Raw genomic sequence first — 111385 nt, forward strand, 5'->3', positions numbered from 1 at the left:
ACGTTATTTCCCAGTTAGCAGATCTGACAATTTCACTTCTGGTTATATATCCAAAGGAAATGAAATCACTCTCTTGAAGAGATATCTGTACTCCCAAATTTATTACAGCATTATTTACAAGAGCCAACAATGGAAAAAACAACCGAAGTGTCCATCAACAGGTGAATGGATAAGGAACATGTGAAATCTATCTATCTATGTTGCACATTTATGTATGGCAGTAGGGCATTATGCTAAGTGAAATAAACCAGACAGAGAAAGACAAATTCTGCATGTAATCACTTACATGTAGAGTTTTTAAAAAGTAAAATTCGTAGAAATGGAGAGTAGAATGGTGGTTTCAGGAGCTGAGGGGTGGGGAAATGAGGAGAGGCTGATAAAAGGGTACAAACTTTCAGTTATAAGATGAATAAGTTTTGAGGATCTAACCTATAGCATGGTGACTATAGTTAATTATACTGTATTGAATACAGTATAATTTGCTAAGAGAGTAGCAAATTCTCACCAAAAAAAAAAGAAGAAAGAAGGAAAGGTGACTGTGTGAGGTGGTGGTGGATGTGTTAATTAATTTGATTGTAGAAATCATTTCACAATGTATACATATACGTATACATACATTTTCACATATATCAAAGCATAAGATTGTACAACTTCAAATATATTACAATTTTATTTGTCAATTTTACCTCAATAAAACTGGAGAAAAAAAGTAACCACGTGACACTTAAGATGCAAATTCAACAATCTCTGGGAGATGAAACAAGAGTCTTAATTAGGATGATGACAGCAAGATTGTTTTTTTCATTCAGAACAAACTAGGTTGTACTGTAGTCAAACAGCCACCAAATTATAGCAGCTTAAAACAAGTGTTTATTTCTTGCTCATAGGAAGTCTACTACAGGACTCTCTAGGCAGCTGTCTTCCATGTGTTGGCTCAGCATTCCATGCTGTTTTTTTTTTTTTTTTTTTTTGCAGTACGCGGGGCTCCAGACGCGCAGGCCCAGCAGCCATGGCTCAAGGGCCCAGCTGCTCCACGGCATGTGGGATCCTCCCGGACCGGGGCACGAACCCGTGTCCCCTGCATCGGCAGGTGGACTCTCAACCACTGTGCCACCAGGGAAGCCCCATGCTGTTTTTATATTGTAGTACTTCAGAGTTAAAGTAGGCTTCCACAGTTACCATTGCAAGGGATGATAGAACATGGAGAATTGTGGACCAGCTCTTAAATGCTTTCACCAAGAAGTGATATAACCACTACACTCACATTTCACTGAACAAAGCAGGTCCCATGACTTCAAGAAGGTGGGAATGACTATCACATGTGCTATCACGTGTGAATGTGGGAATAACTATCACATGTGAAAAAGAGAACTGGAAATAGTAAGCAGCACATATGTCGACCAAACCACTTAATATATTGAAAAACTAATAGTCAGCTAGTTAACTAACTGACCAACTATACGTTGGTACCAGAAATGTTTGGTAATGTATCACTAACAGAATTAAGGAAGACATGAAGTAGAACAGGGGTTGAGTATAGTTCCAGAAATGCTCAAGGATAGTAAGTGTAGTAGGGCTCTTCAGACACAGAAATAGTTATTAGATCCTCCAAGAGAACATGTTTTTTAAAAGGGAAAGCAGAGGGATAAGGTCAAATCTTAGAGAATACATATAGGAAGATGAAAGAGGAATAACCAGTGAGATCAGAAGATAACCATAAGAGTATATAATTGTGAAAAGCCAAGGGAGGAAAGAATTTTAGAAGAGTTAACTATATTAAATGTAGTTACAGAGGTATTATAGTGTCTGGACAGGACAGTCTGGGCAGAGACAGTCTAGCACTGATGAGGAAGGGCCGGTTTAGTTAGGAAAACCAGTTGAGGTCATACAGCCTTGAGCAACTGGAAAGAAAATTGAAGTTATCAAGGCAGGACAATAAGAATAGTGAACAAGATCCCTAGCAGTTTGGAGACAGAGGTAGGGGGATATATACCATAAATATTTATGGGACAGGTGACACCAACTTCAAAAATCTGCTATCTATTATTTGTTAGAAATTGCACCTGAGCTTTATTTCTCTCATTTCATCACCTTAGCCACCCTGCAAAGTAGGTACTTTCGCTGTCATTTTACAGATAGGGTACTTGAGTTCAGAGCCAGTAAGCTGTAAGAGATGTATATGTGTTTGAATTAGGGTTACATGAATTAGTAAAAGACAGAAAATAATTTTTTTTTTTTTTTGCGGTATGTGGGCCTCTCACTGTTGTGGCCTCTCCCGTTTGCGGAGCACAGGTTCCGGACGCGCAGGCTCAGTGGCCATGGCTCACGGGCCCAGCCGCTCTGCGGCATGTGGGATCTTCCCGGACTGGGGCACGAACCCGTGTCCCCTGTATCGGCAGGTGGACTCTCAACCACTGCGCCACCAGGTAAGCCCAGAAAATAATTTTAAAACTAGATCTACCTTAATCCCAAACCATTATTTTCTCGTGGATACACTGGGCTTCCCAGCGCCCTCTCTCCTTTTACCAGGATTTGAAAATATATATTTAAGTGGAGACTAAATGGACACACGGGTCCCTACATATAATGCATTCTTTTTTTTCTATAGGAATGTACTTGTCATTTACTTATTTCCAAACAATATAAAGGAAAAGCAGATATTACATATCTCTTTAAATAAAATAAAGCATGTTACAAAACAGCCAGTAGATCGTGCTCTCCATCTTGCAGAAACCAAATAGCTAGCAATCTATGTATTTAAAAATCCTGGAAAGAATATACATCAAAATATTAACACTGGTTATCTTTGGGTGGTGAGTGTGAGATCTTATTTTCTTCATCTTGTTCCTTTTTCACACTTTCTACAATGAGCATATTATTTCTTCTATAAACAACCCCACACACAACAAATATCATAAATTTCCATTTCACAGTTTATGTAACAAACAGCAATAAACGTTATACAGATTAAAACTTCACTCTCATCTGAACTATTGGATAGTTAGCAAATGAGTTTTCCCCTCGTTCTTAACTTAATTGCCCCAGTGTATTGTTTCTGTAGTTGTGCAGCCAGAGTTGGCTGGAATTCTACAGGATCCTCATCCTTGCTTCATGAAACAAAACAAAACAAAACATGCACAAGAGCTAAGATCTCTGGATCTCAGTTGGGGTTGGAGACAGACGAGGAGCAGCACTCTCACACAGTTTGGATGGGTATGCAGATCGGTCTTAGCCTAAGATCTGTCGGAAATGCCTCAACTCGTCTCTAGACGCTTCCGTTGCCTAGTTACGAGAACCACCTTCAGCTCCCCCTCCCCCTCAGTCTTCAAGACCACTCCCCCTTCTCCCTCCCGCCTCTCCGGCGGGGGCGGGGAGCCGGGCCGCTTTAGCCACTCAGAGCCCTTTGCGGCGGGCCGTCGAGTGATGATTGGAGAAGTGCATGGGCGGTGCTTGGGGAGGGCTTTCCCAACGTCAGCACGTTGACGCGGGGGTTTTCTCTGGTCGGCCCAACAAACCCTTCCCGGGTCTGTGAAACTGCGCCTTTGGCCTCGCTGTGCCTGCGCGAGGAGCGCAATATTCCGCTCGCTGGTCGGCGCGGTTATTGGCCTTGGTTCTCGGACTGACCGCCCTTACCTCCCTCCCGGCCTCTCCTCCGGGCCCATCCTCGTCAGGGGCGTGTCGCAGCGACGGCGGCCCCCCAGACTCGGCCCAGGACAACTAGCGGCCCATCTTCGCTCCGGGCTCGGATGGGAGGTGGCGGGAGGAGCGGCCTGGGATGTTCAGTCTGATGGCCAACTGTTGCAGCTGGTTCAAGCGGTGGCGGGAGCCCGTCAGGTAGGCTGGAAACGGTTGGCCGGGTGTCTTCCTAGGGGAGGGGGACAGCTGCGCCCCAAGGGTAGGACGGGGCGTCGCCTGTCCTCTCTGCGCCTGGACGAGTCTCCCAGGCCGCAGGGGATGCTTTCCCTCCCAGTTTGATATATCCCCTCAGGGAGCGATAGGAGAACGTAGACTTAATGTTTAGTTGCAATTAAGTTCTCATCCGTAATGCTTATTATTGTTATAATTTAAATGGGTCCTAATTTCTTAAAAAGTTGTGGATTTTGTGTGTGTGTGTGTGTGTGTGGAAAAATTGTGTATATTTTTCCTCTGAAACTTTTGTAATGGGAATTTTTTTTTTTAATAGGGAAGAATGGAATATAGTTTTCATAACATCCACAAACCCCTTCCCAACACACACATTTTGTTTGAGAACTTGGACCTGAAATCTGGCTCCACTACTTAATAATTATATGACTTAACCACTTTTGGCCCCATCCTCCTCATATTGAATGAGAATGATAGTATTTATGCTTTAGGAGTTTTGTATTAAATGAGAATAACTGATGGAAAGTGTTCTTAACTGTAGTGTAGCTTCAATTTTTATATGAGATTAAGCACTTTAGTTGAAAGAGTCCACTTCTTGATGTTCCATTTTGAATGCTAGATGTATTAATATTTAGAGCCTGTTACTTGTTATTCATTCATTTGCTGAGAAAATACCATGTGCCAGGCACTATGCTAGGAAGAAGTCAGTGAAAATGGTGCTTTTAAAATTGAGCTGCTGAACCAATAAAGAAGCCTTAAGTTCGTTGGTCTTTATAAATAATGTAGATTTTTTATAATTCTACTTTAGAATTAGGCCAAGGGTAAATTATAGCAAAAGTTTTGGGTTTTTCAATCATTAGCATTTCAAATAAGTATTTGCCATAAGGGTGAACTATCCTTTAAAGAATGGCTCTGAAAAGTTACACTTATAAGGAAAACTATATGCCTATATTTGGAAATTTGCTTTAAATGAAACTTTTGAATTCTTCTCCCATCATTAACTCTTAAATGGATGTGAATCTTTTAGATATAAGTGATGTGATCAACTTTTAAGAGTCAAAGATGTGTTTGGGTGTGTAGACTCTGATTTAATTTGTTTTAATCATGTTCTGGTCTGATTGCCCAGTCTCTACTAAGATGGGAGGGTTATTCATAATAGATGGCCCTTTATGTTTTTCTCTATGTCTGGTTTTTAAAAAATATATTTTTTATATTTTAAAAAATATATTTTTATTTTTGTAAGAGAGCACAGTAGTAGCATGTGTCCTTTTAACTAAAAACACTCAAAAACTTTGCGCTCCAAAGGGATTTTCAATTTAATTTATCATTCTTTGTGTTTGCTTCTCCCAGTAGCTATAGTATAATAGTCTCTGGGGTGATTAAAGAAAAGACAGAGTTCAGAGAACAGAGGATGTATTGATTTCCAAGTAGAACAGATAACTGGATTTGATTAATACAGCAGAATTGAAATTTAACCCTATAACTCAGTTTATTTTCTTCTTTAATAAGTAGTAGCATCAAGATCTGAGCTGTCCAATAGGGTAGTGACTAGTTGCATGTGGCTGTTGAGCATTTGAAATGTGGCTAGTCAGAATTGAGATGCTGTAAGTGTATAATACAAAGTGGATTTTGAAGATTTAATATGCAGAAGGGAAAAAGGTAAATTATCAGTCTTTTCTTCAGTTTGATTACATGTTGAAATGATAACTTTTGCATATACTGGATTAAATAAAATATAATATGTACTTTATTTTCACCTTTTATTTTCATTTTTTAACAGGCAGTTACTAGAAAATTTAAACTGGAAAATTTTAACTTATATGTGTGGCTTGCAGTGTATTTTTATTGGACCTCACTGATCTAGATCATGGCATAATATGAAGGACATGGGTAAAATCTCTCAATGTTGGATAGAGCTAACTGTCAAAAGACTTAAAAACAAATTGGGTTACACCTATCTTTTAAGTACCTTTGTTCAATGCCTGGTTCATAATAGTGGCTGAATAATATTTGCATAATATTTTATGTAGTTTGATTACTCTTTAGCAAATCCTTAAGTAAATATTAAGGAAGTAGTCCATTTACTGGAATAAATAAGAGGTGAGGAAGCTGATTTAAAAAAATATATCAAATTTTGTGCGCTTAGGTATTTCTGTATTTTTTAAGTTTTAGGCTGTGCTGTTCCTTATTGAGATTCCTCTTCATGTTTTTATACATATATATGCATATATATTTTTTGGCTGTATTGGGTTTTTGTTGTGCGCGGGCTTTCTCTAGTTGCGGCGAGCAGGGGCTACTCTTCTTTGCAGTGTGTGGGCTTCTCATTGCTGTGGCTTCTCTTGTTGCGGAGCACATGCTCTAGGCACGCGGGCTGCAGTAGTTGCAGCACGTGGGCCCGGTAGTTGCAGCACGCGGGCCCTAGGGCGCGTGGGCTTCATTAGTTGTGACTCACGGGCTCTAGAGCACAGGCTCAGTAGTTGTGGTGCATGGGCTTACTTGCTCCGTGACATGTGGGATCTTCCCTGACCAGGGATTGAACCCATGTCCCCTGCACTGGCAGGTGGATTCTTAACCACTGCGCCACCAGGGAAGTCCCCCACGTTTATATTTTATGAAGATATGTTTGTAAGTGTGAGAAGTGAGTGTGTGTAAGAGAGAAGATGATCATTATTAATACACTATGTTCTGAGATTACTTTGCTGACTTAACTACTGTATACTGCACCCTTTGGATTTACCCACCTGTTCTCACTTAGATCCTCTCCCAACGAGCATATTATTCTAGAGACTGGGATCAGGGATTAGATGGCATGTTCAGAACGTGTGATAGGGACAAGGCAGGAGTCAGAGGTCAAGAGTTAAAAGTACCAGTCTAGGTCAGGAGTCAGACCAGGATGCTAGGGAATTCAGGAACACTGTATCTGCTATTGTTAACCACCAGACAGAACCTAACGTAGGCTCTGCAGCTATGTAAAATTAACCTTGAATAGACTAAAAGCTATACTCACAGATAAGTGGCTTGCTCCTGTAGAAGCAGTGCACTGTAGTGTTTTTTTTTTTAACTTTTTATTTTGAGATCATAATACAGTGATCAAAGCTAAGGGATTAACTTTGGTACTGTACTATTAACTAAATTATAGATTTTATTCTGAGTTCACTCGTTTTAACATCTAATGCTTTTTTTCTCCCTGTCCAGGATCTAATCAAGGATTCCACATTGCTTTGTTGTGTCTCTGTTCTCTCTCAATCTATAATAGTTCTGTAGTTTTTCCTTGTCTTTCATAACCTTGAGACTTTGAAGAGTACCTGTCAATTGTTTTGTAGAATACCCCTTACAAAGATGTTGCTGCATAAATGGGTAAAGGAAATACCATGGAGGTGAAATGTCCTTTTCAGTACATCATATCAAGGGGTACATGATTTTTTTTTTTTTTTTTTTTTTTTTTTTTTTTTTTTGTGGTATGCGGGCCTCTCACTGTTGTGGCCTCTCCCGTTGCGGAGCACAGGCTCCGGACGCGCAGGCTCACCGGCCATGGCTCTCGGGCCCAGCCGCTCTGCGGCATGTGGGATCCTCCCAGACCGGGACACGAACCCATGTCCCCTGCATCGGCAGGCGGAACCTCAACCACCTGCGCCACCAGGGAAGCCCCGGGTACATGATTTTGATATCTCTTATTACTGCTGCTGTTAACCTTGGTCACTTGGTTATTGTGATGTCTGCCAGATTTCTCAATATAGTGTTTTGAGTCAAACAGATTTGCATCTGAATCTTAGGAGTTTTGGCACTTTCCCCCCAGTCAAGTGTGGATAATTTTTGTTTTACAACATTTTGAGAAAGAAAATGTATGCCAGTACTTGATGCTTTGCACACAGTAGTTACTCAGTAAATAATACCCCTGATCTTAGGAGATAAGTGCTGATTAGTAGGTTACCTTCTTCAATTCATTTTATACTTATCAGTATAGATAACCTTCCTTTGCTCTCTTTCTGTTAGTGGAAGAAGGGTTCCTTTTTCTTTCCAAGTCTAATTCTTACACCTGTGCACTTAATTCCATTTCTTCCCATTTCCTGGGAACTTTAGGGGTTCAGTATTCAGTCAGAGATCACAGAAAGAACTTCTGGGATACAAGAATAAACCTACACTTTTATCCAAAAATTTATTGTCCAATTTTATCATCAAAAATACAAAATCTCTCTCTCTTCTGTCTTCAGAGCTTCGCTTCTGTTCTTCCTTTAGTACGTAAACATGCTCAAGCCTCTCTTACCTAAAAAATCAACCAAATTAAATGTTTCTTAATGCTGCTGTAACAAATTGCTATCAACTTAGTGACTTAAACAAGTTTATTATCCTACAGTTCTGAGATCAGAAGTCTAAAATGGGTCAGCAGGATTGCTTGCATACTTTCTGGAGGGTCTAGGGGAGAATCTGTTTTTCTTGCCTTTTCCAGCAAAGAAAGAGACTGCCTGCATTCTTCGCTTGTGACCCCCTTCCTCCATCTTCAAAGCCAACATCATAACGTCTTATCATAATGTCTTCTCTCGTCTGTGCTCTCCTGCTTCCTTTTTATAAGGAAGGACTCTTGTAATTACATCGGGCCTACCTGGATATTCCAAGATAAGCTCCCCATCCAAGATCCTTTAGCTTTATCACATCTACAAAGTTCCTTTTGCCACGTAAGAAAACATAGTCACGGGCTTGGGAATTAGGATGTGGACATCTTTGGGAGGTTGTTATTCTGTGTCTACCATCCTAAACAACCCTGTCCCTGCAGCCATTACCCTTCCTCCTTCCCTTTACTCCACACTTAACAATTGGCAATGTATGAGTGGTACCTTCTCAGCTTCCTCCCCTCTCAAGCATTCCTTAACTTCCTGCAGTAGAAGGCTTTCACCCAGACCCTTCAGTTTTTCTTGCTACACCAGATGCTGCCTGGTTATTAAATCCAATGGATGCTTTTCAATCTTTTGGCATCAGTTGACACTTAAGGTCACTCTCTTCTTGGAATTCTCTTATTTCTTTTTCCTGAACTAAAAATTTTTTCACCTTTCCGCCTCTTTCCTTTTCTATCTCTTTTTGCCACTTAGCCTTTCTTCATCTGACTCCCAAGTTTGCTTCAGGTTCTGTCTTCAACTCTCTTTTCTTCTTCTACATATTCTCCCATTATGGTCAGTCGCACCATATAGAGAGACTTCAGCTACCACCTCAACATTGACTCTCAAGTCCATATTTCCAACACAAAGACTCATCCACCACTTAAGACTTACATATCCAGTTACCACAGAATCTTCAATCCGAACACATCCAAAACTGAATTTACATCTTCTCTCATGCCGAATTGCTTCTGCCTTCCTTTTACCCACATCAGAAGCCAAGAGGAATCCTGCACGCCTCTTTGTGCTTTGTTATCTCAAATCATCAAATCCTTTGGTTTATACCTACTTAATACGATTTGTGTGTCTTGCACTCTTTCAGCCTTTGCATACCCACTGCTCCATTTTAGATAAGGTTTCCATTATTTCTCTCCCAGATCTCTTTGACAGACTTTCCACTGTTCCCCTCTGATTGATGCTCCATACTGTCAATGATCTTTTTAGTATGCAGCTGATTTTAAACCTTAAGTCTTTCCTAATTGCCTTCAGGATAACATGCAAACATTACTTACAGAATACTTGCAATTTGACCTGAGCCTGGCTATATGGACTCATCATAAGCCATTCTTTTTCTTCCTGTCATTCCAGATTTGGGGTATTTAAGTTCTCTAGTCCCTCCATTCCTCCCTGAATGCCCTTCTCTCTTTTGACTGTTCCTAATCATACTTAAATCTCACTTGGGAGATTCTCTCCTTCAGGAAACTCTTTGAATTCCAGCCTAGATTCTTTACCTTGCATTGTGTTTGCTTATTAGCCTCTTGTATTGGTCTCTACTTACCATGTATTGTAATGGTTATTCAGTTTGCCTAGTCATACAGGATGTCTTGTGGACAGGAGCTGCTGTTATTTAAAAACATTTAATAAAATAGATAACTAATAAGAGCATGCTGTATAAAAAAATAAAATTCAAAAAAATTAAAACATTTAAAAGTAATGTATATTTATTGTTATTTAAAGGTAATGCATGTTTATTGTAGAACATTGAAAGCACAGTTAAGCAGAAAGGGGCAAATTTAAGTTAACTCACAATCTCATCCACCAGAGATTACCATTTTTTGTATTTTGGTGTAGAATCTCTTACATACATGTAAATTTTTTTAAACAATAATGAGAAAATCAAGTGCTATTTCATAGCTTTTTATTTATTTATTTTGCCTTAATGTATAATTAACATCATTTTACATCATTACATATTTTCGTTCAACATATTTTTAATAGCAGCAGAGTAATGTGTTGAATAGATTCACCAAAGTGTTCTTAATTATTCCCGTTATTAAATATTTAGGATGTTTAAATTTTTTTTTACTGTTATCAACAATGCCTTGGTGAGCATCCTTATATAAGTGTCTTTGGAAATGGAATTCTAGATCAAATGATATGAAAAAGTTTAAGGTGTGTGATATATATTGCCAAATTGCTCTTCAGAAAGGCTTCTTGTTTTTTTAAACCAATTTCCACTCCTACCAGCAGTGTTAAGAGAGTGCTTTTTTCCTCAAAAAATAGGAGCCATCACTTTTTCATTTTTTCCAGGTTATGGGGGAAATGTTATCTGCTTTTATTTTCTATTTTCTTGATTACTGGTAAGGTTAAAAGTTTTTTCCCGGGCTTCTCTGGTGGCGCAGTGGTTGAGAGTCTGCCTGCTAATGCAGGGGACACGGGTTCGAGCTCTAGTCTGGGAGGATCCCACATGCCGCGGAGCAACTAGGCCCGTGAGCCACAACTACCGAGCCTGCGTGTCTGGAGCCTGTGCTCCGCAACGGGAGGCTGCGATAGTGAGAGGCCCGCGCACCGCGATGAAGAGTGGCCCTCGCTCACCGCAACTGGGGAAAGCCCTCGCACAGAAACGAAGACCCAACACAGCAAAAATAAATAAAAATAAATTAATAAACTCCTACCCCCAACATCAAAAAAAAATTTTTTTTTTCCCTTAGACATTTGTATTTCTTCTTTTGAGAATTTCCCAGTGATTCCCTTTGCTGTTTTTCTATTGGCACAGGTCCATTTTCTTATTGATTTTTCTAAAAGAGTTGTTAAGTGTTTATACTAGTAACGCTTTCACTCTAGTATGTGTTGCAGATATTTTTCTTTCTTTTGTTACGTTTTTAAATTTTTTGATGGTTTTTGAAGCATAAACATTAAATTTTTTTAATTCAAATATATCATTCTTTCAGTGTAATATTTAGGAAGTTCATCACCACTCCAAGATTATATTCACCTATACTTTTTTTTCTAGTACTTTTATGTTTTAATTTTTAACATTTGAATCTCCGTTGAAATTTATTTTGTGTATAGGGAGCAGCCTTCATCCAGGGCACGGAACACAAGGTCTGTCAAGTCATGGTTCTCAGTAAATATCTGGACCTGTCAGCAGGTCCTCACCCTTACATATTATCATTTACATACTCAGAATTCTGATTATTTATACCAAGTAGCATCTAGTTGATGAAATGGTAATATAACATAGGATAGAATATATGAGTTTAAAGATGATTTCCAAGATTCTAGCAAGGGTTGGAAGGAGAATTTTGGAAAGGGTGTAATTTTACCTGGGTCTTGAAGAAATTTGTGCTTCCTGTGCTTTCCAGGAGCATGATTTCAGGAATAGCCCACCTAGAGAGGCAGAAAATTAACATCAATTTAAAGGAACTAATTTTGGCAGCAAGAATTATGTAGTATAATTTAAAATAGTAAAAACATATTTTTACCAGTATTTAAAGAACAAGAAAAATATAGTAAGTACTCATGTGCTCACTACCTAGGTTTTACAAATATTAACCTTTGGTCATCACATTTCAGTTTTTTTCTGAAGAAATGGATAGATCCTTGAAGCTCCCTGCACCCTATTTGTCTCACACCATCCCTTCCCTGAGGTAACGACTAGCTAAAACTAGTTTCTTACCCATCTGTGTTTTTCCTTGTCACAATTCAGCCTACCAACGCTTTAATTCAAGTTTATTAGTAGATTGTTATTCACTGTGGCCAAGTCTAAAAGAAGAGGCTCACATGTCACAGTAAGCAATGTGGATTGGTGCTTTCTGTGTATCAGTATGGTATCTGGTAAAACATGCCATGATGTGGTATGTTATCTCTGCTAGGAATTTTTTCAGTGGGGGAACAGCACCCTATTAGCCATCTTTCTTGGTCTAAGTAAATATAACTGTAAATCCTAGACTATTTATAGAAATTGCTGGTTCTTAATTTCTTAATTAAGCTGTACATACAGATTAGCAAGGATTATCTGATGTGCCATGGGCAGAACTGGAATATCTTACACTTCTTTTTATCCCCTTACAGCTTGTTGTTTATTCATAGTAAGAATCTCAGAATTTTAGGAAAGGGCTCTAGAGATATTTTGATTCTACCCCTTTATATTTTATTTTAGTTTTCAATTAAAAAATAGTCTTTATTTTTAGATCAGTTTTAGGTTTACAGAAAAACTCAGCAGAAAGTGCAGAGAGCTCCCATATACCTCCCTCCACCTAGTTTCCACTATTATTAACATCTTTCATTAGTGGGGTACATTTGTTACAATTGATGAACATAGTGATATATCATTAGCTAAAGTTCATAGTTTACATTATCCCTTTATATTTTAGAAATGAACAAACATACTAAGAATTTCACTTGATCAGGACTTCAAAGCTAGCATATAACCCCAAGGTTTGCCCTCTTTTTAGTGCTTCATAAATTTATTTACTTATTTGGTTGCACCAGGTCTTAGTGGTGGCAGGCGGGCTCCTTAGTTGTGGCACGTGAACTCTTAGTTGCGGCATGCATGTGGGATCTAGTTCCCTGACCAGAGATCAAACCTGGGCCCCCTGCATTGGGAGCACAGAGTCTTATCCACTGCGCCACCAGGGCAGTCCCGGTGCTTCATAAATTTAGAGAGTTATTTTGATGCAGTATTATCCTGGACTCTACAATCTGAATTAAAATGTCAGAAAATAGTGCATTTGTATAATAAAATCACACCATAAATGTTTTCGGTAAAACTTTTTCATTGTATTAATTTTTTTTGTGGTAAGTTTTTTGTTTTCTCACACATATATCATAAAACAGTATTCCCAAGTCCCTTTTCATATGTATTTGTTATTTGTTAAATTGTTCCATGTAGTTTTAAATATTTTAAGTAATAAATATTAATTTTGATGTGTTAAATTTTGCTTCATAGTGTTTCAGTGAAGTGTTTTATTTTAACTTGCATAACATTTTTGAAGTTAGAAATAGCTTTAATTTAATTATCTCATTTGAAGTATTGTCTTCCTTAGTTGACAGATGAGGAAGTTTAGAGTTGTAAATGTTCAAAAGATTGTAATAATGTCTTTCAGAAAAGATTCAGAATACAAATGTTTTCTGAGTCTAAGTTCAAAATGCTAATATTATGTGGCTTATATTTTAGACATATTAATTTCTGTATCTGTTATATAAAAAGGGACCCTGAGATAAAATATGTAAAACAGTCTTTGGCTCTCTTAATCAATCCCTACTTTTTTTTTTAACTCAGAATTATTTTAGTTTTAAAAATATTTCTCACTGTTAATTATTACCTTGAAACCATAAGCATGTAAATTTATTCAGAAAACTTCAGTCAGTTTGATGTAAGAAAATAGGTAATTTTAATAACATTCTCTAATATTGAACTGTTACTTTGATGTGAAGATTTATATAAATTAAATCCATTATAGTATGTTCTCAGCTTAAAGTTATATATTTTAATTTTACTTAGTGTTTACTTAGTAAATGGGGGATCAGAAAGTATGTTTCTATTGTTTCATTCAGTAAAGATGCATGATGTATGCTCAGCACATTTGATCCTGGGGCTGCAGAGTTAAGACAAGTTCTAGTTGAGAAGACTGTATGAAAAGTTGCATGAAAAAGTTAAGGTTTATTTGCTGTGTTAACATGCATGGTCAAGAAGGACTGGGGGAAACCCCAGCCTTAAAGGCTTGCTGGGGAGTGGCAGAAGAAGAGGCTGCAGAGTTTGGATTTGATTCTGTTTAAGGATTTTAAACAGAAAAATGCCATTGTTAGATTTTCATTAACATCATGGTTAGGTTTTATTAACAACATGCAATTCATAACCTTAGTAATCTACCTATTACTAGATAATCTACCTTCTCTTAGCTCAAGGAAGTAGGTTATGATTGTGATAGACTGAAATGTGGGGAAAAAATTCCAAAATATTTTGATGAAAATGAGCCAGACTACCTGGCTATCTGGTTTGTATCTGTGTGTGTGTGTGTGTGTGTGTGTGTGTGTGTGTGTGTGTATAAATGTGAGTAAATTTTACAATAAACGAGATGGTTCAAGTTGCCATTTAAAATAATAATTATTATTTTTACAAACCATTGTTTTTAAACTTCCCATGGAAACTGCTGTTAACTAATTTTTATTAGCACTGTAACCTTGGGTAACTTGTATCTGCTCTACTTGCAGGGACAGCATGAAGATAAATGATAGGGTAAAATAGCTTTGAACTATCAAGACAGGCCATATAAATTCAAAGCGTTGGTATTGCAGGGTTTGGGAAAAGCTGAGAGCATTTATTTCTGAGGTACTTAATTTGTGGCAATTACCAAAAAGATACTTTTATTTTACAAAACTTTGTAGTATTTGATATTGTTCATCTCTTAACCCTTCTGGAAACTTTTCCCATCGCTGCCATTTCTTTGGTGTCATTTCTTTCTGGCTACAATTTTAAGGGTTTCTTCAAAGGTTCTTGGGGTTCTGTGTCCCCTGTCCCCTGGCTCTTCTTCCTTCTGTGCTCTTTCATCTGTTCTTATAGTTTTAACTACCACGTATATGTCTCATAATCCCAGTCCAGGTCTCTCCTCCAGCTTCAGACTTCAGTGTGAGACAAGCACTACTGTCAACATGTGCAAAACTGAACCCATTAATCCTCCTCTATAATCTGGTCCCTGCCCATCTCGCTGGTCTCATTTGTAGACTCCCTGTCTTGAATTTTATTCTGTAATAAGAACAGCTATAGGTTGAGCACTTACTGTGTGCCACAAGCATTGTGCACCTTACTTGCATGTCTTATGTAATTTCACCACATCCCTATGGGATGGATATTTTTATTATCCCATTTTACTGATGAAATTCTGAGAAGTTAAATAATGTGTCCCAGGTCATATAGCTTGGAAATGGCAATTTTGGGATTTGAACACAGCCTGCTCTAACACCAAGTTTGTGGCTATCTATCAGAGTACCCATAATCCCTATATGTTACTTGTTACTAGTGGAAACATACTGTACATCTTACAACAGAGTCCTTCCATGTCAGCCTTTCTAGTTTGGTATATAATTCAAGACTCAGGGATAACTGTAATAAGAGCTAAGTGATCACTTTCAACTTCTGGAAAGGTCACATTATTACCTATATTATGATACTGGTTCCTTAAGTAGAAGTATATCGGGTTCCTTTTAGACTCAATACACAGCTGTATTGAGTTGTGATTGTGTATGAATGTAACAAGCATGTTCTCCTTTTGCTTAAGGCTGCTTTCCTGAGATGTGCTCTTAATGCCTGGGTTCAGCAACTCAGCACCCTGCCAGTTCTTACCTCCTTGGTGTGGTGTCTTCTCAGGCAGTGTTCTTAGTCTGGAACGTCTTCATCCTTCCTCCTATTTTCACCTTCCCCTTGCTCGGCAAACTTCTACATTTTAAGAACTTAGCTGAGGCATCATCACCTTGTGTAAGAAGCTTCCCAGACCTTCTCCTGTATCTCTAGGCTGAATAAAGTCTTCTTGCTCTGTATTCCTTTAGCGTCTTGTATATATCGATAAGCATTTTAAACTGTCATAGTGTCATAATGTACAAATATTTGTTTACATTTTAGTCATTCTCATTAGATGATGAGCACTCTGGGATAGAAATGATGTCTCAGGCATTTTTGTGTCCATAGTACTCAAATGCCTTATGTACTTTTATTGAATTACTGCCTGACCAAATGACTAAATGATTGCTTTTATTGCTAGTGTCAACTTTCTAGACACTATAAACCTAATAACACTGTTTATTATTTTTTCAATTGAAGGACTAGTGTATTTGATCAATAATCATAAGACTAAAAAACATAGTTTTTTATTTCTCTGTTGTTACATAGCATCACAGCCAAACTGTTCCCAATCAGTGATAATTTATCTTATTTTAAAAAGTTATAATGACATGTACATTTTAAAATGTGTTAGATTGCATATATTCAGTGGTTAAAGAGTTCCACAGAATTTTGAGTGTTAGGTGATCGTTAGCCTTTTAAACCCATTCTATTCTGAAAGTATAAATTTAATGCTTTGTTATCAGGCATTGCAGTAATTCATGCTGTGATTTCATTTGTACTGCTAATGTTATGTTTTTTCATTAAGGCTTTAATTACCTCAAATATTTAATTAAAGCTGTGTTTTCAAGCTTTGGCATAATGATCTTAAAGATTAACTGTGTACTTGCAAGTGTAGTCAAAATAAAAATAGAAATCCAGAGAGACTTATTTCTTGCCAGTCTCAGCATGATTATAATTTTCCAAAGTGATTTTCATGTTTGAAGAACTTTTTTTTGTTTGAACCTAATATTCTGTTTTAAAAAAAGAAAGCTTTTAAGGTAAAATCTAACATTTTTCCTTGATAGCTGCTTTAAGAGTAATGTTTCAAAGTGTGTAAAAGTAATTATTTGGACAGTGATTTTTTTTTTTTTTTAAACTGAAATCTTGACAAGAATGGAGCTGGGGAAACATAAAATGCTACCTTTGTAGTAGAGAATGAAGGGCCATTTTCCTTAAAAAGGTATATTTGAGATTTTTTTACTCCGGCTCATAAGGGATGGGAAAAGGATCCATGATGTTCCTAGGAACTGCTGACCCAGTTGATATATGTTTGTAGTATGGTCTCCTGTGACTTCTAGAATAGGCATGGTCAGCTGCTATCTCTTCCTGTGCCTGCCTGTGCTTTCCCTTTACAACAGTCATCACACATAAATCTCTAATGCCTCTTTTCTTTCCAGGCTCTAAAGTTTATGATGGCTAGGGATTGTGGATGTTTGTTTGGTACTGTGTAATCGGTGCCTAATCAATAGTTACAGAATAAGTGATGCAAACACGCAGAAAATGGGGATTTGTTCCCCAAAAGTAATTGTTTTGGTCATGGTGATGTTTGAAGCACTGTAGATCTTGAAATAAATTGTTAAAGAGCAATTGAATTAGCTTTACTATTATGGTCTAATTCATTATATATCTAGTAACTTCAGTTATCCAAAATATTGTTTAAATGCTATACAATCCATCTTTTTTGGATAGTCATTTATTATATTTTATTTAAGAAATTATTTTGTACTTAAATTTTGTTCTTTGATGTTTGGAAGTTATGAATTCTTCAAACAAAATAGTAGAGTTATACTCCACATATCTCAAAGCTTCCATGAGAAGTAAACATATTTTTCAAAGTTGATAATACAGGTAAAACTTTCCCGTGGATAGAAGTACCCAGACCTCACATTCTACCTCAGATCCGTAATTCATAATCTGCTGTGTGCCTCTTTGGCATTTCCACTGACCCCACCACTGACTGACTGGGAATGGGGTGTGGGGATGCTACTGATTGTGACTTACCACTGACTCGGGCAGAGACGTACTTTCGTTTATTCTTCATGGTGGATGTAGGGATGGTTGAAGCATTTACAAAAGACTAAGGCTCCTGGATAACAAAGGAAATTAACATGAAGAGTAAATTAATTTCACTTACAAAAACCAAAGTCCTCACCATGGCCTACAAGGCCCTACATTATCTGGCCTCTGATGCGTTTCTGACTTCCTGTCCTTCTTCCCTGCTCCTGTCTCACTGGGTTTTACCACACTGGCTTCCTTGCCTTTGCCCCAGCTGTACTCTCTTGCCCCAGATATTTGCATAAGTAACTCCCTCCTTCAAGGCCTTACTCAGACTTTACCTTCTTTCTCAGTGAGGCCTGCCCTGATCACCTTATGTAACTACAATCCATATCCTGCTCTACTTTATTCTTTTTTCTGTAGTACCTAATCACCTCTAACGTATGATATAACCTATAATTTACTTATTTCTTATATGTATTATATTGTTTGTCTCCTGTAACTAAAATGTAAGTTTAATAAGAGAAGGGTTTCTCTATCAGTTTCTGTTTTTCATTGTTGTTGTTGTTATTTAAATAAACAAGTGTATCTCAGGTACCTAGAACACTGGTGTATGGTATACAGAAGATGGTCAGTAACTGTTTGTTTAATAAAGAAGTCCAGATCCAAGAAAGCCAGGCCTAGACAGATGAAAAAACACCCTTTCTTGCCATCTAAGTTCTGTTTTTTAACCCTTCTTGGAATGATTGCCAGTGAAGAATGACTGTACTTGGTAGAAACCCTGACTCTACCCCATGGGAATGTGGCCCAGTTATGCTGTGGCTTTCTCTCTATATTCCCAAAGTGGTGTTAATAGATGGTCTCATCATTTATACTAAGCAGTAGTTAAGCCTGGAACAGAAATGAGCTTTAGTGGTGGAGTGAATCGCTGAGATAATAGGACCAGTATAGTAGGTTTGTTCCTTTACAACCTGCCCCAGGTTTGAGAAGTTCGTAGGAGTTAAGTGAATTAGGTTTTGGTTCTGACTGTAACCAATTCATTGTCTTATCTTATGACTCTGGACTTATGTTTCTTCAATAGTAAAATTGAACTAGATTGTATTTTTTTTCTAACTCTGTGAAGTTTAGCTATATCATCAGAAACATTTTAAGCTTTATAATTTAGGAACCCTCTTTCAAAATATGTTAGCGCTTAGGTTAATAATCATGTTACTATACTATGTTTAAGATTTATACTTGGTAAGGTGCTGCATATATAAAAACAGTTGCGCATACTAGTAGTGTCAAGAACCTAACAATCATTCTTTTCTTATGTAATTTCACAAGAAAAAACAAATTTGTGCTAATCCTTAGACTTCAGTTAACTAGAAAATTGAGTCTTTAGACATGATAGATAACTCATGCTAGGATCTATCTCCCTCCTTGCTTTCTCTCTTCTTTCCCTTATTTCTTCTCTATCCTTCAGGTTATCTACTGTACAGTTTCCCCTTTTTTTTTTTTTTTTTTTTTTGCTTAGAGAACAAAAGGATGACACTTTACAGGTATTTTTCAAGAATTTTGCTTTTTCAATATATATTTTATTCATCATTGTACCCCCTAGCATCCAGCAGATTGTCTTGTACATATAGAGGCTCCTTAAGTGTTGCTTGGATGAATGAATTTGCTTTTATTTTTACCTCAATACTTAATTGACTCAAAGTGATTTTTTAATTTTTATTGTTTTAAGAAAGGTGACTCTTGTGATGGTGGGACTTGATAATGCTGGTAAAACGGCAACAGCAAAGGGAATCCAAGGAGGTAAGCTGAAAAAATTTATTATTAAATTACTCTGATTTATTTATTTAAATTGCTTTATTACATATTCATTGGGTACATATACTGTGTACTCTATTACTTTATATTCTTAGTATACTTGAGGCTAATGTGGTGAATAGACTCTGGCTTAATAGTACCAGCCTGTTATGTTTCAGATTTGAATGAATGCAGAGGCTCCTCGAGGTTTTTGATCAGCTAAGAGGGATCGCAGCTGTCTTCTAGCCAGTAGGAAGGAAAAAGTAAAAAAAGGACATGCCCCTGCCTTTAAGGATCCCTATCTTCTACTTACATTTTCTTGGCCAGAATTTAGTCACAGGGCTACAACTAAATGAAAGCGAAGTAGAAATACAGTTAGCCAGCACAGTTCTCTTTGCATTTTTTGATTTTTTTTCAACATGATGTGTAATTTTTACAGTTACATTAAAGATACATTAAAGGGTTTTATGTCATTTATATTACATCTCATTGGATGTATTTATTTAGTCTTAATTTAATGCTTTGTAACTACAATATAGAGGTACTATACTAGTGAGTTTGTTGTGTACCCAGAAGATGTAGCACGAGCCAGGCATCTTGAGGGTATGAATTGGGAGAAAACCTAACATATATTTGTTCCTGAAAATGGATTTTGCAACTAGATATCATGCATGACGGATAGGGAGCTTTTATTTATGGAAATTCATGAAAAAAAATTGACACCTTGAAAAATTTGCTGTTGGAGAAAAACATTTTGTCACCCCCAATTAGTTGCAAACTATATATTATTGTTTGAGGAGGCTTCTAAAGCCTTTTTGTACCCCTCATGCTGTCACCTAGGTTATATCCTTGCAAAGCACTCACTGTCACCATCTAAACCAAGGGTTTGCAAACCTCTTCTGTAAAGATCCATATAGTAAATATTTTAGACTTTGAGAGTCATATGGTCCCTTTCCCAGCTACATAGCTCTGACATAGTAGTGCAGAAGTAGCCATAGAAAATATGTAAACAAATGAGCATGGCCATGTTCCAATGAAACTTTATTTATAGACCCTAAAATTTGATGTGTTATGAAACATTATCCTTGGGTTTTTTTTGGAAATTATTTTAAAATGTAAAACACATGCTTAGCTTGAGGGCCATGTGAAAACAGGTGGCCAGCCAGATTTGGCCTGCAGGCCATGAAACCTTATCTAAACGTTTTCTCTTTCATCCCTTCAAAGCCTTATGTTCAAGGGAGCAGGATCCAGGAATGTGCTAATCAGACTGTCTAATTATTTGTGTGTACTTAGAACAAACTCTTTCGATCAGGCCTTCTTCTGAATTCCACCTCCATTAGTTTCTTTTTCTGAGTTTAGAAAATGTTCAAAGTGTCACATCATGAACAAAAAGTCAAAGCTGCCTTCAACTTTGAGCTCCCCTCTGGCTCTGTTTTTGTTTTTCATTTCGTATTTACTCTTCAGCCTACTCCAGTGACTGATTTCTTACCATTTTTCTTTTTTAAAGATTCCAGTTATATAGAACGACTTGAAGTTTTTCAAATTGAGCCTTTTGATACCTTTGTGATTTTGTTTATGCTGTTCCCACTTGCCTTATTAAAGGGAATATCAACTTATCCTTAAAGACATTATCTACTTATCTCTAAATATGCTTGTTTGTCGTATAGTCTCCTTCTTTATGAAGTTTCTTATGATCTCCTGCTGCCCTCACCCCTTACCACCACCGTCAGTACAATTGACCACATCCTCTGTTTATGTCTACTCTTATCTGTATCTACTTGTATAGCTACTTAATTGCCCCTCTTTTTATGTATTACTCTACCTCTCCAGACTATAAATTCCCCAAGGGCAGTTTTACTTATTTTGGTGTCCCAGTTCAGGCCATGCCTTAGTAGGCAGTCTTCCTAAAACATTTCTCCCATGGCTTCTCTTAGCTTATTTCTGTTTTGTTTTTTATTAAAATTAAAAAAAAAAATTTATTGTATATTTCCTCCTTTCATTTGAGATAATCTTCCTCTCCTACTGTGTTGCCGTTGTCTGTGTTCAATATAATATAATTTTATTATAGCTTCCTAATCTAAGAGTACTTTCCCTATCTTGAGGTTCACTTCCTTCAATCAGCTTCTCTTCTTCATGGCTGTCAAAGTGATTGCATTAATAGGATATAGGTTCAGTTGTGCTAACAAATAAGCCTAAAATAACAGTGGTTTAATAAAATAGTTTATTTCTCTCTCATATTACAGCACAGGGAAAAGTAGTCTAGGGCTGGCATAGCAGCTCTCTGGTATTAGAGACTCAAGTTCCTTTTCCTATTTGCTTTGCCATTCCTAGTGTTCTCCCTTGCCTACCTGGTCCAAGGTGTCTCACTACTACATGTGCATTTCAGCTGGAAGGAAGAAGTAAAGGACAAAGGGAGGCTATCCTTCTCTTTTTTTAAAGTATGTGAACCAGAAGCCACCACATCATTGCAGTTCATAGGCCATTAGCTAGAACCCGTGGTGTTCCAGAGCTGGTTGCTACTTGCTATTATTGGCTCATATTAGGCAACGAGAGCCAGTTAGGCACCTCTCCTCCAAACTCTATGTTCAGGTGCCTCATATTGGTAATTTGAAATAGTCCACAGCGGGATTATTTACACCATGACAATTGGAAAACACTATCAGAGTTCCACAGCCTCCAAAGCCAGTTAAACATTTAACAGTATACCACCAGCACATTATCTAGAACCTGTTCTCATGGCCACCCCTAGCTGCCATAGAGACTGGGGATTGCATTCTTTATCCTGAACAGCCATGTGCTCAGCTAAAAAATCCAGGATTCTCTGACTTTCCAGTATTATTTCCTAATAGTTCTAAGGAACTGTTGTTATTTTGGGTGGGAAAATTCTTTGTGTAAATTGGTCCCTAGCATTGTTGACATTAACACATCTTTATTATATCGTAGTTATTTGTTTATGTATATATTTCTTCTTTTTCCATCTATATAAGTGCTCTATAAGATCAGAAAATATTAATAAATTTTATTAATCTTTGTATATCTAGGACCTTGCATAGTACTTAGCATATAACGTAAGCTCAATAAATAGTTATTGATTATATATTTTCATTTTATCTTGAACTTTCTAGGCATTGTCTTAACATATATGCTTTACTGAAATCCTCAGGATTAGGGACCATATGTGTTTGAACGCCTGGTTCTTGTATGATGCCTGATTTATAACAGGCCCTCAATAAATGATTACAAGCATGGTTGGATGGGTAAATATATGGAAGAATGGACATAACGATAGCAGCTTCAGCTGTCCTAGCAGTCTGGTGTTGTAGTATTGAGCAGTTATATGCTTTGTACTGAGTGCTAAGGATACAAAGATAGTTACCAGCTATTGGGAAGGTATAGGCTATTGTGGAGACCAGCAAGAACACAGAATATTACAATAGATGGTGTAGGTGATACTGAAAGTAGGAAGGAATCATCAGAGAACGATTTACAGAAAAGGTCGTAACCTGAACATTTAGTCTTGAGCCTTGAAACACAGAATCATGAGTAGAAGCCAGAGGAAAGAATAGAGAAATTGGGGAGGGTGTTCCATGTATCAAAAGAAACAGGCTTTTAAAGTCCTGAATACCTGAATTTGAGTCCTGGCTCTGTCTACCATGTAACCTTGAAAAAATTACTTAATATGAATTGGTTTCCTGGGAATAGTGCCATCATTTTATCTGTACTTACATTGTTCCCCTGCTTGGAATTTTATTCTCCCTTCTTTGTTATAATTTTTTTGTCTTTTAAGACTTTACTCCTATTTCATTTCCTCTCTGAAGGCTTTCTAGGCCATGACTCACTTCTAGCTCCTCTTTACCCTTTTTCTCTTGAATGCCCTCCATCTTAGTTTGGGCTGCTATAATAGAATACCATAGACTTAGTGGTTTAAACAACAGGTATTTCTCACAGTTCTGGAGGCTAGGAGCTGCAGTCAGGGTGCCAGTATGGTCGGGTACTTAGTGAGGGCCCTCTTCTTGGTTTACAGACAGCCATCTTCTCGCTTGTATCCTTATGTGGTGGAAAGAGAGAGAGGAAACAAGCTCTCTTATGTCTCTTCTTATAAGGGCACTAATTCCATCATGGGGGCTCCATCCTTGTGACCTCATCTAAACCTAATTACCTCCCAAAGGCCCTACCTCCAAATACCATCACATTGGGGATTAGGGTTTCAACAGATGAGTTTTGCCAGGGACATAAAAGTGCAGTTCATAATACCTTCACACTGTGCTCTCCAGTCTTGTTTGTAGAACATATAGGTTCTTGTGTTATTCCCATTAATGGGAATAACACAGTTCTCTCTGAATTGTACTGGATATTCTTTGAGGACAGCAACCCTTTTTTATTCATCTTTGCATTCTAATGCCTAACAAAGTCCTGGTACTGAGTAGGTATTCTGTATGTGTTATTTCCCTTATCCCTTCCTCAGGATAGTTGATTTATTTTCACTGATAATTTCCTGGGGGTACCTTTCAAATCATACTCAAAGACAGCTGCCTATTTTAACTGTGAAGCCAGTTCTGGCCTAGACTAGATCCACATTTTTAAATGTCTAGTTTAATTCTGTTTTTGGAATATATGGCTGCTTATATTGCTTCTAAACTTGCCTTTTTCTCCTTCTAGATAAGGCAGGTCTTTTAAAAATTTGACTTGTGATGTCTATTAACTTTCTAGAGAGCTGTGTAAACTGCATTAAGATGCTTGCTGAAAGGGAATGGTACATTGCAAGTCTGTTTCTCTGTCACACCTAAGCCTAACAGCAAATGCCTCTCAAATTTATCTTTTTTTTTTTTTTTTTTTGCGGTACGTGGGCCTCTCACTGTTGTGGCCTCTCCCGTTGTGGAGCACAGGCTCCGGACGCGCAGGCTCAATGGCCATGGCTCATGGGCCCAGCCACTCCGCGGCATGTGGGATCTTCCCGGACTGGGGCACAAACCCGTGTCCCCTGCATCAGCAGGCGGACTCTCAACCACTGCGCCACCAGGGAAGCCCTCAAATTTATCTTTGTAACAGCAAATGTTTTGCTGAATGTGGGAATGATAAGACCCTCTAAACCAGTGTTGTTCAGTAGAGCTATTGCAATGACGGACATGTTCTATATTGGCTCTGTCCAGTAGGGTGGGCCACCAGCCACATGTGACTTTTGAGCACTTGAAATACAGCTTGAACAACTGAGGAGCTGAATTATTTTATTTAAGTTTAATTGATTTAAGTTTTAAAAGCCTCATGTAGTTTGGTGGCCACTGTATTGACCGTGCAGCTGTAAACAAAGTACAGTGGAGTAATATTTGTTGTGAATTCTAGCGATGAAGAGAGAATGGAAGAGACAGACATGAAGTTTGAACTCTTCTCTGTAACCACTGAGTCACTTGGTTCTGTTAATCTTTCATGAGTTCTCTCTTGCCATTCTTCTATTTTTATTTTCATACCTCTCCAAAAAGTGGCTATCACTCTCATTTTCAGTCCGTTTAGAGACTTTTGCAAAGATGAATCTGAAGAAAGACTACTTAAGTCACCTTAATTATGTTATTGGTCTGCTAAAATACCTTCCGTGGCTCCCAATTCTCTATCTTAAGAACCCTCTTCATTGTACATTCAGACTTAAGGGTTTGCTCCAACTACAGTGTTCAACTTGTGCGTGCATCTTGCTTTTACCATTTCTATTACTTAGGTCACTCATCTGACTGTCTAAATCCTACTGAGCTTTAAGGCTTAGGTCCCAGCTCCTAGTTCAAGTCTTGAACCTTAGTGATCTTTTTAATCTCTTACTGTCATTACCTCTCTGGCAGTTATAATTGTATACATCCTGTACCTTCTTCTTTGTGCTGTCATATGCAGAAGTCCAAAGAAATTCAATTATAAATTTATGAGAATATTCTGTATTCTATTCTTGTAGAAGAAAATAAAATCTACTCTTTGTATTTGTAAGCTGTCCTTAAAAGTCTCTTTATTGCAATTATAGATTTAATTCAGTTAATTAAAAAAGAAAGGTCCTATACTCTTCATAGCTTCTCCCATTATTTGGTTGTTCTAGACTATTCTCTAAATGTTTAGTTTTTCTTTATAACTCCACAGAGGTTGTAATGGTCCTTGGGCATGGCTGTGGTGTTGAAGGTTGAAATTTTTATTGTTTGTAACTTGGGGAGTCAGTGGCCTTAAAGGCAAGAGTTCATTTGTTTATTTATTCTACAGATCCTTATTAAGTACCCGTTATATGGTGGGCATTAGTTTAGGAACTGGGGTTATATCAATAAAAACAAACAAGCAAACAAAAAAAAACAGACAGAAATTCCTATCTGCAAGGAGTGTAGATTCTAGTTGGATATTTTATAGTATCTACCTTTCCCCCAAACCAATGTGCTTAGATGTAACGCTTATTGTGTAAGCAAATAATAAACATTCTATTTAGTACTAGAGTATGATGAATAACACATTTATGTCATTTAAGTTGTGAAGTTAAATTAGTGTTATTAATTTAAGGTCTAAAGATTCTTTCTTTTATATCATTTGAAACAGAGTATCCTGAAGATGTAGCACCTACCGTTGGATTTTCCAAAATTGACCTTAGACAAGGAAAGTTTGAAGTCACCATCTTTGACTTGGGAGGTGGAAAAAGAATTCGGGGAATCTGGAAGAATTACTATGCTGAATCTTATGGAGTAATATTTGTTGTGGATTCGAGTGATGAAGAGAGAATGGAAGAGACAAAAGAGACAATGTCAGAAGTGATAAGACATCCTAGGATATCGGGAAAGCCTATATTGGTGTAAGTAATGTTGGTGTCATTGTAAACGTAGAGACAGCAGCATTAAGTCATTAAATTTACCTAAGTTACAAAATACTGAATAAGCTAAATTGTCACACCCTCGTATGATAAAATGTATGTAATTTACTGGGAGTTGTTAATATACCAAGGCCTTATTATAATGCTATCTGTAGAGGTTAAGCACAGAGGCTATGTAATGAAGAAATCTTATAATTAGATCTCCTGGGTTTTCAAATGTAAACTCTTTGTTTTATTTGATCATTTACTTTTGTCAGATTTTGAAAATGGTCTATTAACAAGGTTCTAAAATGTTTTTCAATTTATTTTCCTTTTTTAATAACTTACTTATGTTTTGCCTCTGTCCTTTTTTTCTTGAAGAGTATTCTTGTTTGAAAGTTTAGATGGTTTATTCTTTTAATGCCATGTTGATTTCTCAGTTTTTACTACTATATTTCAGAACTGAACATGTGGTCTGTGCCATTATCAACTTAGTTGTATGCTTAGCATCATTTTGTCCATCTGCCTAAACATTTAAAAAAAATTAAGTGACAAAGGACTTTTGCACTACCCGCCCTCATAGCATTTCTGCATAGTAAACACCAGATGGTGCTATAACTTTGAGACATAGTAAAGTGAAAGTAGTTTAAATTGCTCTTAAAATTGGAGTAAGTGGAATGTGTGTTTTGCCTTCTTGTCCCTTTTCCCTCGTTCTTGTGTTTCAGTACTAACGATTAAAAAAAACCCCAAGCAACCTATCACATGGTTAACTGAGAAATTGTAAGACAGAGTTCCTCAGTGGTCCTCAGTAATAAATGAACATTTTTAAATGAGGCAGTTTGGAAGCTCTGATTACAAAAAGTAAAACTTTATTGTATCATTTATTGTTAAGCTTATACTGTTTAATTTTTATACATTTAACTAATTAAAGAAGTTATTTGATATATATATAATTAATTCTCACCTTTATTGAATATGAAATAGATTTTAATAGATATGTATACAAAGAGTAAACTTTGTTGAACCCATAGACTAAATTAGTCTCTATCAATGTTTAAGCATAGAACCAGTGACTTCTAAAGCAAAAAGTATTAATGACTGATGTTCATTTGTAAAATAATTGAGTGTGCTTTTTTTAACCCAATAGTTATTTATTTAATTTATTCTTTTATTCATGTATTCTCTCATGCATTTATTCATTCATACATGTACTAATTCGACAAATATTTATTGAACATCCACTGTGTGCTAGACATTGTTCTGGTGATAGGGATACCTTTGGGAACAAAAACAATAAAACTCCATGTATGATCTCAGGAACTTACATTCTAGGGGGTGACACACAATAAATGTAATAAATAAATTGTACATTAGGTGATAAGTATATTGAAAACAAAGCAGGGAAAAGAAGATCAGGAATCCTATGGTGGTGGTGGTGACAGGGGCATGTTACTCTTAAAATTAGGATAATCATACTAGGTCATATTGAGAACATGACACTGGAGGTAAGAGAGTCAGTCATGCAGATAGATGTATGTGGCAAAGCGCTGAGGCAGAGGCATGCAGTTTGTGTCTGCAGTGTTTACTGAATAATCCAATGTCAGCAAGATATCTGCTTTCAGTTCTGTCACATCTCTCAGCTAGTGTATTTCCAGAATTGGAAAAAAAAAAAACAACTCACAACTATGATGATTGCTCACCATTATAATTTCATAGTCAGTGCGATCTCACAAAGACATGGGAATTAATTAGGGATCAATAATATGTTTATGAAATATGGAATGGTTTGCCATTTGATGAGTTTTTCTCAAAGGAGTTTTACAACCATAGAATTTTTATTAATAAAGGTAAACTTTTTGAGATGTGTGTGCTTCAGAAATATACAAAATTTACTAAAAAGTAAATATTCTCTTTTTTTTTTTTTGGCCACACTGCACGGCATGTAGGATCCTAGTTCCCCAACCAGAGATCGAACTCACGCCCCCTGCGTTGGGAGCGCAGGGTCCCAAGCACTGGACTGTCAGGGAAGTCCCAAAAAGTAATATTCTTAATAAATTTAGAAGATGTAGGAAAGAATGAGGTTAAAAAAAAAATGATTGACCTATCATGCAGAGCCAACCACTGCTATCATTTTGATGAGTTTCCTGTGCATATTTTTGTAAAACATGTAACGTATGCAGTGTTCATATAATACATAAAATTTTCTATCCCACTCTTTTTTCTGTTTATAAATCCGTCTTGAATATCCACCCTAGTCCCATATTTGGAAGTTCTCCTGTTTACCTTTTTCTCTCTGACCTACAATTAATTTGTCTTTTTGATGTTACTATCTTAATATCGTTTGAGTCTCTTCACTCCTCTCTATTCCCTTTAATGTTACCTCCTTTCAGCCTTTCTTCACTTCTCCCTTGTGTTACTGATTAGTCTCCTAACCAGTCTCCCTGGTAGCAGTCTTGCCTATTCTCTAAGCTCTCCTCTACATTGCTAGCAGGAGCCCTTTTCTTTATTTGATATTTTTCAAATTACAAAATTGGTACATGCTTTAATAAGTGAAACAATGCAAGAATAGATAAAGTACTTGAGAGCTCTGTTTTAAATCCAAATTTGATCATTTTACTTTTCCTCTGCTCAGAGTCCTTCAGGTTGCCTCCATAGCTCCACACAGATAGGAAAGTCTGTGTTTTAACTGACCCTAGCACATAATAGGTATGGCATTGAAAAGTCCATTGGATAGTAAGTGGGAGGGGCGTCCAGTAGAGCCCTAGTAAGCTGAGTGCTAGGGTGTGGAGATGTAGGGGAGGCTACCTGAATTAGGAGGCTGGCTACAGTGCTCCTTGTTGCACATAGCTGCTTCCTTCCTGCCCACGGACATTTGGACCTCTCATCTGCGAAATTCTATAATGGCATCTAATTTCTTCCGATCACCACTTGTCTGTCTGAGCCTAAACTAGTTGATTTAGGACCTACAAAGCCTCTCAGAACTCACTTCAACCCCTTGATAATTTTCTCTTCCCACCCTCTAATAATGAGCAAACAGAGGACAACAACAGACCTCAGAAGATTCAGTCATTCAACAGAAGGAAAGAAACCTGAAGAATTATTATCTTGTCTGTAATCATGAAATTACAAATTGGTAGAGCAGGATTCATTCATGCTATGGGAAGCAGAGTAGATGACCACGATAGCAGGTCCTGGACACTCTAGCTCTGCCTGACCTGATTCTGCACAGCAGTCTGACAGCATGTGTCATTGCAAATGAAGCCTCAGTCACATTTCACTTTATGTCACAGATGTGAGGGTTCTCTTGAAAGGTCAGAGTCGTAGATCACTAGGCTTCGGTGTTTTATTAGCTCGGAATTTCTGTTTGGCAGTTCTCTAGTATTTACTGCTTAATCAGCATAATATTCCAGTCAAAATCTCTGAAATAAATGGTGAAAAGGTGAAAAAACATGGGTTTAGAGAGAAGACAGAGAATCTGAAACCTGGATTCTAAAAGTTGTGTATTTGTTTATGACCCTGACAAGTCACTTTACTTCTTTGGACTCAGTGGTTAAATGACTCTTCTTTAATAAAAGTAACTGTAAAATATAGTAATTCTGGGATTGTATTCAGCTGTGTATTATAATGTGGACCTTAGTATAGTCTATGCCAAGAATCCATTTTGGTAAAGAGGTAAAAGTGATTTGTATTCCTTCTAAAGAAAGTAAAAATGGATGCCATGCAAATATTTGGTCTGTTATCATGCTGAGTTGTTTATTTACCTAGAATAGAAAGTCTTTTTTCTCTCATATCTACTGTAGGTTAACTTGAACCTCTACTCTGATTAATTAAGGTATGAATTATATTACCTACCCTCACATTCCCCCCACCACATACATACTCTTGCTTTAACCATTTATAATTTAATTATTTATTAAAATCTCTAATACTAGATAGTCTTGACAGATAAAGAAGACCTTTCCAAGAGAAAAAGTAAACAACTTTTGCAGTGGTATAAGTAGCACTGAAATCAGTAGTAATTTCAAAATTTAAGCTCAACATCCACCGTAGAAATTTTCCATTAATAGTACAAGGTACTATTTGTTGATTCCTTGTGGAAAGGGCTGAGCTAGGAGGTATTTTAAACATCTTAAGCTATTGAAATTTTCAGCAGCCCAAGGTTACACCAATGTTATATAAGAAGGCACATGTTCTTTCTGCATCTCTTCTTTCTAGTACAGTCTTGAAAGTTGCCCTCAGAGCGATTGTAAATTACCCTTCATTTTTGGTGGTTGAATCTCCTAATACTTATAACTGAAATAACTCTGGAGATCCATAGGCTAAAATTTCCTCCCAGGATAATAACAATTCTACTTGTGTTAGCATACTTGAACTCTTGGAGTGATGCCACTTTCTCATTATATACTGTCTGCTTTTCTGTGGAGTTATATGACCTAACTTAACTTGTGGTCAGACCTCACAAATTAGATGCTTCACAACAAAAATGTATAGGAGTTTCACTCAGGGAAGAAAACATAATATCTCATATATGATCTGGCTAGATGTTATGAACATTTCAGTAAAAAAAAGTTTGACCTGGAGGTCTTTGCACCGTGGGTGGCTTCCCAAGACCCTCTGAAATCACATACACAATTCTGAGTGCATGTGTATTTTTCTTGGGAGCAGATTCTAGCTCTCATCAAATTCCTAAAGGATTTCATGGCCAAAGAGGTTAAAAAAAAACATGGCAGTGAGTTTTTATATTAGGAGAAATAATAAGCAGGGTTTTATTATTAATAATGTTTTTTATTGATATCGGACTTTTGTCTCCACCCTCTATATGCCTATTTGACTCACCTTTCTTCTAGACAATATTACAGGAAACTGTTAGTTTGCAAGTTTCTTTGAGTCATATTCTTTCTTATAAGTGCCCAAGAGAAGTTAATTAGGTTATGGGTTATCCTAATACTGTTCTTAGAATTTGAGTCAAATGGACTTTCATGAGTCAGACCTTTCAATAAGAAATAGGAGAACCTGGGTCGTTTTTAGAATTCTGGAAACCCATAAGTATGAAAGTATGGACTACCTATGTCACTTAATCACTTGATCCTTAGTTGTAGTGGTGGGTCCCTTAATTTACTATTTTTACCATCTGAAACCCCTACTCACTTTATTTATAGGGTCCATTGGCTTAAGATTTCTTTTCTTTCAGCGCAAACTTACCAAGCTGTCATCTTCATCAACTTTATTTAGTTATACTGTTGACTCACCTCTACATTTCCTTACTGAGGGCTTCCTTTTGTCTGTAATGGCATCCAGCTTCACTAACAGCAGCTGTAGTTTACAGTAAAGCTTCTCAGCTGGTTGACTTCCTAGGTAATTTATGCACAAAGAGCCTGTAGAGGTTCCCATCCTTTCCCTCCCCTGTCCCAGCACACTCTATTGTAAAACAAAATAACGAAGAAAAACCTGTCGACAGTGTCGTCAGGCGGCAAGATGTTATCCAGGGATCACCTGTATCAGCATCAGACCAGACCTGTTGTATTTTTTAGGGTGGGGCCAAGGATGCCTCTGGCTTTTTCACAGGTTCTCCAGATCTCTCTGCTGCACAGCAGAAATTGAGATCTACTGGTGCAGGGGAAAGCATGGGCTTTGAAGTCAGCCAGGCCTTGAGTAGGTTACTTAATCTTCCCCAGCTTCTATGTCTCCACTTGTAAATAAGGATTTTAATACTTCTCTTGTCCTGTGAATTCTAAAATAATGTATTTAAAGCATCTCATTCAGTGCTTTCTTTACTAGTTTTCTGTGCATGCGATGGTGGATATGAATAGTTACTATTGATGATATGCTGTGTCTAGGTAGAGATGAATTAGGAGAGCTAGTTTTAAAGTGGCATATGTGAATTCAAGCTACATGAAGCTTTTGATTACAGAAAATGACATGGCTTAGTGGGTAAGAATAGGAACCCAAGTGCTCAAAATAATTATTGCATACTTTCTGAACCAGTAGATTCCTAATAGAGTGCCTCCGATGCGTAAGAATTTTTTCTTTTAAGGTAGTAATTTTAAGGAAAAAATGGCTACTTTTAGTGCCTATTGTGTGTGAATAAACAAAATGTTCAGCAGCTAATTAAATATGTTTATGTTGCTTAGGTTAGGGTGCTTTTGAAATATAACAATGAAAATTGTATGTGATATATTACTCTGCTATGAATCTTTCTATGATTAAGTCTTGCTTTAAAAGCAGTATGTTTAGATATAACTGCTACTAGAAAATTACTATTTTCTGAACCCATCTGGATATAATTATGCTAATGAATATTAAGTAGTACTCGATATTTTCCGTTTTCATGATAAACAAGTTAGGAACAATTATAAACAAGTATCAGTAAGGTACTACATTAAAGGATATAGCACAAGTTTAAAAGGGACAGAAGCAATATCTCTCAACCACCTGATTTAGCTGGGGAGTTTATCACTAGTTTTAAATTTATCTTTTTTTATAATGTTCCTTAAACATTTGAAGCTGACCTGTGGGAAACATCTTTTTCTCCGGTAATGCTTGTAACTGACACAGTAGAAAACTCTTCAATTTCTTTATATTTTATAAGTTAAAAATTATTTAATAGTGTTAGGAGACATATATATATATATATATACACACACATATATAGTCATATTCCTGTTCACATAAGAATTCTCTCATTTTCCCATCACCAAATTTGCTCAGTTATCTGCTTTTATTCCTTTGTCTTCCCTCCTGTAATATGGAAGAAGTGTTTCTGCTCCTGTCCAAGATCCCACCCCTTTCTACTATTGTATTGGGTTGGCCAAAAGGTTCTTTCGGTTTTTTACGTAAGATGGCTCTAGTAGCGCTTAGTTGTCTTTAACTTCATTCGAAGCAATTTTGTTAGATTGTGTGTGACAGCTGTCATATCAGGGTGCATTAAAAAAAAACATAAAAATTGGTGAATTTTTGTGTAGCCATTTTAATATTGAAGACGGAAGGAAAAAAGCAACATTTTCAGCGTATTATGCTTTGTTATTTCAAGAAAGGTAAAAATGCAACCGAAACGCAAAAAAAGATTTGTACAGTGTATGGAGAAGGTGCTGTGACTGATCAAATGTGTCAAAAGTGGTTTGCGAAGTTTGGTGCTGGAGATTTCTTGCTGGACGATGCTCCGCTGTTGGGTAGACCAGTTGAAGTTGATAGTGATCAAATCGAGACATTAATTGAGAACAACCAACATTATACCACTCGGGAGACAGCCGACATACTCAAAATATCCAAATAAAGCGTTGAAATCATTTGTACCAGCTTGGTTATTTTAATCGCTTTGATATTTGGGTTCCACGTAAGTTAAGCGAAAAAAACTTTCTTGACCGTATTTCCGCGTGTGATTCTCTACTTAAACGTAACGGAAACGTTCCGTTTTTAAAACAAATTGTGACAGGTGATGAAAAGTGGATACTGTACAATAATGTGGAATGGAAGAGATCGTGGGGCAAGCGAAATGAACCACCACCAACCAAACCAAAGGCTGGTCTTCATCCAAAGAAGGTGATGGTTGTGTATATGGTGGAATTGGAAGGGAGTCTTCTATTATGAGCTCCTTCTGGAAAATCAGATGATTAATTCCAACAAGTGCTGCTCCCAATTAGACCAACTGAAAGCAGCACTCGACCAAAAATGTCCAGAATTAGTCAACCAAAAACGTATAATCTTCCATCTGGATAATGCAAGACCACATATTTCTTTGATGACCAGGCAAAAACTGTTAGAGCTTGGCTGGGAAGTTCTGATTCATCCGCCATATTCACCAGACATTGCACTTCGGATTTCCATTTATTTAGGTCTTCACAAAATTCTTTCAATGGAAAAAATTTCAATTCCCTGGAAGACCGTAAAAGGTACCTGGAACAATTCTTTGCCCAAAATGATAAAAAGTTTTGGGAAGATGGAATTATGAAGTTGCCTGAAACATGGCAGAAGGTAGTGGAACAAAACGGCGAATATGTTGTTCAATAAATTTCTTGGTAAAAATGGAAAATGTGTCTTCGACTTTTACTTTAAAATGGAAGGAACTTTTTTGGCCAACCCAATATATTATTCCTCCCCTTTCTTATATCGAGTTTCTCTCTCTGGATCATTCCCATCGGCAGAATGTGCTCTTGTGTTTCTTTAAGTATTGTGGAATCCTTTGGCTCTACATCTCTCTTCACATGTTGACTCCTTTTTGTAGTATTCTATTCAAAATTCTGGAAAGAATTGCCTGTAGTGGATTCTGTACTTATTTATATCACACTCTTTCCTCAACATGCTCCATTTGTGCTTTCATTCCTACAATTCCTTGAAACTGCTCTTATTGGAGTCAACAAATTATCTCCATGTTGCCAAATCCATTGTCACTTTGCTGTTCTTATTTTACCTAAAATTGAGTATTTCCTCAACTTTGTTTTCCTTTTAGCACTTTTGCATTACAGCATACTTTTCTTGATTTTCCTCCTACTTCATCGATGGTTCCTTCTTAGTCTTTTTTGTTAACTCCTCTTCTGCTTTAAATCTAAATTTTAGAATATCCCAGGCTCTTTTCTGGGCTTGCAGTTTTTTGCATCTAGATACTTTTGAGGCCTTAAATACTGTTTATTTACTCAGAGGACCCAAATCTATAGCTTTGACATCGCCCAAGAGTTCCTACTGATATAGCTAATACCTTAGAAACCTCCACTTTGACATTTTATGGTCATCTCAGGTTCTATTGGCCAAAACAGAATTTCTTGATTTCCTTCTCACCCTTAGTGTTGAAACCTTCATCTCCTGTCTTTTCCCATCTCAGTAAAAGCTATCATAATCTAATCAGTATCCTGTAGATTCTACCTCTTAAATCTATCACATTTTAGTCTAATTTTTTTTTTTCCATCACTACAACTTGGTATACAGTAGTTAAGAACTGGTTCTGCAATCAGATTGCCTAGGTTCAAATCCCAGTTCTCTGTGTACAGTTTCTGTGACCTGAGTCAGGTTACTTAACCTAGCTGTACTTCAGTGTTCTTGTTGGTAAAATTGTAAAATTATTAGAACAATGCTGGGACATAGCAAGGATTTTTTTTTTTATTAGTCTTGAGTGTTAGTACTGCTGCTACCACCATCACCACCTCCACTCCCATCCTAGCTCAGGCCTCCATCATCTCTTAACTGGGACTATTGCATTAGCCTTCTAATTGTTTTCTATACCTATATGCTTGTCCTCTACTCACCTGCCCCAAATCCATTCTGACCCGTTCTCCGTACAGTAGACAGGATGATTTTTTCCCAAATATAAATTACATAACATTACTCCCAGGCCCCAAAACAGCTTTGCCTTTATTACACTTGCTGTAAACTTCAGACTTACAGGGCTTTACATCTAGCCCCTGCTGACCTTTCTTAACCTCATCTCTTACCTCACTGCTCTTTTCCCACTGTGATACAACTGTACTGCTCATTCTTCTTTGAACAGAGTAAGTTATACTCTCCTCAGGGTCTTTGTACTATTTGTTTCATATGCCTGGAATATGTGCTTCCCTTGTCCTCATCACTCAGATCTTCACTTACATTACCTTTTAGAGAGGCCTATATTTTCCACGTAGCCAAAAGAAGCCACTCTGACAATATCTTATCATCCTTATTTTAAACTTCTGCCAAGAACTTAACATTGTCTAATATTTGTATTTGTTATATGCTTTCTCCACTAGAATGTTAGTTCCCAAACTCTATCCCCATGTGAGTTCAGACTGTGCCCCTAGCCCCTAGTCTAGTGCCTGGCTTCACAATAAAGTGATGGAGAAAATTCCAAGCATACCATTGCCTTTTATTTTTTACTATATTTGCCAACCCTCTTAATCTGTAATACAGTGTCCTGAATGGACCCAAGTTCAGGAAAACAGTGCCTTAACTTAGCTTTTTAGGCCTTAAGCTAAAAGCAGCTCCTAGTTACCAACTAGACTCTTCATTAAGTACATAGTTGGGTTTTCCTAGGATTTGTTGACCACAGAGTTAACTGACCTATCTGAACATAAAAGATTTGATGCAGGGCTTCCCTGGTGGCGCAGTGGTTGAGAGTCCGCCTGCCGATGCAGGGGACACAGGTTCGTGCTCCGGTCTGGGAATATCCCACATGCTGCGGAGCGGCTAGGCCTGTGAGCCATGACCGCTGAGGCTGTGTGTCCGGAGCCTGTGCTTGGCAACGGGAGAGGCCACAAAAGTGAGAGGCCTGCGTACCGCAAAAAAAAAAAAAAAAAAAAAAAAAAAATTTGATGCAGCTTCTAGTTTGATTTGGCTTTAATAGAGCACCACTTGAATTCTTGTTTTATACAATTCTTAACTACCAAAATGTTCTTAAATGAACCTAAAGCATTGTTTAAGTAGTTGTCACTTACTGACATTCATCTTGTTAAGGCATTGGAAGTTACAAAAATATGTAATAGAGCTTGATACCTGTCTAGAAACTTAAGATCATTTACCTCATTTTCAATTGTTAACCCATGAGTTTAAAGCTAATATGCTATTTTTAGTTTAATAAATGAAGACTTGTTTTATGTCACTTGCTTTAGAAATTTCTGTAACTCTAGTGGGTAAGGGCAAAAGGGGAAAATTATAACTTAATAGTGATGAAAGTATGTGAATGGCTCTATGAAATGAAGAAAAATGACACAAGACACTAAATTATGGGACATCCTTCATTCTAAAGTGGGAGAAATTTCTAAAATAGCTTCTTTATTTTGAGCCACAACATGGACAACACCAGCAACACAATACCCTGCAAGGATTTCTTTTTTTGTATTTTACAGCTAGTCCAAATTTTTCTTTAGTAGTGTTAACATACTCTTTTATGCCATTCACTATCATTTCAATATTGTTGATGCTTTCTCCCTGTTCCTCTACTAAAAGAGATATCTGAATGAAAAGGTCCCTTAAATCCTTTATTTGGTTCTCCAAATTAACAAATTCTTTGTGTCTCTGTTCCATCTCTGAGAGTTGTGCTTTAGTGATACTGATTTCTCGAAGTAAGCTTTCATTAAAAACTTCCCATTTTCCTTGATGAAGCATATCATTTACCTCTTCTTCCAGCACTTCTTTTCCAGCAACTTCAAGCTGACGGAAAATAAATGTCCTGCACTTCTCTTGCTTTGCTGCTATTGTGTCATTGTATAGAAACATAGTTTGCTGAAAATGGCGGAACATCGCAGCATGCTGAGATTTAAGTATCCTTGTGACCACTGATGATGGACCGTTTTCATCCTCTGACTTCTTAACTTCTTTTACTAAATCATCCAAACGTCTATTAATGTGTTCTGCTTGGACTTTTATCTCTTTTGTAATGCTAGACTCTCTCTTAAGTAGACTAAACCTTCTCATAGAAGCCACCAGACTTTTCTGTTGCTGCCCAAATTTTTGAACATCATCTGTCAAGTTGTTAATACTCTCCTGTAGTTTTTGTATCTCATGTAGGTGTCTCTCAGCTACAGGCTCTCTTTCATAAATAACAGCTTGCTGCAGAAACACCCCTTGTTCCTCTGCTTCTGTAGTCGACACATCCTTGTCTCTAGAGAGCTCAATTTCCTTTGTTCTTTGCTTTAGTTCTTGAAGTCGGTCTTTCATCTTCCCTGTCCTCCTAAAAGCAAAAATGATTGTGTTGAACAAAGAAAAATTTGGTATTTCCTCCCAGTAGCAGTTGGCTTTACATAGCTATGTCTATCTCTCAGGAAAAATCCTCCTAGTTTTCTGAAAAGATGACTAAAAATTAGAAAAATCAATAAGAATTTCCTCATAAAGATCACTGAAATAGAAAAAGTAATGTAAACTATTTTGTAAATCACTTCGCATAATGCAGTGCTTCTATGAGTCCCATACAGTTGAGTAAAGTAGCTGAGTAAGCAGTGATAGAGAAATAATTGCCCCCAAATAAGTTCTCAGTGTCACGATACTGCCACAGAATAGATTTTTCTTGATTTAGGAAGCTATATCTTAGAATGGAAGATTTGACCATATCTTTTTAGGATTAAAAGGTCACATTAAAAGGAAGATTTGACCATATCTTTTTAGGATTAAAAGGTCACTCTGAATGTGTCCTTATTACTGGAGATACGGTTCCCAGTTAATTTGGTCTATGTAATGTCAAAAAAACATACTCATTTTGCTAAATGTGTGTAGTTCAGCTAAAACCAGTATAGTGACAGGGCAGATTCCATATGAGAGCTTTAAGCAATATAGGTAATGTTGAATTTATCACAAAATTTCTCAGGCTTCTGGATTGACTAACACATTATTTGACATAGCTTTGTTTTCTTATCCATTGCATATATATAGAATCATATTCTTGGTTTAATCATGCTGATGTCTCATTATTAGCATTCCTTTGCAAAGATATCCAGACTGTGTTAGAAAAAAATTTTTGTTAATTCATAATAAGTGATATTTTTACAAACATGAGAATATATAAAATCTTATTTGGGGGACACTGATAATATTGACACTTACTGTATGCTGTGTTGGTAGTTATTCATGGAATCAATTTGATGTACATAATTATATAGTGATATACATGAAGTGAATAAAAAGAAATCCTTGTTAATAAAATACTTTCTTTTCACAGCACATCTTGACTTTAGAAAGGCATCTAAAATGCTTTTCATGATATTTTTGTGGATAAGAGGAAGCTGTTAGGGAGTTACAAGTAGCTCATTGAACCACACATAGTATCAACTAGAGAAAAAGGTCTCTAATATGACGCTGTTATGCTATGGGATTCAGTTCTTGATATGTTTATGCAAATATTTTTATCAGTTATTTGGGTGTCGTAGAAGGCATGCTTATCAAACATGTTGATGGCACAACATTTGGAGAATTCTTTAGTATGTTGAAATACAGAATTGGGATTTGAAAATTAAAATAGAACAGAACACTATACTAAAATAACAAAAACATGTTTAACTGGATAGATCTAAAGTATTGCACCTAGTTGTTTAGAAAACACCTTTACATCTATAAACTGGAAGACCCTTGAGTTCATAGCAGTGCTTATAAAAATCACTGGAGATTTTAGTTAATTTTGAGCTTTTAATCAGAACTATCAGAATAGTTATTATGCTTTCATGAATAATAATGTGATGTCTAGATAGACTAAGAAAGATATTTGTTCCACTGACTCTATGCTAGTGAAAGCAAATGGGAGAGGGACTGTGTTAAGTATGAGATGAAAATCCACAAATTGGGAATTTCCAAGCTGTCATGGAAAGGATGAGATTGGAAGACCATAGTATATGGAGAGTTGTTGAAAGAAATGGAAATATTTGTTCTGAAAAAGAGAAGGTCGAGGGAATATCTACAACTGTTTTCTAAAATGTGTAGATCTGTATATATGAGGGATTAGACTTACCTGGTGTAACTCCAAAGGGCAGCGTGGGTGGAAATTACATGGAGTGAGGTTCGGTTCAGTATAAAGAAGACTTTTCACACAAGTAGAGCTGTCTGAAGATGGAATGAACTGTTTCATGAGATAAAAACCTTGCCATCACTAGAGATGTTCCAGATGTTCTTGAATGATGACCCAGTCGAGGATACTGTAGAAATGATGCCTGTATTACATAAAAAGTTAAACGAATATCCTGATAATATTCCTTTGGTTTTAAAGAACTGACATTCTGTCAAATAATTTTTGAAGCTTACTATATGCAAAGTTTTAAATGCTATAGTGTGTATTCAGTAATACCTGTCCTTGAGTAATTAATATCTGAGGGGAGATGGACAATACACAATTAAACAGATAAATGAGATAATTTTCGATCTTGATAGATCAATTAGGCAAGGCCTCTCTAAGGAGCTATTTGAGTGTAGACCTAAATGTTGAGAAGATGGAGAGCCAAGAAAGTGCATCTTGAGTATTGGAGATGGGGTGCCAGGGCAGTGAATAGGACTGGTATGTTTTAAGAACAAAATTAATGCTTATATAGATAGAAATTAATATGGGCAGTAACATTGGAGGAGTGAAGTCAGGACGGTAGGTGGGGATCAGATCACCAAGGGCCTTGTGGGTCAAAGTAAGGAATTTAGATTTTATTCTAGATGCAGTGGCGGACAGTGAAAGGATAAATAGGGTATTGACGTAAGATTTATGTTTTTAAAAGATCACTGTATAGAGAATAGTTTCCTGATAACCTCCAGGAGACATCTGGATGGAAACTAGATGGAATAAATGGGAACCATCTGGGATATATTTTGCAGGTAGAAGCAATAGGACTTATTGGTGATTTTAACCCTTCAGTAGCACTTAACCACTACTTCTTGAAATTATTTTACGTATGTCTCCTGGCTTTCCTCTTGCCTCTTTGGCTCCTCCTCCATCATTTTCTCCTCCCTGGTTTCTTCTCGTCTTTCCTACCGCTGAATACTGGAATACTTCCACACACAGTCCTCTTTTTATCCACCGTTGTTTTCCAGTCTCACAGTGTTAAATGCCGTCCGTTAGCTGATGACTCAAAGTTATATCTCAAGTCTAGACTGTTCTCATAACACTTGTCTACTCAACAGCTTCATTTGAATGTCTGTGTCTAAAATAATTTCCTGATCTTCCAACTCCCAAACTGCTGCTCCATCTCAGTAAGTGGCACCTCTTCCAGTCTCTTCTTCCAGTCTTCTTCCAAGTCACCCTACCAAAAACTTGGGAGTCATTCTGGACTACGTGACTACTCTGTTTTGTGTCCCCCTCCCCCCTCCCCCCCCACACCCTTATATTCAAACTAACAGGGAATCTTGTCAATCCCTTTTTCAGGGTACATCAGGAACCACCTCCCTGGTTCAAGTCACCATCCTTTCTCACCTGGATTATTGCAGTAGTCTCCTACATGGTCTCCTTGCTTCTTCCTTTGTATCCCCGTCTCCTCTGGTCTTAACACAGAAACAAGAGTTAAAATGTAAGTCAGATCATGTCATTCCTGTGCCTAAAGCCCTCCTTTAGAGTGATCTCTCAGAGGAAAAGCCAGAGCCTACAAGGTCCAATATGACTTCTCCACCTCTCCTTTTGCCCTTCTGACCATGCCTCCTAGAACTCCCCCTCCCTCTGCCCCAATCACACTGTGCTCCTGGTTATCCCTCACACAAACCTGGCAGGATCCTGCCTTAGGGCTTTGGCACTTGCTGTCTTCTCTGTTTGGAATGCTCTTCCCCATGTAGTGCTGTCTTATTCCTCCAACTTCTTTAAATCTTACTGAGATGACACCCTCTCAGTAAGGCTGTCCTTGGTCACCCTATCTAGAGCTGCAACCACCCTTCCCAGCTTTAGTTTTTTTCCTAGCACTTTTCACTATATTTTACTTATTTATCTTACTTTATTGTCTGCTCTCTTCTCCAAACACAAGCTCCATGAGGGCAAGGATCTTTATTCATTCTGGTATTCCCAGCACCTTCACCAGTCTTATTTATTCAAGTTCTGATATTGAGCTCTTTATAGTTCATATTTTCCTGAGTTCTTAATATGTGACAGGCACTGTTCTAAGTGTGTTGTATGTTCTTTTAAGAACTCTGAATTAAGTATTACCATGGTCTCCATTTTACAGATGATGACATTAAGACCTGATCTTAAGTAACTTAACCAAGATATCAGCTCGTGGTAGAGTTCTGATTCAAATTCAGGCAGTCTAGTTTGAAGGACTCACTCTTTAATGTGCTATAAAGCCTTCTTCAATGGTATCAGATGCTCTATAGAGACCAGTTCAGATAAGTTCTGAGAAGAGGCAATTAGGTTAGTGAAGTGGCTGGGAAAGAAGCCAGATCACAAGGGATACTAAGACCTTGAAATCTGTTTTTGATGGAAAAAGTCTTTTATAGATATTAACAGTTTACTCAGAGGCATTTGCTATGTACCTGTGTTGCTGAGCATTTTAAGTACTGGTTGGAAACATTTAACAGCAAGTTTTTGTTGCCTGTAATGCACTTACAGTTTTCTGCTGTTTATTTTAAATTATCTAAATATGTAATTCAAATAGCTTGCAGTCTTTTATTTTACCACTGATTTGCTATATTAAAAGTAAAAGGCTTCAGTCTGTACAATTTATGCAAATAAGAGACTTCTAAGTAGTGGAAGGATTTCATTCCCTCTGTCTCCCCACCTTTCCATTGTCTGTATTCTACCTTACTTGCAAAGAATAATTTCTTTACCTTAGGAACAAAACTAACCAGATCCAGTGGTTTACTAAGATCTGTGGGAAAAAATAATAAGCTATAATATTAAACCTGGAAAATTTGTGAAAAGAAGATTAGTCAAGGAGGACTATGAGAAGGTGGCAGTATAGATTGCAAACTTTGGGTGTTAGGAAATTAGATCAATATAAAACACTAATATATTGATCCATGTGTTGGGCATACCTTCTAGGAAAGTATTGATATTTACTGGCCTTTGTCCTTACAAGTAGGAAATAAGCAAACTAGAGAAAATATAATACCATGTGAGCATACTATTTTTTTTAATAAAATTATTTATTAATTTTTATTTTTGGCTGTGTTGGGTCTTCGTTGCTGCACGCGCGTTTTCTCTAGTTGCGGCAAGCGGGGGCTACTCTTCGTTGCGGTGCACGGGCTTCTCTTTGCGGTGGCTTCTCTTGTTGCGGAGCGCAGGCTCTAGGGCACAGGCTCAGTAGTTGTGGCACGCGGGCTTAGTTGCTCTGTGGCATGTGGGATCTTCCTGGACCAGGGCTCGAACCTGTGTCCCCTGCATTGGCAGGCGGATTCTTAACCACTGTGCCACCAGGGAAGTCCTAGCGTACTATTTGTTTAAGTCCTTTATTAAAGTGAAAACAAAGTGATTTTAATTGAGAAAGATTTCAGTACTAGAGCAACCAATTAAACGTGCAGAAAGTTTGATATCATTTTTTATATTTTTCCCACCTTTTAAATTATAATAAACAGATGAATTTATATGTATATATAATTTCATATAATTTATTTATAATTAATTAGTTAATTGTAATTAACCTAATATAATCCTTAATATAAAAATTCAGATTTTAAGAGATAAATTGTAAAGATTTTTAGCTTTATAAACTAATTTAGGTTGGGATTTCTTGTGAGTATTAAATATTCAGTTTATGAAAAATTCCACTTGGTCCCATTTTTATCAGTCAAGATATGCTTGGTTATGTCACAGTAATGTCCAGTCACCAAATCTTGATGGATTACAACCACAGAGATGTATTTTTCATTCACATTTCATGTCCATGTTGGGTTAGCAGGGGCTACTGGTTCCCATCTTGGTTTCTCAGAGACCTAAGCTCCACCTTTCTGAATGTGGTAGGCTGGTAGGGCAGTTGGAAGTACTGGAGAGTCTCTCATAGACGTTAAAATGCTGTAGCCTGAAATGATGCGTGTCACTTTCCTTTGCAGCTCCTCGACCAACTGAAAGAGGATGGTAGTGATATGTAGTCCTCACCTGTTCTCCAAAGGAGAGGTGAACCTGGTTTCTTCCACATCTATTGAATATTATAATTTGATTCCAAAAATAATCCTTAGAGGTTAACTAATCAATTTCTCATTTTTCTTAAGGGGAAATTGAAAATCAGAAAAGTTAAGTGTTTTACCCAGAGCTTGCTAGTAGTAGTACTGGTATAATAATGCAAACTTCCTGGCTGCTAGACCAGTGCTTTTTTCATTATAAGATGTATAATATAAATTTCCTAGAATGTATATGTTATGTAAAGCTGGGATCATCTATATGCTCTTTTGTATTCAGTATTTTATAAATATTTGATGATTATGCTAGAACAGATTTTTAAAAACACCTACAAACATTGGGAAGTGATTGTAGAAACTTTTTTTTCATGTGATAACTTTGAGAAAGCAGAATTACCACCCATGATTTATTATATGCCTCTGATAAAGACTAATCTTTCTAGTATAGAGGGAGGTAATTACTAAAGTCAGTTAGCCTAATAATTTATCTTGAATAGCTCCATACTGTTCTTTGTTTGGTTTAGTGTTTATCACTTCCTTATCTGTATGCTCCCTCTGGTATTACCATATTGATGCTGAAAATAAATTCCTCCAAAAGTGTTTAAAACGGATGTCATGTTGCTTTTGATATAGCCATAAGCTTTTTCTTTTCTTTCCTTCCTTCCTTCCTTCCTTCCTTCCTTCCTTCCCTCCTTCCCTCCTTCCCTCCTTCCCTCCTTCCCTCCTTCCCTCCTCCCCCCTACATGATTTGAACAAAGCCTTTTCTTCTAAAAATGTTTTTAATGTGATTATTTTCATCATTAATACAGATACACAGTTTAAGAAGTCAGACCACTTCAAGGCTTATGAAGATATACAGCTGACCCCTGCCTGCCCCACCACATTCTATTTCCAGTTCCTCATTCCCAAAGGCAGTCATTTTCAACTCCTTAGCTATATGTTGCTTTTAAGCTCCCTATTTCTTGATAATTTGCTTATGTAGATGTTTACACTTTTTTCAGTTTTAAATAATCTTTGCTATGAAAGATATGAATTTAACTATTTTTTTTTTTTGGCTGCACCACACAGCTTGCAGGACAGTTCCCTGACCAGGGGTTGAACCTGCACCTTGGCAGTGAAAGTGCGGAGTCCTAACCACAGGACCACCAGGGAATTCTTGGATTTAACTTTCTCTTACACCCCCATCCTTCCCTCAAATTTTTCCTCTCAATGTAATTATATCACAGTTTTTGTTATAGTCAGTATTATATGTTTACGTTATTAGGACTACCCAAATACTATATTTACCAGAATCACATATTATATATACCAGAATCACACCAGAATCATATTATATATACCAGAATCACTAGGGTTATATTTCCTTTCTCAGAATAATTTTTTTCACTGTACCTAGGCTTTTTCAGTGGATAGAGCTAGGAGATGTACATTTTTATTTTAAGAAAGCTTTTCACTGAAGTATTTACGCATATACAGAAAGTGCCCAAAACATAAATGTATACTTTGATGATTTTTCACAAAGCGAACGGACCCATGTAACCACTACACAGATCAAGAACCTTGTAACTTTTAAATTTTTCTTGAAATTATTAATTACCTAAGTTTTTCAGTTGCTTCATTTTGTATATATGCATCACTAATTCATTCTAAAGCTCATTTGCACTGAAAATATTCTCTTAATGTATATATAGCAGGTATTCTTTTCTGTTTCATTTTATTGTTTTATCTTTTGCAGCTTCTTTCTTGGAACCCTGATTACCACACAGCTGTTGTGTTGGAATTTTTCTCTCCTTCTGTGTATTTTCTCCTCGTTCCTTGTTCCTCATCTCTATTTTTGGTTTATCCCCTTGATTTGAGGGCATACCATAGCTTCCTTTTAAAACATAGGTGTGGTGATAACTTGCATTTCTGAAAATGTTTTTATTCTGTCCTTACACCTGAATGATATATTTGCTGCAGATGTAATTCTTACTTGGAAATTGTGTTCCCTTAGAATTTTGAAACTTTTGCTGTGTTTTCTTTTAAGTTTCTTTGTTACCGTTGAGAAATCTGCCATCTGATTCCTGATATTTTGTATAAGATGTGGGGTTTTTTGTTTGTTTGTTTTTAATTTCCTTCCATGAAATTCTTTGCCTTTTCTCTTTATTCCTCATGTTTTGAAATTTTGCAATAACATGACCTAGGAACGTCTTTTTGCATGTATTTGCTAGATGTTTAGTGGCTCTTTCCAATTTGGAAACTCATGTACTTATGGTTTCTTTTGGAGGGGATCCTAACTTTTAAAAGAACTTCATCTTCTCCACTTTCTTTGTATTGTTTTCTTTGAAATTGCCCTTATTTGGATGTTGACTTTATTAACTATTCCTCTAATTTTCTTAGTATCTGAAAAGTAGAGTGACTTGCCTGAGGTCACACAACTAAAAAGTAGCAGAGCCTACATTCAGATGTACATCTACTTGCCTGCAGATCTGTTATTTTTCTTTATTTCATAGTGAATAGATATAGATTATCCTAGTGAAACATGCTACAAATGAAGTTGATCTGTATCAAATATTGTATTATGTTGTTAATATAAATGCTATGTTTAAAAGAAAAAAGTTCTTCCAGCAGGTAATATAGCATATTAGATCTAAAATAATTATGTTAGCAGCTGTATTAGGATTTTTCATACAATCAGACCAAATTAAGCACGTTACAATTTAGAAAAAGAAAAAGTATTAGTTCAGGGACTTCCCTGGCGCTTCCATTGCAGGAGGCATGGGTTCAATCCCTGGTCAGGGAACTAAGATCCCGCTGGCCGTGTGGTGCCCCCCCCCAAAAAAAGAAAAATGATTGGTTCTGATCCCACACACCTGTGTCACGGAAAATCTAAAAAAATTTGAGTCCTATCCTTGGCACCATGTAGAGATAGGGATTCTTGTATTTTCTTCTGCTGTACCGCATAGTCACAGAATGAGATAAGACAAGAAGTGAGGTACACTGCATTCCTATTTATGTACACAGGTTTCTGTTTCCTATTCATATACTAACCTGTTACTATGAATTCTTACAACTATAATGTATATAGCAGATATGATGTTTGTTGTACTATTTTTTTTTAATTGACTTGTGTTCCTCATAATATGGGAAAAGAAAAGAGTGATAGTATTGGAGGCCTAGCTGAGAAATGAGGGAGGTATCAAAACCAAACAGATTTTGATTTTTTTACTCATGAGATTTAAGTCTTATCTCATGCTAAGTAGCCTGACAATTTTTAAATTTCACAGTTCTCAAGAACTACAGTGTCTCTTACTTTCTCTTTGGTTGCATGGCTTGGAAGAAATCCCAAAACAACCCTCTCTAATATACTTATGGCTAGTTAGGTCTTTCTTTTTTTCATTTTAATTACACATAAATGAACAATGTCATTAAAAGCCTTTTTCTGAAGCATCATAGTTTAACATTTTTTTAAGAAATAGAATATTTCAAAATTGATATTGTAGCACAGTATACTTTTGCAAAGTGCTTTTGAGAAGGTAAATTTTACTGTCGCTGATTTTGGAAATGAAGATATTTGACTCTCCCTTATAAAGGTGGTCTTATCCTGGATTTCTGTTTTGGGATAACAGTTTCCTGAAGGAATACCACACTTTCATATTTGAATAAAAGATACTTTAAAGAACTCTTTAAAATATATTGATATGTATTTTATATTCATTAATCTTAATAAATTTAGTAGCAAAAAGAAAGTAAATATTCTGAATCTTTTTTTTCTATAGATCTCTATATGTTAACTGATATTAAAGGAAAAAGTCAGATTTCCTTTCAGTGCTGTATATCATAGCATGCATATTATAGTTAATGATGTTTATATAAAATCAGCTGTAAAGTTTATACTGTGTTCATCTTGGTGTATGTGTTCATTTATTTCTTTTGAACATTTAAAATATATTTATGTTCAAGATCCTTTTACATTATTAGGTTATTTCTGGTTCCTTTTGTTTATTGTGGCCACCAATTGTTTTTCTTGGTGATGGGCAAGTATATTTAGTAAACTTTGTCAGCAGATTACCTTCAGTGGGGAATTATATTATACAAGAATGTCCTGAGTGCCCTGCATTATGGATACATTCTTAACCGCATTTTTGTGGTTGTCACTACTAGGGCCTCATGGAGTTTGCCCATCATAGCCCAGGTAGTATAAATACAGTTTCCCTCTATATCTGTGGGGAACTGGTTCCAGGACCCCCACAGAGACCAAAATCCACGGATGCTTAGATCTCATATAAAATGGTGCAGTATTTGCATATAACTTATGTACATCCTTCTGTATATTTTTACGTACTTTAAAAGTATACTTTAAATCATCTCTAGGTTACATATAATACCTAATACAATGTACATGGTATATAAATGGTTGTAAATAAAATGTAAATGCTATCTAAATAGTGGCTGGTACGTAGAAATTTCAAGTTTTGCTTTTTGGAACTTTTTGGGTTTTTTCCTGAGTATTTTCCATCTAAGGTTGGTTGAATCAGTGCATGTGGAACCTGCAGGTACAGAGGGCTGACTGTATGGGCCTGATCTTTCTCTAGTGATTTCTATAGCCCAGGTAGTATAAATAAGGGCCTGATTTTTCTGTAGTGATTTTGTAGCCTGAGTGAATCCCTCACTCCCTGCTGTACTCCTGGACAAGCCAACAGAGATTTTCCTGTGGCTGTATACAGGCTGTTCTTTTTCTGGTCCACTATTTCATATAGGAAACTCAGTTTTAGTTCCCTATTATGAACAAACTGTAAACCCGAGCCTCTAAGATAAAAGTGTTTTCTTCTTGTAGCCCGTGGAGTTAGCTTTAATTCCTACTCTCCACCTTGGCTATGAATGTGTTCCCTCTTCATTTCTGGCACCTGGAAATTTCCCTTTCTTACTTCACATGTAATGATGTAGTTTAGAAATTTGTCTTTTTTTCCCCCTTAAGATTATATCAAACACTTCTCTACGTTTCTAGCAAGAGGAGGAGTTTCTGTATCTGTGCATCTTCACTGAAAGTCATAGGTGATTATCTTTACAGAGTTAACATAATTCAGAATGTTCCCTAAATCCTTATATTCATCTCTGCAGAAACTGACCTAATGTAGGTATTCAGGTGCATGCTATACATAAATTGCATTTTCCAGTAGTTACATGCGCACAGCTACATGTATAACTATTTCCCATTTAACTGTTTAATCTTATATCTTCATAAATTATAAACAAAGTGACATATCTAAGCATATTAAAATTTAAAAGTTGGAAGAGACAGAGTTCAAGAAGGCATAAAATATTAAGTGCATAGTTGTGAAATCATTTAATTGCTTAGGCAAGTGAAATTGATGATACTACCATTTTATGCAATCTTTTCTCTACCTTAAATTTATTTTCTTAATATCCGAAGAGTTCTATCCAAATGTGAGCCATCTTTCAGCATGTTTAACTTACTGCTTTGCTGTACAGTTTTGAATTCTACTGTTAATAACTGTATCTTTGAGCTTAAATGTGATATTTGCAAAAAGAAAGTTAGAACACTAATTTATAAATATAGTAATCAAGTTTGACAATTTGTTTTTGGAAATACGAAAGTAAACTTGTATGACTCAAATAAAAGTTTCTCCACTCTATTATAGACAGGGAACATTTCCAGGAACAGAAATATGAATAAAAATTATCTAGTGCTTTAAGAACTATGTCCTGGGATAGATACTTTATAAATTTATAGATTTTTTAAACTAAGACATTTCTTTTTATAGTTACTATAATGATTAAATATTTTAAGAAATGTAACCAGTTTTTATTTAATGTAAACTAGAATATTCTTTTGCTTTGTGTGTGAAGACATGTTGCAACATTTCCCTAGTTCAAGGTGAAAGCAGCTGTTACTGGAATATTCACCTCTTTGGCTACTTAAATGAAGAAAACAAACTTAAAAAAAAATTATTACAAATTGTGTAAATTCTATCTAAGTTTAAATTATCAGACAGTTTTTTGTAATGCAGCCTTTCACTGCTTTTTAAATTCTATTTTTTGTTTAGTGTAAATAAGTTAATTGTTAAATTAACTCATTTAATGTAACAAGACCATTTTTGTTTAAATATTAAGACTCATGTAATTTTGAACTCTCACTTATCTGATTAAAGTAAGCTGTACTTATGTAAAATTATTTTTATATTAAATTTAAAACTACATAGCCACAAATATAATGTGTTCTAGGTATTACATAGCCAACTTTCAAGTTTACCCTTAAAACATTTATTAATAATAATTATTATTTTGATTTGAAATGGGTTATATATTAAAATCTAACATAACAATTATAAAATAACTTTGAAGAAACATCAAAAAATAAAACATGTTTTGGTTAAGCCTCTATACACTGTTTAATTTTGAAAGTATCAGACCTACCTATGTATGTTGCATTTAAATGATGTTGACTTAAATTTTTTAAATTATCAAATCAAATATAATATTGATATTAAATTTTATAATTTAAGTACTTTCAGTACACTAGCTGAAACATTTCAAAATTGAGTACTTTAAAAAAAATTGACTACTTTGGTATTTTACAGTAGTCCTTTTACAGCAAGATTATTTTTTAATTTCCTCAAGTTAATTTTAAAGATTCTGGGAAACTACAATGAAGAAATTAAGGCCTTGTAGAAAATTATCTTAAATTTTTAAACATTATACATACGTGTCATATTGGGCATTAACTTCTTTTCGAATTAAATGGAAAAGTGTTCTCTAAAGCAAGCATTTTATGAGTAATTTATATAGTCTGTTTATAGAAGAATTTTAAGTTTGTTTTTATAGGGTCTGACTTTCTAGTGTTTCCAAAATGAAAAGATATTTTTTTAAAAGACATAAAATAAAAAGTTGATTTTGTTTATGGTGGTCTATTTCTAGGAATTCTAAACCCAAATCTCATTCAGCATATCAGTAGCATATATGAGCACATCAGCTGCCTGTAGCCTGGTCCAAATCTGAGCAAAACAGGTAACTTTAATTATCTGTTGGGCTCTTTTTAAATGTCACAGATTTCAGTCTCTGGATGTCTCACATTAAAAAGTACAAAAAAGAGTGGTATGTTTACCTTTGTCTTGTTCCTTTTGTTGCTTTTCCACCTGCGCAGTTGGAGTCCTGCCTGTGAGAGAAAAACTGAGTACCATCTGTAATGTTTTATTCAAATTTTATTTGTCTCTGTCTTATAGTTCACAGGATAATTTCTGTACGGTTTTCATTTAGTTAACTTAATTGAAAGCCACATAATGAAGTCAAATAAGTTAAAGTTATCGTTTTGTTGTTAATATCAAATGAGAAGAACAAATTTCTTACCTCACCCCTGGAGAATCCAGTTCTGCCTGTTAGCTGCGTTTTCTTTAGATTAAAGTAAGATTGTTTTCAGTGGAGCTAGTTGGTAACAGGAAGTCCTTGTTAAACTGCCTAGATGTACTTGGCACAGGCTCTGTAGTTCCAGTCCTATATTACATATAAAGTACATTACTCACAAAAGAGGGGGTTCGTAATTAAGCAAAGATTACTTTGTTTTCCTTAGGTATGAAAACTTGCTAAGTGTATGGAATTGGGAATAAATAGGAATGGAAAGAACCTTGGGTAAGGCTTTTTGTTCAGTTTATTTAAAATGATTTAATTCCATCTTATTTTAGGGAATTCCAAGAACTTAACTCAGAAAATTACCAAATTTCAGAACTACAACAGCCAGAAAAGAGTTCATGTCTTTAAACCTGCCACCTTACCTTTCTTTTTAGTATGCCTGCTATTTTTAAGTTTCTTTCATAGTTTTCCATATCAAAAACTAAAATTGTACAGCACTATATGTTATGCTATTTATTATATCAATATAACAATTCAAAATTAATTTTTACCAGAGTGAAATATTTGTAGGAAAAATCAGAAATAAAATTTCTCTCACACAACTAAATTTTCTTACATTCCCTTTTTCTCTGCCTGAGTTGTTATGATTTGAGGGTGAGAGGAGGGACATTGCTATAATATCTATCAAAATAACATCTGTATTTATTCTTTGGTTTAGTAGTCCTACTTCCTGGAGTCTGTTCCCAAAATAAGAAATAACATCTTCACACACTTTATTCCTCACAGCCCTCTTTGTAAAATCAAGACATTGGGAACAACCCATGATGAAACATCTATATAATGAACATTTTGTTCATTAATAAAGAGTATAGTAATAAATAAGATTTCTTTATACTACTTCAGAGTAATTTTAGGATTTACTGTTTTTAAAAAAAGCATGGTGATGCACAAAAGTGCATCTAACTTTCGAGGAAGAACAGGAGGGTAGAGATACACGCACATAAACACCCCGTAGCCAGCCAATAGCAGTGCATATCCATAGTGCCCAAATTGTGGTCTTTAAAATACCATTTCCCCCATGTACATGTTTATATTATTAAAAAAAAACAAAATCAGTGGGAGGATGAATTAAAAACTAATGAAACCGCTTATACTGTTGGTGGATGTGAATTGGTACAGCCACTATGGAGAACAGTATGGAGGTTCCTCAAAAAACTAAAAATAGAGTTACCATATGGTCCAGCAATCCCACTTCTGGGCGTATATCCAGAAAAGACCAAAAACTCTAATTCAAAAAGATATATGCACCCCCAATGTTCATAGCAGTACTATTTACAATAGCCATGACATGGAAACAACCTAAATGTCCATCGACAGATAAATGGATAAAAAGATGTGGTATGTATATATATAAATGAATAATGGAATGCTATTAGGCCATAAAAAATGAAATAATGCCATTTGCAGCAACATGGATGGACCATGGACCTACAGATCATCATACTAAGTGAAGTAAGTCAGAGAAAGACAAATATATGATATCACTTATATGTGGAATATAAAAAAAAATACAAATGAACTTATTTACAAAGCAGAAATAGACTCACAGACATAGAAAACAAACTTATGGTTGCCAAGGGGAAGGAGGGGAGGGATAAATTGGGAATTGGGGATTAATAGATACATACTACTATATATAAAATAGATAAAAAAACAAGGACCTACTGTATAGCACAGGGGAGTGTATTCAATATCTTGTAATAAACTATAATGGAAAAGAATCTGAAAAAGTATATATATGTACACATATATGTATAACTGAATCACTGCTGTACACCTGAAGCATTGTAAATCACTTACAATTAAAAATAGTATAATAATCAATAAAGAAAAAAAACTAATGAAAATGGTTACCTATAGGAGACTAGGAAGAATAGTGGAAAAGAGAGAGAGAGGGAAAATATTTTTTTCTGATTTCATTTTGTTTTTATAGTTTGAATTTGGAACCATATAAGTGTTTTAAAAATTAAATCTTAACATAAAGAATAAAACTATCTTTAAAAAACAAAAGCAGCCTGAAACAAATGAACCTAGTTATGTATCTAGATGGTGGCATAACCACACAGAGAAGGATTACTTCAAATAATTTTAGAATCAGTATTTTGACTGCATCTCTTGTGGGATATATCTTATAGACAAGAATAACCACAAAGGGATCTTAATGTGCATTAAGTAGTGTTATTTTTAGTAATAATGTTGGTATTATTATGTTGAAACTCATAGGAGAGAGCAAATAGTTAATGATGGCGTTATTAGGAGCTGTAGTTTTCAGCATAAGGAAAAAGGTACAAATTAAGAAGCTAAGTAAAAACTTGGTAATATTTGATTTAAAATGGAAAAATCAGTATGACCTCATGACTTAATTTTTTCTTTCTTAAAAACTATATTTTTCCTAGCTTTGTCCACTGAAATGGTCTAGGAGCAATGGCAAGTCAATAACGATAAATGTCCAGAAGTGCCCAGATTGTGGTCTTTAAAATACCAGTTCATACTAAAAGGAACCAGGGCTCTTTAGGGAATTGGATGAGTTCAGGTCTGGACCATTGTTTCTTACAAAAAAGCAAAGAAGCTATCAAAGACTCTTGGAGTTGTACCAAAAGAAAACAGGAGCCAGCACAAAAGGGACTCCCACTAACCAAAAATGGGTAACTTTGAGCCTCAAAAAGAACAGTAACTATAATAAGTTGAAACATCTAATATATTTTAAAAATCCATGAGTCCATAATGATATCTCCCACAAACCAAAGAAAGCAACTTGATCACCTTTGGAGGTTAGTAGGACATCAGTTCATTATTATGAAAATTAGGAAATGAAGGCAAAGGATCAAATATTTATCTTGACTTTTCTCTGAATTGTACTTGAGTCACCAAGTAGTTAAAGAAAACTTACTTTTTAGCAAAAATCCAGCTAGTTAGTGCAAATGGAATACAGGAATACAGAACTAAAAAAGTCATGATTTTATAGCCACTTATATGATAATGGTATTAAACACAGGTCATTAATGGTTGCTAAAACCATTAGATGAAAGTTTAACGGAAAACCTTATTTTGGACAAATCAGGCTGACTGCAGCCTGAATCCATGGATCCATTTAACCATCATTGAAAGTGGTGCACTCAGATATTAAATGCCTCCTAAGTACTAGCAGCATCTATGAAATATGCTTGCCAAAATATTTCAACTTGAAAGCCATCCAGCCTGTATATTTAACTACTAGATGCAGGAAATACAGGGTGTGTATGTTAAATGACTTCATAAGGAAGATATCAGCCAAATCCTAAACATGGGAGATTCTATAGAAAAGTGACTTGTTTTGTTTTACAGATAGATGTCATGGGAGGAAAAGAAGTGTTGGTCATAGTGTTGCAGGAATGGGAGGTGTTGGCGTCGGGGGTGATACTGATTCAAAAACAGTTAAAAGAATAAATTGTAGTAATATGTATCTGGTTTGGATCTGGATTTGGACATAGCACTTGTAAAAAGATATTGAGGAATATTAATTTTTTTAAGAACTTAGGTGTGATAGTGATATTGTAATATTTTTTAATTTTTAAATTATGGGGTGACGTGATATGACTGATGGGGGGAAGTGGAAGATACGTAGATGAGCAAGAATGGTACAAAACTGATAATTTTTAAAGATAGGTGATAGGGTTCATTAATTTTACTATGTACTTATTAAATAATATATATTTGCCTGAAACATATATCAAACCCTGACCAAGACAGTGTTTTATTCAACTTTTTGACCTCTGCCATCTGATAGGCAAATAGTGGTATTTTGTGGTAATTCCTTTTTTTTTTTTTTTTTTTTTTTGCGGTATGTGGGCCTCTCACTGTTGTGGCCTCTCCCGTTGCGGAGCACAGGCTCCGGACGCGCAGGCCCAGCGGCCGTGGCTCATGGGCCCCGCCGCTCCGCAGCATGTGGGGTCCTCCCGGACCGGGGCACGAACCCGCGTCCCCTACATCGGCAGGCGGACTCTCAACCACTGCGCCACCAGGGAAGCCCCCTATTTTTTTTAAACTTATTTTGTTTTTTTCATTTGTTGTTCCTCAGTTTGTTCCTAATTGAGTGTAAGGTTTTCTATGCACAGTGCTATGCTAAGTAAATCAGATAAAAGTGGCCTCACTTCTCCAGTAAATTGCACATTTATGTGGACACACTCACACGGTGGAAATACAGGTGAGCTCAAATAATACAAGCTCTGAATGAATATTTGGGTATTTAAAGCATGATACAGATTGTATTTAAGAAGAAAAGGACATGGGATAAGAGCCTTTACATCATGATGCAGTGTATTTTAAGGGAAGGATATAATTAATGTGAAAGTTGGAATTGATGGCTGAGTGCTGTGGAAACTAGTCCACTTCTTTTTCTATTTGTACTTTTTTTGTTGGCCTGTTGACCTATTGCTTGTTTTCTTGACACTTCTCTTTACCTGATTTCCTTTTTATAGGCCAATTCTTACAGACTTACTTTAGCGGCAATAAAAAGGAAAAATGAAATAAATTGTACACTACTCTCTAAAACCAGTATGTTCTGTAATGAGTAGGGTTAAAACTTTGGAATAAGAACATGGTCAAAACAATCTTTTAAGTGGCTGTCTGATTATATATTTGCTATAAAACTACTTATGTCTCTCTAGGTTGGCAAATAAACAAGATAAGGAAGGGGCTTTAGGAGAAGCTGATGTGATTGAATGCCTGTCTCTGGAAAAACTGGTCAATGAGCACAAGTGCTTATGTCAAATAGTAAGTTTTGGGGGTTCTGCCCTATGAATTATGTTCGGTATAACTTAGTTTTTCTAAAGGTGATAAGCAATTAGGGGGTAGGTAGCTAACAAAATAATTTATTAGTGTTTTTTTTTTTTTTTTTTTTTTGATATGCGGGCCTCTCACTGTTGCGGTCTCTCTCATTGCGGAGCACAGGCTCCGGACGCGCAGGCTCAGCGGCCATGGTTCATGGGCCCAGCCGCTCTGCGGCATGTGGGATCTTCCCGGACCGGGGCACGAACCCGTGTCCCCTGCATCAGCAGGCGGACTCTCAACCACTGCGCCACCAGGGAAGCCCTTTATTAGTGTTTTTAAAAATTTTTTTTAACCTGTTCTCACTGTTTTTTTAACAGTTCTCACTGTTCATTTGATATTATTTATTACAGTGATATTTGTTTTCTATTTAGTTGTTACTGACTTCTATAAGCTATCTTTCATGATTTCAAAGACTTTAGGTTTGCTCTTTGTTTAAGACATTGCTGACAGGACCTGTAAGCTATACAAACATGTCATGCTGTAAATTTTATAAAATGGTAAAAGTATAAATACAAAATTTATACTTAGGGGAAGTTTATAATGAATTTTAAAAAATTATATCAGGAGAGTTATCATACAGTCTTGAGAAGATGGACTGAGGATTTAATCATTTATTCTGGTTTCAGAAAATGATTGTTAGGCTGTCAATCGTAAAAGATGGTTACTGGGAACTCCCCGGCGGTCCAGTGGTTAAGATTCCGCACTTTCATTGCCAAGGGTGCAGGTTCGATCTCTGGTTGGGGAACTATGATTCCACAAGCTGTGCGGTGCAGCAAAAAAAAAAAAAAAAGGGCTTCCCGGGTGGCGCAGTGGTTGAGAGTCAGCCTGCCGATGCAGGGGACACGGGTTCGTGCCCCGGTCCGGGAAGATTCCACATGCCGCGGAGCGGCTGGGCCTGTAAGCCATGGCCGTTGAGCCTGTGCGTCCAGAGGCTGCGCTCCGCAACGGGAGAGACCACAACAGTGAGAGGCCCGCGTACCGCAATAAATAAATAAATATATATATAAAAAAAGATGCGTACTGCCGTAAATTCCCTGGTATAACAAATTAAAACTTTCTGCGATTTTTAATAAGTAAAAGTATTTTTCTTCTGTAAGTTCAGTTTTGTCAGTGAGTTCGTTTAAAATTTAACTGTCAACTTTTTGTGTCATAATCGCTCTCAAAACTTACAGATATGATCCATAAAATATTTCCACTCCTACGTACATACTAATGTAGTGATCATTTCAAAGGTGTGTTTTGTAAGTTGAAGCAGGTGCTTCATATCATTAATTTAATGGGTTAATTAATTTTGATTCGCCAGTAATTATATCTTAATGGTTTGTCAATAAATTTTTGTAGAGATCTTTTAGTTTTAATCTTTAAGTCAAACAAATTGCTGTTTTTAAGGAACCTTGTTCAGCAGTCTTGGGATATGGAAAGAAAATTGACAAGTCCATTAAAAAAGGCCTTTATTGGCTGCTACATATCATTGCAAGAGACTTTGATGCCTTAAATGAGCGCATCCAAAAAGACACAGCAGAACAACGTGCTCTTGAGGAACAAGAGAACCGAGAGCGGGCTGAGAGAGTACGAAAATTACGAGAAGAAAGGTAAGTAGGTTAATTTTGTAGCACAGTGCATATGAAAAATCAAAAACACCACACTTTTATTAATAATTTTTTTAGTTTTGTCTATTTAGGTTCCTCTTTTTGTATGAAGGAAGATACTAGGTAAATTTTTTATTTCTGTAGACCTGCACAAGTTTGGTTGATAGGGTTCTAAGTTTGGTTGATAGCACAATTGGCATCTAGTGGGAAGAGGCCAGGGATGCTGCTAAACATTCTATGATGCACAGGACAGTTTCCCATAGCAAAGAATATGTCAGTAGACTGAGAAATCCTTCATTAGTCTCAGCAAAGATAGAAGGTAAGCAGTGAGTGGATCAGCCAGCTGAAGCAAAATCTGATCTTCAACACTTGTTTTGTCTGAAAGTGGACTAAATTGCACTATCTCAGGTTTTAAAACATGCTTTTAAAATTATTTTAAAAATATGTTGCCTAAAGGGAAATTTTAAAAATAAGTTTAGCAAACTCTAAATTAAAAAAAAATGTTTATGTAAATTCTACCACAGAATCAGTTATAATAATGTTAATGCTGGAAGAAAGTACTCAGATTTGATTAGAGGTTGAATTTAGTTCTTAATCCCAAGATTTCTCTTTCTTTCTCCACTGACATGGCAGGAGAGGGAAGAAACAAAAAGATTTCTAAGTGAGCTCCTGTGAGATCCAAAGTGGTCTTCCATCTACCTAAGTAATATTGGCCTTCCATTTGCTTTAACAGTTGCAGCCTGGTAGGCAAGAACACACTAACTGCCCTTGGTGAGGTGCTCCTTTATGCTGTCAAGGAAATCCTCTGATTACTGGTATCTTTCATTTAATTCAGAGATAGGACTTAAAGGAAAATATTTGGAGAGATAACTCTTCTGTCCTCAAGGGCTCAATAACATGAGTAGGTCAGTCATCTCAGTCTCTCTTGATAACAATATGAGGTTTTAGTTCCTATGAGAATCTTTATTTTCTATTCTAGTGTATATTTTCATGATATAAAGCTCAGTACAACCAGTCATTCATACAAATATGCCTTCCGTGTATTTATAAAAATAAAATATATGGCCATACTTTTCTAAAGGCTTCTTTGCTTTTTCTCTACTTAGAAGAACAAAAAGAAAAAAAAATTGAGCTGGGTAAAAGAAATCTAATTAGTATTTTTTTTCAAGTTTTTACTTTTTCCATAAAGATATTCCAAGTCATGTTATGGCAGGCTTTTCTGGTACCCCATTCCCCTTTCCTCCTTTCTCCTAGGCATGCCACTTGTGGTCTGAGTCGTCTTCTGTTGAACAGAGACTGCATAATTAAATTTAGACAGGAATAATTAAAAAAAAACTTTTTATTGTTAAATACAATCTAATAGGTTTGGATTTTTTGTTGGTTTGGATATTTTTGAAAAAACAGTAAAACAAGCTATTATTGGTATCTGAAAATAGTATATTAATACCAGATACCTGAAATTGCTTACTAATAAATGAGTAACATTAATGACTGTTGGGACTTCCCTAGTGGTGCAGTGGTTGAGAGTCCGCCTGCCAATGCAGGGGACACGGGTTCGAGCCCTGGCCCGGGAAGATCCCACATGCCACAGAGCAACTAAGCCCATGCACCACAACTACTGAGCCTGCGCTCTAGAGCCCGCAAGCCACAACTGCTGAGCCTGTGTGCCACAACTACTGAAGCCCGCATGCCTAGAGCACGTGCTCAGCAAAAAAGGGGCCACTGCAATGAGAAGCCCACACACTGCAATGAAGAGTGGCCCGTGCTCACCACAACCAGAGAAAGCCCGCGCACAGCAACAAAGACCCAACGCAGCCAAAAATAAAAACAAATTAAAAAAAAATAATGATTGTCCTGTAAGTATGTTTATATACAGAGTGCTTTCACATATATTACTTTACCTGAAATAACCCTATGAACTATGTATTTTATCCACATTTATGGGAAGGCAGAGGCTCAGGTATCCAGATAGATATCCAAGGTCACAGAAGTAGTAAATTGCAGATCTCTAAATTTTGGCTTCCTAGGTTCAGAATGAAAGTATATATCTTTCCATCATAGAACTTAATTAATAAGTGCTGTAGTAATGAACGTTGACATTGTTTTACTATATACTATTGTTATACAGTCTAGTTGCAGATCTACAATGGTTATGTTCCTATCTTCAGCTGCTTCTTTTAGTAACTTATTACCTTCATCTATGGGGCAACATTAGCTTTAAATCACAGAGTAATGAAATTCTCAGTAGTAACTAATATAGAAAAACTTATTTAATCTAAGTGATATAGGGCAGCTTATTTCTATAGCCTCTTCTACTTATGCAAAGCAACAGTTGTTATCTAGTTCATTTATGATATATAACTAGACACAGCTCTTAAGATGAAGGTTAACAACAGGACTTATTTATCTGGTTAACATCAGTGAAGAGGACAGCATTTGTTTGGGAGGGTAATTAATAAATTGATAAATATAAACCCTTGTTACATAGAAAAATAATTAATATGCATCACTGATGTTAAGAACTCAATCATAGGGAATGTCATTTTTGTCAGCATTTCTTTTTTTTTTTTATTTCTCTCTCTCTCTCTCTCTCTCTCTTTCTTTTTGGCTGCGTTGGGTCTTCATTGCTGCGTGCAGGCTTTCTCGAGTTGCAGCCAGTGGGGTCTACTCTTCGTTGTGGTGCATGGGCTTCTCATTGCGATGGCTTCTCTTTGTTGTGGAGCGCAGGCTCTAGGCACGCAGGCTTCAGTAGTTGTGGCACACGGGCTCAGTAGTTGTGGCTTGCTGGCTGTAGAGCACAGGCTCAGTTGTTGTGGCACACGGGCATAGTTGCTCTGCGGCATGTGGGATCTTCCTGGACCAGGGATCGAACCCATGTCCCCTACCTTGGCAGGCAGATTATTAACCACTGCACCACCAGGGAAGTCCTGTCAGCATTTCTTTCTTTTAAAATTAAAATGATTAATCTTTACATGGGGATAGTGGCCTGTTACCTGCATAAAGATATCTGAAAATCTCTCAGTAATTCAAAGCCATGTCCAGATGTTTAAATTACTGAATTCAATAGCCTTAAACCTATTGGAAATGTTCTTAAACATGGTTCAGCATTTTCTCATAAGGAATTCCGATTTTTTTCCCTCAAACAATAGAGAACAAAGAGAGCGAGAGCAGGCTGAACTCGATGGAACCAGTGGTCTGGCTGAGTTGGACCCAGAACCAATTATTGTTAATCCTTTCCAGCCGATAACATCTGTAATCATTGAGGTATGGATGGTGGCAAATGTAATTTTTATGTCTTAAGTTATAAAGTTGGAAGTTCAGAAAGGAGGCAGGGAGCTAGAAGTATTTCACCAGAGGTTGATTATTTGTAAAAGAAATTAAATGGGGGAGATGGGTTAAAGGTTTGCTGCTTTTTCTTCCTCTTCAAATTTACCTTCTGATCTAGTATAAAAAGGGAAGATGACTTCAGAATTAACTGAGAATGAAAATAAAGATTGAATGTAGCAATTATCACAGTTACTGTTCTGATAAATTTTTCTTGTCACTTATTTCATATGATAATAGTATGTTGACTCATATTTACATTATCTTTATCCCTGTATTGCTATTACTATCCCTTTACAGTAATATTTAGATGCTTATGGTGCATTATAGTACATAAATGATTTTCTAGTTATTTTCCTAGGATACTTAATGTTTGAGACTATAATAAATTCTCTTATATCTGAATATTATTTATTTTAATTTTAAATGTCAGAAGTTTTACCAAAATTAATGTGTAGATTTTAATCATGAAGAAGTTATGGGGTTTTGTGCGTGTGTGTGTGTGTGTGTGTCCGTGTCCCCGTGTCTGTCTCTCTGTGTCTTTGTTTTCATTTGCTACTGGTGTTTGGAGTTTGCATTGGCCCTGCTTTAATCACCTTCAGCAGCTATTCCTCCTCAGTGACAGAGCTTCCTAAATCTCCTCTCCGTTCCCTCAGAGCTTAATGTGGCAGGTGGCTTGCTGGACCCGCCTGTATGTTCTCTATTCCTCTTCCCTGTCACTGCCTCCTTCCACACAGGTACTCATCCGGAAAAGTGGATGATTATTTCTTCCTTGGGGCTGCTGCTGAGGAGGGAGGCAGCTCCACAGGTAAGAAGATGAGTGTAGAGTTTTTGGTGTTGCTTTGTGTTTGCCAAATAGTTGGTAATATGAGATATTTGGTCTGAAGTTAGTTAGATACTAGAAGGTTAGCTGTATTTAATCTTTTTATTAACCCCATTGCATTTACCTTAAGCGTGTGCTTTTCTAAGTATAGTAAAGCAGTCTTAATAACTTGAGCTATTGTTTTGTGTCCATACTATTAAATATTGTGTTTGTCAAGTTTTATATTCTTTTAAAAATATTGGTAGAGGAAAAGAAAATCAAGTTTGGTTTTTTACTTTGAAACATTGATTTACTCTATATTTGTAATAAAGCTCACCTTATAGATAATGACCAATTATTTTATAGTACCATGGTTGTAAATTACTTAGAAGGCCTTAGCACTTCTACCAACATTGTATTTTTCACGATATAAAGATATGAACAATACTGGTATACAGCACAGAATATCTTATATTGAAGTCCCTGAATTAATTAGTGGCATGGGGAAAGTACAGTTATTATGCTTTTAAAATACAGTAATTTTAAGAAGATCATCAGTAAAGGAATGAAATAAATGGAAATAAATTATCCATAGTCTCTCTTCTTCACCAGGCAAATTTTCTTTTCTTCCCCAAAAAACTTCTCCTTTAAAATATTACCTTACATTCATTCCTTTGATTTTATCACAGACAATAAAAATGGTGAGATATTGGTTCCAGAATAGATAAACAGATCAATGAAACAATAGTAACAAACCAAATTATATATAAGCATTTAGTGTAAGATAAATGTGGCATTTCAAATCTGGGAGAAAAGGATATTGGGACAACTGAACAGTCATTCGGAAAAAAGTAAAATTATTGAACACTGTATACCAAATTAAATTTCAAAAGACTTAAATGTATAAAAAAAGAAGACTTAAAAATACTCACATAATACAGTTAGACATTGGTATATACTTGGAGGAGGTTGAAACTTTCAAAGCAGGACAATGAGGCCACAAATCATAAAGTGAAAAATAGGTAGATCGTATTATATTCAGTATTTAAAGAGATGTTCTACAGAGTTAAAGACAAAAAAAACCCCAAGCTAATCCTAATGAAAAATATTTGAGACCCAGGAAACAACAACAAAAAACCCTTAAAAAATTACTGTGTAAATAATGAGACTCTAGTAGAAAAACGAGCATTGGGTTATCATGGGTAGTTCTTTAAAGAAAAAAGGCAATAAGCATATTTAATAACTTATCTTCAGTTGTATTGATAATAAAAATATTCAATGATAAATCAACACTGAGGTAAAAAATATTTATTAGTTTGGCAGAGATGTAAAAGATTGATAATGATTAAAAAAGCATTAAAAAAGATGTCACGGGGAGGACTTCCCTGGCAGTCCAGTGGTTAAAACTCTGTGGTTCCACTGTAGGGGGTGTGGGTTCGATCCCTGGTTGGGGAATTAAAATCCCACGTGCCGAGTGGCGAGGCCAAAAAAAAAAAAAAAGATATGGGAAAATACACTCTCTCAACCCTTTGCCTGTGGTGTAATTTTACTTTAGTTTTTCTGAAGGAAAGTTTGTAGTATGGCACATTTAAAAATGTGCTTACTCATTGATCCAACAGCTTGACTGTTAGGAATTTATTCTAAAGAAGTAATTCAATGATTATATTTCTTATAATAGTGAAAGGTTGAAAATCACTTCTTTGTCCATTGATTGGATATTGGTAAAATAAGATGATAGAACCATTCAAAACGATTGTATAATTGATGAAAGTAGTAATGGCTTACACATATAGCATTATATAATATTTTCATAGCTAACACTTTATTATGTATGTGTCATGCAATATTCTAAGCACTTTATAGGTTCATTGACAAAGAAAGAAATGTATATTCTTAAATTAAAATTTCAATTCTTTTTTGTTTAAAAATATACATAAATATGTATATATAGACAATCAATCACATTTATGTATGTTTGTGGATGGTGTATGTCTGTACATGTGTGGGGTAGGCAAAGAAAAGCACCTCTTTGTGACTATACGTCAAACAGTGGTCATCTCTAGATTGTGAAATTACTGGTAATATTTGTTTTCTTTCTTTATACTATCTCTGTTTTCTGAATGTTTGACATTTAGCATGCTTTAATTATAGACTCAACAAATAATTTTTTAATAGAAATATCACATTGCCTGGAAGTTACAGAATGCTCTTGGATTATTTGATTTCTCCCTGAATACTATCTTAGATATGACTATTATATTAAAAATGATATATTTCATTTTTGTCAGAATGAAAAAAAACTTGAAAGAGAGAAAAAGAGGCAAAATATGGAGGAAGACAGTGATGGCTGTCCCCTGAAACATAAAATGGACCATGAGCAAATAGAGACACAGAGCCAGATCAGTGACAGTAGCCAAAAAAACAATGGGTTTGGAATAGTAGAAAATTATAAGGAGGCATTAACACAGCAGTTGGAAAATGAAGATGAGACAGACCAGCAGTCATCAGAATCAGGTGATAAATCTAGTTATTAAAAATATATATACTTATTTATTTTTATATTTATTTTATTTATTTTTAAGTTTTATATATTACATATAACATAAATAATGTATATAAAACTTAAAAATACCTCTTTCATTTGTCATGATTATTTTCATAAAAAATGTATCACAAGATTTTTCATCTCCAAATGCGTTATTTATCATGGTTTTCTCTTGAATTTTAGGTAATCATTAGTCAGTTTGCTAATTTATGTTTTTATTCATGATGCCTTAAAATCTAGTCCTTTGTAACTTAAAAGAATTTCAGCTGAAAATTCATTTTCAAAAATTTGGAATATTGCACAGCCCCAGGAATCTTTGGAACATATTTAAAACCTTTAAAGCTTTTGGAGGTTTGTTTTGTTTTTCTTAATCCTCATAATGTTATGATCAGCATCATTTCCTTTATTTGCTTGTTATTTCTATAGGATGCAGACATAATCAATTGAACATTTTGAAAGTTTTATCAAATAGCCATATTACTCTTATTTTAATATTATACAACATCTTCAATTCATAATTATTTTACTTTTTCTAAGTGGTTATGTAATTTAACAGGAAGTTCACATCTTTTGGTATCATAGAGAGAGCCTCTGCCTTTGGACTCAAGACATCCTGCGGTAGCATCCAGACTTTCTCACCTACTAGATATATGTTACGTTATATAGTGTTCTTCAGTCTTCGTTTCCTCTCTAAAATGGGGTTGTCATCTTTTTTTTCACCAGGCTTTTAGGTTTACTTATAATAAAAGTAACCCTATGGTGTTCCTAGCACAGGGCCTGACACATGGGAAATACCCAATAATCATTGCTTCCTTGCCATTCCTAGTTAGCAGTATGGTTCCATGGTATATAAGAACTTTTGTACAGTATCAAAGAGTTTATGAAAATAAGATCTCAGTCCCTGAGCTGCAGATTAGCTCAATGGATATTTTGCTATATAGAAATAATTAGATTTGAAAGTTATAGTTTTGTAATTTGGGAAGTTAGGGTAGCCACATTTGTACCCATATTGCTCTATCAACAGTGTAAAACAAAAAGTAGACTTAAAGTGGCCTCTCAATATATTGGAAGAACTCTTTCAAACACTAATATGTTGTTAAAGAACAAAACGATTTGGTAGATGATTTGAAAATATTATTTAACACAGCACTATGCTATTTACCATAGCAGTCCTCGGGTATATTATTCTCATTATACAGAATAGGAAACCAGGGCCTTGGAGAGGTTGAGTAATTTAAGATCATACGTCTCATCTGTGGCTGTACTGAGACACACTTCCCTCAACTTCAGGTCCTCTGCTTCGTATCCTATGCTTGTCCATGACCCTGTTCTACTGCCCATCCGAAAGTACCATATGGTTCTGGAGGTTCTCTTTCCTTTCTCCCTGCTGTAAAGCTTACAGCTTTAATTGTAAAAAGATGTCTCTGTTTCTATCTAGAGTAAAATGTCTCAAGTGATACTAATTTACTTAGAAAAATAATGTTTCTAAATATATTTGTATTTCTCATTGCTTTATAGGTTTCATAGATGTTGGCTGCTTGTTGTGTAACAGATAATTTCCATTTTAGAAAATGTATTATATATATAAATTTAGCAATTTGGGATTGTCAGTGAAAATATTTCAGTGACTGTGATGTTTGGTTATTTAACTACTATGCCATCTTGGTTCACGTTGTTAAAGTTTACATGTTAACAACACAGATGCATTTAAACTGTTCATATGTGCTTAAGTGAGAATCTGTAAATAGTTATTTTTAGAAAGATTACAAATTCAATTCTGTAACGTCTAACAATGTGAGTTTTGGTTACATATATTTATATTGGGCATATCTTATTTGGGGGTTATTTTCGTGGATAATGTGTTTAGATTTGATTGGGGTGTTTTTTCACATTTCAAAGGATTATTTTTGGACTATACCTAGAATCATTCTGTATATCCTATTGAGACAAACCAATTCCTCTCCTTTTTCTCCAGGTCATTCTGAGTTTCATGGAAATCCCTGCAGCTAGATAATTCCATTTACTTAGTATGATATTTGGGGAAAAAAATATTACTTCTGGAAATACCGACTTTTTTTGTATTCCAAATCACCTTTCATAGAACTTAAAATATGGCTTTTTGCCATTTGTGTCATATTCATCAATCATTCATCCAATAAACCATCACTTAAAAATTTATTCTTAGTAAAGGCAAGTTCACAGTTCATTATTGGTAACAATTTTTAAGTTGAATTGAAGATATATTCCTATGGTAATAATAATATCAGTATTCTAATTCTGTTCTTTAGTTTTTATTATAGAAGTAACTTCTTCACAGAGGCATAAAGTTTCATGTTTATATTCTTACAGATAACAGTAAAAAGAAAACTAAGAAGCTAAGAATGAAAAGGAGCCACCGTGTAGAACCTGTTAATACAGATGACTCTGTTCCTAAGAGTCCAACACCACCCCCACCTCCTCCTCCTGGTGAGTTAATTGATGTTGATACTGAATTTAGAAATACTGCTTTAAACATTGAAGAAAAAGAAAGAAATTATGCAGTTTTCATTCAGTATATTTATTATCTTGTGAATTGTGAAAAAGGTAGAATTTTTTGCTCCATCTACTTTGTTCAGAATTTATCAACGTAAATATCTGTTGCTTTTTTTTATTCAGAAAAAATGTTTTATGAAAGTAAAAAAATAAGTAAAAATTAATAAGAAAACTTTACCTAAGCACTTCTTATAATGGATTCAAGTCCTATTTGAAATATCAGTACCCAGATTGCTAAAAGGAATTTAAGTTTAAGGAATGGATGGCTAACATGAGCTTTTAAAAAATTAGATCTTTCATCCTGAAAGTTAACATTTGAAACCAAGATGTGTGAGTGTTTCCATTATATTTCCAGCATTCATGCCGACCTTCTAAGCTGTTATGAGGATTAAGTGGAATACTGCATATAAAGCACTGGGACATACTAACTGCACAATAATCGTAATTTTTTAGCACTGGGCATAGTACCTCACATACTCAATAAATATCAAACGTATATATTTATAGTTCCCTTTTAGCCCTGCTAGAAGGCGTTAGATGGTAACATTTTCCTTTGAGAATTATTTTAAGACTCATTTCTAGTATTCCATTTAATAAGTGTACATTTCTTTTAGTCTTTGTTGGGGGTTAGAATAGTAGCCTAAGGTTATTTATGATGGTAGTGAGGATGCTTATATTTTTAATGAAAGGTAAATAAAAATTTTAAGCAGATATTACCAACCTATAATTACATTTTTAAATAGAAGCCATTTAAAATGGGTTTATGGTTATTCAGTACTGCATCATTCAGTATATATGAATTGATATTGAAGTTATATACATTCCTGTCAAGAAAGGGATCCTCTCAACAGACCTAAAGAGATATTGTTTAACAGTGTTTTTAAATGTTTTTCTTTTTCTTTAGTTGGCTGGGGAACCCCCAAAGTCACTAGACTTCCAAAACTTGAGCCTCTTGGTGAAACACGTCATAATGGTAATGCAAAAGGATCAGTTTTCAAAGCTCTACGTATCACATTCACTTTTCTTTACCTCATTACTTCAACAAACTTTTACTTTTGGAAGCCTTTCAAATCCACAACCATCCTTTTTCATTATACTCCACTTTTTTTCATTTATTTATTTTTTTATTCTTAAGTGCCCTTTGCCTTTATATAATTTGATTTGACCTTTACCTTAGAATACAGAGGTAAAGACCGTCAGAGCTTGTGTTTATCCATTATATATTAATGTAAATAGTTGTGAAAGGGAAAGAGTTTTAAATATCTTAAATATGAGACAGTACATTTATAGTGTTAAAAACTTCATTGTCCTATATATGCTCAATATACTCAATGATAATGTCGCATAATTGTTCTTTCTCTGCTTCTAATGATACTCAGCTGCTGTATATTACAATGAAGTAAAGAGTAACACAGTTTGTAAGATCAGAGACCAAATCAGTAAGCCAAATAAAGTTCAGCTAAATAGAAAGTTACTAAAGGCTTCATTGACTAAAGAAAACACTTTTTTTTGGATGAAATTAACACAAGGTTTAGTACAGCCAGTATAGGGCATAAGAACTTCACCTGGAAAACTAGAGAAAGGACAGTTGGGAGTAGAGAACTGCCTTATACAATAGGCAGAAGTTCTGATTTCAGACCATCAGCCCAGATTCTTTTAATAAAATATTTCTAAAATGCAGAAGGATAATTTTATATATATATAGTAACTCAATAAACTTCTTTATCAAGAACATTTCATTTCCTTTCTGATAGCTCTGTTTACCTGATCTAGAACTTGGTTTCCTAAGAAGACCCATTTACTAGGGAAAAAAAAAATCAGAAGTTTAATCTTTAGAAAAGCCTTATATATAATTTGAAATTATATTGAACTGTGTAAAATATTTTATTCAAAAAGTATATAAATTTAAATGTGCTGGTTGCTTTCTTTTTCTGAATACTGTGTCAATAATGAAATATTTCTTCATAATCATTAGTGAAAATTAAAAGGTTTTTTTCAATTCTAAAGACAGAAAGTTTGTCCTTAGACCATATCAAAATCACAGTGAAATCACATGTATTTTTGGTTGCTGACTTTACATCATGATGTTTTTATTGACTATAATAGGTTAATTCCTGTTTTATTACACTCTGAAATTGTGTATGCTAGACTGCATTATCAGTTTAAATATTCACTGTGTTGTTAGAAACAATTAGATAATGCTAATATATGTGTGTATAAATACATGTGTGCATGTGTTTATACACAGATATATTAGCATTACCTAATTGTTTCTAACAACACAGTGAATATATATAAATACACATATATAGAGAAAAATATTAATTTCTCGTATAACAGGTACTATTTTTTCTTACTGAATTGGGCATCCAACAAACAACTGTTTTGTATCTGACACCACCTGAAACATTGGTGATGCCAAGATGAATAAGATGTAAATTCTACTTTTCTGGGGATCCTAGTCTAACAGAAAAGATAATACTCCAGCTTACTATAGTATATGTGACAATTCACAATATATGGTAAAAGGTTCTATGGTGTATAATTGGAGTACTGTGCACAAACTGCCTAGACAGTGAAAGTGGTATTAGGACTGGGTCTTTGAAGAATGAGAAGAGTCAGTAAGTAGAAGGAACAGACTATTCAGAGGTGGAGAGGTGGGAAAAGACATCGCTTATTTGGAAAATAGTATGAAGTTACTTGTGACTAGAGCTTAGGTTCATGTAGGTAGAATGGATAAGAAAGAGGAAGTTTAAAGTTATAGAGAGTGCTGATCTTTGAATTATGGCTTATAGCCAGATTGTTTAGGGCCTCACATGTATGTTAAGATGTCTGGACTCACTATAATTTTACAGGAGACACTATACATTTTTAGCAGAGAAATAGTATTATAAGGTTTATTGTTTAGGATAATAATTTTTGTCACACTGTAAAGTATAGACTAGATTGTGGTCACACCTGAAGTAAGGATCCCAGTTAGAAGCTGTTGCAGTAGTCAGAGTGAGAAGTGAGGATAGGAATTGAAATTGAGAATAAAAATGTATGCAAGGAATATATGAACAGTTATAAGTACTATATAATGAATGGATGTATGGGATAAAAGGAGAGAGGAACAGGAAATTATTTGGCTCAAGGAGCTAGAAGGTTGGTGCTATTTCTAAGACTGAAAATACATGAGGAGGAAGGAAACCTGCTCTGGAGGTGTCTGTAGGCTTATCTATTTGGAAATTTCTATAAGCCAGTACAAATAAGATTCTGGAGCTCTGGAGAAAAGGGACACAGGTGGGTGGGAGGGTATGTAGGTAGTTTGTTTTCTCAGTTGTCATCGCACAATAGGAACGCTTTGTTCTGTAATAGATGTTCTGTAATTGGTTACTGAATGAATGCAGTTGAAAGAATGATAGTTACCTGTTTCTGAGGGAAAGTATGTAGAATAAGGAGAAAAGAACTAATGGTAGCATCTAGGGGGAACATTATAGTTAGAAGCAAGTAAAAAAGAGGTTGAAAATGGGCTAAAAAGGTTGCTTTTTGTTTTTGCTTTGTTTTTCTTTGCTTTCCTGTATTTATTTTTAAATTAGAACCCTGGGAAAGAATTATAATCAGTTAGTTAAGTTTAAGACCACCATTGTTCTAATATATCAGTTAATTTTAAGTATGTATCAATAAACTTAACTTTTCAGAGCAAAGAATTAGACATCCTAACTTCACAAGTTTTTAAATACCTGTATTATTTTTTCTCATAAATTTTAAGGCAAAGTATACCTTATCTAGGTAAAAAAAGATGTACAATCAACTCTGCTTTCATTAACGGAGAAGAAAGTAGGTATAATAAATTTAAAATTTTAATTAAAAAGCTTAAATTAGTTTTTAGTGTTTATCACGAGATTTTCATCTGAGATGCTGATAGTTGCCAATTTTATAATCTCATTCTCTTCTCTTCCCTAACTTTGTACACATTTATTTGAATGTGGTTGTTGGCAAGTAGACAACAGATACATGACAAACAAGGGTAAATAATTAAAAGTTAACTACATTTGGGTTTGGCATTTAAAATTTACTGAGATGAAAACAATTTGTTGTAGTCAAATTAGGAATTAAGGCAGATTATTATTTGTTCTTTGATTAGAGGCATTTACCTTAATGGCAATTTAATTTTATTACTTTTCTAATTTCCTTTATTTTCTGTAAACTTCACTCTGTGTAACAGGTAAGACAGATGCATTCTTCACTTTGTAAATACTCTCAATCTGTACTTTATCAACATGTTACGTGTTATACATTATGAGAAATAAATCCAATATTCTGTTAGCCAAAAATACCAAGTGCAAAACTAAAGAATATTTTCAAATCTTAAAATATGAATCAAGATTAAATTTTGTATGTTAAAAAGTTTGAAGCCCTTTATAAAAATGGGTGTCAATTAATTTGGTCATATCAGTTGGGCACTATAATCAACTTATATCCCCTACATTTAAGGCAATAAGAAACCTATTTTGTGTAGAATGGTTTAATTCTGGCAGTTAAATACAGAATCACATTTAATCAAAAGAAACTTTTTCTTTGTGATGATTAAATTAAATACAGAATTAAATTAAATACAGAATTATTCTGAAATAATACAGAATCAACTGCAAAAAAAAATAATTTCTTGGGAGGGAAAAAGATACTTCTTGACATGTGGATGTGATTTATCTTTTTAGTAGGGTACTTTTAAATTCCAGAAGTAAAACATAATAGAAACGGTATTCATTCTGGTTTAATCTTGAGTTCTGTTATGTGTTATAATTCTCATTAATTTTGAAATCAAGAAATTAGAAAAGGCATACTTTAAATTTGTCAAATAATTGTCTCTGTTATAATTTTAATTATAGCAATAGTAATAACTGTATATACTATGTGACTGGCATATTGCTAAGCACTTTAGGTACATTATCTCATTTTAATTCTTCTAATAGCCTTGTAAGATGGGCAGTTTTTTGTGTAAGGAACTTATACCCCAAGGTCACATAGCTATAAGTGGCAAAATCAGGATTTGAACTTAGGTCTGTCCAGCTTTGAAATCCATACTTTGAATTCATTATATTATACTATTACATTAAGATTTGTTAGAGCATCATTGCAGCTTAGTAGTTGCTTTAAATTTATAGTTGCTTGAACAATCATTTTCTGCTAATATTTTTAAAGAGGCAAGAGTATACAGTTTATTATTAAAAATTTTTTTTTTGTTAAGTAATGATATAGCTGTGGCAAATCAAGTATTGTCTATGGTACACTCTGGTAGAGGCTGCAAACTGATGACACAAGGCAAATCTGACTGTTTAACCAAACTGATGACACAAGAGCAAATCTGACTGTTTAACCAAACTGATGTTCAAAATGTTTGAAATAGGGGGTACCTGATGGTGGTATGTCTCATTACTGGTGGTGTTAACCTTGATCATTTGGATAAGGTGGTATTTGCCACATTGTAAAATGTTACTGTTTTCCCTCTTTGTAATTAGTAAATATTTTAGAAGTGATTCTTTGAGATTATGCAAATATTCTGTTCTCCACAAACTTTAGCCTACTAGTTTTAGCCTCCATCATTGGACTGTGTCTGCAATAATTATTACTGTGGTATTTGCCTAATGGTAATTTTCTGTTTCTCTTTCTTACATTGAAATTTATTCAGATTCATTATTTAATTTATTTTTTCCTTCCAGTTTTATTGAAATATAATTGATTTAAAGCACTATATAAGTTTAAAGTATACAGCATAATGACTTGACTTACATACATCATAAAATGATTATCACAATAAACTTAGTGAACATCCATTATCTCATACAGATAAAAACAAAAGAAAAAGAAACTTTTTCCTTGTGATGAGAACTGTTAGGATTTATTCTCTTAACAACTTTCATATATAACATACAGCAGTGTTAATTAATTAATCATGCTTTACATTACATTCCTAGTACTTACTTATTTTATAACTGGAAGTTTGTACCTTTTGACCACCTTCGTCACCATACAAAGATACTACATTATTATTGACTATATTCCCCACTCTGTACATTTCATCCCTGTGACTCATTTATTTTGTAACTGGAAATTTGTACCTCTTAATTTCCCTCACCTACTTCACTCATTCCCGCCCCCACACCCTACTGCCCTTGCTACCCACCTCCCCTGTCCAGCAGCTATCTGTTTGTTCTCTGTATCTATGACTGTTTCTGTTTTATGTTTGTTCATTTGTTTTTTTTTAGATTCCACATGCTAGTGATATCATACAGTATTTGTCTGACTTGTTTCATTTAGCATAATACTCTTAGGTCTATCCATGTTGTCAAAATGGTAAGGTATCCTTTTTTTTTTTCTGGCTGAGTGGTATTCCAGTGAGTGTGTGTGTGTGTGTGTGTGCGCGCGCGTGTGTTTGTATGTGTATCACATCTTCTTTATCCATTCGTCTACTGATGGGCACTTAAGGTTGTTTCATATCTTGGCTATTGTGAATAATGCTGTAATGAATAAGGGGGGTGCACATATCTTTTTGAATTAGTGTTTTTGTTTTTTTTGGAAAAATACCCAGAAGTGGAATTGCTGGACTGTATGGTAGTTCTATTTCTAATTTTTTGAGGAACTTCCATACTGTTTTTCATAGTGGCTGCTGTGCTGTTTACTTTCCCACCAACAGTGCATGAGGGTTCCCTTTTCTCCACATCTTCACCAACATTTGTTATTTGTGTTGTTTTTGATGATAGCCATTCTGACAAGTGTGAGGTGATATCTCATTGTGGTTTTAATTTGCATTTCCCTGATGATAGTGATGTTGAGCAACTATTCACATGCCTGTTGGCCATCTGTCTGTTTTCTTTGGAATAATGTCTATTTAGGTCCTCTAGCCCATTTTTTAATTGGATTGTTTGTTTTTTTGATGTTGAGTTGTATGAATTCTTTGTATATTCAGATGTTAACCCCTTATTGGATATATCATTTGCAAATATCTTCTCCCATTCAGTAGGCTTTCGTTTTGTTCATAATTTCCTTGCTATGCAAAAGCTTTTTAGTTTGATATAGTCCCATTTGTTTATTTTTGCTTTTGTTTCCCTTGACTGAGGAGACATATCCAAAAAATATCGTTAAGACTGATGTCATAGAGTGCACTGCCTATGTTTTCTTCTAGGATTTTTATGGTTTCACATTTTACATTTAAGTCTTTAGTCATTTAAAATTTATTTTTGTATATGGTGTGAGAAGGTAATCCAGTTTGATTATTTTGCGTGTAACTCTCCAGTTTTCCCAGTACCATATATTGAAGAGGCTGTCTTTTCTCCATTGTATATTCTTGCCTCCTTTGTCATGGCCTTTTTTTTAGTGGCAGCCCTAGAGTTTGCAATATACATTCACAACAAATCCAAGTCCACTTTCAAATAATACTATACAACTTAATGGGTAGTGTGAATACCTGTAATAACCAAAGAATCCTAATTCTTTCCTCCTGTCCCTTGTTTCGTTGCTATCATCCATTTCATTTATATATAAGCATATATATAAGCATATATAAGCATACATAAGCATTTATATATAAGCATATATGTACATAAGATATGCATATAAGTATATATAATCAGATACATTGTTGCTATTAATATTTTGAACAGTTATCTGTTGGATCAATTAAGAATATGAAAAATAAGTTTTCATTTTACCTTTACATATTTCTTCTTTGACACTTTTTCTTTCTTTATGTAAATCTGAGTTTCTGATGTTTATTATTTTCCTTCTGTCTGAAGAACTTTTAACGTCTCTTGCAAGGCAGGTCTAATGGGAACAGATTCCTTCAGTTTTTGTTTTTCTGAGAAAGTTTTTATTTCTCTTTTACTTTTGAGGAATAATTTTGCAGGGTATAGAATTCTAGGTTGGTGGCAGTTCTTTTTTCTCTAAATACTTAAAAAATTTCACTCTACTTTCTTCTTGCTTGCATGGTTTCTGGGGAGAAGTTGAATGTAATTCTTACCTTTGTCCACCTACTGGAAAAGTGGTTTTTCCCCCCTGGCTTCTTTCAGGATTTTTTTTTTTCCTTGATTTTCTGTAATGTGAAAATGATACACCTAGATGTAGTTTTGGGGACATTTATCCTGCACAATGTTCTCTAAGTTTCTTGAATCTGGTGTTTGGTGTTTGACATTAGTTTGAGGAAATTCTCAGTCATTATTGCTTCAGCTGTTGCTTCTGCTCCTTTCTCTCTTCTCCTTCTGGTATTCCCATTACATGTATGTTAGACCTTTGGTGCTTGAACAGTTCTCGGATGTTCTCTTTTTTTCTTTTCAGTTCTTTTTGCTTTTTAGTTTTCAAGGATTCTATTGATCTATATCTCTTTTCGCAGCCATGTTCAGTTTACTAATAAACCCATCAAACGCATTCTTCACTTCTGTTACAGTGTTTTTTTCTCTTTTCCCAAAAGCATTTCTTTCTGGTTCTTAGGACTTCCATCTCTCTGCTTACATTTCCCATCTGTTCTTGCATGCTGTCTACTCCATCCATGAAAGCCCTTAGCTGATTAGTCATAGTTGTTTTAAATACCTGGCCTGATAATTCCAGTATCAGTGCCATATCTTGTTTTGATGCTTGCTCTGTCTCTTCAAATTGTGTTTTTGCCTTCTGGACTTTTTTCTTGATAGTCCAGCATGATGTACTTGGTAAAAGGAACTACTGTAAATAGGCCTTTAGTAATGCCATGGTGCTGTGTGGTGGCAGGGGAAGCATTCTATGTTCCTGTGATTAGGTCTCAAGTCTTTTAGTGAGCCTGTGCCTCTGGACTGTTAACTTCATAAGAGTTTCTCAATTTTTTTTTTCTCCCCCATTAAGTGGTACAGAATGGCTAGGGCCAGCTGGAATTGGTTATTGCTCTTCCCCAGGTGGGTTAGGTTCTGATAATACCCCAGCAGGTTAGACTCTGGTTAACTAGTTTCCTCTGAGTGTGGGCCTTGTTAAGAACAAAATACTCCAAGGTATTTCATAATGGTTCCTTTTCCCCTGCTCTGCTGTGAGCAGGAGGGGATTTTTCTCCAGTATTTACTGTGGGAATTTGTTCAGTCTCCTGGAGCTGCATCTCACAATATCGGGGAGGGGGTCCCCCTTATGACTTAATTTCCCTGGAGTTTTTAACTCTCAGGCTGGTCCACACTGAGCATCCAGCATTTTGTCAATCACATTTCAGGTTTTCCTACCTGGGCACTGGTTCCCTCAGCACTTTCCATTCATGAATGTCTGGCCTGGTAAACTGAGACTTCCTGTGTTTGCCTGTCTCTCCAATATTGAGGGCAGTGGTTTGTTTTGTGACCTCCCCTCTCTTATGGATCCCAGAAGAACTGGTGATTTTTTAGTCTGTTCAGCTGTTTACTTCTTGTTAGTATGGAGTGACTTCTAAGCTTCTTAAATGCTATTAGGACTTTGCTAAATTAATGTTTGTTAAGTAGAGCCCCTGGCCTCAGTTCAAAAAGACCAGAAGAGAAATTGAAATAGAGAAATTACTCACAGGTCCTGGAGGAAGTACATGACATGCTTCAAGGGTTCCACAGTGAGAAGTGGGAGGTCAAGGCAAGCTGTAGGCAGAGAGAACTGCAGTACCTGGGCCACATGCCTTTATTAGGGTCTGTGGATGGAGTGCTTTGGGGTTCCCAGGCTAAGGCCAGATTGGTCAGTTTAAACCCAAACAGAGGAGTTTTGGTAAGTTCCTCTGGGGTATTATCTAAGGGAAGGTGAGGGAGACAGTTGATCACGAAGGCCATTGGGGAAGTCATATCAGGAACTTAGCACTTACCTGTGATTCTGCAGGCTGTTTTCTAGAGCATGTTCTTGCATGAGGTGCTAGTATCTACTTAAGGCCCCCACAGGCCACTTGGCCAGACAAAATAGATGCTGAGGCAGCAATACCATGGAGTAGCTTAGCTAAACTCCGGCACATGCAGAACTGGAAATGGGCCCCTGAATATATTTTTAATATATTTATTTCAAGTAATCTTGAACACCTGTGCTTCTAGAATAATTTTTAAGGTAATAGGCCAGAAAATACTTACTGAAGGTTTCCATATGCTATTAAATTGATAAACCTAAATTTATGGTAATTAAGGGCTAGGAACTTATTATGAAGTACAAATTAAGACTGTTTCCGTATCAAATATGCCCTAAATCAATGAACTATATTGAAGCATCATTGTAAAAGATTCCTATGTACCAGAACACTAAGATAATTAATGAATTTTTCTCTGCAAATTCCTAGAAGTAATAGCCATTGGATAAGGACATGGATTGTACAAATACTGATTTTATCAGGGCTTTGGCAATAGGTTCCATAAATTTTAGATGTTTGTTGTTTGTTTTGTTCTAATGTGAACACTTAATTGGAAACAATAATAATAAAATATACATTAAATCAAGTAGAGATTAATTTATAACCTACAGTTATGAATTTACGCTAGTGGTTGTGTTTTGAATTTATTCAAGTTTTTTTGGATTCTGTCTTTTCTTTCCCTTGTCCTCCCCAACCATTGCTTCACCTGTAAAGTCAGAGTGTCTTACGCTTTTAAAGGTGGAAATTAAAGAATTGTGTCAGAAATCTTGATTTACCATAAGACTTGTATATTTTTGGTACCCCTTCTTTGCACAGACTTCTACGGGAAGCCACTGCCTCCCCTGGCTGTGCGACAGAGACCTAACAGTGATTCTCACGACGTCATATCATAACCAGCTCATATGGACGCGCTCTGTTAAGGTCGGCAAGATGAGCTGGAGGACCTTCTTTCTCAAAGGAGAAAAACCCTGAACATTGATGACTTGGGCAAGACAACCGTAGCAGTATCAGTGAGCCAAAGACCTGACTGTTTTGATAATTACTTACCCATGGTCTTCATGGTTCAAAGAAAAAAAAGAAGCAAAATGACCAGCAAATGGGACAAGCATTTGGACCAAGTTAGCAAAAATTAGTGTTGACCCTGATTTATACATCCCCACTCATGGGCATATTCCTAAAGGAAAAGCTGTTCAGAAAAAGAGCCAATGGACTCTGTACACTTTCTTTACTATTTGTTTAATAGTCTTTATTTCTGTATCTTAAACATTTGTAAGATATATGTGCATGGAAAGGGAATTCTTAGGAATTTATAACCCAAATTTTTAACTTTTTATATTTTTCTAAAACTTTGGTTTAAGAATTTTAATTACTAAGATATTGACTGTGCACTTTTCTATAGATGCTTTGTTTAAACTGTGTCTGGAAAATGGAGTTGATTTACATGACAGACATGAACTATACAAACAGGATATATTTATATGGTTTGAGGTATGTTTTATAATAGTACTGTTCTTGAAATATACATCCTAATTTTACCTTATTTTAAGATATCTTTTTAAAATCGATTCTCAGATTTTTATTTTACCACATTATGTTATTTGAAAGCACTAATTAATTAATTGAATTTTTGTTGTTTGTTTTCTTTGGTGATGTTCCCAATAAATGAGAGACACTTGCAATACCTTTTGACTTAAATGCTTTTTAAATTAATAAAAATGTTTTCTGAGATATTATTAAAAGTCCCAATAAACACCTCTTTCAAAGATTAGATCTTTTCAGAGATCAGGGTGCTTCTTCTCACTCCCTTGTTCTATCAGAAGCTTCAGTGACTCTTTTAGGTTATTCTAATTCTCTTTTGCCTTGAAATTAAAGGCAAAAAGACCAGAAAAGCTACTGTAGTCCAGAGACTTTATTTTATAACCGGGAAATACTTGGGTACTAAAGAAATAAGAATGAAATGTTGGTTTAAATTACATTTATAAAGAAATAATTCCAAAATAATTACTTAATTTAAAATAATAGTACTTCTCTTACACTGAAGAACGGCATCTATAGGATTCTTCCTCATCTGGCATTTAGACAAACTTTTAGATATATATTTTGAATAATAGATTCAAATGTTTAATTAAAAGCATCCATTTACATCAAGGTGAAAATACTCTAACCCAGCAGTCCCCAACCTTTTTGGCACCAGGGACCATCCCCCACACACACCGTCTGTGGAAGACAATTTTTCCACAGACGGTGGGGGGATGGTTCAGGAGGTAATGTGAGTGATGGGGGGCGATGGGGAGCGGCAGATGGAGCTTCACTTGCTCGCCCGCCCCTCACCTGCTCTGTGGCCTGTTCCTAACAGGCCAAGGACTGGTATCGGTCCGCAGCCCGGGGGTTGGGGACCCCTGCCCTAAACAGTAATCACCTTGTTAAAATTGGTCAGTTTGGCAACTTGTACTGTTAACAGACTTATACTGGTATCTGACAATAACATGATTAAGTATGTCTAAGACAGTTTAATACGATTATGTACTTTTAAAATTTTCCTTTAGAGCATCACATTTTATTCACATTTTTTAACTCATTGAACGCGTTTATTAATCAGGTCACTTATTACTGTAGTCAGCATCATATGCAGTTTTTTGGAGTTTTGTACATGGGACCTACTTAGCACACTGAATAGAAAAAGCGTTCTATTTCAGATACAAAATTCATAACAACCTAAATTTGATACGTGACTGAAGTGTAAGGAGAAGCAACACAAGAAGACAATGTAAATTTTGAATTGGGTTTTAGAGAAGAAACTTGTTTGTATATCTTTTCTGGTTCCTTTTTGTAAAATTTACATTTATTCATTTTCTAAAGCCTAAACTAACACTTTTGCCATTTTTAATATTCATCTAGTTTGGGAATAGATATAAATCTTTAAAATTTTTGTTTCCTACCAGTGATTACTGTAGTGTACAATAATTACTGAGTCCATTTAATAAAAATAAATAAAAATCATTTTCAAGATTTTGAAATTAAATATATGATAAAATGGAATAAATGTTTTATATCTCTCTCAAAAATTAATTTGTATTCTTAAAGCATTCTAAAAATATTTTTAAAGTTTTATAAATCCAGGTGGCTTTTAACAAGTAAATGCCTATTTTGTTATATGCTGCATTTTTATTCTTAATCATTATGAATTATGACATTTTCACACAATAAAAATAATTTCATCAGTATGCTGTTTTGCTTTTCATTTGAGAAACTTAAATGATTTCATTTTGGTAACGAAATAAAAAAATTTTTAAAATATGATTGTTGACATTTTAAATCGATAGATTAAAATGATAAATTTTTTGTTACTTTACATGAAAAACTTTTTTCTCTGCATGCATTTTTATATATATGGGAAAGAACATTGTCATTTCAAAGGCAGTTAAACATACATCATATCACCTTATGTTTCTAGATGACTTGATGTCTGTCTCTTGTTAAGATAAAGCTACTAACCAAAAGATAGTTTCACTTTTTTGAAAGATAATTCTCTATACTTTTATGTGTAAAATGCATATATAACATATATACAATTGTGTATGTAGTTGATTTAAGTAGAAAACGTTTTAGAAGCAACACTAGAAAGAAATGTTGCAAAATGCTAATAGTGAATTTTTTAGTTATTGGTCATGTGTTTTCCTCAATTTTTCAAGCTAGTTTTTTGTAATTTGTCTACTTTTATAATGGAGGAAGCAAATTCATAATTTTGTAAAAATTAAGTGCCATGTTTTCTGCAAGTTTAAAATGAAATGCTCTTTTAAGTGCCAAATGATGGAATAGAATTCACCTAATTTGTAAAACTTTCTGTGAATAGTAGAGAAACATTCAACAATTGAATATGCCATTATATTTGAGGCTGATCTCTTACTGTGTTCCTTTACTATGGCAATATTTTATTTTATTTGAAACTTGGTTCTATATGTTACGCTTTTTATGTTACTTAGTTTCTCCCATTCCACACTAAAGAAATACTATGCTTCCAGATGGCAAAACTTATCAAAAGTGAAACTGCTTATACAAATAAAGCTGTAGGTTATACATTTTGTTATCCTTGGCTTTACTATTTAAGTTTTTCTCTAACTGAAGTATACTTTGCAATTGAGATTCTGCTAATACTGACCTTCTAATTTATCAAGAAATACATTCCAGTGGATCAAAAAAATAAATTCATATATTTCAAACCTTACATTAAAGAATGGTGTAAATTATCAAAATAGCAATAATCCATTGTCTTTGTGGAAACAATAATAGAAGTCTATTTTTTTGAGAAAAAATAGTAAATCAGAAATGAATTTCTTTTAATGAAGGGGATCAGTTTATATTAAAGGGAAAATATGAAGAAAATCATTTGCCAGTTTAGAGCATGAGTTGTAAATTCCTTTTGTGTGCTGATGAGGAAACAATTTGTGTTCTGGGTAAATGAACCAGTGGTCTCCAAATTTTATACATCCTCTTCAGTAAGCGTTTTTAGTATACATTAAATATAAAGTTACTGCATTAGTTTGCTAGGGTTGTCATAACAAAAATTACCACAGACTGGGTGGCTTAAACAACAGAAATTTATTTTCTCATAGTTCTGAAGCCTGAGTCCAAGATTAAGGTGTTGGCAACCTTGTCTGAAACCTCTCTCCTTGGCTTACAGATGGCTGCTGCTAGTGTCTCAGTGTGCCCAGATTTTCTCTTTATAAGGACACCAGTCAGATTGGATTAGGACCCACCCTAAAGGGCTCCTTTTAACTTAGTCACCTCTGAAAAGGCCCTATTTCCACATGCAGTCACATTCTGAGGTGGTGGGATGGGAGAGTGGGTGGGGGAGGGGGGAGATAGGGCTTCAACATGAATTTTGAGGGGAAAAGTTTCAGCCCTTAACAATTATATACATGTTCTCCTGTATTTTGCATATACTCCCCTAAATTTATTTTAAAGATTAGAAAAAATTAAATAAAAATACAAGTTATTATATTCACTTCCCAGTCCCAGTGGATTGTCTGCTGGAGTTTGTACACACCATTTTGGAGGACTATGATTAAAAAAATGAGAGCCTCAGCTAAGTAGCTACTCACCTAAAGTGAAGTTCAAGATTGCCTATAACTGTGCTTTGTTCTCTTGCTTTGATGGTAGGTTTCTCTATTGTGTTTTTCTGCTATTCAATTTAAGGAGCTTACACCCTCTTGATGTCAGATTGTTTTACTACGAATCCTGTCTTTACCTTTTTGATGCATAAACCTGAACGTGAAGGGCTTTGAGAGATGTTTTATATAAATATGAAAATTCATAAAGTTTATTCTGAAACACTTCTTATATCAAATGACTTCACAATAAAATTGCTTAGGTATGTAAAAATTATTTTCCTGCATAGCAGTAAGCCCTTATATTCTTAAGCTGCCTCAGTCTTTAAAAATAATAACAATAATAATAACAATAATAATTTTAAAACCCTAGTACAATTTCTGGTAGTTGTGTCAACTTAATTTATCTCATGTCTGCAAAAACAAGCCTGCCTCTAGCCATTTCTATTTTTTTAAAAATATTACATAGTATTTATTTTTATTAATTTTTTTGGAGTATGGTTGCTTTACAATGTTGTGTTAGCTTCCACTGCACAGCAAAATGAGTACACATACGGATATCCCCTCCCTTTTGGACTTCTCTCCCATTTGGGTTACTACAGTGTATTAGGTAGAGTTCCCTGTGCTATAAAGTATGTTCCCATCAGTAGTCTTTTTTTTTTTTTTTTTTTTTTTTTTTGCGGTACGCGGGCCTCTCACTGTTGTGGCCTCTGCCGTTGCAGAGCACAGGCTCCGGATGCGCAGGCTCAGTGGCCATGGCTCACGGTCCTAGCCGCTCCGCGGCATGTGGGATCTTCCCGGAGCTGGGCACGAACCCGTGTCCCCTGCATCGCCAGGCGGACTCTCAACCACTGCGCCACCAGGGAAGCCCAGTTGTCTATTTTATACATAGTGTCAATAAATTATACGTGTCAATCCCAATCTCCCAATTCCTCCCTCCCCACTCCTTTCCCCCTTGGTATCCATACATTTGTTCTCTACGTCTATGTCTCTATTTTTGCTTTGCAAATAAGATCATCTATACCAGTGGTCCCCAAACTTTTTGGCACCAGGGACCGGTTTCATGGAAGACAATTTTTCCACGGCTTGCCCACCTCTCACCTCCTGCTGTGTGGCCTGATTCCTAACAGGCTGAGGACCGGTACCTGTCTGTGGCCCGGGCGTTGGGGACCCCTGATCTATACCATTTTTCTAGATTCCCCATATATGCGTTATTATACAATATTTGCTTTTCTCTTCCTGACTTACTTCACTCTGAATGACACTCTCTGGGTCCATCCACGTCTCTACAAATGATCCAATTCCGTTCCTTTTTATGGCTGAGTAATATTCCATTGTATATATGTACCACATCTTCTATAGCCATTCCTCTGTTGATGGATATTTAGGTTGCTTCCATGTCCTGGCTATTGTAAATAGTGCTGCTATGAACATTGGGGTGCATGTGTTTTTTTGAATTATGGTTTTCTCTGGGTATATGCCCAGTAGTGAGGTTACTGGGTCATATGGTAATTCTACTTTTAGTTTTTTAAGGAACCTCCATACTGTTCTCCATAGTGGCTGTATCAATTTACATTCCCACCAACAGTGTAGGAGGGTTCCCTTTTCTCCACACCCTCTCCAGCATTTGTTTATAGATTTTTTGATGATGGCCATTCTGACCGGTGTGAGGTGATACCTCATTGTAGCTTTGATTTGCATTTCTCTAATAATTAGTGATGTTGAGCAGCTTTTCATGTGCCTTTTGGCCATCTGTATGTCTTCTTTGGAGAATTGTCTATTTAGGTCTTCTGCCCATTTTTTGATTGGGTTGTTTGTTTTTTTGATATTGAGCTATATGAGCTGCTTGTAAAGCAGTTCCTTAACACTCAGTGTGGAACCTTGTTTATTCTTCAGTAGCTATTTGGTGTCGGTTAGGGGAAATCCATTAATATTCTCATGATACACTGATACTGATTTTAGATAGATTAGAAGGTGAAATGAGAAAGATCAAACTAAAGAAAAAAGGGAGAAAGAAAAAGAAGTAGCTCCCCTCTGTGGGAAGAAATTTCCAAGCAATGGAATCACAAACTCAAACAATTGATCGCATAAAAATTTTAAATATTTTCACATTTAAAAAAAATTTATTGATTTTATTTATTTATTTTTGGCTGCGTTGGGTCTTTGTTGCTGTGCGTGGGCTTTCTCTAGTTGCAGCGAGCAGCGGCTACTCTTCATTGAGGTGCGCGGGCTTCTCATTACGATGGCTTCTCATTGAGGAGCACAGGCTCTAGGCGTGCGTGCTTCAGTAATTGTGGCACTCAGCCTTCAGTAGTTGTGGCTTGCGGGCTCTAGAGTGGAGGCTCAGTAGTTGTGGTGTATGGGCTTAGTTGCTCTGCAGCATGTGGGATCTTCCCGGACCAAGGCTCGAACCCATGTCCCCTGCATTGGCAGGCGGATTCTTAACCAGTGCGCCACCAGGGAAGCCCTATTTTCACATTTAAAATCAAATGATTGTAAGAAAAATTGGCAAAGTAGTTGAAAATGTGATATGGTTAACATCTCAAATATAAATAGCACTGACAGCTCTAGATAAGTGGATATGAGCAGGTAATTTACAACAGAAATAAAATAACTAATAAGATTTGAAAACCTACCCAGACTAAGGACATAATTAAAAATTATAAGATTATCAGACATGCAAAGATTCATGAGCAAAAATGTCTATCAATAATAGGATAGCTAGTAAGTATGTTAACCTCCATACCTTCAACTACTATGCAACTTCTAGAAATTATGTACTGTATATGAAGAATTTTTAATAAAAGAAAATGCTTATAAAAACAGAGGATACATTATACATAGTCTTATCAAACTTGAAAATGCATAAAATTAGAGAAACACACCAAAATGTTAATAGTGATTATCTCTAGTGGCATTATGCATGATTTTCATTCTCATAGGCTTAAAATTTTTTTTCTTCAATAAGCATTAGTTTATTTAAAATTCAGAAAACAGAAATGTGCTAAAGAAGTCACAAAACGATATAAAAGAACAAATATGACCGCTTTCCAAGCATAACATATCCCCTTTCCCTAATAGAAAGATAGTAAATATGATTTCTACTACCTCCTTTAAAGTTTTTTATATGTCTACATTGCAAATATACTACCACATTGATTCACTAAATGCAGCAATCTAATGAGTACAGAAAAAAATAAAGTATATAAAATCTCTGAGGCTAAAAGGTAGACTAATGACTTTTCCTTAAACTTTCAACGAAGTACTGCATTTAATCATCTCACTCCTTTGTACTGTATTTTCTTTTCCACCAAATCTAAATTCATTTTTAGATTATTGGGTAACCTGTTTAAATAAATAAATATATTAAGCTTCAAATCACATTTGGGATAATGAAATTTATCTTTTTACATGGTCCTAAGATTTGCACCTATATTATACACTATACTGATATTTGGAGCATCAAGGGTCTCAAAATTATGATGGGCATTAAATATTAGGGACTACTTTCCTGAGAACCAGTAACACTTCCCCTAGTAAAGGTGGGTGAGGAGGGTCATTTTTTAGGGTGTAGGATGTAAGGTCATTTTGGTCGTCAGGCATTTGGTATCAGAACTTGATGATAATCACGAAGATCAAGATAGTGAAAATAATACACAGTAGCAGCTAACATTTGGGCATTTACTATTCCCTAGTCTCTATGCTAGACGCTTTACCTGTGTATTTCAATCAATTTAATCCTTTAACGCTCCCCATTAAAAGAGAGATATTATCCCAATGGGCCATTTCTAGGAAATGCGTGACAATATCTTTTTCATCATATCCGTTCTTTTATCTTGAGTCCTGAATATCTGGGATAACGGGGGTCTTCGGATTTGGTAGATTAACAGTAACTAGCTTCGCCTCTGGGAACATCTTAGAACAACGATCATACAACGTACCTAATAGTGACAAACACTTCCATCCTTTTACTGAGCCTCAAGCACACAGCACTGAGAGACTGTTCAGCGTGAGGCGCGACTTTCTGAAGACAGGCTGCCCAAGGCTCCGCCCACGGGCTCCAGCCACGCCCCCGGAGCAGGTAGGCACCGCCTGCTTCAGCCACCGGCAGAAGTAACTTTGCGCTTGCCTCTCGCGGGACCTAGGGTTTTTGGCGAGATTTCGATAACTCAGGCAAAGCAGAATCTCGCGAGAAGTTGAACCGGAAAACTGAGGGACGGGAGAGAATTCCGGCGAAACTCGGGAGACAGGCGGAGCTCTTGGTTCCCTGCAAGCTTAAAGTGCCCGGTGGTCTTGACTTCTTGTTTGATCTCTACTGACGGAGTGATGTTGACCCGGGTGAGGGCTGGGATCCAGCCGGGTGTCTGTGACTGAACCAGAAACTATCGACTGACGGCGTGGCGAGGGAGGGGGCTGGGATGTGGATGTGATCTCTGGGTTTCTCTGGCTTCATTCCAAAGGTCTAGAATAATGCCGAGTGTTTTGACGCTCGTTCGTGAGCGTTCTCTGTCGTTTTCTCCCAAGACTCACATCCGCCTCAAATAACCTGTCTGCAGTCCCGCCTGCAGACTTTAATATCCACTCCTTTCAGCTTTGAGCACAATGCAAGCTCTTGGAGGGCTGAGACTCTGTACTGTCCTGGGAGCTTAAAGGATATCTGTTACATAGGTAAACTTTTCTTGGATTAGTAAATGAAATAGAACTGCAAGGACGTTTCCACAGGAAACTAGAGTGACTTTTCTTCTAAATACATTTTATTTTGGAATAATTTTACATTTCCAAAAAAATTGCAAAGATAATAAAGACTTCCTGTGCCCATTTCACCCAGTTCCCCTAATGTTAACATATAGAGTGGCTTATTTAAATTAATTTTGTTCCTTTGACACACATTCTTGTGTTAACACCGCAATTCTGCTTTACCCTTTGCTTTACATTTGCGCAATAATCATTTGGAGAAACCTTTTTTTCATAAGTAGATAATCAATACAGTTTTGTTATGTGTGAGGTACAACTCCTGTTGTAAGAACTAGTAATTATCAGGGGGAAAAAAGTGTTGTTATCTTAAGAAAAAAGACTGTACTGATAATGTTGAAGTTCAGTAAATTGGTAACATCAGAGTGTGTCAGCAACCTTTTCTTATCATCATAGCTGAAAGCAAAATCAGAGAGGAAGGTTGCAAAACAGATTTGCAAAGTTGTATTGGATCATTTTGAAAAGGAATATTCCAGAGAACTTGGAGATGCCTGGCATACAGTAAGGTTAGTATAATTCATCTCTTGATGCTTTATGATAGAACAAGAAATAAACCCATCTGGGGGAGGGGTGCTGTGAAGATAAAAGATAAAGGAATCTAAACCTGGTTTCCATTTCCTGCTGAGGCTTCAGAAGGGAGAAGGAGGAAGAAATAGATTGGCTCATGGGAAAATGGAAAGGGTAGAAAGAAAACTTTGTAGTGATAATTTTGTTATAAGCAAAAGTTGGTATGCCCTTGCCTTAAGAAATTGCTTTGATCTTTGAAACAGGACTGCCCACCAGTTTGACAAAATTAATTATACTGTAACAGAAAAATCTGAAAGAAAAATTTTGAGGATATTTAACTAGTTTCTGGAATTCAGGAGATAATGCAACAAGTCTTTAAAGCCAACCCTGCTTTATCTCAGCTGAAGTCACTTTATTTGGTAATCACATTTCTTCCCCATATCTATAGCTGGCTGTGTTTTGAACACACATGCCTGTGCACACACACACACACGCACACACACACACAAATGAGTTAAATGTATTATAGAAAACAGAAATGAGAAATATTTAATGCCTAGATGTGAGAGAAGTTCTATTTGTATGTTTAGTGAGTTTTGTGTTTGGTCAGTATGTTGCTCTATGGGTTCTTTACACTGAATGCCTGATACAGTATACCATACACTGTGAAATACAAAGAGCAAAGAGCAAGACAGTCCCCAGGACCAGTTTTCAGACAGTCTGTTCATGGAGGAGGAGGCGCATGATTAAAACTATATAAACTGCTAATTCCATAAATATCCCAATAGAAATAGGCAGGAGTACCTAGTCTTACCTAACAAAGCCTGATGGTGCCAGCAGAGACCTGAGGAGAAACCAGGTCTTGGTGATTTAATAAAGTATGAAGTGGTTCTGAAATAATTTTAGACAAACTGTTTTAGAAACTTGTAAATACTGTAACGTGAAAATGTAGTTTATAGTTGTAGTTTTATTTAAAAACTAGATTTTTAAATGGGTGTCTTCTTTCACAGAGAAGAAAGGAATGAATAGTGAAGCGTGTAATTAATTCATGAGGTTTTCAGTATGCAGAGTTACTCAGATAGAATAGCCAAATAACCAAACACCTATGGAATGCTTATTATGTGCCAGGCAATACTGACTTTTTTTGACCCTTAGAACAAACCTCTGAAGTTTGTTTCCCACTTCTCACCTGAGGGAACTGCACAGACTTTAAGTAATTTGCCCAAGTTCACTCAGCTAGTAAGTGGCAGAACTGGGATTTGTGCCCAGGCTCTCTCGTTCATGAACTCCCACGGCTAACCCCTATTCTATATGCCTCTCATACCTGGGATGTAATTAGGCATAAATGGATGATTTAAAAAAAAAAATTTCAAGAGGTCTATTGTCTCAGACTTTATCTGGCTGCTCAGACCCTGTAATGAGTTATTTTTCTATTTAGTGTGCTCAGACAGATTTATAAATTATTATTTAACCCTAAACAAAATGAGCAGTCTATTTAATTAGCCATGCCTTCTGCTTCATCTACCTTTTTGTTGGGTTTTCATGGTACTTTAAGTTTTGCATAAACGTGCTAAATTTGCCATAGGCAGAATAAAGCCTTTCTCAGCTTAGCAAGTAGTCTGAGCATGGAGGATGGCATGGAGAAATAAGAACAGAAGTACTTTTGTTTTTTAACTATTTATTTGCAAGACGTAGTCTTGTGCTTGCAGAGTCTATGTACTTCCAGGGAAAGGTGAGTGCATTTTTGTGCTATCTAGAAAGCTAATAATTTACTCAGTAGTTTTAGTTTTCTGTAGTAGTGGGGTAGGTTTAGTGTTTATTTTAATTTTATCGTTTTGTAAAAACTTCTTGCCATCACACTCTTAGCAGCCCTTTGAAGTTGGGAGTTTACCCGGATTCAATTTTTGTCCTACTTGTTACCTACATGTTCTCCTTAAGGTGAGCCCATTCATGGCATGACTCTAAACTTCCCTCAGTGTGCTGTCATCTCAGGTGATGCAGCCCTTGCCAAGCTTAAGTGTTTTCTGATAACTTTACTTAGTTTCATACCAGGCAAACTCAAAAGCAGATTATTATTTTCCCTTACCAAACCTATGTTGCCATTTGCTGCTTGCATATTCTATCTCAGTTGAAGGCATCACTATCAATCAGTTTCCTTTTTCCTCCTCCACACTTTTACTACCTTTTAGTGAAGAATGAACCTTATTCAGAGATAGGTCTGACATTTGCCCTCAGCTCCTTGGAGGTGATCTCTAAGCCGTTGGAATGCTCTGCCTAAAAGCCTGGGAGCTTGGGCAACGTGATGTGAGGTGGGGGCTCTGGGCCACCGTATCAGCTAGGGCTCCTGCTTCCAACCTCCGGAGGGGCTGGAGACTGAAGGTCAACTGAGTGGGTAGTCAGTCATGTTTGTGTTACTGAGCCCCAGTAAAATCTAGGCACCAGGACTCCCTGGTTGGCAGTACTCCTGTGCATATTGTCACACATCGTTACGCGGAAAGGTTATCCTTGTCCGTGATTCCACTGAAGAGGACAACTGGAAGCTTCATGCTTTGAACTGTCCTACACTCTGCATCCTGCATCTCTTACCTTGCGTGATTTTAACTGTAATAAGCTGTAACCATAACCATGAGTGTAACAGTGAGTTATAGCTTATAATATAGCTAATAAAATCGCTTTTAGCTAATAATCAACCTGAGAGTGGTCTTGGGGAACCCAAACTTAAGAGTTGGTGTCAGAAGTAAGGGTGGTCTTGGGGTCTCCCTAACTCTGTACTGCCACCACACACCACTACCCTGCCCCCGTCAAAATCTAAATGCCCACCAAGTGCTTTTGCTTTTACCTGAGAAGTTTCTTAATTTGGATCTCCTTTTTATCATCACTGTTACTATTTAGTCAGGCCTTCATTGTTTCTTACCTGACATTGCAACAGCCCTTTTCCATAGTCTCTCCCCTTTAGTATTTGTTTGTTTGCTTAGTTTAGCATCCACTTCTATGACACTATATGCCAGACAGCGTTCTAATCACTTTACAGATGGTAACATAATCCTGTACAACCCTTCGAGGTAGTTACTATTATTTCCATTTTATAGATAGGAAAGCTGAGGCATGCAGAGGTTAAGTAACTTGCCCAGTGATACGCAGCTCACATTTGGAAAAGCCCTGGGAGTTTCTCTCACACACTCTGTCATGCTGCTTCTCAACGCTGCCGTATTGCAGCGTGTCACTCCTGGGATACTAGCCTCCTCTGCTCCCCCACTGTCTGCAGTATTATATTTGGACTAAATGTCTTATCATGACTAAACAGGCTCCGTCGTCTTTTCGGGCCAGGAATGACGCTCTCCTTTTTCCCTCTGTACAGTGGTTAAAGTGGGAGTTCAGATCCCACCTGTGCATCTTGTAGCTTGTGACCTAGGAGAATTCTTTAACATGTCTGTGCCTCACTACCCTTGTCTGTAAAGTGGGAAAAATAGTATCTATTTCATATAATTATTTGGAAAGAGAAAATGAATTTACATATAAAAACGAAGTGTTAGAATATTGTAAGCCCTCAGTACATCTGAGAATTATTTTTATTACTATTACTGTTATTCTTCATCAAGCTGTCCCATACGCGCTTGGCAAAATTAGTTCTGCCCTTTGTGTTTCCATTGCATTTTGATGATACAGCTGTTGTAATTTGTTCAAGGTTTTATTGTCATAATTTACTGACTTGTCTCTTCCCTGACAAGGGAGGGTCTTGAAGAACCAGTATCTTAAGACTTGTGCAAGTGGTCTACGTATGTATTCACAACTTAGGCAGTGTTTATATACCAGGCATTGTGCTAAGCATTGGGAATACAAAGAGGATTATATATAGTCTGCCCTCAAATATATACGAGGGGAGGATTAATTGTAAATCTTTATGAACTTTGGAAATTTTGTGTGCACTTTGTGGAAGGCAAAAAAAAAAGCCATAGTTAAGTCTGGCCTGTCTGTAAATATATATATATATATATATATATATATATATATATATTTTAACATTCTCTTCATTAACCCAGAAGTCACATATAGCAGTAAAAAATATTATATAACCAGATTGCATTACCAGAATGAAGGGGGGGTGGGGGTGGAGTGGGGTGGTTGAGGAAAACAGAAATGAACTAGTATCTAGATTTCTATTTTGACCCTTATTTGGCTTTACACACATTTTCAACCTTAATCTGTGCACACCTTGTGTAGTAGTAACTTTTAGCCCCTTTTAGAGTCAGAGATTAGAAAAATTTGCGGGTGTCTCAGTTTATGGCCAGTCCAAGCCTGTGCCTTGAAAGTCTGTGCCTTTTCCTCTACCAAGTGTGCTGCTGTGAAGGGTCTGGAGTCCCAGTCTTGGGAGTGTATGCACATGTCTCCTGATATAGGGACATAAGGGACTCCTTGTGTGCAGTCTTTTCAGCCTTTTGTTGTCTCCACCAAACACAAACCTCCATTCAGGACTTCCAATCTGAGGTACTGTGGCTAACAAATACAGACATAGATTGCCCTTCCATGAGAAACAAGGAGGAAACAATGTCAAGAAGAGTAGGAGGCAATCAGCTCATTATTAGACACTCTGAAGAATAGAAATAAAATGGCATGAAAACATACCTTGATGCACTTCCGTGAGTTGGTTTACTCTTGATTTCTAAACCAGACTTTTAAAATGATTGAATGAGCGCCCTCTAGTGGGTAATAATAGCAATAAAACAAGAGGGATTTCTGTATTTTAACCATGAATGTTTAGTGGGTTCTGTAATCTGTGCATTTATACAGAACTAAGCAGTTGTGCTTAGTGACGTGTAGATAAGATAATATTTTATCCTCATCATTAGTTAGGAAGGTAGAATGGAGTATAGAATAGTAAGAGAAAAGAAAATCACAGCAAAGTTGAAAATCATGTTATCATATAACAAACATTGTCCAAATAATATATTATGCAATTTTCAAGGGATATGTGAGCACAGGCATGTTATAGCAATCAAATTCCAGATCCTCGGCATTCATGTATGCTTTTTCAGGAGATTACTCCGCTCCCCTGTTGCTTGAGGGGGTACTTATTCCCCTTTACTAACCTGCCCTTCTACATTGTCTTTGTCCCACTTTACAAGAAGGGTCACACTTTCACCATCCTGACTCTTCCACACTGCATTCCTCCAGGGTGTCAGAACTCCCCCTGCCAGAGACTATTGGACTATAATTGTAAATGACTAAGGACTACCAAATTCTTTGACAGGTCAGATGGTCTCCAAGTTTTGCTTTCAGCATAAGTAAAGGACCTCCAATTGATTTGTCAGCCAACAGATTATTTAAAATATTTTTGAAGATATGTCATTTAGTGTTTTGAGATCATAACTCAGAATTATAACAAAATGGAGACATTGTTTTAACAAAATATATTTAATTCTCACCTACTTATTTAAGTGAAGGTTTTTCTCACCCCTTCTAGAAACTCAAAATAGGAATTGATGTTGAACCCTGATCATTATAGCACTAGGTAGTATTCATTGCTGGATGTATGAGGGAGAAAAAGCTCATTTCATTAAGAGATTCATTTCCTATGGGGTTTCCCTGGTGGTGCAGTGGTTGAGAGTCCACCTGCTGATGCAGGGGACACGGGTTCGTGCCCCAGTCTGGGAATATCCCACATGCCGTGGAGCGGCTGCGCCCGTGAGCCATGGCCGCTGAGCCTGCGCGTCCAGAGCCTGTTGCTCCGCAACGGGAGAGGCCACAACAGTGAGAGGCCCGCGTACCGCAAAAAAAAAAAAAAAAAAAAAAATTTCCTATGAATTTTTATGTTTAATTATCAAATTATTTATAGATTATCAAATCTATAAGTTATTTTGATCAATTTTGTACTAGTAATTTTATTGGTGACTAATGCAGAAGTTACCATAAAACACAGAGCTTTAAGGCTACAGTGAAAACAAATTTAGTATATACACGTGTGTGTGTGTGTGTGTGTGTGTGTGTGTGTGTGTGTGTGTGAGAGAGAGAGAGAGAGAGAGAGAGAGAGAGAAATATGATAGGGTAATAAAGATTAAAAGCACAAAAATGTATTAGGATAAAGTTATATGGGGAAATAAAATGTAAATAAAAGGGAAAGGAACAGTGTAAAATTTCCACCTGTTCAAGAAGAGTCAGTCCATGAATTTTTAAATGGACAGTGCTGGGTTTCAAAATCACTCTGGTATTTAGGTTCCACTGGATAGATTTTAAAAAGTAGTATAATTTGTCTTTTAAAATGTCAATTTTTACAATATGCTGGAAATTATATCCTTAAACATATGGTGAAGATTTTGATGGCAACTTAAAATGTTCCAGAGGGTACATAGTTGTTTTCAAAATGGTATCAGTGGAAGTATTAGCAAAATATTTGCAGGTCACTGATCTTCTAGGTCCCCGTTCTGCTGACTGATGGTGTGCTTGCACTTCTGGCCTTGAAGTTTATTAAGTGACGCAGCTTCAGACTCCTCCTCATGAATCTTGAGAGGAGACCTGGAGTGTGGCGCCTGGCCAGTGTCTTCTTGAGTCTTCTAATATGTGCTCCCTCCACTGTCTGCTGGGCTACTTGCCCATCCATCAGAGCTTTTGAAGTGAGTAGCCACCAGCATCAGGGCATCCCACCAATGCAGGCGCTGGAGGGTGTGTGTGTGTGTGTTGGGGGAAGACGAGGTTACTGGCAGGTGGGTGCTGAGACCCACGTTAATACACAGCTTTGCTTTCTCCGGGCTGGAAAGTACCAGCCCGAGCAGCCTTAGCAGTCACTTCATTGCATTGATCCCATTGCAGCTCGTTCCCAAGGGCTGCGTATGTCAACCTTCAGAAAGAATGGGGCCACTGGCACTAGGTGAGGGTTGGAGTAGAAATTCTCTTCTCCTTCCTGTCATATACCACTTGTGCTACAGTACCAGGGCCTCACACTCCTATTAGGCTTTAAAGCCAGCGGATTTTGAATCAGGGACTTCTCTTTAAACAGTGATGTGACCTTGGGTAAGTTGCCAAATCTCTGAAAGCCTCAGTTAGCTTGACCTCTAAAATGAGCATAATAGCTGCCCCTCACGGTTGTTGTGATGGTGAAATGAGGTAAGCATGCAAAAAGCACATAGTAAGCATCTGATCAGTAATTTTTATTATTATTGATATTATCAGGGTGAGATGGAGTGGGTGGATTGGGTGGTAGATAGAGAGGCTTCCCTGGGGAGATAAAGCCTAAACTGCCCCATGAATAGCAAGTAGGAGAGTTAAGTCTGGCTGAAGGGGGTGAGAGAGGAAAGGTCATTCTAGGCAGAGGGAACAGTCTATGCTGAGACTGTTAAAGGCTAAAGAAAACTTGCTCCAGGAAATTCAGGTAGTTCAGTAGGCTGGGTGTAGGTGAAGAGGGATCAGAAAATTTATTTGTTCTGAGCAAGGGCTTATTTTATCTAGTTGTTGAAGAATGAGATAGAATAATTTCTGAAGATTCCTGCCTCACTCTGCCATAAGTACATGTTTTTAAATCTAACAAGGCTCCCCCCCCCAGAGTCTTTCAATGACTTCTCATTTATAAGAATTTTAAATTTATAAGGTAATATTTTAAAACTTTATCATCTTATACTTGACCCATATAACCTTCTGCCACATTAGACTACTTTTAATTCCCCAGATGCACTGTCCGTCATACCTTTGTGCCTGTACACGTGCTATGGCCGCTATGGCCTTTGCCCTGGAATTTGTATTTTCATTTCATCCTGTGGCTAATTCCTCCTCATCCTTCAAGATTTAACATATTGGATAATGTACAATAATCAGTAGTATTCCTAAACTAACAATCCTTTTATACAGTAAGGTCAAGTGAAATATGCAAGATTAATAATCTTTACTAAGGGATCTGAAAGGAAATGTGAATAAATGGAGAAACATATTGTGGTGAAAGTTGGAAAGAGTGACTACAATAAAATGTTAATTCTCCCCAAATTTAGTGCATTTAATATAATCCTAGTCAAAGTTATTATCTATCTACTTATCTATACAAATATTTTATAAAATATTTTTAATTGACCAATTGATTCTCATGTTCATCTGAAACAATAAACATTCTAAGATAGCTTTGGAAGTTGTGAAGAAAAAAAGAAAAAAGGATGGAGATTTGCCCTGCCAGATATTAACCAATTGAAAGTATATAAAGCCAATTGAAAGTGTCTAGCCCTTGTTAGCTAAGGGATGGACACATGATTTAAAGCCAAGCCACTTTAGTCTGTATTAATAAAATTATGTTTCTGAGCATTATTTCCCTGTTACTACATGACTCAAAACTCTGGATAGATATTCATCCAGTTTGGAGGGTAAGATTAGGATGGACTGACATAAGGTTTACAACCGTGGCGTTCATAGATTTCCTTTTAGGGTCCAGTGTAATGCATTGGTTCCCAAACTGTGGTCCTGGGGATCAGCGCATCGGTATCACCCAAGAACTTGCTAGAAATGCAAATTCTTAGGCTCTACCTCAGACCTACAGAAGCCCCAGGTGGGGCCCAGCCGTCTCTTACAGGCACTTCATGCCCGCTAAAGTTTGTGAAGCATGTTTTTAAAGAGATTGTCATCCTCCGGTATAGCTGAAACACTGGGCTTCTGTGATGCACCATCATAGTAAGAGGCAGTGAAAAGAGCAATTTCACATGTTAGCCTCAACTGAAATTCACATGGCACACATCCAGCCTCGCAGGTGTTACATTTCAATTCAGCCATTCTTCACATAGGCCACACCAGGGTGAGTAGCAGCTGGAATTTACTTAATTGACTGTGGTTAATGAGGCTCCCAAATAACTCAGCTAGAAAGGTCAGCTTGTAAATAAATATTTTCTGCTGTATCATTTGTCAGTTGATGTGAGCTTGTGATTGTCAACAGATCTAACTGTTGGACCAAGTAAAAAATGAGGAAGGTAAGTCTGTTGGAGAGGTGGGGGCAGGGAAAGCCTGCACCGTCAATCCATGAGTGATTTTTAAACCATCCTTGGTTTTGTATCATCTGATTCACTGATTGCCTCATTAACTCTGTTACTGTAGTGTTCACTGTAGTTAGCTTTCCATACTTTTATCCTCATCAGAGGAAAACTTGAACACTCATTCCTTTAAACACCCTTTAATGATAGTACTTTTCCCTTTAATATTAATAGACTCAGGTTTTAAATTTTGTCTCCAAGAAAAACTCTTCCTTGCGCAAAGAGTGATAGACTAAAATCTATTTTGATGGATTTCGAGGTATGTTAAAGACAGGCCATGTTTTTTTGGCAAGATAATCTGCAGGGAGGGACTAGACTGAGGCAAGTGAGGCATTCCTCTTTGGTGCAGAGCCCCTAAAACTTTGTAACCGAGGTAAATACTATTTTAATGACCAAAACTGATACAAAAGAAAAAAACCCACGATGAACAAAATATCAAAGTTTTAAACATAGACAGGAACATAACAGTACTGGGTTGAGCAATATGGGAGCCTGAGGCAAAAGAAAAAGTCTGTAATACTAACTCCTGGCTCTGAAAATCACAGGTAAGTAAAGTGTAAAACTAGGACCACATTCCCTCACTTAGTACTATAAGATTGTATTGCTGTGTATAATATTAATATCCCTCTGTTTTTCTTTTTCTCTCTAGGGATATACTAACATCTCCATCATGTTGGCAATATGCTGTGCTTCTTAACCGATTCAATTATCCTTTTGAACTGGAAAAGGATTTACATTTGAAGGGCTATCACTCACTCTTTCAAGGATCTTTACCCTACTATCCTAAATCAATGAAATGTTACCTTAGCAGAACTCCACACAGAATGCCTTCAGAAAGACACCAAACTGGAAACCTAAAAAAATACTATCTCCTGAATGCTGCCTCTCTTCTCCCAGTACTGGCTCTGGAATTGAGGGATGGGGAAAAGGTTCTGGATCTGTGTGCTGGCCCTGGAGGCAAATCGATAGCTCTGCTACAGTGTGCTTATCCAGGTAATGTACTTTTCTTTTCATAACTGACAACTTTTAAATATCCACATGTTACAAAATACTTTTAAAGTATGCGGGGAGAAATGTAAGACTGAGTTTGCAGACTTTGAAAGCCTAAAATCCAGGATAGTGTGGAAAAGAATGGAAATACTAGCTGAGGAAATAGTGTAAATAACATTTTTTTTCCAGCTACTTAATTGGCAGGTAATTGGGAACAAAACTACAACATTTTGTGAACACAAATCTATCAGATAATGTCATTAGCTGATAAGCTAATGACAAAGATTTTTAAAATTTTATTGTTACTTTTACATTTGAGAGTCTTGTATTGATATCCTTGTCATACTTCTGTGCAACAAAAACATATACATTTAAAACAATATACATTTAAAAACATATACATTTAAAATCAATTTTTGTATCATTGGACCATAAGGTTCTAAGAGAGTTCTGTCCAATAGAAATATAACATGAAGTACATATATAATTGAACATTTTTGAGCAATCTCATTAAAAATAGAAACAAGTGAAATTAATTTTAATAATACATTGTAACCCAATAAGTCCACAGTATTATTTGAACATGTAATCAAAATAAAAATTATTAATGAGATATTTTGTATTCTCATTTTCTTACAAAGTCTTCGAAATTGGTGTGCATTTTACACTTATAGCACATTTCAGTTTGGACTAGCCACGTTGCAAGTGCTCCTAGCCTCATGTGGCAAGTGGATGTAGTATTGGACAGTGCAATTCTAAAGATTTTAAAAGTTATTCTGAAATGACTTATCATTACTATTATTAGTACAAAAATGATGAACTGTATGTAATATGCGTTTTTATATATATTTGTTAAAAGTAATGCATTCATTATATTTTCTTAATGAGACGATGGGACGTTTAAACTATTACTTTAGGTTTCCCTGAATGAAAATTACTTATGGTTAGATAAGACAGGGCTCAGCATCAATTCTGTCTGGTTTTTGTTTGTTTGATGGTTTTGTTTTTATAAGTGCAAATGCTGTTCACATAGATAAAAAGATGGTGGGAACTGTGTTATAGTAATCTCACTAGTTCTTTAAACTCCTGAATTATAACCCTAAATCACATAGATATCTTTCACCAAGCATTATTTTAATCATTTACTATGTGAACGCTCTTTAGGTCTGTTTTTGATTTTGAAGAAGGCAAAGGATTAGAAACCATCTCAATTTAAAAAGGCTGTGTTGCCTAATTAGGAGACGCGTTCACTATCTCAGCCAAAGCAACAGTGTGTTGAACTGCCTTTGTTTGGAGGGCTATGGAGGTTTCTATGCCCTGGAACAACTTGTAATAAGATACGGGATGGGTGGGAAGCTTGCTCCTCATTTGTAAAGTTGGTGAAGGGCCTTTATCCTAGGAGAAGCCCTGACCAGAGGTGTTCTCCTTTTTTAAGAAGTTGATGATCTGAAAATTAATTCTTTTGAAACTATCTAAGCCTGCTTATCCCTTAAACAGTTGTTATGTATCCCCAGGGCATGCATATGCTAGTTTGAGGACTGCCACTTTATATCTTCCTTTGATAGCATTCCTATTGAAATAGATTACAAACATTTTTATGAGAACTGTGAATCCAGTTGTACCAGGCATTGGTACAAATTTATCAGTTAACTGTATATTTAGGTGAAACCATACTGTGTGTTTTCAAATTGTGGTTAAAACTCTATTATTGAAGCTTGCTGTATTGTTTTGTGAGAAATCACAACGAAAGAGATTATTTATTTTGTAAGGTTATTTTATTTTACAATTTGAGCTGAAAGTGAAATTTTATGGAATCATGTTATAAGGATTATTATTACTTTCACTGTGTGTTCTTTGACAGTACTCTTATTTTGTTTGTTGCATCAATTTTGAATATAGAATTTTTAGTATTGTGACGGATGGAAGAGAAATGCCAAATTTGGGTACCATTTTGAAAAGAAGACATTTTAATCCTAGATTATCCTCATTAGTAGGCTATAAATGTTTTACATGTTTATGGTAAGGAAATTCCAGATTAGGAATCCAAAGGCAAACAGACATATTCTAGGAATTTGAAGTGCAGAAGAATCGTCCTGTTCTTACATCAAGGGCAGTGAATTACAGGCAGTGTTCCAAGTAAAGTAGCTTTTCATCTATGAAGGGCTAATGATAATGGTTTACTAAGAAGTACAGATGTCTTCATGCTGATGCTCAAAGCCCAAATTAGGTTAGCTACAGTGCTTGAATTTGGAATGCAGAAGCCATCTAAAAAAAGCTTTTATAAGCAAAGCTTAAAATGATGGCTGCACTAAGTGTGCATTTATCCACTGAATTTCTTTAGATCAGTACTGGCCTTTATTCTGGGCCAGGAGGCTCACAGCTTTGAATGATTAAAAAGCTCGTATTTTAGGATGATTAAAAAAATTAGTCTACTTCTCTTCTGGTCCAGCTGCTCCCACCTGTTAGCACAGTGAGGGATTGTCCACTGTTTTTTGTTCTGCTTTTGTCAGCATAGCCTTCATAATGTCCTGGTGTTGATAGAAAAAGAGAAAACAATTCTAAGTAGGAAAGCATTAACATATTAAGAATGACCCAGCTTGATGGAGTGGCTTCATCAACTTTCTTGCTGAGGGCTGGCATGAAATTCTCTTTTCTGTCAGTAATACTCTTTTTACATCTAGTTAGCCTTTGGTGGTAGAGAAGATTAGAAAGACTTCTTTCTTTACTGAAATTGCTTTTGCCCTCCTTCCTGCTCCCTCATCTCCTAGAACTCCCTGCATTAGGTGCACCTTCTTTTTGGAAATCATACTAGCAATGACCATTTTGGAACATGTAGTAAAAAAATAAAACATAAAGCCAAGACTCCAAAATGCTATTCCTGAAAAACCACAATGACTTCTTCAAGAATTTTTTAAATTCACCCTCTTTTCTACTTAGCTGAAAAAAAAAAGATTTGGTTTATTTTTGACAATTTAAGCATGAAATTCTGTCTCAATGTAGTGTGTCTTAGTATATATATGAATCTTGGATTGTGATGCCTTACATTATATATTTTAAAAAGTTTAACCAATCTAAGCCTATTTCAAATAAAATCTATGTCTAGACCAAACAATAATATAGTATAAAGTTATATTTCGTCTGAGAGTTATTTTTAAATGCTGAATTGAGAATCTTGACTAAAGCTACAATTTAATGAAAAGCTTCCCTGATTTTCAGGTTTAGCAATTTGAATATTCTTTATTATAATGTCATGTTTCACATCAAGTCAGCCACATTTAGTGAACACATACAATGTGCGAGGCATTGGATGGTAGGTGTAGAGCTCTGAAGGATATAGAGATACCTAAGACTTCTGTTTCCTGTGGTATGACAAACTATGTATTTTAGCCAACTCTCCTGCTGAAAATAACTTAAAAATATGGGATATAATATTAAAGAAAAACAAAATCTTTTTAAATGTGTCAATGATCTGCAAATACTCAGTGGCCAAAAATTAAAAGATTGGGAACCTAGGAGGTAAATCGAGCATTGAAGCTGGCTTTTCACTTGAGAGCATTTGCTTCCCCCAAAAAGTTGCACGTTGATTTCTAGTGCTTCATGAACATGTGGGAATAAAAAAGAAGACAGAGCCTGCTCAAATAGAGCATCTACTAGGAGACTAACTTACATAAAGCTGAGACTCCAAAATGCTATTCCCTCCAATAAGGTAAACTAGGAAGAAATTGTCCTTTCCAAGGGACTGAAAGGAAAGCCTGTCTTCAACTTTGGTGGTGGGGGAGGAATGGACATACCCTCTGAAATTTGTAACCACAGCTAAGCCAGTATAGACCATTACAATGAAGTTGCAGAACGTTGGAAATAAAAAACCATCTTAATAGCAGCCAGAGAGGACAAACTATTTACCTTCAAAGGACAACAGTTAGACTGAGGATTGACCTCTGAGTGTAATAATGGAAGCCAGCTTTCGGAGGAATGATGTTTTCAATGTGCTAAGAAAAGATGACTGTCAGTTCAGAAATATGTTCACCAAAATATCCTTGAAGAGCAAAAGTGAAATGGACATTTTGTTAGACCAAGAGAGAACAAGAGTATAAGGTTGTCACCAACAATTCTAGAGGAAGAGGGAAAGCCATACTAGATGGAAGATAGAAGATGCAAAAAGAAATGGAGAACAAAGAAGTTGGGAAATATATGGGGAAAATCTAACAGTCGTTGACTATGGAAGACAATGATAATAACATTTTATGCACTTAAAAAATGTAAGCCCAGGACTTCCCTGGTGGCTCAGTGGTTGAGAGTCTGCCTGCCGATGCAGGGAACACAGGTTCGTGCCCCGGTCCAGGAGGATCCTACATGCCGCGGAGCAGCTGGGCCCGTGAGCCATGGCCGCTGAGCCTGCGCGTCCGGAGCCTGTGCTCCGCAACAGGAGAGGCCACAACAGTGAGAGGCCCACGTACCGAAAAAAAAAAAAAAAAAAAAGTAAGCCCTAATAAATCCCAAATACACAATGTCAGTAGAATCTTATTTAGGAGGAAGTGTTATAAGATTCTTATATCTTTTAGGAAAAATGGTGGCGATTGCCTTAATTTAGATTTTTCTTCTACATATGCATGTTAAAATCTCTAGGGTTACCACTAAAAGAATAGAAGTAGAATGTAAAATATCTAAATCAGAAAAAGAGAGAAATGGAATGAAATTAAGATGTGATTCTTTCCTTTGAGGCTCCTTAGTATTGACAGACAGGGTGGAGACAGGGTATGACTTTGGGGGTTGTCATGGCCCTGGTTTACACACCATCACAGATATGTTTGGCTTCACGTTTCCTGCTACCCTTCACCTTAAGGCTTGAGCCACTTGAATTGTTTCCACACTGGAGAAACCCTAGCAAAGGCTCAGGCCATCCTGCAGTTTTCTGCTGCTATTGCTACTACTGCCACAGATTGGGGATGCCTTTGGATGGGTGCCAACTGACAAGTAGAGGTCGCCACACCTGAGTGCTTGCTGCACCTGGGCTCGGGACTCTCTGGCTTCCTTAGTACTTGCTGGGAGGGGCCAGATAACACAAACCTGAAGTGTGTGGGAGTTATCAATTCTTGGAATGGACTTTAACCAATGAGAGGCTGGATACAGGAAGAAGCCAGTAGATTATTTGTTCTTCGTCTCTACTTCACTAAACGCCAGTTTCTGACAAGGGTCCGTAATTTCAGACTATGGACATATCCTGAGAGACTGAGCGAAGCTGTAGCTAGCTTTATTACAAACCCTCTTATATTTGTGCTCCCTCCTTGCATGATTTACTTCCTTTTTTTCTCTCACTCTTGTGTCCCTGGGACTGTACCCCTTCTATGATGTAAACTTTTGTCTTAGACTGTTTTCTAGCGATTTCAGGCTAAGACAGAGCTTTCAGACACCTATCCATAAGCTGCATTAGTGAATCCTCCAAAAAACCACCCCAAAAAACAGTGTAAACTAAATAAAAAAGAATGTACTACCTGTACAAATGCAGCTTTAAGGTGATTTTCTACTCCTTTCCCCACCAACAAAATTGATGCCATCTCTTGAGCTCCTTCTGTATAGAAATTTGGAGCCCTGGTAGTGGCAAAGGTAAGCAATGCACATGGACTCTGCTATGACATAAAATATATTAAGTACTATAGGAGAGGTAAATAGTATGTTTGACAAATAGACGAGTCAGTCAAGTTTGGTGGAGCACAGAATATTTTGGTGAAATAATTGAGTTAGTGGTTAAAATTGAACAATTCTCTTGAGGTCTCACTATTACAGACATTTAATTAAAGCTAGATGTTTGAACTTTATTTAGTGGATGATGGGAAGCCGTTACAAGTTTTTAACAGTGGAGTGACAACCAGAAAAACAACAATATGTGTGTGTGTGTGTGTGTGTATACACACACACGTATACACAGATACTTTTGAGCAAAGAGTTTACAGAAAGTTTTCCTACTCTGCATTAGAATTTCACCTTCAGTTCTCTTGATTTGTTTCCCTGGTAACCTGACAGAAATTGTCACTTTGTTTCTAGGCTTTTGATAAAAATGACCCTGATGGATAAAATGAATGTGCACTGCGAGAAAGAGTAAATAAACCCTAAAGACCTGATGGGGATGCCATGCTTTGGGCCTGAGTGCAGTGACTCTTGTAAATGGGCATGTCCCTTGTGGGGACCCTGGAAGCTGTGCCTGTGGAGTTGTTAGAAGAGGTATAGGCTCCTGTGGGACGTGAGGCTTTTAAACCAGAACAGCTCCTACACCTGCCCAACATGAGGCTCATCTTCTTGCACCTGAATTACCACCTGTGTGGACCGCCACAAGGCCTCCCAAGAAAAAGCAATGTCTCACCTGCCCTCTTGGCAAAAGACGTAGTTTCTGTCCTGTGTAGGATGATGCCAAATGTGGCCTGTGTGAATGTTTAGTTGAATTAGACCTGAAAATCTAATGGTTGAAAATACCACCTTAAATAAGATTAAAAAAACCTAGAAATTATAAAAATGATATGATTGACTATTAAAAAAATTGTGAAACTTATGTACTTAAAAAGATACTACAAATAAATTCAGAAGACAATTTAGGAAACATTTGCAAATCAGATGGCAGATAAAAGGTTAATATTCAAAATATGAAAGTACATCTTACCTGTTAGTAAGAAAAATATAAATAGTGCAATGGAAAAAAAGGTCAAATGATAAGAATAGGCAGTTGACAGAAAAGCAAAAGCAAATGATGAATAGACAAATGAAAAGAATTGTGTTAGACAGCAAGGATTATACTACAGCATAACAAGCCATATCAGACTAATAATAAAACTTCTGTGAGAGTTTGGTGGTGGGACAGGGTAGTATTTACTAAAACTAAAAATTCCCCTACCCAAACCTATCTATTCCTCTGGTAATATCCCGTTAATAATAAAAGCACATTATGAAAGTACACTTTTATAAAGATGCTTATTGAATAATAATAATGTTATTATTAGTGACAGTAGTAGTGACAGTAGTGTGAATGCCCAACAATTAGCAATGGTTGCATAAAGGAGGACACATTTTTTTTCTATGTACTATTTAGCAGCCTTTAAAAATGATTTATAGGGCTTCCCTGGTGACACAGTGGTTGAGAGTCCGCCTGCTGATGCAGGGGACACGGGTTCGTGCCCCGGTCCGGGAAGATCCCACATGCCGCGGAGCGGCTGGGCCGTGAGCCATGGCCGCTGAGCCTGCGCGTCCGGAGCCTGTGCTTCGCAACGGGAGAGGCCACAACAGTGAGAGGCCCGCGTACAGCAAAAAAAAAAACCAAATGATTTATATATCTACTGATTGACTTGGTGGTATTGCCTTTGAAATATTGGTATATATGGAGAGTAATGGGACAGAGAAGTGTGTAAATATAATCCTGGGTATGTAGACAGTTATATAAGCATATGTATATGGGGTAGTTGGGCAGTTGGTGGAGGGGGTAGATGAAGAGTAATGTGAAAAAAAGACACTACAAAAATATATAATTCCATTTATATAAGTTTTATATGTGCATATAGGCATAAAGAAATATGGTATGATTATTTATCAAAATGTTAGATGGTGCTTATCTGAAGACAATGGGTTTTAGGTAATTTTTGATGTTCTTCATATTTTTATGCATTTAAAAATATGCTTGTCTTTAAATATATATTATAGGAAATTTATGTCACTACATAATAAATATATATAAATATTTATAAATATATATTTAAATAAAGGAAGAACAAAACAACTATTTTATTAGGGAGAGAACCATTTGCTAAATGCCTTCTATTACTGAGAAGCAGCATGGCATGGTGCTTAAAAGTAAGTAGGGCTCTGGAACCAAGTGTCTTGGTTTCCTGCTCTGTGAACCTGGGCAAATTACTTAACCTCTCTTGGCCTCAGTTTCCTTGTCAGTAAAACAGAAACCATAACAAAATTATCTCATAGGTTTGTGAGGATTAAATGTGTTACTACATGTAAAGTCTTAGAACAGTGCTTAGCCTTTAATAGGGACTCAAGAATTGTTAGTAATTATTATAAACATTTGTTGTTACTACTTTTGCAGTCCTATGCTAGATATGTTACTAAAATATCACAATTACTTTTTAAATTCCAGTTTCATTGAGATGTAATTGACATACAGTACTGTATAAGTTTAGGGTGTAGCATTTAATCTTAACAACCACTTTGTAAGGTAGAGGTGGTAAAATTTCTCCTGTGTCCTCTTAGGGCTTCTGGCTGTGACCAACATAAGACAGAGTAACAGGAGTCAAGCATACAGATTTTTTTTCTCTTGGCCTTGACTCTGTGTTTCTGGTGATAAGAATGTTTCTTTCCTCCTGGTATAGGGAGGGTATATTTCACATGGGAGTACACCTCCTGCTTTCAGGAAGAAAAAGAAAGGTCAAAATACCCTTCGTGCATCAGCTGTTATTCAAGTGCCTTTAACTCAAAATAATCAATATGTCAAAGCAGCATATTTTGAAGTGGTGTGTTCTGAACCCCTTCACTAGGGACAGTCCCCATTTTCCAGATAAGGAAACTGAGACTCTTGAGGAGAGCTAAGTAAGTTCCCCACAGTCTCACAGCTCATAATTTGAGCCCATGTCTTTCTTATCGTAAAGCCAATTACACTTTACATGCTTTTTTCCACATACCACATTTCGTTTATTTAAAATGAAGGTGTTCTGTCCTAGAAGGAACTTTATATATCATTTACTCTTACGAATATATCATTTACTCTTAAGAGCTTTAGGAGAGAACTGTGTCTGAGGTATTGGTTGTATAGCATATCTTTGGGAATCCACAATTCTCTAAAAGTTTTCATCTTCAAAATGAAATTTGAATGAGTAAATGGTGAGAGCTTCTGAGAGGCTCTGTGGGCATGACTATGGTGTTTGTGAGTGTATTTCTGTTTTTAAACATAAGAGAATCATAATGTTTACCTCTGAGCCCTATTTCTGCATAATTATGATGAACCAATTTCTTTTTGAAATTTATTTGATCAAAAGTGGAAATTTAACAATTCCGTTGTGTTTGTTTTAAAACTTTTTAATCCTTTACATTTAGGTTATCTTCATTGTAATGAATACGATAGTCTGAGGTTGAGGTGGCTGAGGCAGACGTTAGAATCGTTCATCCCACAGCCTTTGGTAAATGTAATTAAAGTGTCTGAATTGGACGGCAGAGAAATGGGAGATTCCCAGCCTGAAACGTTTGACAAGGTACTTTTATTACATTGTGACAGACTGATAGACTCCCAGTGATACCACTGTTATGTTGCTTTGTTGTTGTTGTTTTCCATCTGCTTCCAGACATAGCCTCATACAATTTCTCAGTACCCTGGGAAATTTTGATAAAGTGAACATGGAAGCAGTTTTCATTTGATGGTCAGCATGTTCAAAGGAAGCGGAAACATTGAGATTGGGGATTATAGAATGCTTTTTATTTCCAGGTACCTCAAAGATACTCAGGAAGAGATCAGATATTATTTGGGTCAGTACTCAAACATGTGCACAGTATTGCTTTAATTCGGTAACATTTCATATCAGAGTATGACAGTTGAAGGCAAAGAAAGCATTTCAGTAAACTGAAGTTGGATTATTAGTTCTTAAAAATAAATGCTGAGAATTCAGAAGTATAGTAACATCTGTTTAAAATGAGTAACTTGTAAAAGTTTTTGCTGTCATCAAAATATGAAATATTGGTAGATATTAGTAGACTGTTAGTCCTCTCATTCTCCCCCCACTAAAAAACCCAAACACTGAAAGTGCACAGGAAATTTTTCTGTCAAGTATTAGTGAAGAAATGTCATGAAGAACTTACCAAGGTATATTTTCGGTTTTAAAATAAATTTATTTATTTATTTGCTACTTTTTGTCATGATTTTACTTAGCTTCCCATATACTTTGTGTCTGAGGATATATTTTCAGTTCATATTTGCATTACGTGTCCTTTTTTTTCTGTAGGTGTTAGTTGATGCTCCGTGTTCAAATGATCGAAGTTGGTTGTTCTCTTCTGATTCTCAGAATGCAGCCTGTAGGATAAGCCAAAGGAGGAATTTGCCTCTTCTACAGATAGAACTCTTAAGGTGAGTGCTGTTAATATAAAAGCTTACTTCGGTTTCTAGTATAATTTAAGTAGGCATGACAAAACATGACACAGGGCAGCTCCCAAATGGAGGGTTTCCTGTGTAGGTGTCAATAATTAATCCTCCAAAGTCTGCACCCAGAAAATTCTCAACCTCTTCCCTTTCAGCTCTTGTATTATAATGTCACCTCTGCCCCCTCTGTCCCCGCAGCCCCTCAATGAAATCTAGTGTTGCTGTGCATTGTCTTTTAAAGGACACAAATGATTTTACTATGGTTTAAAGCTGTTTGCTTATCAGGACCATCCTGAGCGTAGGATTCATCACCGTATTCTTTTACCAGAATATGAGCAGCCCCCGTAAGAGTAGCTTTGGACCAGGACACATTTTTTTTTAGTAATGAACACATTGTTCTGCGTGAGTAGGAAGTTGTAGTTTGTTGTTAGCACTTATCTCTCCTCTAAGAATTTTCCAGAAGGGCATGACCACGAGAGATACTTGGTTTCTTCAGAACAGAGTCATTTTGGGGCATCCTGTCCTGGTTTCAAAAGAAATTTGTACTTACACCCTAGTCCCAAGTAATTCCTACTGTTTAATGTGGAACAAAAATTCTTTGGACTATTTAAAATATAGTTAAGTGATAACTTATCACTCATTACTTCTTACATTTGGAATGATCTTACATGTGGAGTGAGAATGAGTGACAATTTATATGCACTGCTGACAACATGCTTTACTTCCAACTTCAGATTGACTCACAACAGTGAACATATGCCATTACCGAAGTATTACAACCAGTACTAATACACGGTCTTGTTTTTGTACGAGATTGTGTCTCAGCTCATTCTGGTGATTCCAGGTAGCACCAACCAGCGGGTTCTTAAACATTTTTCATCTGGCAGTTAGACTGTTTGTTTGCATTCTTCCAAGGTCAGCCTTTCATTTACTGTAACCCTGAGATAGTTTGAGAGTTCTATGCCACCTTTCCCTTCTACCTCTTGGGGTGTCGCATTGATCCAGCTCTAAGTCTTTTTTTCTTACCTAAACGTTCTTGATCTGGCTCTTTAGTTAATTATTCCTGTTACTTCGGGCTTTGCCATTGTGATGCCTTACACCAACAGACACTAAATCTTATGGTGGCTTATTAGCATTGTGACCTCTAATTTTTTTTTAAGCTGTAAGCAGCCAGGCTTCCTGAGGATATCATTTTTCTTTCCTCTCATGAAAACTATATATATAGAGAGAAATATGTTAAAAAAAACAAAACAAAACTGCTGTTATTGTGTGAACATTGTTCTGAAACTGGCTCCTTTTTGTTCTTAATATTTCTTGATGTCTTTTCCTTGTAAACCTACTTTGTTCTCTTCACTCTCCACAGTAAAGCCAAATCTGATCTGAAATGTAAATCTGATCATGTCGTTCTCCTGTTTGAAGTCTGCAGTGGCTCCCCGTTACTGTTAAGATTTCAGCTTCCTTAGTATGATATTCACATCTTCTTTGAATATGGTTTCTTATTCTGAGCCCAGTGCATTTCCTGTTTCTTATGCTTAAGAGTTCTTCTAACTCATTCTCCCCGTTCTCTTGGCTATCTCTACTACTACTTTGGGAATCAGCTCTGAGATCTCCTTATTGAACCTGTACCTAACTCCCTAGGACTGGGATTGGTATTCCCCTCATGTCCTTACCTTCATTTAAAAATATATTGTTTCTCAGTTCCTCTGCTGGACATCTACCTAGTACTTGTCTCTTTCTTCAACAAGACTGTAAGCCCCATGGGAGAAGGGATTGTCTTATTGTTTTTATTCCCAATATGCAATTTGGTGTCTGGCATATAGAAGGGGGTTCAGTAAATAATTGTTTAAAAATACTAAATTACAAGGGCTGAATATTTAGAATTTACACATGTAATTAAATTTATAGCAAAGTTAATCTGACAAAAATAATGACATAATCATTATTGTACTGCATGGTAATTAGGCATAAATGTAAAGCAATTCACATAATTTATTTTGATTAGTATTGCATTTACATAACCAAAGCATGATTTTAGTTTCAGTTTAGTTTTTTCCCCCATTTAATACATATCCCTTAACATCATATAGCATTTTGATCATCATCACAAAAATCATGCATCTGAGTAAACCTCACATCCACACCGTCTTGTGCCCCAACAAGTGAGGCTCTTCTTTAGTGTCTACCCCTCTCTCCCATTATCTTACTCCCCAAAAGAAATGGCTTTAGCATCACATCACTTTAGTAGCATATTAACAGGGTGCAAAATTGACATCTCAATCACAATGGTGTAGGTTTTCATGTAATTATATGTGATTGGGAAAGACCATCACACCAGCCCCCTCCCATTCTTTTCCTTGAGCAACTACTCTGCATTCCCTGCCTCTGATGCCTGGTCTGTGTGAGAGGTTTAGGAGCCGCTTGAGGCAGCTGAAACTCTGAGCCCCTTGGCTATGTGATTATGATGATAAAGAGGAAAGAGCGTGATACACAAGCTATAGTCACAGATAATGGTTCTAATTCCCTAACGTCTACAAATTTGGGGGTTAAAAAGATATAGGAAAAAGTGATAATGCCTGCCACAATCTCTCTTTTATCTCCTGCCCCTGACTCCAAAAAATGAAAAAAAAAAAAAAAAGACTATAGAGACTATAGTAATTTTCTGATCAGGTATAGCTCTTTTACTATATCACATACAAAGAAATTTCTCTTATTTTCTTCCAAATCTTCCTCATATAGTTATTGCCTTGTCATCCTTTAATAAAAGGCAGTCCTTTTATTCCACAGTAAGAAATAGAAGGTTTTAAATGCAAGCATATGCAAGAGAATAAATACATTGATGTGTATGAGTTTTAGTCAGAAGTATAAAGTGATAGCAGATCCTTATTTGCATTTGCAAAGAACAATTAGAAAGCAAGCAAGCAAATATTGCCTAGCTTGATATTATAGACAGAAGATGGCACTCAGAAGGGAGAAAAGAAGTGAGAAAAGGATAGTTGAGTGGCAAATAAGAAAAGCTTTTTGTTTGTACTGTTTTGTCGAAGACTCAATTTGTATGTTTCTGCATGTCTGCTGACAGATACGGTGCTCAAAGATATAAAATAGCTTCCATGGTTATTATTCACTCACTTTACCAGAAATCATTCATATTTACATTAAATAGGCAACCTGCATAGTATTCAGAATTTTAGCTTCTGAAAAACCAATATTCTATTACCAAATATTCTACAGCCAAACATTAATCTTACACATGTTTTTATGAATGTGATACATCAATGAAAATCAACACTTTAATAGAAGTTTTTTGCTGTTAAACTTTTTAAAAGGAGTAATGTAGATATGTAATAGTTTTTTAGAAATTCTTTAAAAAGGTTAATGCATGTATATAATTATATATAATAGTGAAAATAGTAATCTGATTTTATTTTGGCATGAAAAGCGTATTGGAAGGCACACGATGACAGGAAATCCCAAACCATATGAGTTTATTATACACTTATTGGGGACTCTTCAGTTTATCCATACAGAGATGGAAAAATTAGAATCTTCTATTAAATTTATACAACATGAACATATAAGTTATATACAACTCTCACATGCTTCAGAAGATGAGAAAGTGGGACAAGGATATAAGGAATATTTGTGTGTAAGTCAGTTCTATTAATGAAATGCCATTTGAAAGTATACCTTTATTATCTTTTCTCAAAATAATTTCTGAGACCAGTCATTTCTGTTACATACTATGTATGTGCACACTACATAATCAGATTCTCTTGCCTCATTTTTATTTAAATATATTAGGAAAAACAAAGTGGGATAATATGCTAAAAATGATATATACATAGTCTTTTTAGAAAGTGGCCAAGTTTGTGCAAGAGAAGTTTACATGATTTTTAGGTGAGAAAGCATGAACTGAAGAGTATGATTTATAACAAAAATATAAGTATCTTATTGCAGTAGTGTATCATGTCACCCATTTCCAAATCAATCACATTTAAAATACTGACCCCCTCTGGTTTTCTTTTCTCACTACTTGACAAGTAAAATCCAATTTGTGAACTCATTGAAAAAGGAAGCTTAGATTATTTGATAATGTTTTGAAAATTTGTAAAAATCATCCAGATAAGAGTCCTTAAAAAGTGTTACTCTTACAGCAAGAGTTATGTTTTAAAAGAAACATTAAAAAATCAACAACATCTCTTCTGTCATGCTCTTGAGCTGAGGTACGGGATACTTCGTGCCTTTGGAGCATGGTCTTCATCATTCATCAACACAGTGACCAAAAAGTTTATATGTACATATTGGAAAAGTAATCTTTGGACATAATGTTCTATCAGAATGGAAAATTTCCACCACTCTTTGGGCAATGTATATATTTTCTTTTTAAAGTTTAACTAATTTTAACTAAATTAAAGTTAAAC

At 36.1% G+C, this 111385-nt stretch overlaps 3 protein-coding genes across 9 annotated transcripts in view; 2 read left to right on the plus strand and 1 right to left on the minus strand.

The window, feature by feature from the left end:
- Window positions 1-3510: 3510 nt before the first annotated feature.
- ARL13B (ARF like GTPase 13B) lies at window positions 3511-79696 on the plus strand. 2 transcript variants are annotated; one of them, XM_060010494.1, is made up of 10 exons: window positions 3511-3834; window positions 19337-19407; window positions 25954-26203; window positions 55714-55819; window positions 57266-57468; window positions 60615-60729; window positions 63880-64105; window positions 66486-66602; window positions 67573-67641; window positions 77320-79696. In XM_060010494.1, exons 1-10 carry the CDS (start codon window positions 3776-3778, stop codon window positions 77394-77396), a joined length of 1293 nt encoding a protein of 430 aa, XP_059866477.1. In that variant the 5' UTR covers window positions 3511-3775; the 3' UTR covers window positions 77397-79696. The 2 variants fall into 2 exon arrangements, with proteins under 2 accessions (XP_059866477.1, XP_059866478.1); XM_060010495.1 differs by lacking the exon at window positions 67573-67641.
- Window positions 9844-51023, minus strand: STX19 (syntaxin 19). Of its 4 annotated transcripts, XR_009519230.1 has the most exons (6): window positions 50766-50794; window positions 41037-41104; window positions 39597-39795; window positions 17617-17701; window positions 11561-11624; window positions 9844-9854 (listed from the first exon to the last, which is right to left on the minus strand). XR_009519230.1 is itself a non-coding variant. In XM_060010496.1 (5 exons), exon 5 carries the CDS (start codon window positions 37817-37819, stop codon window positions 36935-36937), a length of 885 nt encoding a protein of 294 aa, XP_059866479.1. In that variant the 5' UTR covers window positions 37820-37832; window positions 39597-39795; window positions 41037-41104; window positions 50766-50812; window positions 51008-51023; the 3' UTR covers window positions 36673-36934. The 4 variants fall into 4 exon arrangements, 2 of the variants coding, with proteins under 2 accessions (XP_059866479.1, XP_059866480.1); XM_060010496.1 differs by lacking the exons at window positions 9844-9854; window positions 11561-11624; window positions 17617-17701 and adding exons at window positions 36673-37832; window positions 51008-51023 and having other exon boundaries at window positions 50766-50812; XR_009519229.1 differs by lacking the exons at window positions 9844-9854; window positions 11561-11624; window positions 17617-17701 and adding an exon at window positions 26757-29619.
- A 6124-nt stretch (window positions 79697-85820) lies between the features above and the next one.
- NSUN3 (NOP2/Sun RNA methyltransferase 3) overlaps window positions 85821-111385 on the plus strand; it is a 54132-nt gene continuing 28567 nt past the window's right edge. For all 3 annotated transcript variants that reach the window (XM_060010500.2, XM_060010499.1, XM_060010501.2), the window contains exons 1-5: window positions 85821-85949; window positions 86760-86869; window positions 96513-96856; window positions 105935-106089; window positions 106834-106955. In XM_060010500.2, coding sequence (XP_059866483.1) covers window positions 85938-85949; window positions 86760-86869; window positions 96513-96856; window positions 105935-106089; window positions 106834-106955 — 743 coding nt within the window. In that variant the 5' untranslated portion in view covers window positions 85821-85937. The remainder of the gene's footprint in view (window positions 85950-86759; window positions 86870-96512; window positions 96857-105934; window positions 106090-106833; window positions 106956-111385) is intronic.

Source organism: Delphinus delphis, chromosome 4 (assembly GCF_949987515.2).
Source record: "Delphinus delphis chromosome 4, mDelDel1.2, whole genome shotgun sequence".
Taxonomy (NCBI): Eukaryota; Metazoa; Chordata; class Mammalia; order Artiodactyla; family Delphinidae; genus Delphinus; species Delphinus delphis.

Excerpts from the sequence above, each read along its gene's own strand:
- ARL13B (XM_060010494.1), top strand. The coding sequence starts at position 3,776 with ATGTTCAGTCTGATGGCCAACTGTTGCAGCTGGTTCAAGCGGTGGCGG. Across the intron at positions 60,730-63,879 it reads TAACATCTGTAATCATTGAG|AATGAAAAAAAACTTGAAAG; the intron begins GTATGGATGGTG and ends CATTTTTGTCAG. Across the intron at positions 67,642-77,319 it reads TGGTGAAACACGTCATAATG|ACTTCTACGGGAAGCCACTG; the intron begins GTAATGCAAAAG and ends TTCTTTGCACAG.
- STX19 (XM_060010496.1), bottom strand. The coding sequence starts at position 37,819 with ATGAAAGACCGACTTCAAGAACTAAAGCAAAGAACAAAGGAAATTGAG.